Below are 142,572 nucleotides of genomic sequence, written 5' to 3' on the forward strand. Positions count from 1 at the left end.
CTGTCTTCATTGTTACAGTCTGCATTGTTGGAAGTGTTTGATTTCTCAGCCTGATGGTTTGATGGACAGAATCCATTTTGTGGTGTCGTTTCCCCCTGCACCTGCATGCAGAGAGCCTGGATGCCGCCTTGGGTTCAGTGTAGAGGTACCTGCTCCCCAAAGGCAGCCTGTGTTCCTGTCCAGATTCTTGTGTGGAACTGGCCTTTATTAGTTTCCAGGCTAACGGTTTTAAATAGTGCTCAGGCTCAGAAATGCCTTTCAGTCAAATAGGTATGTTCAGCCAAGGGAAGCAGATTTTTTAAGGGCAGAAGGGTCTTTATGCACAGAGGACCTAACTCCTAATGTTTCAGCATGCCTGACTTTCTCCTTGAGACCCCTTGCGCATAAAAGCATCATACACCATATGTACATCCAGTGCCTGGCCAGGCTGTAATGGATACTGCTCCTTTAAATAGGTTTGTTGGCTTTTTTCTTGCTCTGTTGGGCACCACAACACTGAAGTCATCTTGAGAATATTGCTTTAAACCTCTTCTAAAAATGAGAGTTAGGAGCCCAAGCCATTACTTAGTCATTTCTACACTTCATCTCATAAGCTTCATGCAACAGTAAAATGTACTTGGTCACAGTTATGCTGAAGACACTGCAAATTCTCTCTTCCATGGAAGTGATCAGAATCATGTCCTCTGGCCACCTGCATTTTCTCAGCATGAAACAGATATGTTTAGGGCATGGCATCAGTTACTGAACTGCAGTGGAAGGGTAAGATAGATTTTTTTTTTACTGTACTTGAAGTGAGGAAGGAGTTAATCATTGCAAAATACGTGGTCATTTCCTGAGCCCTGTGGTTGGATGAGTACAAACTTTCAACTCTTTCTAATTCTTCTCTGTCATTTAGAGGCTTTCAAGGTGCATTGTACATCCCAGACCAGGTAAGGAGCACAGCTTTTCACTTCTTGATTGTTTATTCAAAATTGTTTTTCGGTGGAGTCAGACTCAGCCAAGACTGATTTGTTCTCCTTCCTATTACTTACATCTTAAGGGAGAACAAAGTTCATTGCAATCCAAGAAGTACATGTGTGTCTTTGTGCCAGATGACTGTAAGCTGTAGAAATAAAGAACTGTATGGGTTAATAATTGAGCAATAATAATGAAGAAGTATGTTACACAATTAGAATTATTACAGCAAATACTGCCATAAAAGAGAAAGAAAACTCTTACTGCCACATCTAAGGAGTTTACTCTGCACAAACCACTATCAAAACAAGGGGTTCTCAGATGTACAGTTTGCTTTAGTAAGGATAGTAGTAAAAATCATAGTGTGTCTTCAATGCTATTCGCAATACTGAAATCATATTTTGAAACACTATAAAAATAGTATTCTTAAAAGGAGGAAGAATGAGCTTCTATATATTTGGGGAGTGGAAAAAAAAAAAAGAAAAAAAACCCCATCTGATAATTTTGGACCAGTTTTGTTTGTAAATCTGAACCTGATATCTATCTTCAGCTATTGCAGAGTCACGTATTGTAGTCATCCTGAGACTGTTCCTGAGGTTTGCAGCAACCAAACATACACTCAGAAGTGACTGTGGAACCATATCATAGAACGATATAATTTCATTGGGGTCTTTCAGTGCATAAAAACTGAACTCAGACAGACAGGCACCAGAAGGAAGTCTCATAACACAGTGCACTCTTACATACTGCATTTTTTGTCTCAATAGACAGGGAGAGAGATTATTTATGTGAAGGTTTCTTTAATAGTTCTGAAACAAGCATAAAATAGCCATCTGTAGGGCAGCTACTGTAATAATGTGCAGTCATCAGGTTGCCCTACAGAAAGTGAATTGTACATGCTGTGAGGATCCCTGTGTGAAGTCATATATTGGAGATTCAGGGTTTTGGCATTTGCTTTTTTTTAAGTCTTTGCTTGTAATCAGTTTTGATGTTTGGACATTGGCTCCTTGACTGTGCTCACTGGTATAAACACTCTCTGGATTTTATACATAGTGGTCGGAAGAATCTAGCTAAGGTTTTCAAAAGCATTTATTTGATTTAGACACGTCAGTCTTATCAACATTTGGACTTCATTCCTAAGTCATCTCCACCTTACCTGTGAGATTGCTACTACAGTAGCACTTGAACCTCTGTAATGAATTTGACCCTTAAAAGACTCTATGAACCACAGAAGTTTTGTCATTGTCATCTACAGATGAGAGACTGGGATGAATCCCAGTTGACACGAGACTTGTGCTCTGGTTTTTGCAGCTCCTGAGGGCAGGCAATCTGATCAAGAGTCCCAGGTCTTCCGTTCCAAAGAGCTGTACCTCAGTTTAGACACAGCCAGAGAGCCCGTCATCATCCTCCTAGGGAAGAAGCTATGGCATGGGTAGAAGCATTTGCATCAGCCTTAGTCTTCTCAGTTTGAGCATCAGTACTGAACAATCTGCTGTTCCTTACAGCTCTGTATGGCCATAGCTGCTAAATACTTGTAGCCTATGCCCACAGCTCGCTGAATAAAAGTTGGCTGAGGTGTGTCTACCCATCCTGCAGCTACATTTCCCAATTACTGCATAGGCACAACCCAAGGAAAAGTACTCAATAGCTTTGTGTGGGTAGAGCAAACTGAACCCAGGCCTCCCCTGTCACCAACTAGCAGCTTACCCACTGCTTCTGTATCTCTTGAGGTGCATTTATTGAAACTGTGTTTTCACCTTCTGACTTTCAGGGTGGGTTTGGGTTCAACTTTTTGGCTCAACTCTGCCTCTACAGACAATTTTGCTTTCTCTGACAACTGTAAGTGCAGAAAGGGCCAACTCAGGTGATTTCAAATGTTTGCTCACAGTGCTCTCTTTCAGCATGAGTATCGTTGTCTGGTGTGGGAATAGGATGTACTCCTCAGCTCTCCATTGGAGGGAGGCATACGCTATATGTAGCGGTATAACAAGGTAGAAAAGAAACAAACCCTAGAAAAGCCAGTCCTTGTTCAGTAAATGTGGTCTCTCCTAGCAACTGCTGTGTTCTGGTCAAGTGGCTAGAGAGGAGAATCTCAGCAGCCTGCAACCCAGCCTCAAGAAGCTATTGGACTGAGTTTGACTCCCTCTGTCCTGCTCAAAAGTGGAGAGGCACCAAGATTGTTTCTCAGTGTCTTTAAAAGATGTGGTGGTGCTTTGCTCACATATTGCCACCTAACTATTTGCATACTTTCCAGATAAAAAGTTGTTTTGAAGCAGGAGTCCAAGGGGGTTCACTTCTGACAACGAATGTTTGCAAAGCCTCCAAATGGACAGAAGGATGTTTTTAATATCAGGCATACTTACTGACAGTGTTCTCACGTTTTTTACAGTGTGCAGAAGGAGCTTGAAAATGGAGCTCTCCTCTGAAAAATGACTATAGAAATGGGAGTGTTTGGCCCTTGACTACTGTCTTAAAAGTTCCTGGATGAAATTCACTCATTTTATAAGTAAATGTCTTTGGAACTGTTGTTTGGGATTGTTTACTCTTACTGCCAGCTCTAGAATGGGAAGGTCAAGTTGGTGTTCCTCCTGGGCTTACTATTTATATGCGGGAAACCTGAGAGGGACTCTTAGCCTGAGAATTAGTCTTGTTATTTTAAAATAGGTTTAAAATGGATAATATAATCCAATTTTTGTCTAAATTCACATCCTAATCAATGAGAAATATCCCACATGATTCATTTTCTACATCCTTGAATCTGGTAATGTCAGTTTGATCTGGTCTCTTTTCATACATTTTTAATTGGAAGCCTTCTGTCGTTACTGAAATTTTCTATTGGTAGTCTTATATTTCAGTGTTGTTGAGTATTTAAATAAAGCTAAATACTCAGGCAGAGGAAGAGAGAAAGAGATCTGTATGTGCTTCTTGCAACAGCTCAGGTTTTTAAATGCTGTATTTTAGCTCTCATTGATATCATAACAGGGAGAGTCTGCCTGTTTGCGCACAGACTGATGAGGGCCCAAGAGTCATTCAAGCTGGGGCAAGGCATCTATAAGCTTGTCCATCAAGAGCTGCACATTTTTGTCACATTTTCACGCTACTGCATGAAGAATTCAGGTTCAGCAGCTGGTGAATTGAAAATAATTTTGCCCTCACATTCTCGTTCTCTCAACTGCTCAGTAAGTCTTGAAATAACAACAGAAATTACACACCAGTATGGTCATGATGAAGCAGCTAGGGCTACTTACTATCAGATACACTGCACCTGATTCAGATCTGCTAAAGTAAGAAGGGAAAATATCAAGTCACCAAAAAGTATGCACCCTTTTCCATTCTCTTCATCTTCAGATGTGGATATCATGCATTTTTAGTGATGCTGCACAGATATATTTTACAGCTGGTGAACTGTGTTTTAAAGCCATGAAAGGCAGTGTTATCAGTTGTTGTCACTGTTCAGCATTATCTTTAGATATGCTCCTTTTATTTTGGTAACAACTGACTCTTAGAAGGTTTTTTCTTTGGTCCTATCTGCAGCTCTACTCATAGAGGAAATCTGATCTGCTGCAGCACGGAAACATCAGCGGTGACCACATCGAGACAAATTCCTTAGGGAGCTGCCTGTAAGTCTGATCAACATTTAAGATGAAAAGTTTTGCATTTTCTTTGGCAGGATGTTACACGCAGAGTTTAGCTGTGTGAGGGAATTGCTGAGGCAAAAAGGGAATATTCAGGAACACAAGCCTCTGCTTTGAGTAGGTGAGTAAGCACACAGAAAGGAATAATCTTGTAAAGATTTTTCCTTTCTCCCCCTCCCCCTCAACTTCTCAAAAATATGATCAATCTTTGAGACTCTCTAAATCATGCTCAATTGAAATCCTGTTCTCTCAGGACCCTGGGTACACTGAGTAGACCCCACTTATCTGCTACAATGGCTCAGCAGGCTGGGAGAATAAGCCTTCATTACTTTTGTTACTTCCTCTTGTGACAGTTGAGCAGTGCAGGGATCAAAGGGAAATCCTCCTGGAACGCAGGGGCATGGTGAGAAGTAGGATAGGAAATTGTGGATAAGCAGGAACAGAAATGGTGAGGGAAAGAAAAAAAAAGAGAGAAGAGGAAAACTGGTAGTATGAAACTGATGTAGACAAGGACTGAGAGCAGTGTCAGAACAGTGGTTAGCAGGAGAAAGGCAGACTTTGGTTTTTACATGCTACAGATGATGTAAGTGGGTTTGTAGAGGACAGCAAGGCATGATCCTTTTTGCTTTTTTCCTCAAATACTCTTGTGAAAAACCTGAAATACCAGGTCTCTGTAACCTAAGCATAAATCAAGTCAAAGTAGGTTTGTCTGCACCCTCTAGTGGTCTAGACAGAAAATACGGTCTTGTCCAACAGTAATTTTGCACTACATTCTTTTCCTGAGACCAGTCATACTTTGGTTTTTAGCTTATTTGACACAACTGTAATAACAGTTCTCAGCCTCTTAAACTGATGGCTACATCCAAGCTCCTTTTTGGGACTGGTCTTTGGCCTATGATAACTCTTAAACTACACAAGATGGTTGTGTGGGGCCCAGAGTTGTTTGAGGGAGCATTAGTTGGTGTAAAACAAAACTGTGCCAGAAATGTAACAGCCCGAGGAATTGAATTTCATTCCCTGAGCCCGGCTTCTGACAGCGTTTAATTTACTAATATTGGCATACTCTTCATGTAGTAACATCTCCCCTGTGCATGTGGTATAGTCTTCAGTCTCCTAAGCGTAAATAGTACAGAAGAATACTTCAGCACAAAAAAATCACTCAACAGCCCATTCAGAGGGAGGCTGTTTCCTGTCTCCTTGATCAGCTCTCATTTACTTGCTGCTGGAGGACACATGGTGACTGAGAGGTAGAACTACAGGAAAAGGCAAAGTAGCCTTGTTACCTTAGTGACTGAGTGATGTCGTGGGAAATGAGATTCTGCCACTGATTCTGCCTGGAAGTCTTGTGTGATGCTGAGAAAAGGGCACCTCCATAAGAAAAGGATGCATGAGAAATGCCTGAAATGGAGCTGGCGTGGAACTTCAGAGTTTCAGCTTCAAATGGGGACAATTCTCATGCAGCCTCTGACTACTGGGGAATTATGCTTAATTGCTTGTCATAACATAAGATAGCAGTACTTAAGATAGCAGTACTTAAGATACTTAAGGACAAGTATAAGCAGATATCCATTGCAATTATAGAGCAATTGGATTTTGTCACTTGAGACTGAGAGCTGTCCTAGTGCCAGTAAGGAGCATGCTTAAAGCACATCAGTAAGACTATGTTTCTTCTTTAGAAATACAAGTACTTTCTTCCCAAACATAGTCAAGGAGCAGGAAATAGTGTAACTCCTCTAGAGTACTCTGCTGGGAGGAAGAGCATGTACATTCAACACTCTTTTTGGAAAGAATTTAAAGCTTTATCCACCTCCTTCCTTGCTAGCCAGATAGTATGCTAGTTACCACAATCTGGGCTGATTTGCACCTGGCCAGTTGAAGGGCAAGCAATGGTCATTGGACAGAAGGGAAGCAGATGCCTGAAATACTGTTCAGCTAGAAGGCAAAAGACCTCATCTTTAGTCTTGTCTTCAAGGACACTATTTCACATTAAGTGGTCACTGGATAACCCCAAAGTCCAATCTAAAGAGTAGATACCAAGGCCATGTCCACTACCTTACAGCTGATGACTGCCCTGTCATGAGGCTGGAGATTGTCTTGCCCTCCTGCATGGTGTTTTCATCTTTCCCCAAGTTGTCCTATCAACAAAATTTTATCGTGAATCTTTGATGTGAAATATGGGCAGTACCCAGCACTTTTGTGGTTAAAACAATCTCCTGCTCAGATAATAAGTTCCATGGTCAGACTAGGGAGGCAACTTGAGGCATCTATTTCCTGACCTTAACCGCTAGTCTATCATTTGGATAGGGAAGGGAAATGTTTATCTTCCATCAACCATCTTAAAAGATTGTAGCAAATTATATTCAGTCCCCAGAAAGAAAAGGCAACAGGGAATTTTCATAAAAAAAAACCTTCAACAAGAAGAGGCTCCAGGCTCAGGCCTCTCAGTAGTTTTCCTGCAAGAAAGAGGATGTTCTGTGAGACTCACTAAGATTTTTTTTCCCCAAGTCTTCATGTTTCCAAGGCTCATCCATAGTCTCCTCCAGATGACCTATGGAGGTGGCATGTGAAGAGTGCTGGCTGCACACCGTTCCTCATCATTGACTATTTCAGATCCCATTATGAGTCACCTAAGTCTTCATTGGTGCCTTAATCCTTCCACCCATGTGACGCTCATTTTACAAAGCCTGAAATCCTGTTTCAGATCTGGCTTCAAGGGGTTAAGCTTTCAGAAACAGGCAACAACTCTGAGTTCCTCATTTTCAAATGCTTATTAAAAGACACCTGGGTATGACTTGCAGAAGTATTGACTACTTCTAGTATTGACTACTTCTAGTATTGACTACAGATCCAGATATAGTCAATAGAAATGTGGCTTTGAAACAGTAACATTTTATGTAATGCCAAATGCTGTTAGAAATCAGGTCCTAGGCAACTCACGATCTCCATTCCTCACTTTCCTGTTTGTAATATGGAGTTAAATAATCTTCATATTAGAGGAAGACTGCAAAGAAGAAATTTGTGGGTCTTTTTGAAGCACTTTGATGCCACAACACTGGATGCCACAAAAATGCCTACAAATAAATTATTTATTTGGTATTGAGGACAAGAGTTCGAACAGTGCGCTGTACATAGGGCATAGTGCACTTCAGTCATTGAACAATGAACAGAAAAAGGTCTAGATATTTCTGATGGGGTATTTTGCCTTTGGAAAATTGCTCTGAGGATATTGGTTCCAACATAGACCAAATGGAAATGGGCAGGCTTAAACTTGTTGATTTTCCAGCTAGCTGACTTGTAAGCTTCTTGGCAGTTTGTTGACATTCAGCTTTTCACTAGTAGGATCATTAAACTGCAAAGCAACCAGGGGAACCTGCTGATGAAATTCTGGTTCACAGGCTCTTCTGCTGTTCATCTCTCCACGCTGCTAGAGCAGTAACCTTCCTGAGGTGTATGAGCATTGTATTTTGACAAGGAGGGAAAAGAGAAGACATTTTCATAAGGGACACCTTCCCCTCCCCTAAATCCCAGGGCTCTGCAAAGCTGATGATCTGTTACACGGTGCTTAAGTAACAATCAAACTAATCAGAGCTGTTGTGGTCATTAGAAGTACATAGTCAAAAAGTTTGCAGCTTATCCATGACTGCAGATAACAGAAGCTGGCTGCTAGTACAAGAATATGAGGTCGAGTTAAGCAGAAGCAAGATCAAGCGCTGAAGTTCAACTAAACTGCCTTGTACATTGCATTCATCTCTTTATCAGCCCAATTAATGACCTAAATCTGTACATGCTTGTCAAAGAAAATATCTGGAACCCACTCTTTCACTCGAAGATGTGCCTTCTAAGTCACACATTTCTCCCATGGGGCATAAAAATGTCATTACACCTCTAAGAGGATGAAAAATGAGGTTTCCTGTTAGGTGTCTGGCTTTCACGATCTCAGCAGTTCTCTGCTGTGCAGTTATGTAAATCTGGTCTTGGTGGATAAAATAGTCTCACAAAATCATTGCTGAGATGTTTCATGTTCAGTGTATGTTAAAAGTTTGAGATTTAAAATAATATATACTTGTGAAAGCTTTTCTTCAGTTTTTTAAATAACGAGTTTTCCATGAACAACACTTCTCAGAGAAACTGACAGGACAAGGCGCAGTTTTACATGTTACAGTAGTCCGATAATTTTGCTTGACTCACATGTCTATTCTTGCTCATGTTTGTGGTCTGTCTTACATGAGTACATGATTAACCCCACATGAGAGAGGCAGAGATCATAACTGATCTGGATATCAATAACAGAGATGGTTGGTCTATCCTTGACTTGAAAATGTTTACACTGAGTGGGGTGGATTCTCAGCACCTCCCAGTTTTTGCTGCTGCAGTACTGCAAAAACTAACTTTGAAGTTTCTCACAGTAGTGCCTGGGGATCACATTTTATACGGGGAACACCAGCATGTGGAAAGGTTATTCCTATGCCAGTCAGCAGGAGGAGAGCAGAGAGAGACGAATTGTACTGCAGGAATATTGGCTCCTTTGGTTGTGCCTACTCTTCTGGCTGCTCTGACTTGTTTCTGGGACTAGTGTAGTCATGAGTGTAGAAGGAAAAATAGGTGATCAGAAGCATCTTTGCCTACTTCTAAAGAGCATGAGGGCACCTGGGATTTGACTTCCTCATGTTTGAAATAAAAAAACATAGTGTTGCAGCTTGCCATTACCAACAATTTGATGATTTCGACCAACATGCTATAGCTGTAAATGCTCCTCTACCCCCCCTTGCTTCAGCAAAGAAAAAAGTTCTCACCTTCCATATATCATCAGCTTAAACTTTTCTAGTAAATCTGAAAAAAAGAAATGAATAAGTAGGGGGTTGTTCACAAAGGACTGACTAAAACATTCACTAGAAATAAAGTCATGCTTCTGTATCAAAGATATTTTTGTGTCCAGCTGTGGTCCAAGAGAGACAAATGCTAAATGTTCTCTCTTCCTGATGCCTTCAAGGGAAATGCATTCACTGGGTCTTGGCCTATTCATAAATTGGGTCTGTCATGTGTTGAGTCAACCAGGATTTGGTGTAGGATTTGCAGACCCGTTTTTATAATCACATGAAATATTCTGCCATTTATTCTGAGCTACAATGTTATTGCTTTGATCTCAGGCTGAAAAAGGGACGTGTGAGAGGCATTTTGAGCAGTTAGCATGAGACTCAAGGTGACACTCTCCCAAAAGGGGAGATAACAGCAACAACCTCTCTGTGGGCAGTAGAAAACACTAGCTTATTTTCTTCTTCTAGGAAGAAAATGTGACTTACGATGGATTACTATATAGTGAAGATTGTCATTATTGTCATTGCACGTCTACAACCTTCTCTTGAGTTATAATGGCCATGGCACACAGAAAACTATGTGCAGTTGCAGAAATCAGGGAAAATGGTGAAAAAACATTAGGTGGAATTTTAAATGTCTGAATCCCAAGCCTTCATCCAATTGGCAAAATATTTTGATGCAATGCACAGAAACTTAGTTAATCTTGTGACTTAACACCTTTTATCAAATTTGGCTAGAATTAACCAAAATATCCACCTTTGTTTAGGGAAAGAGGGCAAATAGAGAAATATAGACCAAAGATGCTTTTCAAACAAAGCTAAACAGCAGCTGGGCTCAGTAGCTGTTTGGGTTTTGTTTATATTCTTGCTTCTAAATTAACGATAAAGTGAGCAAGTGAAAGTGTTTGATGCCTGCTCTGGCTGACAATCACCCAGGACTCCCACATCCCTTTCTGGATTCTCCCATATCACATTCTTTCCCTGCAGATGAGGCCGCATGCCCACCCACAAACTTCATTTGTCAGGTAAGAAGGTGTACTGAAAACCCAGAGTCTTTCACTTTTAAGCCCAGGCAGCCTATCCTGTTTCTGTGAATGGTATTTATTGACTGGTTCATAGAAAGCATTGCCTGGTCCGGCCTCTCAGTGCGCGTTACCCCACAGTGGTCCACAGAGTCCTGGCCCTCACCTTCCATTTCTGCAGCCCAGTGCCATTGTGCCTTTTTACGTTCTTCTGGGAAGAAGACAAACATCCAAACCTCCCCTGAAATAGATTCAGTCTGCACTTTCTGTGTCAATATTAATGCCTCAATGCTCTTCTCTGGAGGAGGAGACATGCTGTAGAAACTATCTTGTGGGTGCTTATTTCCTTTTTTGAGATCTGAGCTGAAGCTCAATTCTCTTGATGTGTAGCCATCAAAGGCAGTGAAGATGATAGATAACTCGCAGTGATGCTGGTAAATAAAAATCTTATAGACCGTTAGGTGCTGTTTTATTGCTTCATATACAAGTGTTAAATGGATTATATAGGAGCAGAAAATAAAGCTTGCAGCAATTAAACTACTAAATAACACTGAAGATCAAGATGAAATATTTTCAATTTTAACTCTTTTATATTAATTTTATTCATATTTATTTCACTTATGAAATAAATTAATCCTAAATCATCCCTAATCTAAATCCTTTTCCACAACCACTCACACTGGTGAAACATGGTGCCATAGATTTTGGCAATCTATGCACAGACAGTTGCATTTTGCCTTATGTACAGGCAGTTGCAAATGACAGCACTTTTTTGAACACCTGCAAGACATCTGCAAGACACAGTTACTTTAGTGTTAGAACTTTTTTTGCTGTGTTAGAGCTACAAGGGTTGTACTGCTGCTGAATCACTACTGCCAATGACGACAATGACAAGAGTACTTCCCCAGTGAAGAGATAGCCAAATACAGTATAATTTCTAAAAAGCCAGCATAGCATTCTTAGATCAGAATTACAGATCATGTAAATGGTCTTTGCAAATCAGATTTCATTTGTCTTTTTGACACTGACAGTCCAGCTGTCATTAGTAGCAAGCCCCAAGGTAAAATACTGCTCTTGCTCTGTTTTGTATACTTTTGATCCAATATATCTCAGATTAAATAACTGGGCAGAAAAAAATGGTGCTACCCTAGACTGGAAGGGTTTGGAAACCAACCTCTCTACTCATTATTAGAAATAGTACCTTCACTTCATGTTTCAGCCAGGGCGGGTGAGAAACCTGTGCTTGTTCTTTGGCTAAAAGTGTGCAGAGTTTCCATTTCTGAAGTTGCCATTATGGTTTCCACCGATTCTGAACACCCCCACAAAGAAAAAAAAAGAAAAAAAGAAAAAAAAAGAAAAAAAAGAAAAAGTAAAATAAACAACCCACCTAGTTTGGGGCTTTTCTTTGTTGTTTCTACACTCTTTTTAAAATGTTATCAAGTCTCTTTTAACTTTGCATGCTTAAAAGCAGATTGTTTCAACCACTACTTCCTTATTTCTCCTCCCTTCCTCTTAACTCTTTAATATACAAGCTCTTAGATACTCATGTCTTTCTTGTTCGTTTACAGTCTGTGAATAAGTTGATCTATGCATCTTCCCAGCCAACTGGGAGTATGAAAGCCAAACAAATTTTCAGATAGCTTCTCATGAGGAAGGCAAGATAAGGTTGAAGAGGTGACAACAGTTTGGAAGGATTAGGGGTTTGTCAGGCTTTTACCACCAAGAATCTTGTAATCTTCTCATTCATCTTTCTAACACTGTTTTATTTTGACAAGCCAACATCACACATTGTATCAGAAGTGTCAGGATTGCTTGCTATCTGCCACCACACAACACTAAAAACGACCTGTTCAACTACTACTTTTCCCAAACCCTGTCCTTCACAGTGATGCATCCACATACCCACTGATATGAGTTAGTTATACCAGCAGTGACAGGATGTCTCAAGAGACAGCTGATGTCTTGTGCTGGGGCAAGGAGACGTTTGTAAACTACTCCATGTATGTCCCATAAGCATTAGTCTCCACTCTGAGGCCAACCTGCCCCATGTTTTAACTCCATGAGCCCAGCTTTCATTTTTACTGAATCCTTTTCTCTGGCCATAAAGTGGGGAAAACAGCTTCCTAGGTATCGCCCTGTGTAGTTGCCCCTCTTAGCAGGTAAATGTAGTCAGTGTAAGGATAGGATATCTGTTCTCAAGGAGTTTGTCAGTCATTTGAGAACCAGAAAATCCTATTTTACCTTGCAGTTTGTGGAGATATTTTTACTTTAGGATATTATTTCATTATTATAGTTTGGACAGAAAAAGCCACTACCTGTAAAGAAAGAATTTTCTATTTTGATAATTGATTTGGGAAGTTTTATTATTTGGGTATCATAATTTAAGGTACAAGGTAGTGCTCAATTTAAAAACAAAAATATCTGAACACAGTTTTGACAAATATAGTCCCTTGAATATAGCTTTGTTAGCTGAGAGAAGAACACATAACCACTCTAAGGAGGTTATATGTGGTGCTTTATTTCGAGGCCCCGGGAACCAGGGGTACGCACCCAAATCTGGTTCCAAAGACCGTCACAACGCGCCCACAATTTATCCTACTGAGATTTCACAATCTAATGTATATTCAACAGGTTACATCCTCCTCTCATACATATGTGTTTATAAATTGCATCATCTCCTGATTACATCATCAGTTGTTTCTGCGCTTGCGCAGCCCCCTTCTGGTGGTCGTCAGGATGAAGTAAGTAGTCTTCCTCAGATGAAGTAAGACGTCTTCCTTGCTATGTCCTTTTTACCTTTTAGAGTCCTGGATAAATCCTAACGATTGTGCTTGCGCCAGTATTCTTCTCTCTCTCCTTGACTGGTTCTTAGTATACAACTCTGTTTCTTATCATAATTAAAAGTTCTACTTGGATAATCTTTAGAGTACTGTTTCTACCAACCCATCACCTTATAAGGATATCATTTGAATAGTCTCATACATCTATGTCCACATCCTAGTTACCAGACTTCTCTGACTTAGTAACAAACTTAACAAAACACAAATCAACCAAAACAATAAGTCTAAATACTCTATATACATATTGATTGAAACCTGATTAAACTTCTGTTAATCAAACGTTATGATTTCTAACAGCTTCAACTGAATACTCAAAAAGATAGCACAAAACCTCACTCATTCAAGAGCTTTCTGTCAACTTTTGAATGATTTCATCAAGCTTACTGCATTGTTTTAAGAAGTCATTGAAAGGTTTGCAGAGATTATAGCGTAAGGGATCTTGATGCCTTGTCTGGGTAAAACGTAGTTATAAACCATGAGAACAAGTCCACTGATACCAAGAAATTAATGTTAATTAATTGGACGAATACTTTCTATAAAACTGGATACAGAACATATCTAACTTCTTCAGGCATTCTAGAAAAGAATGCAAAATCTAAGTGGGTAGTGTATTACAGCAAGTTTTCATCTTGGAGTAAGCATGCAAGTATGGTTTTTCAGACGGCTTTGTCAGTTAAATAAAATGCCTACAATTTCAAAAGCTGCTTGTTGTCCTTGTAACAGTTGGAGCATTTACAAAGTGAGATGCTATTATTTCTTAAACCAGCAGCAGCAGGTGACTGAGCAGTGCAAATATATTGGTACTGTAAAAAAAAAGAAAATTAAATCAGGGTAGGAAAGTAACTTTTTAAAAGGCATTGAGCAAGAGAAAGAGAGACCACTGGAATTGAAGATGATCTGATCATCATCCTCAAGGATACACCTACAGTCTTGTCAACTCTTAGAAGAATCCTGCTTCTTAATCATCTACCTCTTGTTATTGCAAGGAGGCTCTTTCACAAAAAAGATACAGAGAAGTTGATAACATTTTAATCTCCTTATTGTCATGGCTTTGTGCAGGAATGATAATGAGGAAGCTTGTCGTGGGTGTTGTCCTCAGCCCAATTCATCCCAGCACTTTGGAAATGCTCTTGGAGTGCCAGAGCCATCCTTTTACACAGGCGTGTTCAATAAGGTGGATCCTTACTCTAATCTAGGAAGTTACAGTGTTTTGGTTACCGTGCCATTGCAGAGAGGTCACTGACATACTGATTTTCTGGTCAAAAGTATTGTTGCTACCTTTTCATTGGCAGTTTAGGCAGCAGAAGACAAGCTTGCTTTTGCTTTTGCAGAAAGGTGCCTGGAAACCAGTCAGGAATGCTACTGCTAAGGACTGATTCCTCAAAAATATCTGGATGCCTAATTACTTTTTAGGACTTAGGCCAAAATGAGCATCTTTACTAAATATTGTTTTGCTGTAGGTGGTTAAAGAAAGAAAACAAAACAAAACAAGGCAGCAGCTACAAGGCAAACAAAGGCCAGACATTTAATAAAATGCAAATTAGGTAGTTCACTCTTTGCTTTGGTCAGATTGTGAATTTGAGCAGAGCGAGTAAGAATAAAGCAAGAATGAAGTATGATCCTATTATTCCTGAAGACTCCAAAAGTTAGTATTTCATCTATAATTAAAAAACAAATGGCAGTGGCAAGGAGTTGTCATGTGATGTGACCTAAAAATAGGAGACCAGTATAAACACATGTTCAGCCCAAACAGTAGTCTTGTGATTACCGTGACCATTTCAAAATATTTCCTGTTGTCATTTTATAACCTTTAAAAAGAAAGGATAGGTTTTAGGTGATGAATTGCTAGGTGCTTTCTATTTCTACTAGTCTTGGTAAATAAAGGATAGTTTTCTTTTACATTAAAGAAACAGGTAAACGGAATTAAGTAATGAGCCTCATTTTTTTGTGTAGGGTAGTTTATAACATGATGGAACAGAATGCTCAGTCTATGCAGTGCAAACACAAGTGGCTTTTATGTGTAGTTTATGGTACGTCTTAGAGGTAACATCTATAGAGATGGTGTGGGAGGTCTGAACTGAGGAAACAGCTTTTGAAATTTGTTTTTGTGTGTGTGTATAATGTTTTTTAAAGAGTTTCAGAGAATTGAAAGAGGAACCTGCACTGAGCAGCTAGTCCTAACTTGTGCAAAACTTTCCCTATATCATGTGATAAAATGTCTTTTATCTCTGCACCCTTATCTTTGGCATCTGAGATGTTAGAGCACTATGGCTTTGCTCATGTGCATGGCTGGCTGGCTGGTGCTAGAAGGGGGTGTGAGAATTTATTTTGCCTTTTCAGGCTGTTTTATGATAAGGTAATACACAATCCCTACTAAACGTCAATCCTGAAGAAAATCTCTTTATTTTAAAGCTTAAAGCTCTGCTTTCCTTTTCTTCTTCTCTGTACCTCTGTACGACAATGCGGCACAGCAAGAGACAGAGAAACACACACAGAAAAAGAAAGGACACTAACTGTGCTCTCCTGGAATTTGCATTGCCTTTATGTTTTTATAAAATACTTGCTGAGATGTTAAAACAAAAAGGACTTGGGCCTGTTTCCATCAGTTCCCTGAGTGAGTTTCAAAACACTGACTTTTTCCATCATTTGCTTTCCAAACCGCACTAACCTCCCATGGTCTGTAATGCCATGTGACTATCAGAGGCATCGGTGACTCCTCCTTACACACCTTGATGGGCCTCTCCACTGCCACCCTGATGCCACACAGGGAGGCAGGCTGGCCACGACATGTACCTGCAGAAACCATGCCCCAGCCCCAGCTGATTTGAGCAGGGCTGGGGAGACCATAGGCTTGGCAGGTCTGTGGGAAAACCCTCAGACGGCCCTGAGCCCCTGAACTTCCCATGAGCTAGCACAAACCATGGGTGCCGAAATAGAGCTGGGAACTAAGTAGCAGCAAAGATTAAATGACCTCTTCTATTCTCAGAAGGAGAAGCAAGAAAGTAGTTGGTGCTAATCCTCCTCCAAAGTGGGGAAAGGGTGTGACTGTGTTTTCAAAAGCACCGTCCCATCTCTACTCCCTGGAAGCTGAGGGATCCTTGGGGTTTCACAAGAGAAGGTGGCTTCTGTGGGGGTTGTGATCATGTTTCAGCCACTGCCAAAGCATCAGATGCCTGCCAGTGAAGGAGCTCCCAGCAGCAATTCTCCTTCAAGATCTATGGCACTACAAGAGAGTGAAAAAGGGAACCAAAGCCTTTCGATAAGGAAGGCCTCACGAGAGCCCAGGTTTCAAGCTTGCTGTTTTCTATCAAGTCTCATTTCTCATCAGCTATTTCCATGTATTATGCATTTCTTTGGGGCCAGCAAATTGTATTTTTACATTAATATGATGCTAATAGATTAATCAGCTCCAGGGGAGATTTTTGGTCACTGGAAAATGCTTTTCTGTACCATTAGCTCACATGAATGCTCCCTGGTGCAGATTTGATTTGTGCTAGCTGACTTCTCCCCACCAGTTCCCAAGTATGGTTCAACGGCTAGGACCATTGCAAGAAGGTAGGCTGCATGCCATCGCCCTGCTGAAGAAGTCAGATAGCATGAGCAGAGGCTGTCTTTGGCCAGCCAACCTCCACAGCAGAGAACTGCCCCAAGTGCATGTGGTTTATTAGTACCAAGCAACACTAGGAGTACCAAAGGTGTTCTCTACCTTCACTCAGAGCAGCAGCTCTTCTGGAGACAGGAAAAGGTGTTTTTAAGAAGAAGAGGGATTCTTCAGTGACAATAGAATTTCCTGTGGTATTTCTCCAAGACCTAATTCTGTACTTGTGTAGCAAAGGGCCAGAGTAGGCTACTCTCTCTGCTGGGCTTTGCCAGGATCCAGCCAGCTTGTGTCAATGGCCAAAGCAATGGCTGTGACAACCTGGTAGGTATCTTCCAGCTTTAAGGATCCAGAAAAAAAAGCAAAGAAGTGTTGTCTCCTTAGACATATCCACCAAATTCAGGTAGAGTCAAACCTCACACACAGACATACAATATTATTTTTTTAATTAAACAGCTGAAGTTGTAGAAATTTATCTGTGATAGGCTACAGGCCAAAGCTCTTGGGTGTCCTGATGGGGGAACAGGACACCCAAGGTTAGTGTTCCTGCTACTGGGGAGGTTCAGGATGAGGGAGGTCTGAGTCAAAAGCTGCTCCTCTTCAATTTGTGAGGGGCTCCCCTCTGGATCTTGAGTGAGTGGTTTCCACAAGGAGTCACACTTGTGGTGCCTGAACACACACATCACACCTTGGCACATTTGCCCAGCTTGTTTAGGGGTACTTGAAGGGTTTTGTCACTTCTGTATTGTCTGCTCTCACAGCTGTTTTTCTATTCCAAGCACACTACTGCCACATTTACCCTTCTCATTATGTGATTGATGATACAGTCCTGCACTTACAGCCTTCAGCCCATGGAAAGTCTGTCTCATTTGTTGATGTAGCTGAATTGTTTACTGCATGTGACACAAAGCTTCCTGTAATGCAACAATACTGATCCTTCAGTGACATGGCCTATTTCAGCAGGGCCATGTCAGCATATGGTATGCCCATGCCATTTCTTACAGAAATTTTTACTTTATTTCATGAGACTTCTCAGATGCCTAAATTAGGTTAGATTCCCAGTGAAAACCAAGGCAATCTGCCTTAGCATTTTTACACCTTTTACGTATCTGTAGAGATGCAAATGTTCGGGGTTTTTTTCTGGATATTTTATGTGATCTGCTTCATACACTTCACACGTAGAAACTGTTTGTCCAGTTCCTTCCTGGACCTTATTAATACCTTTTCCTGTTCTTTTTTCCTAAGAATACAGAGGATTTAATAACATTCCCACCCTACGTATGTGTCATCCTGAACTATATGCTTTTCTGTGCCAGTTGGCTTTCTCTAGTCTTTAGTTTAAAAACTATAACTTTAACTTTTAGTAACAGAAGCCTTGACCTGTTTTGGTTTAAGTAAAACCATATTTTCCTGAATAGGTGCCATCTGCAAGAAACATTTCCTTTATTCTTAGTACACTTACATCATTTTCCTATGCAACGATTTTCAAGTTACACACTGAAGCAGCAGGAATGCAGTAATATTTCAGAGGACATCATTTAGAGGTCTCTACAGCTCCTAACAACACAAATTTTGCATCCAAAGAACTGTCTCCTACTGCTCTATTGTTATTAGTATCTTATCAGAGCATGATTGTACCAGTCTTTAAAACTACCTTAGAGTTCATCTATGTATTCCATGAGTTTCACAGCCTTCACCTCCAACAGGCAGCTTTCACACAAACTGAAATACCTACAAAGCCCATAATCAGCTCCCCAGCCAAGGGCTAGAATTTCTCTGTTTTTTATCAGGTGATATTTTAATCTGTGCCACTGAAAGACCACCTGTGGGAGCTTTTTCCTCAGCTTGCTGTTCCTTTGTGAGTAAATGAGTAAATGTCCATCCTCCTCAGAAAGGCAGGGACTGTTCATCCATGGTGGGACTCCTCCTTCATGGTGTGCTTGCAAGTTTATTCAGTGTATTTCTTTTCTGCCAGATTACTTCATTTGTTTTGTTGTGTTAGTAGGTTTTAGTGGATTAGGTCAAATACATAGAGTGGCTGATGAGATACCTTTGCTTACACAGCAAGAATGTGTTTGCTTGCCTATGTGCTGGAAAACAGCAGGCCACAGATATATGTAGTAGAAGAAATTGTGACATACTGATTTTTTACAAATGGAAAGCCCAGAATTGGCTATAAGTCAGAGATAAATGCCAAGGTCATAAAAAGAATAGTTAAGACACAAATTTTTAGTGCGCAGGTCAATAAATAACACCCTTCAAAGCACAGCATCTTCACTTTCATTATTTTTTCTCAAGATGTCAAGATACTAGTAATGATTTTCAGAGCACCAATGATCTAGGTATCTCAGGGTATTTTGCTAGCAATAGAGAGGAACTCAAGTAAAGCCAATAACAAGCTGTTGTAATATATTCTCTGTTGGTAAGAGCATAGGGTGGCTCCCACAACAAAATCAGCTATAGAACACGTTTGACTTCTGCCTGTGATTATTTCATAGGCAACATTCATATAATAATGTATCAGTATATATCTTGACTATAATTTGGGCAGTTATATACTTCTCAATGCAGAAAGAGTATGTTAGACAAGGATAGAATCCAATTTTTGTCTTATTTATGGATTTAAGTTACCTAAGTGCAGTGAGGACTTGGGAGGAAGACCAAAGCCCGAATATGAGGGCACCTGCAGCTTGGTTCAGCTGAAGAGCTGAACTTGGCCCTGCTGTCTCATCTGCACTCAAGTACTTTCAGAAGAACGAAACAATAGCAGATGTGGTTTCAGGATGCTATTTCTTTGTATTAGTGTGATAGCTCAAGTTGTCAGAAGGAAACTGAACAAGAGGTAAAGCTTTTGTTAGAAATCTTTTTCTTTTTTTCCCATTTTATAATCTCCACTTCTGTCTGTTACAGTCATACCTCTAATTAGTATCAAACTGCCAGACTGAGGAGAAGTCAGGAAAACGTGTTAAGTGGTAAGTCAGGGAAAAAGTAATAATTATGGTGTCTTTTTCTTTTTTCTTTATGTGCATATATAACATTGCTTTTAAAACTAGGTCAAACAGTATATATGCTCCTGTAGTTAGCTGTTTCTGAGGTTCCTGCTACCTATGCACTATGCCTTTGTGTACATCTGCTCGGCACTGTTCAGGCACATGTGAATCTATACTATGCCTGTGCCAGACACAAGCAGTGCAGATGCAGTTATTGATGCTCAACATAATCGATGTCAACATGAATGTCATGTGGGACAGTGTAAAATATTTTGCACAAGTCCAGATAGTTGACATCAGTTGCTCTTCCTTTATCGACCAACACTGTGGTCCCACCATAGAAGGCCACCAAATTTGTCAGGCATGATTTGCCCTTAGTGAAGCCATGCTTGCTGTCAATCAATCACCCCCTTATTTTTCATATGCTTTAGCTTAGTTTCCATGATCCTGACAGGCACAGAGGGGAGACTGACCTGTAGTTCCCCAGGTCTTCCTTTTTTACCTTTTCAAATGCATGGACACTGTATCAGTTCCAGCCATACAAAAGAGCTTCCAGTAGCCCATTTTTTGTATCAAAGCCTTCCAGTAAGAGGCACAGTTGACAGGAAGCAAGGCTCATTCTTTCTGCATATCTATCTCTTCTTTCCCTTTCAGGAACAGAGAATCAGATATGCAAGAAAGCTGCCAAGTGCATATCGCATGTCAATTTAGCAGACTCCCTGGTCTCATGTATTTTTCAGCCAAGACTGTTTTCTCTAGTGCTGATGTGAGAATCACTTCTAACTGATGTGTGAGCCAGGAGAACACCCAGTCTGCCAGGAGTTCACTGCCAATACATTTCATGAGACATACGGAGAGAGCAGAGCAGTTGGTCCTGTAGCTGGGCTTTCAATAAAGGCTAAATAGTATGTGCATCCTAACTGTGGCATCTTTTCTACACAAAGAATTTTATAATCATGGAAAAATTATTGTAGGTTTTGACACACAGGTGGAAGAAGATGAGTGCAGGTAAAATCATGCATTTGGTCCTATTATGTGCCAATTCATTTTCGCTTGGAAGCTGGCCTGGTTGTTTTAAAGTGGCAGCTGAGTGGTCCAAGTGTGAAAGGGGCCAATTATGTTTTAATGGACTAGTTTAGATTTTGACAGAATCCAGGCAATTACAGGCCTCCAGGAAAACAGGATCTGAATCAACAGGATGTTTAAAATGGGATGGACTCAGCTTCAAACACCTGCATTTACAATAGAAGTGACTACATATGAGCCTGTTACAGTCACTGGAAATCTGCCCAGTTCAGTCAGTGGCATCCACACTTTCCAACTCACCCTAAAATAAACACTTAGATTTCTACAGATGCTAAATACATACCTGTAGCAAAGACCAGGCAAGAAAGGCGCTAACCGTATCCAAATCCTGCTACCTAATGCTGCTGCTCTGGAAAAAATAGTTGCATATTCGTATAGATCTTACTTAACAAAACAAATAATAATTCAGCCTGTATTTAGAAGTCAGCAATTGTTACATATCCAACATGGGCTTTTTGGGACAGGTCTACTTATCTAGGAGGTAGTAAAGAGATTTTGTACATACTGAGACCAACCAGTGGAAGTAGTGGAAGAAGATCTATCTGAAAATGGCCTACATGCTCAGCCAAGTTCTTTGTTTCACCTCTAACAATATGGTTTACGATTTCTGGCCCCTGTACATTACATGAATGTTAGAATTACCCTACATTTTTTTCTCAAACATTTCCTAAATACCGCGCCAAATTATCCCTTTAGCTACACTTGCAAAACTTGTTTGACTGTCCTGTTTATGGACTCCATCACATGTTAAATCAATCAACAGCTACAGACCATCATATCCTTTTTTATTTTTTATCTCTAAAGGCAATCTTCAAAAATAGGTATGCAGCTCTAGCTCAATTCTTTTGTGCCTTTGTGGACTGAACAGGAGAGGAAACATTCAAAAAAGGCTTTCACAGAAAAGAGAGATGAAAAGATAGAAAGTACAGATTTTAAATAGAATATATATAGATATATGTTTGCTGTAAAATGCCAGTCAGACCATACAGATTCAATACAAGACCATCAAGTTTTCTGAAGACTGAGGGGATTCTCTGTTGGGAATCTGTCCTATTGTCTGCCACAAACACCTTGTGCCAGCATTTGAGGACAGAAGGGAAATGACTGACTACACTCTTTCCTCTTAATTTCACAACAGTTATGTGAGACAATTACTTGTAGTAGGAAGTAGATGCAGACCAGAAGCCATTGTCTGTCAATCCTGGATGTAGACAATATTTGAAAGATTTAGAATTATAAAAGAAATCAGTTCATGTGTTATTTAAATTTAGACTTGATCGGGCACTTTTTGCAGTCAAAGTTCTATAAAAACATAAATCTTCACCATTTTCCCATAGCTCAAGGGCAAGCTACCTGCAGGAGAGCCCCTCTGGCACAGGATAACTCCACAGTACCAGGATGTCTTCCAGAGTGGTTAAAAGGAGCTTTGCAAGAGCTGGTTCTCCATGGCCATGCACCATCTGACAAAAACTGTAGTCCAATAAAGTCAAGGTTCCCTGCCAGGCATCAGCAATATTTCAGTAACTGCTTGCATGCATGATACATGCAAGATGCAAGTCCACCAAGACGCAAGTTACCTTGTGATGTTGGGAAATAAGAACATGCACATGGGCAATAACTGCAAAGTATAAGTCCTGTAGAATGAATTCCTGAACTGTTCTGTTGAATTTTTAAAAGGTGTGCCTTAGCTTTGCTAATCCTCTTAAAAATATCAGGTTTAAAAAAAATAAGCTTACTAGGAAAGACCAACATATATATAATATTCTAGCTATTACCCCATCAACTGGAACCTCTTTAAATCCGGTTGAGGATGCTTACTCTGCCTGAAATTTAAACCAGCCTAGACAACCTATCAGTGGAGCTACACAAGTTGTGTTTCAATTGACCTAAGGTTTTGCTCACAGAATGCTGACTATCCTGCGCACCAATAAAGAAAATTGCAAACTGCTTCATTTTGTACTGTAACTAGCACAGAATCACTCTTCAGATGCTGAGAGCTTTTTGTCAATACTAGCCCACAGCTTTACTATTTCCATAAACCTGACTGCTGCAGAAATGAGATTTTTAAAGACCACAGTGACTAGTTTCAGTCTGAACTGGGTTATTACACAGATGATAGTGGCTGGTTTTATTCAAACCTTATCTAAATTAGGGTGAATGTTGCTAACACCAGCACAGAATCCTGACTTAGCTAATTTACAGGTAGAAAAAGTGAAGTTTCAAGTGAACTAAAATTCAACTATCAGCAAAACTCCATAGTCCAGGACAGACACAAGAAATGTGGAGGAAGTAATGTACAGTTATTTTTACTACTTAGCTACTTCTGAAGAATGACTACAGTATTTCCTTGTGATGTTTCTTTGCCTCTCGCCTGTACATTTAGATTTCACACTCAATAAGTCTTCCTTGTTGAATCTTGGAAACTGCTCACTTGCAGTCTCAGGCTGGAGAAGAGAAGCACTCTCTAATAGGCAGAAACGGTAGGATTATTTTTCTTCTCTTTTGAATAAAGTTGCTTTTGCCTAGATTGATATAGCTAACAAACTCAACAGGAATGTACTCCTCCATTACACTAAAGCTGGTAATGCTTCTACATTTTTCTTACTGAAAAAATAGAGTTTTTTTACCTCTCAATATGAAATCCTTGTGGAGAGAATACACTCTTGTTTTACCTTGCCCTAACTATTTGAAGTCAGAGCTATAACCACCATAGGGTTTACTTTGACTAGGTGTACTAAGATAAAGACTGAAGTTTGTCTCCGTAAGGGTTTTTGATTAATACAGTGATTATAATGTAACTCTCTCATGTAAAAAATGTGCCATATTTTGCAGTGAAGGCATACATATTGTTTTCTATGCTCTTTATCTGAATAATATTTGGTGAAAAATAAGAAATAAAGAACAGTTTTATTTTTCTAAAGCGAAATGCCACAGAAGGTCAAGAATACTGCAGCTAGTAAGATGTTTTCAGATTTGGTTTGTTTGCTCAAAGTACTTGTACACATTAGTGCACAGAGGGTAAAAGTCTCATTTCCCAGATGTATTTATTCTTAAAAGAAGCTAAGCTAAAGCCTAGCATGAAATAATGCCGTTGCGATAACATAAGTACAGGCTCAGCAACAGTTTCTGATCTTTGCAATAATGATACTCAGAACAAAACAGCAGAAAACAGGAAAAAAAATTGGCAGAAAGAATATGGAAGGCCAAATACAGAGAAGTTTCTTAGAAGACTTGGATTCAGATCTTGACTGAGGGAACCAAACCCTTGGCTTTTAGAGATGTAACCCCACAAGCTAAAATTTGCATGAAAGTTTATTGCAAGGGTGAGAAAGAGCCATCCAGACAAAACTTGCAGCCTCTTTCGGTAAAGCCCATGTTCAGTTTAAGGAACATGCAGTCAGAAATGCACTCATTTACATTCCTCAGTTTGGTGAACAAGCATCTGCAGAAGTGTTTCTCTGAATCGCATCAATGAAGCTTTAAGAACAATAACAGAGATTGTTCTCAGATTGTTTTGTGTTACGAAAGAGCACCTTTTTTTCTTGTTCCTGATATTAAAACCCCCTACTCTATCTAAATATCAAAGTGTTTGTCACTTTTCCTACAACTCAGGATGTCTGGCTCCTGGGCCCTTGCCTTCCAGGCTTCTTCTCCCCATACTCAGTATACAATAGAAATTAAGTGTCTGTTTTCTGTCCTTGTCTAATATTCTTTCATCTCACTAGCAATTCAGACAGTCCTGGATGGGCGTTGAATCCCCAGCAGGAACACTGGGGATTCCTAAGCTTTCAAAAGTGTTAGCTACATTAAGGTAGACATAAACTACCCTCACACTTTAGCTTTTGTTACTGCTTTGTAATAGTATTAAACTGAGCAAGTAGAAAAATTATTAAAAAATAAAAATAAAAAAATGCAGTCTTTTGAGAAACAAAATATATTCTTCAGCCACATTTGCACTGATTAAAAACTGTTAATATTATTTCTCTAAGTGCTTACAATAAAATCTGTGCTTTCATTTTGCTTCATTCTGAATGTTTGCAATTCAGTTGAAACTGCATTTCAGTTTGCAGTTTGTTTTTCCTTTAATCTGAAACATGCCATCCTACATTCTGCAGCTGGAAGGGTGATTTTCCAGAAGTGTAACTATATCAAAGAATTTATGAATTTATTTTTTTTTTTATTTACACAATAGTGCTTTGATAAGTAGTGAACCAAAAACTATGAAGCAGAATAGGTTTTGGATGGCTTTCTGCTGCGTGATAAGTTCTGAGGTTTACTTTTCCATCTCAAATCAGAAAACAAATTATAAAAATTTTTATAAAATGGTAATTCTGGTTTTCATTTGGCTCACAGGCTTTTCAGTCTTTCTCACAGGTGCACTTGGCCGACAACAGGAAGAGAATAGATGTAAGAGAGGAAACACAACAGTTTTATTTAGTAGTCCCCTAAAAAGAAAGTAAAGTAGACACATCTTTATTGCTACTGTTCCATGGCAAAGAAATAATGCAGTCTTCTTCTGATTTTTTACTGCTTGATTTTCAGTATATCCTTTAATGTTTTATTTGTCATCTTTCATCAACTGAAGAGAAACGAATCACTATTCCTGTCAAAAAGGCACCAAGCAGCTGTCACCTTTGCTTATGGTTACAGCTTGGATGAAAACCTGGCGTTACTGAATTTCTAAGTGAGCTTTCTGTGCAGAGTGCCATGAGCCGGAAAGAAGACAAGCAAAAAAATCCTACCTGGATTTAGCAAGGGATACTCCAGAGGATGTAGGTGCTTTTAGTACCTAATATAAAACACATCCATCCACTGAACGTTTCAGAAATGAGGCCAGCAGAAAAGCTTAACATTTCTCTTTGTATCTCAGAAGCTTGAGGACTGATGTAAATGGCAATAAGACAGGATCTTCCCACTTGAAGAATCCTCATTGAGTTTTTGTTTCAGTCTACCTGTATGTCCATTTGTTGTAGTTTAAATATAGCTTTCCCCAACATAAAAGCAAAAGCATATCTTTCTAACAGGGATATTTATGTAATAAAACTATATTTTTACAGATTATGGATATGAAACCTTAGCTGAGGGTTGAATTTTACAATCCATGATTTTTTAGAAGCCATGCAAGCTCCACTGATTTGAATTGAAAACCTGAAATTGAAAGGAAGCAACTCATAAAATGTAAGGAGAATCTAAAACTCATAAAGATTAATTTCTCATTTGATTTTTGACATTTTCAAGTTACACCACAAGACACAGACAGAGACTGTGGTTGCAGTGGTGGAAGAACATACAATTACCCTAAACAACATGAAAATATAAATACAGTATTACCTAAACCCAAATAAATGCAAAAATGGGAGAGGTAAAGTACATTGAAATGCTACATTGTGGTTCCAGCAACTTAACCTGGGCATTTAAAAAGCAAAGTATCACAAGTAAGGGTGATTCAGAGCAGGGATTTTGCTAGCCCAGGCTTTCCTGAACAAGGAATTCAGGATTAGAGCCCCAGAAGGATTTGGCAAAAGGAAAGACAAAGTTGGAACTAGGATTTTCTGTACTACACATTTCCCCAAAAGGCTCTTTGCCCTCAAGCATGACTTGCAGCAACAATCTTGTGCACTGTGCATGCCCTATCCTCCCTTGCAGAAGACACTAGGGAACCATTGCATTATTCTTATTTTGCTCCTTGTGATGGACATCTTTCTTACTGGAAACCATACCAAGGGGACCTACCCTTTTTGGAGAGCACTTGTAGGCACTTAACCACAAAGTCTGGTTCCTTTCAACCTCTGTTCAAGAGGTGCCTAAATTTGAGAGGCACTTATGTTTTACTGATGTAGTGTTCCTCAAAGACATAAAAAGGCCTTCAGCCAGGCCACAATGCTGTTTTCTGTATTGCAGCATCTATGCATGCATTATTTTACTTTCTTCTTATCAGGATATGCTCTCAGAAAAAGCAAGTTTAGAATAAAATACATTTGTGATCAGCCCTAATGCAAAACTCAACATAAGAGGTATTCAATAGCTTTATGACCAGTGTGACAGATTTAATGGAAATTTTCACCTATACTCCTACCTCCCAAGTATCAGAGAATCATAGAATCATAGAATAGTTAGGATTGGAAAGGACCTTAAGATCATCTAATTCCAACCCCCTGCCATGGGCAGGGGCACCTTGCACTAAACCATGTCGTCCAAGGCTCTGTCCAACCTGGCCTTGAACACTGCCAGGGATGGAGCATTCACAACTTCCTTGGGCAACCTGTTGCAGTGCCTCACCACCCTCACAGTAAAGAACTTCTTCCTTATATCTGATTTAAACTTCCCCTGTTTAAGTTTGAAGCCGTTACCCCTTGTCCTACCACTACAGTCCCTAAGGTAGAGTCCCTCCCCAGCATCCTTATAGGCCCCCTTCAGATAGAACATACCTTGTCTATTGGAATAGTATCTAGGAGTGAGATCCCTTATCCTGTCAGAGAAAATATCTTTCACTTACAAAGGCTTATTAATAGAGCTCTGTAGGTACTTTCATATATGTAAAAAAATTCTGTTTGTTTTGAGAAATTTTAGGGTTGTTAGCCACGAAGGGATGCCACTTGAGAAGGACTTTTGAGGAAACAGAATTCATGAATAGGTATTTACTATGGCAAGCCAGAGATCAAAGAGTTGAAATAAATAGCATTAAGGTTTTTTTCCAAGAGCTTTGTGTCAGTGAGCGATTTTTCAAGTTCCCTTGAAAACTGAAGAGTTAGTTTCATTCTTGATATAGCTCCGCTGACAAGAACAGGATTTCATCTGCAATGGATTTGGCTCAAAGGGCTTTTTGCAGTTGTGATCATGTGATGTGCTTATTACTTGGAACGTTTGCTTTGTGTCCTATGCATGATATATATTTCGAACACATCTCTGACTGCTTTGCAATTCCTATTTTCTTGTGGCTTTTCCTGGGCTTCCAACAGCTCACCTGAAAGCTCCGGAAGACTGGCAACATTAGTTAACATCACTTGTTCGATACTGACTCTCACTCCTTTTGAATATTTTTAGCTGACATTTGAAGCACTATGTCAGATTGATCAGATCAAGAAACAACAGAAATAAGCTCCCACTGAGCTTCTTGCTGCTGTAGCTATACTTTTTCTGGGTCTGCACTCCTTTTATTTTTAGAGTTGAGTATCTCTTTACTGCACAACAGCCTTCAATAGAGACTTCATCTTCACCAGGTATCAGGAATCACTAACAGCTATTTTGTGAAAGGTCTAGTAAGTTACTCAATAAAAGCCTCTGTCAGAAATCACAGGTTTTGTCAGAAATCACAATTTTTGTCAGAATAGTTACTTTCAGCTAGAGTCAGCCAGCACCAAGAGAAGAACAACTTAATGAAAGTTAGCACTCATGCATATAGCACATTGAGGCATGAGTTCTTGTTTGCAGCTGCTATGCTGCTATGCTTTATGAAGTAAATGAGCTAAACCATAAGCTATTGTATCTGCCAAGAAAGATCTATATAGGCCAGCCAGTGAAAGCACGGTTTTACTTTGCAGACTGCAAAACTGAATCTAATTTTGCAGAATTACAGGTGGTGCCAAAAAGACAGCTGCAAACAGAACATGTTTTAGCAACTCAAATCTTGCAGAAATTGAAACTCAATAGCTGTTCTTTTTGTTAGAAGAGGGTTTGTTACTTCTGTAGGCCTGGTCCCTTCAACCTGTAAACAAATGCAATGTGCCCCTCGTTCTCAATTATACTTGATGTTTTTTATATATTCTGTTTATATCATGAATATACCATGACTAATTGATTGCATGTTCTCCTTTCCCCATTGGAAAATAAATAAATAAAATAAATAAATAAATATAACTAACTATCTAAATAAATAAATCCCAGCACTTACTTGGAATGGGTCACTTTAGGGGAAAAGAAAAGTCAGAAAATATTGTATATTACAAGAAGCAAGGTCATGGCATCTGGAGTAGATAGGACGGATTTAGCTCATGGAGATCCTACGGCCTACTGTTCTCATGCAGACATCAATTTAATTTCAATTTGTGATATGTGCTTTTCTTTATGTTACAATAACGTAAGAGGTGTGATAACATATTGATAACATATAGACTGCAAACAGTATCCAAAGCCAGGGATACTGGCAGGGATATTCGGCAGGGAAAAAGTAGCTGTTCAAAGCTAGGAAGAAGTGAGACTGGCAAAATGCTAATATGGAGGGAAGAGAGAGATTTCAGAAGATAATTTCAATGGATTTCATTCATCTAGAGATAATCTGTCAAATTACATAGGGCTTTTTTTTTTAGTTCGATTAAGAGAAGTGCATTCTATTTCTGTTAATTTCTGTTTTGACATTTCTTTTCTCTCTTGACATTTGTCTTCTAGGTTTTTAAGCCGAGTGTTCATGATATGATCCATCTGGATTACAGGGATCAACAACCCTCTTGTGAATAATGGTTAAAAACGGATCCCACCTGGACAGTGAAACACTGGCAATGCTCCAGAATAAAGCTATCTCCATCACTCTCCCAGTTGTGTATACACTGGTGGCTTTGATCAGTATCCCTGGCAACTTGTTCTCCCTTTGGGTGCTCTGCTGGCGCATCAAACCCAAAACACCTTCTGTTATCTTCATGATCAACCTAAGCATCACGGATCTCATGCTTGCCAGCTGCTTTCCCTTCCAGATTTCTTATCACATCCAAAGCAATCACTGGAGCTTTGGCAAGACTCTTTGCAGCCTAGTGACCGTGATGTTCTACTCCAACATGTATTCTTCCATACTGACCATGACCTGCATCAGCATCGAGCGGTACATGGGTGTGGTATATCCCATGAAGTTGATCAAATGGAGAAGAAAAAGATATGCCCTGGCTGCCTGCCTAGGTATGTGGATGTTCTTGCTACTAGCCTTCTACCCACTAGAAAGCACAGATCTGACCTATGAAGTGAAAGAATTGGGGATTATAACCTGTTTTGACGTCCTCAAGTGGGATATGCTGCCCAACTTTGCAGCCTGGGTAGCCTTTCTCCTCACACTATTCGTTGTGCTCTTCCTGATCCCTTTTGTTGTAACAGTTGGATGCTATATTGGCATAATTCGGAAGCTTATTCAGACATCGAACAGATATGGTAACAGGCAGAAGACTAGATCCATATACCTGGCGATAATAGTCCTTCTGGTATTCGTTACCTGCTTTGCCCCCAATAACTTTATCCTACTTGTGCATATGATCATCCGCCTGTTTTATGGCAGGAGTTTGTACCCTGCCTACAAGCTCACATTATGCTTCAGTTGCCTCAACAACTGCATAGATCCCTTCATTTATTACTTTGCATGCAAAGAATTTTACCAGAAATTCATGGAAGTGTTTCGCCCTAAGGTTCTGCTCAGCGACAGTTTGGAAACCAGAAGGGAAAGCTTGTTCTCTGGCAGGACCATGTCAGCCAGGTCGATGTCAAGCGGACCTATGGATGGACTAGAGGGAGTAAAGGTCTATTTGCAAAGGCGGGAGAGTGTTTTTTAGGCTTAGATATCCCAAGAAGAAAGGCATGAGATCCATGAGTAGACACAGAAAACATTTCTTTTTGAATAGCTGCCCTCAAAATACCTTGCTTCAGTGGCAGACCTCAATCCATACTTGTATTATGCATCCTACTTCAGTATTTTCTGGTAAGAAATGGAAGCCTTAAAGGAACTGAGTTTATTCCAGAAGGCACTGAAGCAAATCCAGTATTGATTAATAGGTGTTGGCCTGGAATTAGTCCTACTGCATGAAAGCAAGGGATAAGTTTAGAACAAAAATTACTTCCAGGTTGTATGACCTCAGTGTTTAACCAAAGGCTTGTGATTCTTGGTGAATGTGAAATATTACTGTATACGAATTAGAGCATACACTGACGTTGAACTTCGGGTGAGTTATTTTTATAAGCAATGTGCTGGGTTTTTTGTTTGTGGGTTTGGTTTTTTGGTGGGTTTTTTGGTTTGGTTTTTTTTTTTAATGTACTGCTTACTCTCTTGTATTTCTATAAAAGAATAAGTAAAAATAGCTTGTCATTCTACCATTAATGCATAATGCATAGCCACTGTGAATTTACCACAACACTCACCCAACTGTTTATCAGAACCAAACCACCCTAACCTTTGAAAAGGTTACGTTGACCTATTTATTTCAATTTTAAATAGAAAACTATCTCATACAATGAAACAAAAGCTAGAGCTAGTAGTTTGAGACTACTTCAGCTGCTGAGTGGATACTTTCATTTCTTGAAGCTATTAATTTTTCAGGACATTGGGGAGCAGTTGATTTAAGAAAACAGATTTTTTCACATTGACCTACTACAGTAACAATGCTTCTGCTCTTATGTGATTGGTATCAACAAGTCGTTTTCACTAATTCCCTATAGGCTACACACAGAAGCACCATTCGCTCAGCAAAGAACTTAGCCTTATATAGTGCACAGGCAGTGAGTTTACCTTCCTTATGGTGATAGTGTTGATTATTAACCAGATTTTCAGCTGGATATATGAGAATTCAACCACAGACTGGAGTGATTCTGTGCCAGCAGAAACTAGCTAAAAACCTGTCCCTATGGCCAGATGCCAGAAATGTACTTCTTTCAAGTAGGCAAACAGAAAGAAAAAGAAAAAAATGAAAGCAAGGCTTGAGAATGGGAGATGTACCAATTACTCCAGAAACAGGTTATGGCAGGTTGATGTGCAGTCCTATGTTTGGGACTCCACTCTGAAATATCCTTCTCCAGCTTGTTTGCATATACTATGTCATGTTCTAATTATTCTCACATCTCAACAACTGCCTGTGTGCTTGGGAAGAGAACTGCTACAGAATATGTACTGGGGACAGAAAAAGGTAAAGTTTTTTGTGTAGTATTTACAGCTTTTTACCTGCCTCTGGGCCTCACTGACAGAGAAGAGTCAACAAACATCTGACAGCGCCAGACGAGCTTCCCCTCACAAGCAAGACAAAGCTATATGGTATCCTTTTCCTGCACTGTGACTCCGTCCAGTGCTGAGTACGAGGCTGTCTTCGACATCGTGCATAGTTGGTTCAGACACCACATACTAGGTCTGCCTTGAGCAGACCTGTACCGATTTCTGAGTTCCTGTGCCTAAGTAAAAGACAACACCCAAGGCCCTTAAAATCCGCCTTTTTTCTTTGTGTACGGCATGATTAAGGCACAATTTTCCACCACTAATCACCAAGAGTTTCTTCACAATAGAGCCTGGATAACCACAAAATCAGCTGTGAAATGTTTGTATGTATGTCCTATATTCTGCTAAAGTGTGGTCAGTTATTGGAGCAGGATAAATGCAAGTGGACCTAGGACTAACTTTTAAAGGCCATCTGAAGTGTTTTGTGGCATTTCACAGTGTTAGTTTTAATCAATCTGCGCTTCTACCTACAGGGCCAACCCTAGTGATATATAACCTGTCCAGACCTTCCCATCAATTTGCCTGGAAGCTACCCTGCACTACCACCCTCTGTGCTGGGTGCATATGTGCAGTGAAATGAGGTTGCTACTTTAAATCACCTCGCATGTGCTAGAAGAGGAGTCCACTGAATATGTTCTTGTGTGAGTCCAGGGCCCTGAGCTCCTGTGTCAGCTCTAGCACATGCTCCAAAATGCCTGCTTGCACCAGAACCTCCAAAGAAAGAACAATGGCTCTTCCTAAGCTGTCCCACATTGGTCAGGCAGAAATTCAGTTAGTTTACTTATGTTTTCCAAACCTGCCTATTAGTTCAGCAGTGCATGGTTTCACCTTGCTGTTCAAGCCCCTTCACCATCTGCTTTCACAGAATTTCAGCTTTCTCATTACCAAAACTCTTTTCAGCATTTTGCTGTGGCAGAAACTGTTTTGGAGGTTTTACTGAAATCTCTCTCCTTTTAAATTTTTTTTTTTTTAGCATACGAGTACTTTTACAATGAAAACCATTACTTCTCCTAGCTCTAATACAGATTTTCACCCTGTTTTATCTTGAACCTGATCTTCAAGCACCTAGTGCCTCCTAAAACGTTCTGTAATGTGCCTGAACTGCAACTGATGCCAAACAGAGCCAAAAGGGCAGAAACTGCACTTTGGACATCATCTGCTATGTTTTGAAAAATACTGAATTGCTCCTTTTGCAAGAGAGAAAAGATGCTCACAACTGACTGAAAATGTTCTCTCCAGCCTCATGCAGCTTTTCATAGCCCTTCATCCCTCTTCTGACATTGTCTAAAAAGGAACAGGAAGGATGGCTCATACAGGTATCTTTTTCTGCCGTTTTACCAACTACCCTTTAGTCAACTCAGATTAGGCAAAATTCCCATTTGGGTCAGTGGGATTATTCCTCGAGAAAGGAATATATAAATGAACCCAGCAACAGCAATCTTTTGAGTCCGATGGTGTACACTGTGAAGTTTTAACCTGTTTTTTTAAAGATGAGGAGCAGAAATTGTTTTTAAAAGTGTTTTTTGACACTGCAAATGTGTCCTACTGCAGCATCATAAGGTAGCAAGACTTCTACCCTCCTTGGTCAGTGGGTATGAGTTGACATACATGTATATACATACAAATATATACACATAAATCTAGACTGCCATTTGAGAGGTTATTGAGAAGTTCATGACTATATCGCCTTTGGTTTGGGGAATATGGGTCCTGAGCAACATGCTTACTTCATTGCCTCTGTGGTTAATGTAATTTTACTGAAGACATGAATGTATAGGCTTCTGTTTGAGTTTTAGGGGGGTTTTTTGTGTTTGGTAGGGTTGTTCTTTTTTTTTAATTATTGTTTAGAAATATAATCTATGAATGTGCTTGGACATTTTTGTATATATAATAATAATAAAAACCCCAAACCAAACAAACATAAAAAGGTCGTGATTTAAGATTCTTTCGTTTGTTTGCACATGCAATGTGAGAAACTTCCAAGCTTAGCAGAGGGCAGGGAAACCAAGTTATGGAATAAAATTAATTTATTTCCCATTGCTATTGTGCTTTTTTTCAGACTTCTGTGTGGTTTTAAGTCTCTTATTTTCTTTTTTCTTTGCATACCTTTTATTTTTTTTCTGTGTATGTATATATCTTAGAAGTTAGCATTGGCATATCCCCTTCACACAAATTTTAAAAGCAGCAATACTTGGATGAGATGTTGGCTAACTCGGAATCCTTCTCCTTGCCCAGTAGGTGCACCAAATACATATGTTTTTAAATTTCAGTGCGTTTCTGAAGGGGGCTGTCAGCCAGGGCCTGCCACACATCCAGCCAGGATCAGGGCAGACAGCAGCACTGGGGCAGCCCCAGCACTGGGCACCTCCCTGGGGACAGGGATGCACCAAGGACAGGCTGGGATATGGGCCTGGCTCAGCAGGACCCATGGCTGAGTAGGGCTGTGGGGAGCTGGAGACCAGCCCTGCTGTGGTGTTGCTGGGGCAGGGGCTGACACCCCTGACACGGGGTTCTGGGCCCTGGGCAGGGTAGGGGGAGCCCTTGGGGAACTGGACAGGGACAGTCAGAGTTGGTAGTGCCTTAATAAATGTTCCCTAGACCAACTATGCTCTGTTTTGGGTTAAGTGTCTGTTTAGCTACATCTATGCTGATACATGAGAGGGACAGAGATCATCCTAACGTCACTCAATCTGTTTTTGCCACTTTTTCCATTTCAAAGTGTTTAAAATAACATGATGTCTACATTGATACCCACTAGAGTAGTGTTTCTCTAAGGAGATGCTTAGGGTGTATGCTACATACCCGAAGGTGTGCATGATAGCAGGAATGTTTGAAGGTGAATTTCAGTGTCAGTAAGTGTGAAATAATGCACATGGGGAAATCCAGTAATAGTTTTGTACACAAAATGATTCTTCTTAGCAGTGGCCACTATGAATCATAAAACATAACTCCCTGCATCAGCTCAGCATTGTGGAAATCCATGGTTCACCCACACCTTGCTTACTTCATGCGCTTCTGGTCTCTTCATCACAGATAGGATCTACAAGAACTGGAAAAGGTCAAGAGATAGGCACGTGGGATAATCTCAGGTATGAATTTAAAATGTATGAGTTAAATAGTTTAGGGCTTTTCAGCTCAGAAAAGAGACAATATAAGGCAGGTTAGAAAGAAGTCTACAAAACCCTCAGTGGAGTGAAGAAGTTCATCAGGACAAGTTTCACTGCTTTTGCCTAAGCAAGAATTGGGGAATATTAAGCTAATGAGAACCAAGAAACCAGGAAAAGTTAGTATTTCTTCTCACAACACATAGTATCATTGGGGAACATCTTGACAAGAATGTTGTGTATGCACCTAGAACATGGTTCCACAGAGAGACTGGAAAAGTGCCTGAAAAAGAAATCCATTAGACATTACTAACAGGCAAACCACAGTAGACTCAGGAAGATCCATAAGGTTAAAATCGTCAGAGGATGGAGGAGTATTAAGGGGAAGTGACACTATGTGATTGCCCTGTAATTAAATCCATTCTGAAATAAAGAGGAACTCGTTATTGGAATAAATCTTGTACTGTCTTTCCGCATTTATGTGGCAGTTCATAGTCGTACAAGGAGTTATTGAGAGCAAAATTTCAATCATTCTGTTCATCTTGATATATTTGGATTACTTTCATTCTGGATTAAATTTTTGTAAGTAAATGTTCTCTTGTCAAACCTATAAAGTGTACTTATGGACAGCATAATAGAGTATAATGCTTAGCTGAAATATCTTTTTTAAAGCTTGTTTTTTTTGACAAAAAAAACCCTGTCTGTCTGAAGTCTGAGCTCCTATTGAGCTCCTGGTCTTTCATGACTTGGTTGCAAGTCTTATGGTTTCTAGTATTTTTCCATCAAGTCTAAACAGTTGAAATATGTTATCATATGAGAAGACTCTCAGGCCTCTTTAATTATAAAACAAGAAGTTCAGAGCTGCCAGACAGAATAACTTTCTAGCTTTTAGCATAAATAAAAACCTCAACCCCCTGCTTGACTGTCTTGGCTCATGATGATGTCCTGCAGTCAGTCTTTTTCTTTTCCTTCTGCAGAAATTTTCAGCACTAGGACACTGATGGTTCTCTTTCCCCAGTTTCTGCACCACTGCCCACATGACCTGGCTCTGGCAATGCCACAATTACTCAGATGCAGAAAGCAAAGTTCACATGCTGTCCTGCTAGGAGCTACAAAGGCTAATTGTCATTTGGAGCTTCTCCCACTATGTTCCACACCCTTAAATGCTGTTGTTGGATATGGTGAAGTACCAGGAAAATGGCGTTTTGTTGAGTGCCTTAAATTTGAGGAAACATAAAGGTTTGGCTCCTCTGCTGTATACCTGAGCAGCCTTATCAAAGGAGAAAGGACAACAGACTTAAGGGAGGTATAAAGAGCTTCAACCTAGAGATGGGAGAGGGGTTGAGGAAGTAACCTTTGTGGCAGCTGTGGGGAGAAATACAGTAAATGAGAATTTGGAAAAGGATCCAGAAAGTTAGTCTCTGCAAGAAGCCATCTGCAGTTAGAGAATGTCTGTAAATAGTTTTCTTCATAAACAGCCAGTTTCGTTTTAGAAATGTGGAGCCCTTTCAGTGCGAAAGCTGGAAGCAGCAGCATATCTCCAGATCTCTGCTGCAAGGAAAGGAATGTGATTAACAGACAAATAAACCACTACCTAGATACAGAGCAAACATCTTACAGAGGGACTCATATCTCTAGAAATGTGGGCTTGCCAGGCCCAAAAGGTGCAACTTATCTGATCAAAAGTAGATAGATAGTAAGTACTGCTCTAATTGTCTTATTGCTTGGCAGCATTCACATTGATTGCCTTCTCTGTTTCCAAAACCTACATGGTAGCTGCTTTGGCTACTGGTTGCATTCAGACATCCAAATGTTCGTATACTCCTATGTTAACATGGACCCACAGCACAAAAGCAGTGTTGGTATCCCAGGACTGTAACCACTTTCTTCTTGATAGCTGTTTGTATCTTGCCATCTTCATGCTTGTAACAACAGTTTGTTCATTTGATGTAGGCTCATGGCCAGGGAAATAATATTCCTGGGGACCTGATCAAACCTGATCAAAACTTACATGGGCTGTAGGTCTTTCTCACCTCCCCAGGCTCACATGGCTTCAGAAAATAAAGGAAAATGTAGATGTTAAGTGACTGGAAGCCTCTTCACATCATCTACTTCTACAAAGAGTCTGTTCACCTTCTCAATTAGAAACCGTATGGAGGTACAATGACTTTTTCTCCTTCAAAAGGTTTCAGCATTGTAACACTGATGGTTCAGTTTACCCTGTTCCTTGTTACTGTCAACAGGCTTGCTGGCATTCTTCCTTTCCCTATATCACCTTGCATTCCATAGTATATGTAGAATGCATCTTTATCTTACCCTATTCTGATGAATAATGCAAACTACTCTGTACACTTTCACCTAAAATGTCCATATATTTGAGCTTTTTTTACCAAGACAGGTGTTCCCACATATTGCTGCTAAAACTAAATCTTTAAAGGATACAAAAATGAGATAAAAATACAGCAGATAACTTTTCTTAAATTGATAAATCTGCTCAGATTGAGAAGATAGAAGACAAAAAAAGCCTTTAATCTGACAGTAATTTTTATTTTCATATTCAATACAAATATTTGGGTCACAGGGTGGAAATATTCCTGTTCTTACAATCATGCCAGTTTGCTGGAGGGGCCTTAAGCTCTGTTACAAACATATCTTAGCACCTATTACTGTGTTTATGATGTCTCTTTATAGCTCCAATCTCAATGTATCTCCCTCAAGACACTGTTAGACCTACAGACATTAGCATTAGCTCTGACTGCCCCTGTATGTACACACATGCATGCATACCCCGTTGTACCGAGTAATCCTTTAGTCCTTAGAATTTACAGCTCGCTACAGCTACCTGAAAATTAGAGAGCAAACTCGTAGAAAAATTATGGGATGCACTGCCCTCTCGTGGAGATTTAGATAATGAACATACGAGCTCCACAAACGTTCTTGACCTCAGAGCATCGGAAGTCATTCTCTGGAAGAGCTTGGGCTCCAGCTGAGCCAATAAACCCCCTCTTCTCTGCATCTTATCTTCATTTTCCCTAACTTTATACACTTGTCTTTGCAGGAATCATTATACTGTACAAGTAAAAGGAAGACTTGTTTTTCATACTTAGGCAAATACATATTTGTATTTTACATCATATATGTGTATATGTGTTTTATATATATACACACATATATACTGTGCAAGTTGTGTACATAATATGTGTATTATGTACACACACGCATTTTCTGAAAATATTTATGAACTTGTTTGTGTGTTTTTCAAATACAAACAATTCAGAAACAGTGGTCTTCTTTATAGGCTTCTCCACCTTGCAATACTTTCTCTGTAGCAGAGGCCAAAAGCAGTTACCCTGAATCCCTGACACCCCTTCTTTAATCATTCTTGGAAGGAAACTCTTTATACCACTTAAATATGTTGGCCAAAGATGCTTCACTGGGCCTTGGATAATGATCTCTGTTTTGCTAAAAGATGCTTTGTCAATGGCCACAGTCTCCTCCTGGGCATTGCTACACACATTTGATGTAGCTGCTTCTTCTCGTCCCATGAGATGGGCATGGGGCTACCTGACAGATAGGCTGGCATTCCTCCTGTTGTGATGTTTCTGTCAACAGGCTGACATTCCCTCAGCAGTTGTGAAGTTTCCTCACAGGCAAGGTATAATGTTATTTGCTAGCTACGTGTGGGATAAACATCTTCAAACTAAATATATGTAAAAACATTTACAGGAACATTACATACTATACAGCCCAAAATCTTATTTAATCTGACTTCCTGTGGTTTCCTCAAAATAATTCCATGTGCTGGTAACACCACTCTACTTCAAATAGAAAGGAAATTCTGGGAAGTGATCACGCAGACACACTGAGCTATTGCAAGCCTTCCAAGTTGGATAGAAGAGAGGGAAAGAGCATTTAGACCTGAGCTGAAAGAAACTGAATGATAAGAGTTCTTAAAAGTGGACTACGGGAACATAGGCATATACAATAAGACTGGGGAAAGAATTCTGGGGTACCCGCTCTGGAAACACTCCTTGAGTCTGGAAAAATGGCTCTTGAAAATCTTACGATTTTCCATTAAAACTTCAGCAGCACTCTGCAAGAGTGCTTGAGACACTATGTCTCAAGCTTGAGACACTATACTTGAGACACTATGAGACACAATAAAATAGCTTGAGAGCTAACACGTACTTCTGTTTTATACACCTTGAAAGGATCTGAACTTATTAAAAAAATCTAGAACACCTCTTCATAACCCGCAAATTTAGTTAAACATATAAAGCAGTATGAAAAGGACATAGAGTGTTACATGAAGCAGGTAACTCTTTGCTCAGAAGACTGCTAGCTAAGTATCAGTTGTACATAAAATGATAAAAATAGAACATAGCACGGGTGATGTTAAATGATACAATGATGTTATTTAATCAATCAGAGGAGAATTCCTGATGATTAGGTGCTGAAATAGAACCCATCTGTACACCACTAATCTTCTTTTCCCTGTAGTAATAGAAACAAGAGATATTAATTACTTCATGAATTAATGAGGTTATCTTAGAAAAACCAAGCTGCCTTGTAAAAGATGAAATGTTCATTTCCTTCATAGCAACGTCCCCAGGATTCACTAACTTCTTCACTATGGAAATGCATTATTCCCCAAACAAGTTGATCTTGTGGTTGCATAGGTGACTCCGCCAAATAATACCTCCCCATTGAAATACATACACTCATTTGGGGTATACATAAAAGTAGGCACAAGATTTTGATTACCACAGTATTCTTTACATGCTTGAAAGTACTACTGTGATGGCCGCAGTGTAAACGCATAGGCAGAAAAGCAGAGAGGTCAGAACAAAAACATTGAGGAAAGGTCTCTACAGTTCAGAGCCCTCTCTGCTGTTTTGCTTTTGCTCAAAATACCCCAGATACTTGAAAAAGACAGCAGTTTCATAACCAACCTTGGACAAGCTAATCTTTGACTAGTGCAGTCAGCCAAGACAGAAACCTTTCTGATAACTGCTGTGCCATTGATCGTCACCTCGGTCAGCTCACTGCAGCCTCACACTTGTTCAACCTGATGCTTGCAAGGCTGCTATGGAGCAGTTAATGATGATTACTCGTCAAATCTCCCCCAGCTGTGGTAGTTTATGTGATGTAGTTTGGCTTTTCTCATATGGTTCTTTGGACTGATGTTTAGACCAGCATAACTAAGATAAAGGTAAATGAAAACATGTATTTCCACAGCTTCATGGTTTTGTCATTTAAAAAAACTAAATTACTCTTTGGCATAGAAGTTTACCAGAATAACAACTTTAGTAATTAACACTCCTTGAAAATTACAATAAAAAAGTCACATCTCATTTTCTTCACATAAAAAAATCATCCAGTGATCTTCCTTTTTGGACATTGCCTGAACTTTCATGGAAAAGAATCTATAGAAGTTCCACGTATTTTATTTATTTATTTATTTAACCTTCAAAAAGTCTGTTGTGCAAATCAGAGGAGCAGAATTCAGCCAAGGGAGACAAGTCATGCATGTCTTACTCTTTTAATGCATCACCACATGTAGGAAAGATGAGTTATGTTGCAGGCATCTCTACAGGTCTACAAGTGACTAAAGACAGATCCTTGTTCCGTTATTGTCTATCAAAACAAGCTGGCAGGAACAGGTGGTGTTCTTTCTGGTCAAGTCTAGGTTTTATACACATGTATGTGTTCGGTTGGACTCACAACTTCATTGCTTTGTTTCTATGCCAGTGAAACTATACTGGAAGAGTAAAAAAAATGAGAGAAGAAAATCAGGCCTGTTGGTTTGAGATGGAAAACTTTGCATTACCATCTTACTCCTGTGGAGTGTCTGAATTTAGTTTATCAAGCTCACTTATTTACCACACAAAGCAAGGCATCATATAGAAAGACGACTCTGTGTCCCAAATTCTAGGAGCATCCATACAATTGCAATTTCCTTTTCTTTGGTTAGTCTTGCAGTCACACTGAAGAGGTACACAGATTAGGATTTATGATTATGTTAAACCTGCAGGCATTAGGGGTAGGGATGTAATATTTTTACAAGTCGAATAACTCCACATCTTTATGCTATGGGTGCCAGGAAACAGGCTTCTGTTGCTTGATGAGATCCTTGTCCTTTTATTCAGTCAAAAATTATAGTAGTATCACATAAAGGGTACTCTGGTTTCCACTTTAGTAGTATCTTTCAAACCTCCTTTTTTGAGAGGAGCACTGTCACAGTTCACAGCCCTGAAGAAGAGCAGTGAATTCATTCTGATAGGTTCTCATGAGTTTCCCACACAACATCCTTGCCTCTAAAGTGGAGAGACATAAATTTGATGGATGAACCACCCGGTGGGTAAAGAATTGGCTGGATGGCTGCATGCAAAGTGTTGTGGTCAACGGCTCAGTATCCAACTGGAGCCCAGTAACAAATAGTGTCCCTCAGGGGTCTGCGTTGGGACCAATCCTGTTCAACATCTTTGTTGGCAACATGGACAGTGGGATTGAGCGCACCCTCAGCAAGTTTGCCAATGACACCAAGCTGTGTGGTTCAGTTGATAACGCTGGAGGGAAAGGATACCATCCAGAGGGACCTTGACAAGCTTGAGAAGTGGGCTGATGCCAACCTTATGAAGTTCAACAAAGCAAAGTGCAAGGTCCTACACCTGGGTCGGGGCAATCCCAGGCATTGCTACAGGTTGGGCAGAGAAGAGATTCAGAACAGCCCTGAAGAGAAGGACTTGGGGGTGTTGGTTGATGAGAAACTGAACATGAGCCGGCTTCAGTGTGTGCTTGCAGCCCAGAAAGCCAACCGTATCCTGGGCTGCATCAAAAGAAACGTGACCAGCAGGTTGAAGGAGGTGATCCTGCCCCTCTACTCTGCTCTCGTGAGACCTCACTTGGAGTATTGCGTACAGTTCTGGTGTCATCAACATAAGAAGGACATGGAGCTGTCGGAGGAAGTCCAGAGGAGGCCCACGAGGATGATAAGAGGGCTGGAGCACCTCCTCTATGGAGACAGGCTGAGAAAGTTGGGGCTGTTCATCCTGGAGAAGAGAAGGCTATGTGGAGACCTCATAGCAGCCTTCCAGTATCTGAAGGGGGCCTATAAGGATGCTGGAGAGGGACTCTTCCCTAGGGACTGTAGTGGTAGGACAATGGTTCAAACTTAAACAGGGGAAGTTCAGGTTAGATATAAGGAAGAAGTTCTTTACTGTGAGGGTGGTGAGGCACTGGAACAGGCTGCCCGCAGAAGTGGTAAATGCTCCATCCCTGGCAGTGCTCAAGGCCAGGTTAGACAGAGTCTTGGGTGACATGGCCTAGGGTGAGGTGTCCCTACCCATGGCAGGGGGGTTGGAACTAGATGATCTTAAGGTCTTTTCCAACCCAAACCATTCTATGATTCTACGATTCTATGACAAGCACAGACTATTCCTCCCTCTGATTCACACAAGCGCTTTTTTCCTAGTTGGCTCTCCAGCTATCCCAGAACTATTTTCAGTATTACAGATTTGCAGAGGACAGTTGTCTTCATCCACAGTTGTATTTAATCTAAGCATTTTATGTCCATTTTCAATTCAGTATAATTTCCCTAGGTTCACACTATTTTTTAAAATGTCTTTAAAGATAAATTTTCAATTCTGCTCTCAAGTCACTGCCACCCATTAAAAAAAAAAAAAAAATCTAATTTAAAAATTTAAATTCTGTTACTTAGCATGATATACATCCTGTGAGGTAATGGTGAGTAAAGGTTGATCCCCATGCACCATGACAGGAGCAGGATGCCCAAGGGTGGGAATACCCCAGCAGCCCCACAGGGGCAAAAAAGTCCCCTGTCCTATCCCCTCCAGCTACCACAGGAGCCGTGTCTGAGCTCTGCTACTGGAGGGGTCCATACTGCATATGGGTAGGTAGTTAGGTACCTATGTGTGCCTGTGTGCATATATTTTTCCACTAACAGACCTTCATCGTCACCAGCCGGTGAGGGGAACAGGAAACCTTTGATGCTGTTTATGTCTGTGTGAGCGTGCTCTGTGTGGCTAGCCATGCACATGCATATACACGTGGCTCAGTGTGAGCACATGTGCTGGCTGGCACTACTCAGCCTCACTGCTGAGTATATATTTATTTTATTGGGAATAAATCTGACTTTTTATATTGGGCTTTTTATATTGAACTTTATCTACTCGCTTACAAGGCCAAATAGAGGATATCTGAAGATTTGCCTCAAATCAGATGATGATCATAGCTCCTTCTGCCCAAAAAAATGAACGGTATTGCCTCTTTGCCAATACTAACAATCACATAATCACAGAATGGTTAGGGTTGAAGAGACTTTAAAGATCATCTGGTTTCAACCCCCTGCCATGGTCAGGGACACCTTCCACTAGACCAGGTTGCTCAAAGCCTCGTCCAACCTGGCCTTGAACACTGCCAGGAATGGGGCAGCCACAGCTTCTCTGGGCACCCCGTGTCAGCGCCTCAGCATCCTCATAGTGTAGAGCTTCTCCCTTATTTATCCAATCTAAATCTATCCTCTTTCAGTTCATTCAAGAATTATTGGAGCGGGGATGTGTGGCGCTAAACGTGGCTCCTACGACACGAAATCTGCCTGATGTCTGGTTCTCTTCGTTTCAGCCTGCCGCTGGCGCTGTACAGCTGATCTGCGCCTCCCCACGCAGTCACCGCACCACTGCCGGCGGGGCCCGCCCCTCCGAGGCCGCCAGGGCCCGGAGACAGAACCGTGCGCTCCAGCCCGCGCCCGCGCCCGCGCCCGCGCCCGCGCCCGCGCCCGCGCCCGCGCCCGCGCCCGCGCCCGCGCCCGCGCCCGCGCCCGCGCCCGCGCCGTGCGACGATACTTCCTTCCCTCCCCGCTCTGTTCCCGCGGGCCGCCCCGCCTTCGCCCCGCGGGATCTCCGCGGCTCGCTGGGATGGTCCCAGCCCGGCTCCGCCCCGCGGCCCTGGCGTCGTAGAAGACCGCTGCTGCCACCGCGGCCTGTCCTCGACTTGCGCGGAGCGGCGAGCTGGGCTGCGGCGGCCGGCGCCATGGTGTTGCACCCGGTGCTGGGGAAGCTGGTCAGCAAGAGGGTGGTGCTGGCCAGCGCCTCGCCGCGCCGGCAGGAGATCCTCACCAACGTGGTGAGTGCCCGCCTCGCCTCGCCCCGCCTGGGCCGGGGGGGGAAGGCCGGTGGTGCTGCACCTCAGCCCCGGCACCCGGCGCTGGGGGTGGGCAGGCGCCCAGCGGCGGGCTGGACCTGCGGGGTCCGCCGCCTCTCGGGCCGCCGGTCCACCGGCGCAGGGCCGGCACAAGCCCGAGCCGTGCCTCCTGCGGCAGCCGCGTGTGCCGTGCCTGGGGACGATGGCGGCGGCGCTTCCCCAGCCCGTCCCGCCTGCCGGCCTGGGCAGAGGCGGGCAGGCCCGGCGGTTGGGCTTCGGATGGCGGGTGCTGTCCCTGTATGCACGTTGGCTTACATAGAAATGTTACTGGTTTTTCAATACCAATATTTCTTGGTCATGTTTCCTCTGTAAGCAAGTACGTGTGCGTCAGTTTCACGTATCATCGAGTTAATGAGAATGGATTAAAGTATCCTGACAGGGAGGTGATGTGATCAGACAAATGGAAGACTCGCTCAGACTGGGAAATACCAGCATAATTATCTCTGGCATATAATAGAAAAATCTGGAAGATCTTACAGTGGACTAAATTAATTAAAAATGTGCTTCCATTGCCCGCCCTTTAGCTACTTAATACCAAAACCTATGGAAATTTGACTTTGGCTTTTGAAATGTATGACATCTTCATGGGATTAGTATTATGAGGGGTAGAGAGGGGAGAATAGGTAGCTGTCCCTTATTCATTCTGCAGAATGGAGCACGAAGGAGGCTGTAATCCATCCTTCAGACCATTCAGGCTCCATGGAGGAACATGCTGACCTCATTGGGCAGGCTGCAGGGAGCTTTTGAATGGCAGTTGGGTATTATAATACATCAGATTTAGATTGCTTAATGTTGTTATTCTTAATGGGAGAAGTTGAATTTAAATCAGAAAAGGTGTATTGTTTTCAAAATAGAGACATGGGGAAGCACCAAGGTTCAAGCATGCACAAAATTAATAGAAGCACAATGTGCCTGCTGCATGTAGTAAATTTACAGGTGTAACCTGGAGGCAAGAAGTAGGAAGAATGGGGGTGTGTGTGTTTGACAAAACCATATGGAAACTGTGTAATATTTTCTGTTTATCACATGTGTAATGACACATAAAGTGTGGGTGGCAAATCTCCTGTAGGAGTGTGTACTACTGATATGCATAAGAGTGTGTACTACTGATATGCAGGTAAAGTGCAATAGATGGATTCAGTAAAAAATACCCTATAGCAGAATAGTCTGTTTGTGAAATGTATAAGTTTTATACTGTTAGATTTTTATAGGAGAAGAATAGTGAAATTACTGATGTGATTAAGTTCTAATAAATAATAAGGGTGAAATCAAGTAAGCACACCAGTTTAAAAGTTCTCTCTGATGGGGTTTTATGTTCTGGGCTGCTTGTAAATGATATGTATACACCAAAAACTATAATAGAAGCACTGTTTTTTTTCCCCCCTGTGTGTTGGGGGCGAGAGGGGTGTTAAAGTGGAAAGAGCAAAGATCAGATTTGTCACTTGCTTAATATGTCTTGGGAGCAACCTTTAATAACAAGATCAGATTGACTGTATTGCTTTTGTTTGTTACAGGGCCTGCGATTTGAGGTGGTTCCATCCTGGTTTAAGGAGACACTCGAAAAGTCATATTTTGCAGCCCCTTATGAATATGCTGTGGAAACAGCAAAACAGAAAGCTCTTGAAGTAGCAAACAGAATGCACGTAGTAAGTTACCAGCTATTTCAGCAATGAGATTTTTGTCTTTGTAAGTGGTGTGTGTTACTGTGACAGTTTGCATGTACTTCTTAGGTGGTCTCTGAGTGCATTTTCCCCACTGAAGGCAAATGCATGTTGTTCTGCCATTTGTGAAAGATGGCTTCCTGAAATCAGCTCACCAAATCAAAAGAAGGACTTGTGCCTGCAGTTCAGGCTTGCCACAAACAGAAGTGGCCTATATCTTTTGTCAGCAGCACACCTATGCTTGCTTGGGATATATATATACTCTGTAGTTCCTTCCAACAGTCAGGTGTGTGGCTGGACAGTTGTGCGCTCCAGGTATTTGTTGTTTGTGGAGGCAGACTCTGTGGAAAAACACACTGATGTGAATCCAGGGCTTTACCGTAGCTTTCATCAAACAGTCGTTAAATTTGGACAGTTGTGACAGGAGTATAACTCTCTCCTAGTTTCAGCTGGGATAGAGTTAATTTTCTTCCTAGTAACTGTTGCAGTGCTGTGTTTTTGACTTTAGTCTGAGAACAATGCTGATAACACACTGATGTTTTAGTTGTTGCTGAGTAATGCTTACCTGTATCAAAGACTTTTCACTCTCTCGTGCTCTGCCAGTGAGGGACACGGAAAGCCAGGAGGAAGCAGAGTCAGAACACCTGACCCAAACTGGCCAAAGGGGTATTCCATACCACAGCACATCGTGCCCAGTATATAAAGTGGGGGGAGTTTCCCAGAGGGCCCAGATCGCTGCTCACGTTGGGCTGGGTATTGGTTGGTGGGTGGTGAGCAATTGTATCGTGCATCACTTGTGTTTATTGGTTTTTTTTCCTTTCCCCTTTTAGTTTTATATTCTCTCCCCTTGTTATTTCCTTTATCAGTAGTAGTAGTAGTATATTGTACTCTAGTTATTAAACTGTTCTTATCTCAGCCTTCAGGTTTTACATTCCTTTGATTCTCCTCCCCATCCTTCAGGGGGAAAGGAGGGAGGGGTGAGTGTGTGGCTTGCGTGGTACTGAGTTACCAGCTGGGTTTAAACCACAACAAGCTCAGAATTTGTGAGTATAGAGGTGCTGGGGGAAAGCAGAAAAAGACGAATTCAGTGTTAATGCATTCCGGGCAAAGAAACAGACAATTTCCTTTTAAGAAAGGAGAAGCTGACATCATTTCAGGTTCTGTAGTCAATGCATCCATTTTGTATCCTAAATATTGTCAAAACCAGTGATACAACTTATACTATCAGTGGCATATTTGACTTCTGCCCTTGGCTGTGATCACTGTGTTTGAGTACATAAGGTTGTTCCCTATGAGAACCTATTTCAAAGTGTAGCTGATTAAGATCCCACAAAATGTAGCATAATTTCTTAATAATACAGCTCTGGAAGAGAGGAGTATGTTTGTTTGAACCTATACTGATGTCACAAAAGGAATTTTGAACACTTTAAACTAACAATGCTGCCAGAAGTCACCTCTTCAAAACAAATATTGCATGATGTCCAATGTAAATCGTTATCCAGGTTTCTGTCAACTTCTTTTCAGAGAATGGTATAACATTAGGAGAGTGGATTTTAAACCCAGCCTCGCTAACTGACTTATATTGGCCTTTCATTGCAAAACACTATGCTGTGATAATGCTAGTTCACTGGGTTTCAAAATGGAAATTTTTTTAATGGTGCCTGGAATTAGTTCTATTTAAAGCACATCAACAGCCTTTCTTTAGAAAAATCACCTCCCTACAAACTTTTTTTAATATAATTATCACAGTTACAGACAAGTTTCCTGTTTTGCTGTGTTAAATAACCATGTACCTCATAACATGCAAGTCAATCAAATCTCAGTTATGACGACAGTCAGTTTTTAAGTTTATACTCCTACCTCTCAATTCCCCAAAATGGAGTGTATGTGTTCCCTTTTTTAGCAAAACTCGTCTTGGAAGAACAATCCTAGAGGGATGTATTCCCTGGCTTCCGTACACTTGGCACTTTCTTTAAGGGAATTCTGTCCGCCACCTTGAAAACCAGATTGACTTTTGTGAATGCAGTTCTTTCTTGGATGCATTTGTTCATCAGTAATATATTTAGGTAAAATCATGACCTAGGAATAGTCTGCTCATGCCTCCTGTTTTCCTCACTTTTATGGTCATATGAATTATTACTATTTTGTAAACACTACAAAAGGATTGTCTTGTTCTCAGGCCAGTGTAGAGTCCTACCTGTAAACCAGCAAACTTTGTTTTCTTACCTTAAGTTTTAAAAAGTTTTGTTCTTTCTTCCTCTTTTGAGAAATACTTTCTTTTTTTTATGCCTTTGCAGAAACACTTGAGAACACCTGATATTGTCATCGGAGCAGACACTATTGTGGTAAGAAGTCTTCTGTGGTTTAGCATTGTTTTAATTTATGACAAATGTAGAAAGTACTTGTATCTTTAGGTTTAAATTTTGAAAGCTGTCTTCACTGAGAACGTATACCTGCAATGTGATTTATCTCTTGGGTTTTGTGGGTGTGGGTTTTAGGGTATTTTTTCGCGACAAGGCAGGTTTTGGTATCTTAAATGCTAGAAGCCTTGCCGCCATTTTTGCCGAGACGTTAACATTACATTAAGTATTGCCTTGGATCGTCTAGTATGTAAGGGAAATTCTGTTCTCAGGCAGCTGTTGACTGTCTAGAAGTCCAGATCATGTGAACTGTTCGATGTTGTGCCTTGTAGTGGGCATCACTTTATACCTGTCATCCCCACAGGGACAGCGAAAGGTTAAGGACAGGAGAGGTTGAATTACCCTTTTGTTTGAGAGCTGCAGCCACTGGAGGGTAGAGTGTCACACTGATTATGGGCTTGGTAATAAATCATCTGTTCTGACAAAATACCTGTGCTTCTTCCTCTACTCAGTGACTCATGTTTGAAGCCCTGGCTGAAATCATGGTTCAAACATAATTTCTGACCTCAGTTTCTGAAAAGTAAGAAAAAGCCTCACACTTTCTCTCTCTGTTTTAGTCTGTGGATGAGCAAATCCTGGAGAAACCAGTTGATAAGCAAGACGCATATAGGATGCTCTCAAGGTCTGTAGTTTTAAGTAAGATTCCAAATGTGTACGTTAAGCTGTTTTAAAAGGAGCTGTACAGATTCATTAATGTATATGAAGAACTCTATGGATACACTTTTTCCAATGACTTCTAAATAGTGTAAGCCAGTTCTGCTGCTGAAAAAGTTAGACTTGCTTCTGTGTTAGCCACAGCTGCTTGCTCTTGCCTGTTCACTTTAGGAAGCTGATCAGGGGCATAATGAATCATTTTGTTTTCACTTGGATTAGTTTTCAGAGTCATTTACTCACAAGACTGTACATATGCTTCAGCTGATACAGGGTGGGGAGAGATGTAGAGAAATTATGATGGGAAAGAGGACAGAACCATCATAGAAGTGCATTCAGGCTTGACATTTCACAGAAGAATATTGCATGTACAAGAAAGTACATGGTGATATATGTTTGTGGACAATTGCTTTAAATTCTGTAGTTTTACTGTTTTCCATGGTGACTTTTGAGGCTTCTGCTTTTTTCCTAAAGGATACTTTTTTGTAGAAGCTTAATGTTATCTTCTTGTACCTGTGGTTTTTCGGTTGTGGAGTTTTTGTTTTGTTTTGGTTTGGTTTTTTTTCCAATTATGACAGGCTGAATTTTTTTATCCTTTGTGGCATGTTACTAATTTAAAAGTAGTAGTCTTCAAAGAAAAAAAAAAGAGCAGCCTATGATATTAGTGTGGCAGGAGATTCCTCACACCTGCTTTCGCTTGAAATCATGCCAAGTTCAGGTAGGGTGGGTTTTTTTATGTATATATAGAGCTTAGTCTGCTTCTAGCACATGCAGATGTTTTGGGTTTGGGGTTTTTTGGTTTTGGCTGGTTGGTTGGTTGATATTTGTTTTATTTATTTTTTTGGGGGGGGGTTTTGCCTAAGTTCAGTGGGTCAGTTGGATATGAAATACACTTAAAATTTAGGGTTTTATAACTCCTCTTAATTTTGTTCTCTATGAAAAGAGTAAAGTGCAGACAAGATACATACTTGCATATATCCAAGGTGTCAGATGAAAATTCTCACTCACTGTTTCATCTTACAATTAATTAGGTAGAATCCTGGGGGGAACAGTAAGAGTGCAAGATGCTTCTGATCAGATCAGGTAGACTGGCAATCTTTAGGAGACTATTCCTTAATTACGCTCTTCAAAGATTCAAATTCTTATGCTGTTTATTACACTTCCATTGCTTACACATTAGATTAAAAACTTGAAGCCCTCAAAAGGAATCGGCCGCAGTGTGGCGCTCTGGGTCCACTACCAAAGAGCCCATGGTTCTGGGGTAGGAGGGAGCATAGGCTGTCTTCCTCTGCACTCTGCATCTGTTCCTCTGTCTTGCCATTGGGATCCCTGGGGCCAGTCTCGATGAAATCAGTACATAAGCTCTAGTTGCCTATCACTTTTTTAGTCTAAGTTGCATCACCTAGGTATTTATTGCCAACTTTCAGTGAAGATGCCCGTAAGAGTAGTGTTTATGCTGATTGGCTTTTTCTTATGCATTTGAAATAATCACTTCTCCCTGTTTACAATAAATAAGCTGATATGGACTGCTGTGGGCATTAGTACAAGTGAGATTTTGGAGACTTGAAATGTCTGACTCTATGGTATTTTTTTGTTTTGTCAATGTCTTTTCACCTATATTGGAATAAAAAAAAATTATTTGTTTTGGATAATACATCAAGTGATATATTAATATAATGGTCTGTCTCAGCCTGTAGTAGCATAATCATATAGAACATTTTTGCACATGGCAGATTTCATAAAACTGTTGCTTAAACCATGGTTTTTTTCCCCCCTCACAGGTTGAATGGGAAAGAGCACAGTGTTTTCACAGGAGTGGCTATTGTACATTGCAGCAGTAAAGGTATATGTGTCATTTTATTAAAACTCAGTGTTTGCATTAAAAATTATAAGGATTTGTACAAGTGAAGAAACAGGATGGAAATGTTTCATGTACAGTCTGAACTGGCTTTCTACTGCAGATGAGAATTACCTTACCAATATGTAAATTAAAACCTCACTACAAAAGCCAGTTTTTTCACTATATTCAGTTTTCACACAGGAAGGAGGATGACAAAATACAATAGACTTCATAAATGCTGTCTCTGAAAGCTATAGGACTAATTAAAAGACTAGTGTAAACTGTGGGAATATTCTAAATGGAGTTCAAGTAAGGCACTACAAAATGTGGGCCTGGGCAGATTCAGAACCATTTTAACTGTTCCTGTGTTCTGTTTACACTAGCTGATGAATAAAAGCAGTTGCGTGTTTTTTTTCTTTTCAGTAAATAAGGGAAGTTTTAGGGGATGAGTGAAATAATGGCTTAATGCCTCAGACTGTTAATGAATTGTAGGGAGCAATAAATTAGTGTTCTTTATCAGATAATTTATATAGCAAGCAAGTGTGGGGTTTAAGAGAGCTCTACCATTAATATAACTTAAGGAGTGTTTGGTTTGAGGGACTTCCTCTGATAATTACGCCAACATTCTTTTAGTGCAACTTTTGCATGGACCATTTTTCTGAAATTTTACTGGACATAGTCATAGACAAATTATTTACAGCTTTAATCTTTACTGAAATGATTGCTCCTAACTCTTATAACAGAAATAGTCAGTTATCCAGTACTCTTACTAATATGCTAGTACAGTAGAAAGAGAGCTGCTGCAAAATAAATAAAACATGTTATCAAAGGGGTTCCTATGAGCGATCCAGCAAGAATAATAATTGTTTAGGAAGAAAGTAAAAGTGCACACAACTGTACTACTAATGCTATGACAGCACATCTCATTTGAAGTTTACAGATTTAACCCACATCATAGTCAAATGAATGAAATTACCATAAGTCTGCATATTTCCCAAGGGATTCAATCAATTGAGTTTTCTAGAATACGTTTTTAGTTTTAGGTTATAATTAAAATGCTGTTGTTAAGCACCACATACATGTTACACATGGAATTTTCATCTTGTGCTGATTTTTTTTCTTTTTTTTAGCGACAGGGTCCACACCCAGGTGTGCAGTTCTTTATTGCACCTCTGGCCTTCTCTCAATCACTTCTAGATACAGAAATAATCGTGTTATTTCTTGAGAGATGATACAAAAATTACACTGACGTTTACTGATGGGACTGCTGGATGCCTGAGTCTGCAGTGCAGATGTACATCCATATTCAAGCATTTATAACAGCTATATGTTTAACTGTGAAGGGTTGTTAAGAGTTCTTTGACAACAGTCATAAAGTTAGAAGGGTGTTTGTAGCCTTCTTTGTACTCAGTGCTGGATGTGTACGCTAGCAGTCCATAAATAGTTCTGCATAAGCATTGTTAATTGAAGAGCACATCCCACATAGGAAGAGTCCCAAGACAGGACTGTGGAGGTTGAAAATGCAAGCTTTCACTTTCTGGGAAAAGTTGAGTCCGTTGTCCCTAAAGAGCACTATTGGTCATTTCATGCATCTGTGAAATACCTTTTTTTTTCCCCAAGCAAAAATGTCAACTGAATACAAAATAAAAATGAGCTGTTGCACTCTTTAAACTACAGTTTCTGGTTTTAATGATACCTTTTCTCTTCTGTAGATAATCAGCTAGAGATGGAAGTCACTGATTTCTATGAAGAGACTAAAGTAAAATTTTCTGACCTGTCTGAAGATCTTCTGTGGGAGTACATTCATAGCGGGGAGCCAATGTAAGTAAGACCCAGAAACTATCACACAGTATTTAAGAATAGGCCTTAGGGTGTGTTATTGGCTATGAACATAAAACGATTTTGTCCCATGTTCTGCGAAGTTTTGCTGTGTGTATTTGATAAATGATAGCATGGGTGATGCAAGGTAGGTGTTCTGTTCTTCTTATTTAGAGCTATGATTCCTCCAGGGAAAGTGAACTAGCTTTTTAGTACCCTAACAAATTTGGAAAGTGAAGGCTGTTGAAATATTCTGGATTAGAGCAATCACTCATGCAATATACAATTACCTCCCTGTTAACAGAGGCATTCAGGGAGCTTGGGTACCTGAGACAATGGATAGTTCTCATTATAAAAGAGGTGAATAGAGTAAGTATTGGAGAACTTTATTGAAAGAAACTAGAACTTGGTTTAGTTTATTAAAATAGCACTGCTTTGTTGCAAGGAATTCCTACTAAATTTTCGCTTATTCTTGTGGCCATCTTATACGTGTTCCTATGCGATAAATATCTCTTCTGTGTTTCCTCTACCTTTGTATATACTAATTACTTACAGACAACATTGATTTCCCAGAATAAATAGGATGAGAACAGAATGCCTAACTACTCCTAAGATGAAATTGACTAGATTGTTGTGTTTATTTTGCCTTTTTTTTTTTTTTTTAATAAGTACTTATTTGAAGACAGAATTTTCCTTCCCCTCGTATTAGCTGAAGCTTAGTGAAGGCAAATCAGGCCATAGTTAGCACTATGGATGGCATATCTGGTGATCTGAGGTGAACTTCTGGCTCTGTAACTTAAATTCTGACTGTGTAAGAATATCAGTCATAATATAAACTCATTTGTGCTATAAAACAATACAGTCACATTTTACTGGGGAAAGAGAACCAGTGTAGATTTAGGATTTATGTAAGTGCTTATCTGTAAATGAGGCATATTTTCTGAACATGTAAGGTTCCCAGCTTATTACAGAGACTGAAGCTAAATCGGATTATGCAGAGAAGAATGTTTTGGCAAGAATGCAGTTTGTAACAGAAATTCCTAGCAGAGTTTTGGAAGGTGATCTTTAGCAGCTGATCAAACTGCAGTTTTATGAAGGAGAAATGACCATGGATTTTTAGGAAGAATGTCATGTTGAAAAATGTTTTGTAATATTCTGATTATTTCCTCTGGAAGAAAATAAGCTTTAGCAGTTCTGTGCTGAAGCAAAATGGCTCATGAGCATCACGGGGTGATTCTGTTCATTCTGCTAAACAGGGTGTGTGACAGCAAGGGCTTCTCAAGGACCAGAGTTTCAGAGAATGTATTTCTTTACTCTCTGAAGCAGAAGCCAATCAATCTTCAAGAGAATAGGAAGAGTTTGCTTTGGCCTTGTAAAAGAACTACTAAATAGTAGTAGTAGTGTCCTTATAAATTTTGCAAAACAGTCAGGTGAAGTCTCTTATGGGATTTTTTAATTCGTTTGGGGTTTTTGGTTCCCCTCCTCTGTGGCCACCCACTGCTTACACATTTATGTGCAGATAGATTTTTCTAAACACTATTGCAGTTCAAATGACCATTTGTTTATTTTTTTTTAATGGCTTCTTAAGTTTCTGAAAACATAAAACTCAACGATCACATGAAAAACTAAAAGAAGATTGCCTCTTTTGTGCTATTTGGATTGGACAGAGTTCTTTTTATAGCAAGGACAAAATTGGCATTTAGTATTTCTAAAGTCTGTCACTGGTGACTCGGGGACTAATTGTAAAAGTATATAGCTGACTTAAGGTATGAATAAGGGAGGAGGGAAAAGCACTGTCTCAAGGTAGTCTGTGATGAGGCTATAAAACCCCTCAAATTTTGGCTGCAGAAAGATAGCCTTTCCCTTCTTATTTTATTCCTGTTTCTCTTTCCAACCAAGGATTTTCTGCTGGCTGGCAGATCTTTTCTTGCTCTGTAAAAAGAAGGGTGGACTGTAGTAATCTTAACCATTTTGGACTTGTGTAATGAGTAGACTTAGTTTCTGTGCACCTCTTTGATCCAGCTTCTTATTTTGTAATCTTTCGCTTGTGAACAACTTCCTCTATCTCTGCTAACAACTTCCAGTCTGAAGATTCTGTGTGGTTTTTGGTAACTCTGCTCTGAATGGTGACAATGAAATCAAAGGACCCTACTCACTCTGGGGAAAAAGGAGGCTGGAGCTGTATGGTTTTAGACTTAACTATGAAGTAATAAAATGTAGAATGTAAATGTCTTTCTTCCTTTGTATGATTTCTCTTAAGAGTTATTTCCTTCAAAGCTATAGCAAATATATCATTTAGATATTGCAAATAGTTAGTCTCACAGCATAACTAAGCTCATGGATAGCTTGAGGTTATCAGCTCTGAGAGCATAAGAGCAAAAATCTTCCAGGTGCAGGATTACAGAAGTAGAGAGAGCTGTGCTGTTCTTATACTGCAACTGACTTTGAACCTTATTTTTTTACCTGTCATGTTGCTACAGTTGACTCATCTGTATGAAATAGTTGTTCTACATTCATGGCTATATGGGCCAAGACACATGTATTGTCAGACATGTGTTCTTGCCTTTGGAAATCCACCTAAAACCCAACCAAGCATCTCCCTTTATCTGTAGGAGCCGGAGTGCTTGTTAGTGCAAAAGTGTTTTATTTGATCATTTTTCTCAGTTGGACAATACAAATATTGTATACATGGATATACTATTTTGTGGCATGTTCAAATTCTACACCTAAAAAAGGAAATGTGCTTTAATGTTGCCTTTTCAAGAGTTACCTCCATTTTATGTCTATTTTCCCCCCATTGTATATTGTGGGTTGGTTTGTTTGGGGGTCTGTTGGGTTTTGGGGGTTGTTTGGGTTTTTTAGGAAAAAACAGTGGGTGTTGCACACATTCCTCCTGAAATCATGTATCTTTACAACAGTTGGTCAACTGAAAAATGTTTCAGTTGCAGCAGTGATCTTGCAGTTTGTCAGAAGGTCTTTAAAGTGAGTTGTATTTTCATTGTAATATAAATTAACTGATGCTGTGCATACTGTTGCCAATGAAGCCTTGAAGTTAGTGCTATGCTGATAAAAGTATCCAGTTGCAAAACCCAGTCAGATTAGCCAGAGCTAGTTGAGAGCTGTGTAAATACTGATAGACTCTGGGTTTTAGCATGGAAGATGCTTATTGAAAAATCAGTGGAACTTTTACTAATTACATAGCCTCATGCATTTGGACTAGAGCTGTACTTGTAGTAGAGAATCCTTCTCAGGATCCAATGCCAGGATATAAAGTTCTATATAAAAATAAACAAGATGTGGGCAATTGTGTTAATACTCCTTGCTGGGAGTATGATATCACTGCTTTTGATGGTTACAATGTTTTTTGCCTCCGCGTCAGCATATGCCAGAATGACTTCATCCTACTGGACTGCTACTTCATTTAAAAAATGAAATGACTATTTAGTCATTAGAATATTTTTAATTTAGATGTTATAAGTCTTAAGTATGTTATAAAAGAAGGAATAATTTAAACAATGATGAAGCTAGATATTGGTGCTTTATGCAAGATTAAGAGAAAAGCCCTGTTCCCCAGTTCATAGCAATTCAGAAATCTTATTTGCTGGGATACTGATCCTCTGTTTCTTTTAGGAGACTATCAAAAAGAGAATCCAGAAATAAGTTCTAAAAATACTAAGAGCTGGTTCTGATCAAATCTAAGATGAAAAATCAATAATCTTCTTTGTGTAGTAACCTTCTTTCACAAGTACTTTGTGTAATTCCATACTATTTTAAGTTAATAGGTCTGGGACTGACTGACCTTTGGTTTCAAAGCTTGCTGACTTAGGCTTCCAGATTCTGGTGTTATCTTGTAGTAAACACACTCCTAACTGCCTCGTTCCTTAAATGTGGACAATAAAAACTATTGAGACTATTGCAGCTTATGTGCCTGTATGCATTTCCATTCCACATAGTGCAATTTGCATAATTACACCTAAGGACAAATCAGATTTCCAAAACATATTTCTGTGGAAATACGTTTGTGTGCCAAATTACTAGTATTAAGATGGCGTCTAAGAGCACAGTGTTAAGAACTACAACTCTGCTTATATCTCAGAGGTTTATACAAGAACTAGATGGGGCTGAATGGGAGAGTAGTGGGTTTTGTATTTGGATAGGTTGCTCCTCCCCAGGAAAGTCCTATCTTCCTGATCCTCATTTTAGATATTCCTGTGACTAAGATCCACTAGATGTATACTACAGTCATTTGAGTACTAAGATGTCTTCTTCAGTGTGAGCTCCTTTTGGAGCTAACATATTCCTAAAGGCTCTTCAGCCTCTTGTGGAATAGAGTGAAGGTCAGTATGCAGCCAGGTGACCCAATAGTAATGTTGGTTTGTTACCTTTTTGGTAGTCAGGAGTTGGAGAATGCAGTCTAACTGCAGCCAGCTGATGTAACCTCCTGCTTAGGTTACTATGGTACTTGGACTGTCCAAAGCATAAACACCTTAGGCTGCTCACCCCTAGTAGAAATACTGATCCTTGTATTTGTCTTGTGATTTATAAATTGAAGCATTGAGTCTAACTAGTAGATTTAATCTGCCTTTAACTTGAGTACACTTGTCTGTCTTTCAGACTCTGCGCTATTTCTGGAGTATTTGTGATCTGTGCTACCTTCACTCTTAACTGTAATTATATATATGTCATTTTTGCTTTCTCCTCCCCCAGGGACAAGGCTGGTGGATATGGAATCCAGGCCCTCGGTGGAATGTTAGTTGAGTATGTCCACGGAGACTTCTTGAATGTGATGGGATTTCCTCTGAATCACTTCTGCAAAAAGCTAGCGGAATTGTACTATCCGCCTTCTAAACATAATGTACAACATAAAAAGTATGACTCTATCCCTTCTGTGGACACTTTTGAGAACCTAAGTGATGGAGAAAGTGAATCTGCAAATTTTACAGAGCACAAAGATGCTAGTAAATTGGACAGCAGCAGGATGTGTTCATCAGGAGCTATTTATAATTCTGAAAACAGTTCTAGTGTCAGAACTGGGTTTATGGTGTCTCTGGAAAATCAGAATGGCATGCCAGAAAGTGCAACAAAACTTCCATCTAAAATTCTAGAGCTGATGGATGGATTTAGAGCCTCAAAGGTAAGGAAAAAAAGAAACCCAAAACCCTGCTTACTACATTGCTGGCTGATACAGTTGTTTCATTAGACTTCAGTATATAACAGGTAATGTGAAATACTTGAGCTGGTGTAAGAATGTAGTAATAATTAGTAAAAGATAACCGGTAAAGTACTAGAGAATCCCAAGATAGCTGAAACTTCTGGTGCAATACAAATGTTGGAGTTGTTTTTTTTTTGGTGTTTGCTTTTATCTCTTCTATGGAATTTTAATTACCCATTTGATAAAAAAATTATGTCTTTTGAGAGGAAAAAATTGGGTTAGGTTTTTTTGTGTTTTTGGTTTGGTGGTTTGCGTTTCTTCTTACTGATCACAAGAGCACAATCAGGCAGGAAGTTACCTGTTGTATACTCTGCAAAGACAGCATTTAATATAGTTAACTTATCTGAGTTAAAACTGTGACAATAATTGTATATATTATATTTGCTTTCTAACTTCTAATGCTTAGCATTAGAATTCTGTGGAGGATCTTAGGGGGTTTTTTATTCCATGTTAAAGAGATTTTTATATAACCTGTTTCATGTTCATGTTTAGCTGATAATATCCATGCAGTATCTGAAGGAGACATACAAGTAACAGTTTACCAACAGAAGATCACATGCTCTGTGTATCAGCCAAGTGTGATGAGAAATGAGTACCTAGACATTTTAAATACTACCAGTTTTTCTACTCAGTTCCAGCGTGGTGAAGCCAATAGTGAAGAATGCAAAGGAGAAATAAACACCAATCATTCTAATAGATCACTGATATCCATCAGCCATCGTCGTGTTTTAGGAAGAGGTGAAAAAAAAGGCTAAAGTGGCAGTGAAATGACAAACCTGGAACTAAAGATTTAACACATTTGAGGGGGATGGAGGGAAACACGCCAGACAGTGAACAATGGTTTTGCTGAAACAACAGAAAGTTGTACTCAGATCTGAAGGAAAACCATAGTGTGGTCACCGTAGGTCTGTGGGCGTGCTGCTTGCAGGCATGCAAAGCAGTACTGAGAGACTTGGAATAAAGCAGCCTTGAGATTGCTGCATTTGAGCTTCTGTATCTATAGAGAATGGGTTTTGATGTATTTGAATGGGTGAGATGATGTTTAGCATTTCTTCAATTTCAGTAAAATACGGAGACATCAAATTATGTACACTCTTTACACTTCTGTGATGTAGAATTCGGTTTTGTGCAGTAAATAGAGGGTAGAGGCTGGAAATAGAAGCAGAAGCTTTCCTTTCCCACTAATCCAGTGTAAAGTCATAGTATGAAGTGCTGAGTTGAACTAGTGGGAAATTTTTTTTCCTGACGGCTTGAATCTTTGTAAAATTAATTACCAGTTGCAATGAATGCTTCCTGTGATCTGACAAAACACAGCATCTCTCCGCTTGTAGAATAGGGATAAGAGCACAAAAGCATTTAGTTTCACAAAAGCTCTCAAGTTCTGTTTCGTTTTGGTCCTTCAGTGTTGTTTCAAGGACTTCATAAAGCAGAATGAAGCCTCCTCCTGCTGAAGATGTTGCCACCTGTTTTACTTTGAACAGCTGCTGTTGCAGAACAGGAGGGGATCAGAGTTAAATCCTACTTTCTCAAGATTAGTATGTTCTGAATTTGCATAATCTGATCCATACTCAGACCTTTGGGGTTTTTCCTTTGATTTCCCCCTACCTCCTTGAACTGAGAATTATAGAATGGTAGAAAGAGTGATTTGGATCAGCCAAGTTTTTGACCTCGCTTCTTACTTTCTCTTTCCTGTTCTTACAGTTTTCGGGTGGTATCAGTCCAAAGATTGGACAGGTCTTGGAAGCCAAATGATTGTAGGTTAGATGCAGTTGGCTCGGTATTGTGAAAGCCTGGATTATAATAAATCTCAGCTATATGTTCTCATTAGAATAACAGAGGAAACTGTAAAAAGAGGATGAAGATGATATGATATATATACACACACAGTAGCAGACCTTCCCCAAAGTTAATCTCTTTTTCTCCATTTGATTTTTATCAAACAGAATGTCAATCTTTTTTTTCCTTGACTGCCTTGATTAAGTGCATTATAGTTGCCTTCAGTTGCAAAGAAATGGATTCTGTGATTGCTGTGTGTGCTTCCGCTCCTGTGCTCTATAAGGTGTGCATGTAGGACAGTTGTGCTCTGAAGTTTTATTCTTTTTTTTTTTCCCCCTTAATTTTTATTAACCAGACAAGTATTACAGCAGCTGAAACTGTTACACTGCCTTAGTGGAGCTTTCCATTCCTTATGTTTTGGGTAAATCAAATTTAATTTGATCTTTTGGCATTGGTTCAGATGCTTAAGAATGTTTGACCTTATGGAACAGTCTTACAGATTAGGATATGGTAAATACCAGAATAAAGAGGTTGTCTTCATACGAAATCTGTAGGCTGCACTGCAGAATATTTTGAGTTCCCTTCTCTCCCAAACACCTCTGGAAAAATTCTGTTACTTGGCTAAGATAATGAAACCCTCTGAGACAGAAGGAAACCCTCAGATGATATAATTATCATAGCAATTTTTAGGAGTTTTGTTAAACTATGTTGCACTTAAAGAGTAGTTCTGCAGAGTAATTATAGGCAAAAGGTTCATTGATTGCAGTCTTTTAAACACAGTATGCTAACAGGCTTTTTTCCCTACATTTAGGCTCTGTTTGTAGCCTCTAAGCTGAAGATGTTTGATCACTTGAAAAATAAAGGTCCACTGAAAGCTGTGGATATTGCAAATGAGGTTGGAACCTCTGTGTGTGGAACAGAAAGACTCCTTGATGCATGTGCTGCTCTTGGATTACTGGAGAAAACACCACAAGGTGACTAATTCCTTCTCTCTGCAACTGCATATAGTACTGAAAGACATGCAGGACTGGAAGAGCTGCTTTGAAGGTCACAGGGTTTAACTTGATATTGTGGGTAATTTGGAATTTGGGGAAAGGGGAATGGATTGTTGCTTGTTTGCTTGCATTATTAGTAGCTGGAATTGTTTCATCTAGGGGCAGGCTTTATGTAATGAACACATTCAAGTCTTTGAGGAAACCTTAGATTGCTTTTGCTCGCTGAATATAGCACTGACCAGATTTCTAAGAAAAAGTTGACAGTTGTGTGGGCAGTCTCAGGGAGCAGTGTAATAGCTCAGACATATCATCTGCATTTGGGTCACAACAACCCCATGTGATGCTACAGGCTTGGGGAAGAGTGGCTGGAAAGCTGCCGGGTGGAAAAGGACCTGCAGGTGCTGACTGACAGCCACTGAACTTGACCCAGCTTGTGCCCAGGCAGCTAAGAAGGGCAACAGCATCCTGGCTTGTATCAGCAATGGTGTGGCCAACAGGAGTAGGGAGATGATCATCCCCTGTACTCGGCACTGGTGAGGCTGCACCTCAAATACTGTGTTCAGTTCTGGGCCCCGCACTACGAAATATTGAAGTGCTGGAGTGAGAGAAGGGCCATGGAGCTGGTGAAGAGCCTGGAGCACAAGTCTTATGAGGATTGGTTGAAAGAACTGGTTGTTTAGCTGGAGAAAAGGAGGCTCAGGGGGGACCTTATCGCTCTCTACAACTACCTGAAAGGAAGTTGTAACAAGGTCAGTATCGGTCTCTTCTCACAAGTGATAGGGCAAGAGGAAATGGCCTCCAGTTGCACCAGGGGAGGTTTAGATTGGGTATTAGCAAAAATTTCTTCACTGGAAGGATTGTCAAGCATTGGAACAGGCTGCCCAGGGAAGTGCTGGAGTCACCATCCCTAGAAGTATTTAAAAACTGTGTAGATGAGGCCCACAGTGATTTAGTGATTAGCGATTTATGATTTAGTGGTGGTCTTGGCAGCCCTGGGGTGACGGTTGGACTTGATGATCTTAGGGGTCTTTCCAGCCTAAATGATCCTATCATTCTGTCTAAAATAAGGACCAAATTCCATTCCCTGATGCAGCAATGCAGAATCACAGTCCTCAGCAGTGAATCAGGGTTTTAACCAGGAGTGCTCTGGAATGTGTTCCTCTTTGTGGACAACTTAAATTTTAGTGCCCCTAACCAGAACAGTGCTTGAAGGTGTATATAGGCGAGGGAGTCAGGATTAACTCTTTCAGTCCACTCTATGTAGTTACAAGTTTCCAATATGCATCATTTACATTGTAAGACTTGAAATGGTCAAGTGTCAAGAAAAGGAAATAAAGCAGGTTTTCAACTCTGTTAGAGGACAAGACCAAGGAGAAAGCCCTGAAGGCAAAACATTTTGGAGAAAGCTTGAACTTAAGGGGAGGAGAAGCCGTAATCTAAAGCAAAATGCAGCCAAGAATGAGGAACTTCTAGTACTCTCCATTAAATATTAGGTGTCTAGCTGAGCTACTCTGGTTTAAAAAATAAAAAAATCAATGCTTATCTGTATCATCCAGTATCTAAATTCTTTTTTTGTAAACAAAATACTTGCTCCTTTAAGAACAAGAAGACTTTTAGAATTATTTCATATAAATATTTGCACAGAAAAGATAACATCAGGATTTGCTAGCTATTTAACAGCTATGCAGGAAGACATGCCTTCAGGTTTAAAGCAACAGTTATACTGAAACAAAGCCTGGTTACAGTTGTTTTCTTCCCATAAGGTTACAGTAATACAGATTCAACAAATACGTATCTGACTTCAGATGGTGAATACTCACTTCATGGCTACATTATCCACTCTAATGACCACCTTTGGCCTCTCTTCACATTCCTGGAGTCTGCTGTCAAAGAAGGGAGCAGGCAGAACCATCGAGCCTTTGGAAAGAAAGCAGAGGATTTATTTAAGGTAATATAAACTCTCATTAGTATCAAAACTAGCTGTGAGGAGCCCAGAACTGATCTAGGGGCAAACAGAGAAGAAAGTTGGTCAGTCTCAGAAATGGTAGAAGCACAATGCAACTAGACCTAGACTTCTGTTCCTTTCAACTTTAGACTCTAAAGTGCTGGAGCAATCACAGAATATACTAGGAAATTCAAGGGCTGACAAAAATTCTCTGGCTAAAGTGTTGCCCATCCAGCTAACATACTCTCAGAACAACCTCTGGGCCTGTTTACATTTGTGTCCTTTTTTAACACCAGATAGTAGTGTCATATCATATAATCACCTCTTCCACGCTGGATGCCAGTCACTTGATGCTGATGTGCATTCAGTTCAGTCTGTGCCGACTGCATAATCAGAGCTGTTTTCAAAGTCATTCTGTGTTGATGCAGACTTGTCAATTATCCTCCTGGTGAAGCAGGTGGAGGGGCATAAATATTTCTGCCTGTGTAAGGAAAGGGCTAGTAGAGTGAGCAGAACATGTCAGGACTTTACCTCTGACAGCAGAGCTGGCTAAAAAGTGTGCTTCAGACTAAATCCTGAGGTTCTTAATTTGTACTTACCTTCTAGATGCTGATGAAGCCAGTCCCCTAAAGGAGATGTCTACATCCCTCATACACAGCTGATAAACAGAAATAAGAGCTTTTGGAAACTTAAGGTCCTGTTAGCCTAGTTTTGGTATCGCTGTAGTGAAACAGCAAAGGATTTGGATGAGCAATTAGTCAATGGCACTTTCAACTGATCTTTTAATTTTAGAGTTCTAATGTTAATGATGTGCACCTACTGCTGTGGTTGTACGTAGTTTTAATTAAGTCACGAAACTAAACTTCAATTACTGTGCTTTTTTTCTCTTTTTAGGACTATTATCACAGCCAGGAAGTGAAGCAACGTTTTATGGCTGCCATGCACAGCATTGCCCACCTGACAGCAAGAGGCGTGGCTACAGCATTTGATCTTTCACGGTTTAAATCTGCTTGTGATTTAGGAGGTATTGCTTGGAATTGAACTTGTATACAAATTTAAGAGAAAAGCTTGATTTCAATTCCATATTTTATTACTTAAAATGTATTTTTTTACTAAGATTGCATTATTATCTACTATTATTTTTCTGGTATGGTAATGTCAGAATAAAAGGGTTAAGTGCAGTTGACTGAAAGCAGAGTTACTTAAATGGTGTTTGAGTAGACTGAAGTAAGTAAATGTTTGTCCAATCAGTTACCTACTGACACAGCTCAACACAGAAAACAAGATGATTTGTGGCCCATGAGATAGAATATTGGGCTGGGAGCTCCATTTTCAACTGTGCTGTTGCTGTCCATTGGCATGTCCAAGATTTTCAAAAGTAATGAAGGATTGATTTCTGAATCCTTCTGTATTGGGGTGTCAAACTTGAAACACTACACTGCTAGAACAAAAAGTTTTGATTCTTTTGGAATTGGTTTGTTTTGTGTGTAGTTTTAATTCTGATTTGATGTCTCTATTTTAGTGTTGTATACAGCCTTGTCTTTAAAAATGTCTGCAAATGCTGGGAGAAAAGACTTGATTTGACTTTTTTAAACTTTCAACAGGTTGCACTGGAGCTCTGGCTCATGAATTAGTGAAAATATACCCAAATCTCAGTGTCACAGTATTTGACCTTCCAGAAGTCATTGCAAACACCTCTTACTTTCAGCCTTCAGCAGAACACACAGCTCCAGTAACATTTGTATCAGGTAAATGTAACACATGATCTTTTTGTCTTATTTCTGTCACCCTGGAGCACAGTGCAGGCTCTTTTGCTGCAGAAGATGGTCTGCTACCCTGCTCCAACCCCTTAGTGCAAGGCAATGCACGCACACCCATGCTAAATGGGGACATTGTATTTCCAGGCCTGTGGGGATAAAAAAACCTGGCTATAGTTGGAAAACGTGGATAAATAAGGAAGTATGAATTAGTAATGTTTTTAGTACCACTGGGAGCAGAGGCTGCATGTCTTTATCTCAGGCTTTTATTTTCTAGGCAAGATCAACATGGTGGCTACAAAACATTTCAATGTCTCCTTCCTTGCTTTAGGCTTTCTCCTCATTTTTTATATGTTATGGAATTCTTACCTGTGTTCTGCTCTTCTCTTTAACTATGCTTTCCTTATCTGCAAATCAGTGCATACCTATACCTGTTCATTCTTGTTTCTTTCTTTACCTCTGCTGAAGCTCCTCATTTCTCTGCAATATTTTCATTTCATTTTGTAGGAATGTCCTCTGTGATTTCCGCAGGAATGTACTAACTCTGCTTTCCAACAGGTGACTTCTTCAAGGATAATCTTCCAGAAGCAGATCTTTATATCCTTTCACGTGTTCTTCATGACTGGCCTGATGAAAAAATACACGTGCTTTTAAGCAAGATATCGGCTGTTTGCAAACCAGGTAAGTTTTTTTCATCTTGTGGGCTTAAAAGTATATGTTAATGCATAAACATAATGAGTTAGAAGTTCATATTAAAAAGGTGTATTTTTTCTGTCCAATAATAGTAGCCTTTGCTTGAACATCTATGCTTGCGTTATATTAATACCTACTAAGAAAAAATGAAATAAAGCTGAACACAGCTTTATTCCATTCCTTGTGTTGTATCGCTGGCCACCAGAGAGAGGTGATCAGTACCATCCCCTCTGCTCCTTCCCTTGAGGAAACTGTAGGCTGTGATGAGGTTTCCCCTCGGCCTTATCTTCTCTAAGCTGAACAAGTCAAGTGACCTCAGCCACTCCTCATAAGTCTTGCCCTCGAGGCCTTTCACCATTTTGGTCACCCTCCTCTGGACACCCTCTAGTAGTTTGATGTCCTTTCTATATTGAGGTGCCCACAGCTGCACACAGTACTTGAGGTGGGGCTACACCAGTGCATTGTACGGTGGAACAATCACCTCCCTTGACAGTTAGCAATGCTGTGCTTGATGCACCCCAGGATACGGTTGGCCCTTTTGGCTGCCATGGCACAATGACTCATGTTTGAACAGTACTAAAGATCAAAGAAGAAGACAAAAAGCAGAAAAGCCTACACTGCTAAGATTAACTGCTTCTTTAATCCAACAGGATTAACTAGCTATAAGGTTTGTTTCGTAAGAGAGCATTCTAAATTAGATCTAGGCCATAAAGCATAATCTCATTTATGGGGGGGAATAAAAAAAAATAATTGTGGGTGACTGTCTTAATCTTCTTATGCAGAGATGGGGTATGACAGGTGCTAACAGGAGCTGCTTGCTTCAAATGGAAACAAGACTTAGTCTAAGAGCATAGTCTAAAAGTGATCTGAACTTCATTGAAGTGGAGACAGTGCTCTAAACTCCCTCTTCCTTTTAACAATTAAATGGTTGCTTCCAGGAAGAGATTACTGAAAGTAAAGTTCTGCCACTGACAGCCACTGAATACCATTAATACATTAGTGTGAGGGTTCTCTGAAACTGCCTCTCAACAAAACACTGGAAACTTGAAGCTAGAAGAACTTTACTGAGCCACTTTTGGTTGTTTTGGAAATGCAGGAAGTGCCTTGCTTGTGGCAGAAAGTGTGCTTGATGAACAGAAGACGTGCCCTCCTACAGCTGTACTACAGTCCCTCAGTATGACTGAAGGCAAGCAGAGAAGTGGTTCAGAATATAAACAGCTGCTGGAGAAGTACGGATTCACAAATGTACAAATTAAAATCACAGAAAATTTACTGGATGTTGTTTTGTGTTTCAAGGCCCTGTCACCATAGCATGCCCAGAAGCAGACTGGGATGCTGAGTTTTTACAACACTTGTGCAATGTACCCTTCATCAGCCATCACATACTGTCAGTTTAGGATTGTTTTGACTCTTTATCTAAGGAATAGTTGTTACAGGCCTTGAATAAAAGTTGGACTGCAGCTTCTGCAGGAGTGAGTTCTATGCATTTAAGAAATGTCTGGCCAAACCTCCTATGTATTAAATACGTTCATGTCAGTTATGTTGGCTAGTTTGCAGGCTGTATTAAGCTCAGACTTGCTGTCTAGATGTATAGCATGACAAGTTAAAACTAAAAGCTTTCATGAGCCACATTTAATACCTTCATCTTCCTGGACCTTAAAATTAAAGAGCATTCTTCCTCTGCAGTGTATTCAGTGGTTACTGCTCATTTTTGTTAGAAATTAAAAAAAACCCAAACCTGTCCCATCTATCTGAATTCAGGGATGCCCATACTCTTTTTCACTTTTCTGTGGGGCCTCCCTCAAAAACATCTCAAGGATACTCTCTCTTTTTTTTTTTTTTTTTTAAGCACTTTACCGCAAGAACAAGTGAAAATAGGACAAAGCTCAAACATATTCCTACAGCACTTATAATGTCATAGAGAAACTTCAGCCACAGTATGCACCCATGCAGGCTGTAGTAAAACCTGTTCCTATCAGTTTGGGGGTTTTCTTAAGATGCTTAAATGGCCATATATGTTTTCTGTCACATTACTTGAGCTTTAGGGTTTATGTATAAATTCTCTTATGAAAATTAAAAACAGAAGTTTCTTCATGTTCTTCTAGTCTTTAGTTGGAGAAGTATGTACTGTATCCCATCTCTTCAAGTAATTTGTCACTAATGTCACCTTTCCTAATGTTTTTTTAGTTGCTTTTTTCTCCCGGTAGTTCATTAATATTTATTTTTTCTATTTAAAGTGTAATTTGTAGTGGAAGCCTTCCTGGAGATTAAAGTTGCACTTTCATACTACCTTTCTTCTCTATCAGTTGTGAGTTTCTTGCCTGTCACACTTCTACAGCAATAATCCCAGTAAGCCAGTGTGAGAGTGGCCATGCCTATGCTGAATTATGAACCTCAGCCAATTAAAGAGAGTTGATGAGCAAGGTCAAGCATCTGTCTGGCAGACTCTTGTCTTACGTTACTTAATCAGAAGTTACTTTGCACTTTGAGCACTGAGCAAAGTGAAAGTGCCACAGTGATTCAATTCATCATGAGAAATACGCTTACTGCAGAACATTTCAGCTGCGCAAAATCAGGGAAATGCCAGACTTTTACATCACTGGGGTTTTAATTCTTGGCAGGAGGCTTTTATGAATGGAAATTTGACTGATCGCATCTATACAGGCACTTAAAGAGATAAGGCAAAATATTCAACTGAATGAATTTTAAGTGTGTCTTTTCCATATTGACATGGAGTTTGCTGTTATGCTTAACAGGTTTGTATTTTGAGAGAGACTCATTCCAGCAATCACATGTTTCTCATCTCATAATTATTCATTTAGTTCATAATGCTATTCTTTAAGCTGCTATAAACTGTTTGAGTCAGAAAATTTCAATCCTAAAGTTGGCACACCTGTAGCTGTGCCTCTAAGTACTATATATCCGACTGTAAAATTTGAATCGAATGTGCCTGGCTACCACACAACCTCAACGTACTCTGTGATTAAAGCACAACAGTAATACACGTTAAGCATTAGTCCTTTGGGCATGGTGGCTGTGGTAATGTACCACAGCTTTGCACTCTCAGGATAATGAAGCATTGGAGCATGTTGACCAGAGAAGTTGTGGAATTTCTGTCCTTGAGACATGGGGGTTAACGGAATGATAGATGAGTAATGGAAACAAGAACTTCAGGACTCGTTCACTGAATGCTGAGGTAAGAATCCTTGAGGAAGAGAGAGAAGTTTGTAAGAAAGAAGAGACACAACTTGGTTGGCTGTCCCAGCTCAATCATTTTCATATCAGTTTTTGACCTTGTTACAGCTATTAACAGTACTTCTGCCTGGAAAAGTAATGGAACAGAAGCAAAGGGTAGTATATCATCGGAGTTACCCAGCACAAAAGCTTGGGAAGAGCTATTTAATGGCTAAGCCCCTTCGTGTGGGCTGTGAGTTCATTTTTGGATGTGTTAGCTGACTGCTGGATAGTGGAAGTATTTAATGTGGGGTTTGGTTTTGTTCTTAAAAAACAGTTTTTGGAGGGTTGACACTCTCCTCACACTCCCTCATCTTTTGGCTGGATATTACGTCCTTGCTAAACAATGATAATCTGGATTAAATTACTTTCTAATTTAGAAGAGACTGTTATGACTATTAATTTTTATCTCCTATAAAACTATGGCCAAAATTTCTTCATCAAAGTATGCTCCTGAAAGGGTTGAAAATTAGCTCTGTTTCAGTCCTTTTCAGGAAGAGGGACTGGAGAGAGAATTTTTTGTTCTTTTTACGGGTACTAACTTTATTTACTGTGTCTAATTTCTGAAGGTTGTGCTTTCTGGGTATATTTTTCCAGATTGCCCTTATGTTATCTGTCCCAAATTACTTTTTGTGGCAAATTGGAATGACCCATCTATCTGTATCCTCCTTTCAGAGTGTGCAGAATTTATACCGACTTCCAAAGCTGTATTGTGATGGTGACTTAGAAATGATAGCCATGTATTACTCTACCTAGCAACATTTGCTGTATAACCAGGAACATTGATTCCCAGGTGTCTCTGTTGAAGGCAAAGGAGGATCAGATGGGAAAGGGGACAGGGAATAGAAACCACTGAATCGTAACAAATGGGCTACATCACTCTGTCTTGAGACACCTAAATATTAGGCATTCAAATCATCTACTCACATTGAATCTCCAATCGGTAAAAAACTGGCATTTTCAGAGGGTGATTCATCTCACCTGTCTGTAAAAGAAAATTTGTTAATAAGCTATCAGAAGGACTTTTGTGACTCCTGATAGTTAACACCAAGGTCTCAGCCAGCAACTTTATCTCCAGATCTTGGTCTGTTCTCTAAGAAGCTGCAGTGTTATGTTCAATTTACTGTTTATCGTTAAATGTCTGAGGTTTACGTGTACGGATGGCTTTGAGGAGATTGTCTTAAGGGCCAGAAAGATATAAATGTTATGCAGCACTAAGCAGCATTTTACAGCTATTTTAGTACTATTTTGATCTGAATTGGTGGCCTCCTGTACATGCACTGTGCCAAAAGAAACCACCACATAAGATGCAAGGCCAAAACACAGTGTTTTGTCAGTAGCCCTCTCTTGTATTCCCTTTCTGCTTATGGGTCTGAAGATGGAGGAGGAGGCTATGTGAAATCACTTAAGGATCTGCTTGCATCCCTATGTTAGTCACACCACAAAGGCCTCAATTCCTACAGAAATAATGCACAATAACACTGACTTTTTCTCTGCTTCTGTAATGCTTGCCATCCACTCTTTTGTCTGCTTGTCACCACTTCAATATGAATGGGGAGCAGTAATATATCCGAAAGAGATGTAGCTACTATTCCTGTCTTACTGTTTTCCATAACCATCATGCCAAGTCTACAAGAAGTCATCCCCTCTTCCCCTGAAAACAAAGAGGTGACTTGACTTGTGTTTCATCCCTCCATAGTGTGGAAGGGAATTTCCTGGGGTTTGTGAGAGGAGTGGATTATACATTTAATGGTGGATTAGTTATACCAGAGCAAATCCATAGAAATTATAAATGAAATCACCTGCATCTGGTAGTTTGCATCCTATATATGATAGCAGAAATTCTCTTGCCTGATAGTGGATTAGTACTGTTGCATGCCTTTGTTTTTAAATCAGGCTGTGAGATTTTGCTGGCTGAAATGGTACTGGATGATGAGAAGAAGAAGAGGCGTACAGCTCTGCTGCAGTCTTTGAACATGCTTGTGCAGACAGAGGGAAAGGAGAGAAGTGGCTCTGAATATCGAACCTTACTGGAACAACATGGATTCACAAATGTCAAAATCAGAGTGACAGGAAATTTGTTAGATGTCATTCTCTGCATTAAGACCTAGAAAAAAATGGATTTAGTAGTAAAATCTGGATGTCTCTAGTCATGTTTCATGTTTTGTAATTATGCAAATACGTTCTTAGTTTCCCATCCATATTGTAAACAAGAAATGTTATGTCAGCTTTCTGAAGTTACTTTTAAAAAGGAGAGGGATCGATTGCATTTATTTTGAACTCTAGTATAATGAAGCCAGAAGGTTCTACCCTCAGAAACAAGTCTCCAGCCACAAATGGTGTCAGCAGCCCTACAGCAGTATTCACATGGCTGAGAAATCAGAGCTTCTTCATACTTGGTCCAATTAGAATAGTCCTGGGCTCAGACCAGCTTTGCCCATTTCAGGGGGTCAGTGCAGGTATCACTTCAATGCTCCATCACCATCCATTTTAATATAATTTTATGTTACGCACTCTATTGTAAATAAAGAAACATTCTCTAACAAAGTCTGGAGACTGCTACTGCAGTGGCATGGGCAAGATTGGAAGCAGAAGAACTAGAGTGGTAGCTGCTCGAGAGAGTCAAGGTGGACTCAGCCTTCTGTGAAGTTTCTGGAAAAAGGCAGTTGTATAAAAGCGCAAGTTTCGTCTGTGATTATAATCAGAGATGAAAGTGGGAGCACCACATTTAGTTCAAGGACATCCTCCTCCTCCTTTTTAGCCCTACTTAATTCGTGAGCACTTACAAAAGTGGAGAGCAGAATATGATAGATAAAGAAAACAAAAGGATTTAAAAAAGAAAAAAAAAAGTGCAGAAACAGAAAAGAATTTCCCCCAGTCAGATTCATTTGAGCTCCAAAGGTGAATGGGACAGGACAGCTATTGGCTGTACAGTTTCCTATCAGAAAAGTTATGTGCATTTACCTTCATTTTTCAAATCGATAGCACTTCAGGGTCCCAGAACATGAAGTTCTTTTTTAATCAGTAGAAAGTTTCATGGCAGTAAAAAATCCCAGCTTTGCAGGCATTGTGTTGTGCTATGAAAGTATTAACATTTAGTTATGAGCTTTCTTAAAAGAAAAACACACTAAGGTGTGTCTGCCTGTCTGAGAACATGCACCACAGCCTTCTACTAACCACATCCAAAACATGGGCCTGTAACACTGTATGTGCCTAACCGTGTGCCGGCACAGTAATCACCTTGCTACATCTGTATTATGTTTCAGAGTATAAAATAGGACACAATTTACTTTGTTTCTGTGGATGTGCAACACCCCTCCCCCCCCATATATTGTGACATACAATCCACGGTATATTGCACTACAGCAGAGGCAAAAGCTGTGCCTGGCACATCCTGTTCTCACAACATGTCCTCTCAGAGAGATGCTCTCATTTTGAAAGCCTGCAAAGTACACCCGTGAGTAATGGGTGGTTTCAGACATCTCAGCTACTGCACCTTTGTGGTTCAACAGTCATCTAGTAAAAAAAAAATAAATAAATTGGCTTTATTTACTTTTGTAGGAAACATCCATTAAAAGTGAAAGCAGGAACAAAAGGTGTGCATTAACTACTGCCCTCCAGCTAGAACAATTTCAAGACCTACTTTCTGAAAGAATACATATGATTTCAGACAGAAGTTGGGCCATTAGGTGTAAAATTTCGCTTTAGGCATACAATAAAATTAGCAGTAATTGGCAGAAATTACTGATGGAGACTAGGCCTGCTTCAGTAGGGACAGAGGCCCTGCTGTGTGTGCCCGCTTGGACAGCCTGCAGAAGAGCTTTTGACAGCATCTGATGTTGAGTGATGATATAAGAAGACAGAACAAGGAGCACCTCTCTGAAGAAGCTGAGATGCTGGAGTTGTTCAGCTTGGAGAAGAGAAGGCTCCAGGGAGACCTTAGAGGAGCTTCTAGTACCTAAAGGAGGCCTAAAAGAAATCTGGAGAGGGACTTTTTACAAGGGCATGTAAGGACAGGACAAGGAGGAATGACTTCAAACTGAAAGAGGGTAGATTTAAATATTAGGAAGAAGTTCTTTCCCTGTGAGGGTGGTGAGACACTGGCAAAGGGTGCCCAGAGAAGCTGTGGCTGCCCCATCCCTGGCAGTGTCCAAGGCCAGGTTGGACAAGGCTTGGAGCAACCTGGTCTAGTGGAAGGTGTCCCTGCCTGTGGCAGAGGAGTTGGAACTGGATGATCTTTAGCCCTTCTGTCATTCTGTGACCACACTTCCCCATCATCCCTCCTGGGAACTGGGGTTAAGTTCTTTGGCATTTCATTGTCTCAGATCAGTCCAGTGATGTACAGAAAAGCTCATCGATGTGACTCTTGGCACCGCCATGCTGAGGAAGAACAGGTGGGAGCAGAAACTGGAAACAAGAAGATGCCTTCGAGCATTACTGAGGGTGATGAGCATGGAGCAAAACCTGCTGGCACCCAGACAGACAATGCCCCAAATCCGCTCTCCTCCACCTAACAGCTGGGGCTGCCACACAGGGCCCCAGGTAGAAAGCAGGGCCTCCATCCTACACTGGCTTCCAGAGTCGCCACTGAACAGGCCTCACAGTTGTCCTGGCCGTCCCGTTCACTGCCTGCCTGCCCAGGCCCACCGACCATACCCCAAAGCCGGTGCTCCACCGGCTCGCCCTCTGCCCGTGCGGGACACACCGTTCCTGCGAGACACGACCTGTCGAATCGCACTCTGCCAAGCAGAGCACAAAGCGGTCACAGAAAACGCTTCAGAGAGCCACCGTTGTGGGAAAAGACGGTGTGAGCAGCCGCGGTCTTGCCCGTGTGCTGCGGGGCCGTGCCGTGGCGGAGGAGAGGCCTCTCGCCCTTCAGAGGCGGCGCCCGAGGACGGAGGGCTCGCCGGGCCCATTCCGACGCGGCGCTGCGCCACTGGCGCCGCAGAGGCGGGGGCCGCCCAGCAGCGAGCCGGCCCCACCCGCCCCAGCGCCGAGTCCCCGCCCCCGGAGCGGTGCGGCCAATGGGGGGCCGCGGGGCGGGGCCGACGGGACCCGGCATTTAGCCCATGCGCGGCGACGGTCCCGCCCTTTCGGCTTGAGCGGCAGCGGCGTCTCATCCCCGGCGGCTCCGGCGCGGCGCGAACATGGCGGACCAGGCCATCTCCTTCCTCAAGGACTTTCTGGCAGGCGGCGTCGCCGCCGCCATCAGCAAGACCGCGGTGGCGCCCATCGAGCGGGTCAAGCTCTTGCTCCAGGTCAGCGGCGCGGCCGACACCGGCGGGAGCGGGGAGCCGCGGGCAGCCCTTCACCCTTCCCCGCAGCTCCCCGCCAGGGCCCGGCCGGGCCGGGCCGGGGCAGAGGGAACGGCGTAAGGCGGGAAAGGCCGACCACGCGGAACAAAGGGCTGGCGCGGGGCCGGGGCCCGGCGGCGGGGGGTCACGTGTGCGGCGGGCGCCCGCGGCGGCGGGGAAGCCGGTTCCGCTATGCGGGGCGCGGCGTTGCGGCGGGGCGGGGCGGCGCGGCGTGAGGGGGCGGCTCCCGGTGTCACTTCCTGCCGTGCCGCGCCTGGCGCCAAGGGCGGCAGCGCGGCGCCATCTTGGTGACCTTCACGTGACGGCGCGGCCGGGCAGCGCATTGGCCCGGTGGCGGGGAGGGGCCTCGGGTGACCCCAGCGCGCGGGGCGCGGCCTAGTGTCCCAAGGTGACTCCCGCGACCTTCGCCGCGGTCGCCGGCGGGAGCGGCCCCGGGGGGGCACACCGGGCACGGGCACACGGCACAGCCGCCGGCGCTGTCGGTCCCCTTCCCATGCCGGCGGGAAGTCATCTCGGCGCAATGCGGGTCGCTGAGGCGCCCCCCGGCCCCGCCCCGTCAGTGAGGGTTGCCGGCTCTAGGTAGCGCCGACCTTCAGCCGCCTACCCTGTGCTTGCTTTTGCTCCTCACGGTCTGGTTTTGGCAAGTCCTGAGCTCTGAAGAAGCTGGGAAGCAATTTTAAGGCTCTTTCTGTTTCTTAGGGTGTTGGGTCTCCTGTACCCATGGTTCTGTCTTCACATGCGTTTTCTGTGTCACATTCTTTTGTGTGCGTGTAAACCTAGGCTTTTAATTCGTGAGAATTAAGCTAATTCTGAGTTCTTTGCTCTTCGCCAAAATATGAATAAATGGCAGTTCGTCTTAGCCTTAAGGTTCGGACTGACCCATGGGCTTTTGCTTGGAAGTTTGCCGTCACAGCTGGTTTACCGTGGCTAACAGGCTTAATCTGTGCACAACTGCTGCCAGGCATTCAAGCTTAACGTCAATTCATTTATAGTAGAAGCAGACTTACGCGTAGCTGTAGTGCACGCCTGTCAAGGCATACAGTCAAAATACCTATTTTTATTTGCAGGTACAACATGCAAGTAAACAAATTGCTGCTGACAAGCAGTACAAGGGTATCATCGATTGTGTAGTGCGTATTCCAAAGGAGCAAGGAGTGCTGTCTTTCTGGCGGGGAAACCTGGCCAATGTCATCAGATACTTCCCAACTCAAGCTCTCAACTTTGCCTTCAAGGATAAGTATAAGCAGGTGTTCTTGGGAGGTGTAGACAAGCACACTCAATTCTGGAGGTATTTTGCTGGTAACCTGGCTTCTGGTGGTGCAGCTGGAGCCACTTCCCTCTGCTTTGTCTACCCCTTGGATTTTGCAAGAACCCGTTTGGCTGCTGATGTCGGAAAAGCTGGCGCAGACAGAGAATTCTCTGGTCTAGGGGACTGTCTAGTCAAAATTACCAAGTCTGATGGTCTGCGTGGCTTGTACCAAGGGTTTAATGTCTCTGTCCAAGGCATCATCATCTATAGAGCTGCCTACTTTGGGATCTATGATACAGCAAAAGGTAACATTTCAGAGGGAATCAGATAAACCTGTTTTCAGAATTATATTGTTTGTTTGTGTCTGTTGCTGGATGTTACCCTATGTCTGTACTAGCTATGTGGAGGTGGAGAGGAGATATCGGTGCCAGCTGCAGTGACACTGCAGTGTTGAAGGCAAAACTTGGGCATGTGTCGATGGCAGCAGGCTACTTTTCAAGTACTCCTGGTTTTGCACTTAAGTAATTGCAAAGCATGTTGGTTATCATACCAGTTATATTAAGTTATTTTTTTGTTCATTATTGTGCTCGTGTTGGACTAATTCATATGTGTTTAGCTGAGTGGGTTTGAGAGGTGCTTTTACAAAGCACTCGTTTGTTAAGCTTTGACATTTGGGCATAAAGGTCATTGATACTGGCTTATAGTGACTTAGTGGCATTTCTTTCTACAAAGAGTAGGGAATAGTTAATTACTTCTCATGTCAGTTTGAAAATAATCCTGATGCTTAATTGTTACCTATTGATTACTGAGAAGAAAATCCGCAGAATTTCCTTAAATGTGTTTTATATTGCTTCAGCGTGTATAAAGTTTAGCAAGTGTCTTGTAATGTCAAAGTATGGCTTTACAATTTTCATAACAGTTTGTGTAGTAAAGTAGCTGTCATGCAGTGAGGGAACTGGAGGAGGATGTACAAGATAAAAAGCTAATTCCTTGGTTTTTATTGCAGGCATGCTCCCAGATCCCAGAAATACGCATATTGTTATCAGTTGGATGATTGCCCAGACGGTGACTGCTGTGGCTGGTGTGGTCTCCTATCCTTTCGATACAGTGCGGCGTAGGATGATGATGCAGTCAGGGCGCAAAGGAGGTAGGCTGTTAATTTATGCAGTTCCTCAAGCAGCATTGACAAGATGAAGTTCTTTTTTCCTAATAGCCATCCCTCAGCATTACAGTTCCTTGTTCCATAAATCTGATTTAAGCTACATTACATTTAAATGATCTGAGGAAATGCAGTAGGGCTCAACTTGCGGCGTTTGTCAGGAATTAGGCTGAGGACTTCTCATTATAGAAGATGAAATGGGCAAATGCTTGCGATGACAGATTAAATTAAGGCAGTTAGGGCATAGTATAATTGCTGAAAAGAAGGCTTAGAGTTTTTATTTTGTGACTTAGCTTTTAATAACTAGGCAAGCAGATAGGAAGCTTTTCTATTGCCTGAACTGAGTATTGTGTTACAGTCTTAAAACGTGCTTTGTGACAATTGCAAAGCTGCAAGAGAAGTGAAGCAGGCCAGTTGTTAAAAACACATTAGGTACAATTATAGGAGTTAAAAATGACTCTGCTCTTTTTCTACAGCTGATATCATGTACTCTGGAACAATTGACTGCTGGAGGAAGATTGCGAGGGATGAGGGAGGAAAGGCGTTCTTCAAGGGTGCATGGTCCAATGTTCTCAGAGGCATGGGGGGTGCTTTTGTGCTTGTGCTGTATGATGAATTCAAGAAAGTCATTTAAACAGCCTAACTAGAATTGGAAATCAAGTTGAGCAGATCATGTAGAATAACTACCATTATGGACCATTGACCTTCAAGAAATTCCTGTGAGTCTTATTTATCGGAGCCAGATTATATTTGTAGATGGGGCTAGAAACTGACATAGAGGACTGATCCATTTCTTGGTAACATGCATGAAGACACTGAATCTGTCAATTCAGTGTGGTGATCTTTGGTTTTTTTCAGCAATGAGTGGCATTGGTTCTGGGTCCAATTTAGGCAGAAGAAATTGTTTGCCTGTGGACCAGTCCGCAGTTTCAAGTCCCATCTTCTAGGACCATAAAATTGTATTTGAAAGTTCTTGCTAACAAATCATGTTCTTTTCCACTTGTACTGAAGCACTATGTACCATTTTGCACAGCTGAACATCTAGCAATTTTGTTCTTAAATTGGGGCATTTTGCTGTAAAACAATAAACATACTTACTCTGTCTGTGTTGAAATTATTACATAAAAGCTTTGGGAAAGCCTCTTTTCTTTGAAAACTTGTTTCAGATAATGGTTCCTCTGACACACTTACACTGCACTCTGTAACAGAATATTTAAAAAAAATAATTGAATGTGAGAACTTTGGGGGAGGGAAAGCATGGGTTATACTAGTAGAAACCAATCCCATTCTTTGTGCCTGATAGTGTATGATGGGCTGCTGCAAGTGGCTTTTTGCATGATTCTTAAAAAATTTATTTGCAGCTCTTATGATTTAAAATGGGGTTTCCATTGTAGTGCTGGGAGAACCCAAAGTCTCAACGACAGTCAACAATTAGTACTCTTGCCCTTGGTAAAACAGCTTAAACTGAAACTTTTTTTCTTTTTTTTTTTTTTTTAATCAATATAGAAAGCAACGTGCTATTCATGCAAAAACCCAGGAACCTAGTAAATGCCTTCCACTCCTGAGTAACCTGTGTATTGTATTGTTGCTGCTATTTGGAGATGCTGATTGTGCCATTCAGGATACTGTTTGGCCTGATCTGTAGCAGTGGTCAGTACCTCTCTGGAAGGTGAATTTTATCTGAAATGAGGCTCATTCCAAGAGGTGATGGGGTGTATGCAGGGGAATATGTTTGCTTCTGTGTAACTGTAATAATAGATCAAGGTAGGTCAGCCTTCAATACTGATTGGTATCTAACTCTGGAGATTGTCAGAAGACCAAAATTGGACTGATTTATTATCAATACTGCTATTTGAGATAATGTAATACCTATGTGCCGTTCTTCATATGTATATAATCTCTCTTTTGTATTTCGTAATCTGCAGATATGTGGTAGGGGGACGAGTAAAGGAAAACAAGGTGTTAATCTTCCAATCAGGTTTTTAAGAACTCCTTATATCTTAAGAAAAACTGTGTTACTGTATGAGTCATTGAAGGCTGACTGAGCTGTCTTGAGTTCTCTGTGTGCCTTCCGAGGTTGCTATTCAAGATGAAGTATTTAAATTAACTACCTGGCTTTGCCTGATTATTACCTTCCTCACAAACATAATTTACCTTTCTCCTTTCGCTGTTTTGCAAGCACTGCTTTAACATCTGTGAGTGTAAGTACATTACACAGCTACTTTGTGCACAGGCTAATAGCAAACCTTATGTACCTACTGCAAGTGGGGTTTATCCTGTTTGGTAATGGTAGCTCCCTTTTGGTGTGGGCGGGTCACTTGATGTTGACCTTGCCAATCAACTTGCTGATTCAGTTGTAATTCTATTGATTTTTGGGGCAAGGGAAGAGTTTTTGTAGCTAAATACATTGCTTAGGTTTATTTTCTGTATCAGTGGCTTGAAAGGTGGAGATAATGACAGGATGCATCACACATCCTCACTACAAGCATGTGGTGGCCCAAGTTTTGTGAGGGAGAACCAAACCTGACAATTACTTGAGCAGCCTCTGAAAAGGGGAGGACATTTTTCACCCCACTTCCTCCTTCCCTTCCAGAACTAGTTTTTAACCAGAAGAAACAGGAAAACAAAACAATGCAAGTGGAGATGTTTTGGTTTTAGTTTGGGGTTTTTTTTTGGTTTTGGTTTTTTTTTTTTTTTTTTAAGCAGAACTGCAATTTACCTATGCTGTGTGTTCAGCATGTAGTACTTGGTGTTCCTTTTTTTTTTTCTTGGGGAGGGGGGTATATGGCTTGCATTAGTCATGCAGCAGCAATTTTCAACGTGTGATTATGCAGCGTGGGAACATGAGGCAAACAATAAATGAGACTTCTAAAAAAAAAAAAAGTGTTTGTTTTCTGCCTTATTGAAACACTGAAATGTATTTATTTTGAATGGTATCTTTAACAGGAAACTATCTAGAAGAAAATAGTGGCTTCTAAAGCCTCTTTTTTGTTTTAAGGTATAGGAAATGGGGCTTGCACCCTTTGAAAGGAATAAAATGCACTGGTGTGAGAAAATCTCTATATTTAAAATAGTTATTAAAACATTACAGATTTTATTCCAGTTCTCAACTGTTACACTGGATTTTTTTTTGAGGACTTACATACTGGAGTTGAGTCCATATTAATGTTGCAAAGGAAATACTGAGCACATGAAATGGCTGACTGGCAGCCCAGTATAAATAGTTACTTTTGACAAGTGTAATTTTAATTCCCATTTTTGTTTTGCATAAAACTAATTGAATGCTGTCTAACACTTTGATGTTGCTGGTTGGAAGGTTGAAGGACAACTTGAAACACATTTTGAATAGTTAAGTTTCTGAAAATACTCTGGGTAAGTAAAAATTACAAGCTGGTAAAATTAGTTATGTGGCATTCCTAAGCAGTCAGTTCTATCATCTTGTAGGAAATTGTTCTGTTCAGAGGAAAGAAGTATGGCAGTGAAGGCAGAAATAACAAGTTTTTTCTGTGTTGTGGGAGAGAGGCCTTGTCTCGTGTGGTGAGGACAATCTTGGCTAGGTTAAAGCAAGTATTCACAGTAGGTGTTAGCAGAAAAGCTGCCAGGCATTGTATTTTTGACGAGTGAAATGATTTTTATTTATGATCTCCATTTTTTACTCTGCTCCATTTTAGGTGGATTTCCATGGGACAGGTGATCATATTCATTTTTTAGTCTGGTTTGAAGTATTCCTTTTTGTCAGGAGCATCCATGATTTTCTTTCATGTTGGGGAATCCAGCTGGGGAAACCAGGTGTGTTCTTTTTTGAAAGTTAGGTCATCTCTTCAACCACAGTTACTTCCTCGATACAACATTTTTTTGGTAAATTTACATATTCTGTCTAAAAAGGAAGAAAATTCTGTAACATGAGTAAGCGACAGAGTCACTTGACAATTGGAGAATGCTTCTAAATGTTAGGTAACACCAGTACCAAAGGCATTTCATCTTGCTGTTTTAACACATCAGAAATGCTTGCAAGGCAGGAGAAAACAGGTTTAAGGACAGGCCAAGAGAGCTGGCCTTGTTCAGCCTGGAGAAGGCTCAGGGGAGACCTTATAGCAGCCTTCCAGTACCTAAAGGGGGCTCACAAAGCTGCAGAGGGACTTCTTATAAGGACATATAGTGACAGGACAAAGGGCTTTAAGCTGAAAGAGGGTAGATTTAGATTAGACATTAGGAAGAAGTTCTTCTGTGTGAGGGTGGTGAGACACTGGAACAGGTTGCCCAGAGAAGCTATGTCTGGCCCATCTCTGGCAGTGTTCAAGGCCAGGCTGGATGGGGCTTTGAGCAACCTGGTCAAGCGGAAGGTGTCCCTGCCCATGGCAGGGGGGTTGGAACTAGATGATCTTATGGTCCTTTCCAACCCAAACCATTCTGTGATTAAGTTTTGTTTGATGTTTAACATGTATGATCAGTACTAGCTATATAAGTCAGTGGAAGGAAGAAGAATAAAAGTTGATTTAAATGGTGGACAGCCTTAACTGGGACAATAGAAAAACTGTAAGTATTGGCTGGGTTTTCTATACGTAGACACTAACTAGACTTGTAGAAAAAATAATTTGGTTGCTATCATATGGTTTTATGTTGGTTAACCTGGAATTCTAAGAGCAGAAGTTTCTGGGCAAGGTCATAGTACTGATACAGTGCTTGGGGCTTAAAATACTGATGGGAGATATTTACAAATTGAATAAGTAGGAGGGATAGTACTGGTGGTGGAGGAGCAAGCTCGGTATCATATTGAGGGTATGTTACAGAACATCAAACCAGGATGTCTTGGTGGGGAATTTTGCCTAGGAAATCTGTGGGATTGGTAAGCACTGCAGGGGTTTGCGGTCAGGGTTTTTTGTCCTACTCTGCCATTCTTTGAGAAAAGAAATGCACGTGCACACAGAGTGTGTATTGCAAGTTCTTGGAATGCGTTTAATTCCAGAAAACAGGGAAAAGTAAGTATTGAAATATAGTTCTGAGTGAGGGTGAGGAAGCAAGCAATCTGAAGAGGCTGCAATTTTTGAAGGGCTGCTTGCTACTTTACTAGCTATTATCACTTATTTATATGATGGACTGTGGACTGCTGCTGCTCTGTAGCCTTAGCTCTGGCAGCTTGGTATGACCTGAGATATCAAGTATTTATGACTTAAGGTGTATGAGAAAACTCATCCAAGTTGCATCACTACCTGCCTTCTATTAAAGCCAAAGATGGTAGGACTAAGCAAATGGATTAGGACAATGCGCTAGTATATAGGTACCAAAACTAGAGTGTTTTAGTAGCAAATCTTTGAGGATTCTTTGTAAAGGATTGAAGGAAAATTTGTGTCACTTTTGAAAGCCTCATTAAAAAGGGTTGTTTTGCCCACTGAAATGCAATAAACAACCAGCCTGATTTATTGACCTAAAGTACATCTTTGCTTTAGCCAGCTGATACAAAGCATTTCCTCCCTGTGCAAACACTATACAAACTATTGTTCAAATGGATAAATTGGAAGAGAAGCATTAATGGTTTGAAGCTTGGTTGTCATGATGTGAAGGAAGACTGCAGGAGTTAGTTGCTGTTGGCACTATGCAAGTGTGTAAGATGCTGTAAACAGGAAAGGAATAAGGACAAGAAGCAATGGATTTTAAGTGCAGTAAAATAGGGCATTAAAAAAGTTTTTAAAAGTAAAGATAATTAAACATTAGAATAGACTGCATAGGGATGTTACAGAATATCGGTAAGACACAATTTCCATGAAACATCAAAACTGTCATAGCCAATCGTCTGCTGAAGCAAAGAGGAAGGCTAGTTAAGCTGTTGAGATTTTACAGCCGTGTTGATTTTCATGATTCAGTGCCACAGGTTTTTTACATGGGCGTAGGTCAGACTTATAAAATACATGTTGACATTGCATTGTGATAATTGATATTTGAAAATGCTTCCTCATTTAGGTTATTTTCAGAGTATGAATAGCAACCTAGCAAAACTGCTACACACAGAAATTGCTGGTCTCAGTGTAAGTGACAACTCTGGTCTTAAAACATGGCTACGAATATATACAGCACTGGCATAGAGCATTTCTAGTTCCAAACCGGCATACTTCATATGAGAGCAAATTGGTTTTTAATGTTCTAAATTTAACATTCATCTTTCTACGCCAGTTCTTCTAGTCTTTGGCCTGTTGTGATTTATAGTTAACAACTTTGCATTGAAAAGAAATCATACCTGGATATCTTCATCAGTTGATGCATTAAATTTGTCTCTTGGTTGTGGTATGGAAGAAAATATGCTCTTGAAATTGCAATACCTTTTTGGGTAGAAAATGAGATTGTGAAGAAATTAAAAATACTGGTAATATAACTTATGCAAACATTTTGTGTTGTACCTCAAGGACATTTTTTACTTTCAAGATTGAACAGTTTTTGCTCTACAAATCACCAAGTAAAATATTTTGAGTGTAGACTGGAGGGTAACTATTATTATAGTTGTCACTTGGGTAACTAAAATCTATGTTGTGGCGAGAGTCACAGTAGATACTATTAAACAATGACTTTGAATAAATCACATGGCATAACTTTCTTCCACCACTAAGTGTGAAGTTTTATCATAATAACAACACATTCATTTGTCCTGATTCCCCCTTGTCTGGTACTCTATGAAGCCAATGGCTTCCAAGTGATGTGGATGTTAATGCATAGAAGTAGGAACAGAGACATTTTAGCATGATCTGGTGGAATCGATCACTTACTTTAGCATCATTTCCCCCTTTTTTACTTGTGAATTTGTATGCCAAAGTGCCATTCACAACAATACAGGTAGTAATACTTCATGACATGCTAATCAGATTATTTAAATTTATAGGTAGGAAGGGAGGAGGTAGAAGGAATGTGGTTTATATATATAAGAACATATATATAGAAGCAATACTATATCAGTAGTAAATCACTAAGGTTGATTTACCTTTTGAAAAGACAATATGGGAGCAGTGTCACTGAGATTGTTCCAAGTGCTATCAGAAATAAAATCACAAAAGGAAAGTAATCTTTCCCTTGACCTGAAACGCCCAAGACAGAGAAATATCTTAGTATACCTTTGTCATTGTCAGTAATAAATAAAAATTTCACCTATTTTTTTTTAATAATCTGAAGGATTGCAACTTGACTTGATGCACTTGATGCATTTTAAACCATTTCAAATATTTAAAATGTAGAGAATTAAGGGGAAAAAAAACAACAGAAAAGAAGAAACAGTCACAGAATGAATTACAGAACAAAAGTGGTGTAGAAGGACTGTTGAGGAAAGGGTGAAAAGGAAGATGCGGTAGAAAGGGGATGATATTCATGATAAAAACAGAACTGAAAGACAGCCTTAGCCCTTTGGACCAAAGACAAGACTGGGTCTGTCTCAGCCTGTTCCTGTAGCCCTGGCATCTTGAGTAACTGCTGCCTTTGCAATCATAGCTAATCAAAGGCTGCTATCAGCCTCCCTTGCCATTGTAATGGAGCTTCTCCTCCACATTAATAATTTCCACCCAGTTTCTTCCATGTGATCGGGTAAGAATTAAGATTTTATTCGTATTTTGAAGTGGGAGAAAAGGAGGCGAACATGGTAATACCGAAAAAAAAGAAATAAAATAATACTTCAGTCTTACCAAACTCAAGGGGTTCACTCCATTCCCCCCAGTTTGAGCTTACAAGACAATTTTTTCCACGTGCTCTGATTCTCAGAATGTACTTTTTTTCCTCATTGTAATTTTGGAATTCATATCTGTTGTTCCTTACCTAAAATCAAAACAATCAGACTGTGCATTTCACCCCATAAACAAATATTTATAACGTCGGAGTTTAAATTCCTGATGCGGTTTTATAAAAAACTAATTTGTATGACTGTACGTACGTACTAGTTAAATGTTCTTCTCCCCAAATGTAAAACTGTGATAAATTAGTTCACCTGCCACCGAATCTTTCTGTTTCTTTGAAGTTTAAAGTTGGGTTTTGAAGTTTATTGGGTCTTTATTTTATTATGCTTTAAGGACACTTATTTCCCCTATTCTTTTTTATGTATCCTAAAAATCCCATAACAGAAAGTTGAAACTGAAGTACCCTGTAAATTCACCTTGCAGCCTTTACAGGGATTAATCACGCAAATGTTCCCCGGATGGTGTCTGTCTTTGCTAAGCAGACTTAATGTTTTTGAGACAATCCACTAATAGATATGTATCATCTGGCCTCATGATACTTTCTACAAGGTATGGAATCTGCCAAGCTTAAGATGCTTCCAGGACTGAGAGGACCACTCATTTTTTGGGGAAGACTCCGAATATCTCGGCATTCCCTCTGTCTAGCTGTTTGGAACTACAGTGGTATTTTTTCACCAACAGGCACAAGAAGGAGAATGTTTGCAATTTCTGTTAAGCAAATGTCACATCTGTCATAAGCAAAAGCTATTTGTGAGATAAAAGTATAAAATTTTGTGAAATGCATTGAAAAATCTGCTTCGTGTAAGCTACCCAATCCAAAAGGGATGTATTAAGTTTACACATGAAGATACCACAGGAACATATTTTCCTGAATTCTCATTGCTATATTGATATAAAAATTATAGTTCTAGAAGTAAGTATATTTTATATAATGGTATTTAAATGCTTAAGTGGGCAGAAGCACGAATTTGTATAGGACAAGAATACTTACTCTTACAGGAGGATCCTTTTTCTCTTCTTTGGGTTCATCCTGCAAACCAAAGACAAACCTTCATTTTTATTATTTTCTTTTGTTCTCATTTTCTTGGTTATAAAGATCACAAATAATTTTAAACTGGAAAAAAGTAATTGGATATTCTGCTCCAGTAATGTTCTAGAATATAGTACTTTATTACAGAGTTTTGGCTTCCTCCATTTCATTTTAGAATAGGAAGGAAACATGAATTATTTATGTTGATAGAGGCTTTATGCCCATGTGATGGGCTCATGGGCATATTAACACTGTGCATTCTCACCCAGCAGAAGTATATCCATTTTACACAAGCTATCAAATCATCCTCCAAATGCTGCAGATCTGGAAGCTATGATTTCACAATAGTTTGGTAACATGGGGAAGAAAATTGATGTGAACAATAAATTCACCCTCCTTCCATTCAAAGTCTCTGTTAGACATCTGAGTGATCCGTACTCAGGGGCTTTCCCCAAAGTACTGTGAAAAGCATCTTAAACATCCCATAGAATCAAAATTCAATTAACAAGAAGCAAATATTAACCTGGATCAAAGAACCTGAATATTTTGAAAATAAAAGAAAGGATAGGTTCAAAAAAGAGTGAGCAAAACAGACAACAGCTTTTCTGCTTTGTACCTCTGATTGATTAGTTTGAAATAAGGTCATGAGTGCTGGGATGTGAGACCAGCAGAGCTGGAGCAGGAGGACACAGCTTATGAGAAAGAAGTTAATAAATAAACAGAAGTTTACATATTATAGCTATGCATGCATGTAGGTATGACCACAAATACAAACCAATAAATTGTTTTTACCTTATTTTGTATGCTAATTTCATACTGAAAACACTTTATGTTTTCCACATGACTTGTAAGGGGTGCTTGCCATGTAATTATGCAACCTGCTGAATCTCTAGTACAATTGACAGTGACATTTAATGGAGGAGTGAGTATTTCTGGAAAGAAATTAAATTATTAATGTAGACATAGTCAGTAATCAGCTACAACTTACACATTCATAGCAAAATACATCTGAAGTTGAGGCAACTGATGTACAACTCTGTGCTACTGATGCTAACAAATGTTATCTGGTAAATGGGAGTAAAATACAGTAGCAAAACTTGGGAATAAAATACAGTAGCAAAACTTCAGCTGTTGGACATCTGAAGTAACTGAAGTTTATGTAAAAAAAGCATGAAGGATTTTGTGTAATTGAGTAGTATAATCAGCAGAGTGCCATTTTCTTCTGCATTTAAATTTCACATTAACAATGCAAGTCTTCAAGAGAAAAAAGAAGTTTTTGTGTGTGAGGTATTATTCATGTAGAAGACCAAGTCAGCTGAGTTTGAGTACCTACAATACTGTTGACTAGGTAAGATCTCATCACTGTTGCCCGTGATATCTGCTATCTGCAAAACACCATGGAGCAGGTCTGCTTGTCTGAATAGCTCTGGGCTTTACAGCCTGCATCAGCTGCAGACAGGAGTCAGTTTTGTGCTGTGCATACAGCACAAATGACATCCAGGAGGACCCTGGTCTCTCACAGGTCCTGGGCCACATTTGCAAGCCTTGTGGATGCTTCAAGTGTTTGAGGATGTCTCAAATGACACTAAAGGCATCTTTTTAGGCAACTGAATCCTGTCCCAGATTTCCATTACAGCTTAACCACCTATCTATCTCACATATAGGTACCCACATATTAAACTAATGCAGAATTAATTTGCAAGTTAATCCCTCCCTCTGGTTTTAGGACACATAGCTCTTGTGGCTTTCAGAGACACATGGAATTAAGGGGCGGAAAAATGAGGCCATCGGAAGGGTGGCCTTGAAAGTCTAACCATTGCATTTCGTCACTTGGATTCCATGGAAATGTTCACACCACTTGAGCAGTTATTTCAGGCTGCTTCTGCCTTCTGCTTGTTTGGGAATATTTGGAACTATATTCTGTCAGCTATCAAGATGAAGTCTGTCCTGCAGTGCAGGATCCTACAATGACTACAGACTTTGGTTTATTCTTTTCTCTTCAGAGAAAATTTCCCCATTTCCTCATTTTATAAAACAGTAATAAAATAAAACCATTCACTTACCAATTTTATACAGTTCAATGTACTCATCATAGAACTGGATCAGAGAGTCTTTGCTAGAACCATTCACCAAGAAGTAAGCTTTTTCAGTCTCTATCCTCACATTTTGGAATCTACATCCCATATTTCTGCCATTTTCATCCTTAATGTAAAGCTCACATTCCATCGCATCTTCATATCTGTATACAGCAAGGTATTTTAGAAAACCATGGGCAATGTGATGTGTTGAATGAGAGTTCAGACTTCCCTAGGCTCAAGCAGACCTACTTACATGGAGTTCTGCCAATAGAGAAAATACTGGGTATCTCCTGGTGCATCCTTGCCTGCCTGCCAAGTGCAGTTCATGAGGGAAATGTTATAGATCACACAGGAGAAGTTTTCAATGGCTGATCCGTTCATGCCTGCAAACAAAGGAGTATCTGTGGTGAGGAAGAATCATGTGACTGCTCCAAGCTTGCTGAGGTAGTTGTAGGAAGCCTCTTTTCTATTCACAAAAACATTGCCATAAAGCTGTGAACCAGAATTTGTTCATCCTACATGAAACAAATTAAGGAATGAAGAGTTTCAGTGTTTCTTTTACCCCCAGAACATTGGAAGCAGGCAAATCCTTTCCCAAAGTCTAGCATATTATCTCAAGGAATATGTCTGCATATGCTGGAGTATGAGCCGTTCATGTTCACTGCTGTGACAGAGAAGCTTGCCTCATTGTTTAGAGGAGGTGCTTGGGTTAGGCATGACAACTGAGAGAAAGCTGGACTCTTACCCTATTTTGACCGATTCTGAACCCTGAAACCTGTGAGTGAGTAGAGCATTCACACGGGTAAAGGAAGGCACATTGCCTTTTAACACCATCCTTGGTGCTACAAAAAGAGGTCTTTGTCTTTTTGCAGTTAATGCCCAGGAATCCACTCGTGAAGTGTTTATGCGCAGCATTTAAAAAGCTGAGACTTTCAAAGTAACATTGGGCTTTTTCCTGCCCTCTGATCAAATAGCCGCCTAGCTAGATCTTTCTATCCTGATGTAGGTGATAGTGACTTGATCTTTCCCTTTTCTGTAGCACCTTGAAGAGCGTTTCTTTGGAAGCTGAGCCTCTTTCTTTCTCCTCCTTCAACCAATTTTCTGCTTCTTTCTGCATCCCTTCCTAACATCGGTGAAAGGGTGGAGGCTTCCTCTGCTTCTGCCTCCAGCCCCCTCCAGCGTCCAGTATTGAAGGCACCCTTGTGGAAGCGGAGGCAAATCTGCGGACCCTGCGTGCTTGGAGGCTAGGGCCAGCTGGGGAGCAACAGCAAAAGCAAGAGTGCTTAAGAAGCAGTGTGTCTCGGCTTGTATTTTGAGGGTCACTCTGAGAGCTTTTCCTCTGTCAAGTCCCCAGGAAGAGATGAGTAGGAAATACTTTCCTGCTCAGATATGAGCAAGATGCTAATCTCATCACCTCTGCCAAGTCTTGAATCCCACAGTGACACACAGCAGCAGGAGCGCTGGTGACTGGGCAATTTTAATGGAGAACTCTGGGTGGAGAAGGAACGAGAAAACGGGCTGTAAAATCTTCATGTTTGAAATCATGAGCCTAGGATCTAATTAAACCCCACTTTGATTAGCTCCCACATGGGGCAGGCTCGGAATACCTTTATAAACAGTTGCCTCAGCTCAATGGATGCACAGCAGCTGAAGGAACCTGCACGCATGCGTTGTGTGTGTATGTGTATGTGTATGCATGTGCACATCAGGGCCAGATTAGGAGATCGCTACATTCAGTTTGCCCCTAGCTGCTTGTCACAGGCATTTCTTTACCTCTCCTCCAACATTTTATGGGTTACACTGTTCTCCAGACTGTGCTTTGAGCTAGCTTTGTGGTCTGGCTCCTGACAAACTCACCAACAGCCCAGCAGAAAAGCATTTAATGAAGAAAGGAGCACAAACGTCTTAATTTGTAGCAGCCAGAACAGCTATTTGAATCCACCCTTAAACCACTGTAATTTAGTGGTATTTTTGAGCCCTAGTATGAAAGAAAATAATGCAATTATGGAAACATTTGTGGTAGTGCATCTCTTGTAGAATTTTGGAAACATTCATAACAGAGCAAGTAGTTTTAGCAGATCTGCAAAAGATCATTTTTAGTAGAAAACAAAGCAGTCACCTACTGTGTAAGGAATTGTTTTCTTTAAAAGGTTGCAAATGGAGAAAGCCTTACCCAGACCATAAACATTACCTCCAGGGATAAAGGTGCAGGTTTTTGAGATGTTTGTGTTTGGCACTTCAATAGTAAGGAATACCCCTTTGTGCAGAGGCAGGTATAGTTCCACTGGAAACCTGCATAGTGGACTATCCACCTGAAAAATGACATATTGATGTTTTATTTCTCTGTTTTTCCTCTGCTGGTGTTAGATGATGCTTGCTCTGGAAGTGCAGAAACTCAGTTTGTAGGGCTAAAATTTCACGTGTATAGGTGTGTGGTTTAGTCTCAAGAGCTAACTCTCTACCACTTGAAGATGATATATAATAGTGCTGAGTGATCAAAAGCACAACTACAAAAAAAACTTTGCAGCTCAGGACTTGGGTGCTACACTAATGTGCAACTCTTAGAGAAGCCTAAGAGTACCCCAATAGCATAACAGAAGGTGGTTGGTAAATAGGGGAACCACAATGGAACTTAATCAAAGGATTAAGCAAAATAGAAGTCCTTGTCTAACCTCTCCAGGGCCAGAAAGGTGTCTATGGCATTACACTTATAATCTTTAATAAAGTTGTAGTGTGGTTTTGTTATAGGTATTTCTATCTAAGGCATCTGCTTTGCTATGCTAAATAAGCCATCTCTATCTCTCTTTCTGTAAAGCTTCCTACTTTTCTCTTTGGATGATGTGGGCTTACAGCATAACCAGAGCTACAGTCATGATCCAATTTACCGGGAAACATGTGAAGAACTGGAAATAATGAAAACCCATGGCAGTGTTTGGGAAACTAATTTTTTATTTGAAGGGTCTGTCTCAATTCTCTTGGAGTATCTCTTAGTCTTACAGCCCCTTTTTTCAGCAGCGACATCCCTAATCATAATGCAATATAGGTACAGTTCAGGCTATTGCTTCCTTTCTACTTTGGTGGCAGAACTTCAGTTCTGTCACCTTCATGCGCAGGATGTCCTCCTGCAGCAAATGCACCCTGGCATTGATGAAGCTTTCCACAGCCCCTGACAGATCAAGCTGTGGACTGCAACCAATCACTGATCAGATTTTACCTGCAACTGATTCATTTTTCCAAAGTAAATAGATAAAAGGTAAAGAAAAAAGTGCAATTATTTATCTCAACGAATAGCAAGTTTACCTCTGTCTGTGTACTTTCCATGTCTCTGTCCATGATGGTACATTTGTACTTAGAGAAATTTTTACTGCTCTCCCAGGTCAGTTCCATTTTTCTCCAATTCATTTTCACATTTGTAATAGGTGATTCTTGTGCCTCTGCTGAAAGTGTTACAGAATAAGTTCAGTAAGGATAGGATGCCATTTTTGTTGAATGCAGAGTATAGTATCTGTCAGGCTTAAGATGGCAATTGCCAGATTAATTGCAAATATCTCTGATAAATGAAGAATTAAACCCCGTTTCTCAGATTACATCTGCGAAAACATACTTACACTCTATATACTGGATGTCAGCATGCAAGGGATAAAATAGCATCATACACCACCACATCATGCAAATGAGTCCAAGAGTATCAAACATATTTTCCTCTCTGGAAAGAGACAATGAATCCTTCAGGAAAAACAGGGGAAAAAAAAGGAAAAATAGAACAACAAACAACAAACAAACAAACAAAACCAAACAAAGAAAACCCTAAAAAACCAAACCAAACCAATATAAAGCAAAAAAACCCCAAAACAAAAAATAAAACCGAAAAATTATGCCAAAGTGTACTTTGGCTTCTGCAAAGATTTTTTTTTTTTTTTAATGGGAAAGTCAAGCAGAGGGTGCCTCAGAATGTCTGTCAGGCACCTCTTCTTTGAACGAACTGAATAGGCTCACTATTATCTATTACAACACAACAGCTTGAGATAGAAACCACAGGCTCTCATTATGATACATACACTCACTGTATTTGATGCAGTGACCATGATTTAGGATTACAGTTTTCCCACATATATATCCTAACCATACCATCAGAAAGGCAGGTTTTCATGCTTTCTGACCCTGAGAACATCATTGCAGATTTTCCTAGTCAGTGCTCCAGTTTCTGCTGCAAAGTGACCATTTAGACTGGCTTTCAACCATTTGTTGAAGGCACCTTTTGTGAAGTGGGTGGTTCAGCTTTTGGTTGTATCAGGGTGTGGATGACTACTTTGTCAGTGCTCCATTAAAGCCAGTATCACCACCAGGCATGTTCAGAGCCTGTACCTGCTCCTGCCAACATCTGTGTGTGTGGAGTGCATGGAAAACATCTGTGAGTTCTGAACTGTCTAAGCAAAGCAGGAAGAGAAAGGTCTCAATCTTTGCCAGGTTCAGGCAGGAATTAAATGCTGACCTGCTTAGCATTTTTGACTATGGCAAATCTACAGTTTTGATTCAAAGTCTTTTGAGGCTGATTTCAAGATTTCATGTAGTTACACCTTACTAACTCTTAAAATAATGTTTACAACAATGCCCTGAATCACTTTTTTTTTTTTTCTTTTTTCCTGGAGACAAAGATCAAAGCTGATTATAGGCATACTGTTGATTTTGTATATGTTATTATTAATTTCAGTGTTATTTTCTGTCACCTTTTCTTCTTTTCTGACCTCAGATCAGCTAAGAACAGCTTTCCATTCAGAAAAGTACCTTAGAAGCTAGAATTTTTGTCAGCCTTTCCAAAGGCCATTTGGCATTTTAGCACTGGATAATCCTGGATTCAGCTGCTTTTCCATATTCTTGAATATCCCAAATAGCTGCATTTATCATAATGAAGGAATTTTTCATTTTTATATGTCATCACCCACTTTTCACCTCTTTTCATGGAAAACTGAATATATTTAAGAATGCCAATTGTTAGGTGTAGTTTACTGTATCCCACTATTAAATAAGGAACTTTTTTCCACACTTTCTCTGTTATTATTGGTTTTGGGTCCAGAAATTTTTTAATATTACAGTGGACATTATTAAACTTGTTTAATGATGTATCCAGGTTCGGATACATCAACTGCGGAGGGAGCATCTTCATGGCTTTGAAATTTTGAGGAAAACCTCTCACCCTCCTCATTCCCATGGACCACTTCATGGAGACAGTCCCTCTAGCCCTGGTCAGCAGGAAAGTGAGCCTCAGGTGCATGCCACATGTCACTTTCTGGTTCTTCCTGTGTGCGCTGGGGGAGGACATGAGGAAGTGGGACGTCGAGCCCACTTTTAAACCAGAAGCTAGTGTATGCGAACCGAAGCAGAAGGCAGGTGGCAAGAAGGGATCCCCAAAGAAGCCCCACAACAGCTTAGTTGCTGTTGAGATGGAAGAAGGCAATCAGTGATCCCTCTGATGCAGAAGGACTGAAATCACCCTGATTCCGATGAAGGGACTTCTGGTCTGGCACTGCGAGGGTCAGACAGTGAATACTCTAACCAGGAATAGAGGGTCTCTGCCTTTGACCAGGAAGAGGAAAGGGGTGGCTGGGTTTACTGGGCCGTGTGTGTTTGAAGGCCTGGTATATCAGACCACAGAAGTAGAGGCTTCGGTAGAAACTGGAGCACAGTGTATCCTTGCTCCATTGCTTGCCTATTCTTCTATATTAATTTTCGTGGTCATTTCAGAGTGTTAATTTCAGACTGACTCCACTTACGGTAAAAGAAAAAACCCAGCCAGACCTTCCAAGCAAGTTGGAGTCTTGAATATTTGTAGGAGGTACCTCACATTTCATGGAAATTAGCTTGATGAGACCTGTCTGTCATGGTCTTCAGGAATCAAACCAAGACAGGACACCATACTGGGATTGCAGCATACACAGACTCTTCACTGTCACCTGATACTTATCTGCTTATCTCTTGCAGCATCTATCACCATGCTACAGTAAGGATGTGGCCACAGCTGCTGGAAAGTGATACAGGAGAATCTTAAGTGCAAAGAGTATGGAGGGCTGGTCATGAAATGCTATGTGAGATACTGGTCTCATTATTTCCACTTTCTCATGCTCTCAGTGATCTCCCCGGTAATGCAGATATGAACCTCAAGACTTGTTGTCCTAGTCTGCCCCTTTTCATATAAGCATATTTTTTGCCATTTTGTACCATCTATTAGTTACTCTAAACCTTCTCTCCTTCCTTTCCTCATCCCACATTCCTTCTCAGGCATTTGTTTTCCTATTCTCTGGCAACTGCCCACCTTCCCTTTATAGCCTTTGCTTCATTCTTGTCATCTTCCTCATGACTCCTCTGCTTTCAAAATCTCCCTCATGCTTCCTACACATGACAGCAGCCCCGTAGTGTAAGCACTCTCCGCACTTTCTCATGGAAATGCTTGTTTGGAGCGCCGAGGAAGGAGTCATCTGCCTGCTTAGAGGAATACTTGCTGGCACCATTGTCTCCAGGCTCTGGACATGTCATTGAGCTTGCAGTGGGAATAGCAAGGCCTGTAAGTGTTCACTTTCCTCATAAGAAATGACCATTTCCTTTGACCACAGCACTAGGGTGGTTTGCTTCCCACAGGATTTGTGTTTCACAGTTGACTTTCAAAGTAAATTACACAAGACAGGATCAGTGTTGGGTTGTGCCTATGTTCTCTCCATCGCTCCAGCTGAATAGCCAGATCCCCTGGCTTTTCTCTGGCCTGCAGGCAGAATAAAAGATATAGGAGCTGTGGTGAGCCCTAAGCTGTTTACCTGAGTGATCCATACCTTCTGACCAGTGGCCAAGCAAATGGCTCCAGTACCACATCTGTAGAAGCTTTTCTGTCTCCACCCTCTCCTAGACTGGTCTTTCACAGACAGATGTGGTATAAATCCCTCTGCTCTGAACAGACCTCAGTATTGAACGTTTCAGAAAGAACACACGTCTAACTGGTTGGGAGTGTTGTTTAGAGGATCGGACCAGAAGAAACATACATATTCTTGTGTTAGTGGTATATTTCCTCATATTTCGTTTATATAGGAAGTAATATAGAATTTATTAGGATGAAAACCCCTGCCCTTAACTCTGCTTGTTTCTACTTTGCTGCTTTCCTTTTTTTCCCCTGGCCAGCCTCACAAGTGCCTTGACCTCACAGCATATGTCTACCCTGCTACACTGGGGAGGGCCCCAGAGGGGGCTGCAGCACCTGGTTTGCACACTCCTCGATTCTTAAGTCACTCTCTAGTTCTCTCCAAGGCAGGTTTGCTATAAACCTGATCTATCCACCTAAGTTGTGTGAATGTAAACCAGCCAGTGATACCAGGCCTTGGAGCTTTCTCTTATTTAGAGGTATGTGCATGTGCATAGACTGTATGTTTAATTTTTTCACTAGCAAGATCCTACCAAGGAAAACATTTCTAAACTTATTATCTAATGTTATTAGAGGTATGATGTGTCCTACTTGGCAGCAGTGATCATATCCCTCATAAACTGGATGATAGCAAACATAAGTCTGTCACTGAAATCCGGGAAATAAACTTTCTAACCAGAATGACAGGTTAGCAGGGTGATATTACTTTATTATTGTACTGGGTGCATGGGGGATTGCTCTGCCTAACATGCACACTGAGAAGAGACAGTTTACAGCTTATATATCTTCATTATATACATATTCATTAGAATTCCGTGAAATGCCCACCCAATTTTCATTACTCATTCATATGGCAATTTGAGTAGATAACGCTGTGGCACAGGCACTGTAAATTTTGAGGATCGGTCTCTGGGGGTCGTGGTGGTCATTTGGGGAGAAATACCCTTATTCATTTTAGCCTTTTATGGAAATCTGTTAGAGACATTGGAATGTGTTTAGTCTTTCCAATTAACTACATGTTCTTGTTTTGTCTAATTTACGACCCTGAGAGACTCCTTGAGTTGTTTTCTTTCGCAGCCATTTACCTATTTCTCAGGCTTTGCCAACAGGAGGAAGGCCTATGTTGGTTTGAGAGAAGACATCTGGATCTCTTGTTGAATGCCTTCCTTATCTCTATAGCCTCTATACACAGTAAAATTCTAGTTTAAGAATCCTTGCAGCCCTAAGTCTCTGTATTTAGTGAAATACTTATTTAATTTGGTGTCAAGTCCATTTGGTCTTTTGTAGCAAGACAAGGTCAAAGTTAGTTTGCTCTAGAATGATCTCTGTACCAATGTGTCAGAAGAAAAATACGGTCACATTTAAAAGCTGTGGTACATCTATAGTAGTTTTTATAGAAAACGTCCATTAAATAATGACTTACGCACTTTCAATTCTTAGTTTGTACATTCTGTTGTCTTCACTTTTAGGAAGACTCCACTGTGAGTGGAGTTTGCTACCACAAAATGTCACCTGAGACCAAGGTTCTTCAGTTCTAATTCCCAGCTTTGCCAGTGACTATTTTCTTGAAAGGCTCTGGGAAAGTTACTCCTGCCCCTGGTGCACTTCTAGAAATGAAAAATTGAATTTTACTTGTAGGGTAATATGAGGATAAACTGATGCTTATACATTGGAGAGTATCAAACACTTGCTAACTGTACCAGGAAGCATAGAAATAGGAATAAAAACCTGAAAATGCATATCAGGTAATGAAATATTACTTGCAAATTGCTGGCTAAGTAAAACTTTCCCAGAACTGGTTCAGTCTTTAGATCAGTATTTTGATTATTGTACATGATACAGAACTGGGAGAAGTGGTTGATATACCACTGTTCCATTTCAAAGGGACCTGGACAGGCTGCAGAAACGGGCTGACAATAATCTGAAATTCAGCAAGGGAAATGCTGAGTCCTGCACCTGGGGAAGAACTACCCTGATACCAGCACAGGCTGAGGACAACCTGCTGGAAAGCAGCTTGGCAGAGACAGCCCTGGGAGTCCTCAAGCTGACCATGAGCCACCAATGTGCCCTGGAAGAAAAGAAAGCCAAGGGCATCCTGGGCTGCATTAGGCTGAGTGTTGCCAGCAGGTCAAGGGAGGTGATCCTAGACTGCTGGGTCCAGTTCTGGGATTCCCAGTACAAGAAAGATACAGAGCTACTGGAGAGAGCCTAGTGAAGATCCACAAAGATTATTAAGGGATCTGACATGAGAAGAGTCTGAGAAAGCTGAGACTGTGCAGCCCGGAGAGATGAAGGCTCAGGGACATCTTATTCATGTGTATAAATACCTAACTGGGGGGAGTAAGGAAGATGGAGCCAGACTCTGTTCAATGGTGCCCAGTGACCAGATAAGAAGCAATAGGTGAAAACTGAAATAATGCAAATTCAATGTAAACACAAGAAAACACTTTCTACTGTGAGGGCAGCCAACCACTGCATCAGGTTTTTCAAGGGGGTTGTAGAGCCTTCTGCATTAGAGATACTGACTAGACAAAGCCCTGAGAAACCTACAGTAGCTGACCCTGCACTGAGCAAGATGTGGAACAGGACAATGCACAGAAGCGCCTTCCAGCCTCAACCATCCCAAGATTCTGTGATTTACTTTTTTCAAGAAATGGAAATCCACATTAGTTAGATTAACTTATAGAAAGGGTACAGAGAATAGCATTTCTTTCACTTATTACAAAATAAATGTCAGATAATAAATGTCAAATAACACAACAGACATCAGAGACATTTCATAGTCTTCCCTGAATGTTGCAGAAATCTTTAGAAATTTTATATATACATAGATTTACAGTTTTAATCAAATAGGCTAAAATATCACCAAAATTTTGCCTAGGCTTTCTTAAGCAGGAAGCTAATCCTTATTTTGTACATGTGCTAGCATAACTGTGCCTAACTTAATCCTTGGCAAACATTTGTATTCTGCCCAAAATCTTCTGTGGCACAAGAAAATCAATAAAGAACATAGAGAGACATACCTCCTCTTATAAAACCTCTCCTCCTGTATCTTGTTTGATTTGGGATCACAGAGGCAAGGACGCTTGAACTTGTAGTTGTGGTCATGCAGGCGTCAGTAAGTATTTTGCTCTGCCGGTTAACGTTTTTTGCTGCATGCCAGTATTAAACAACAAATGCTGCAAGTCAGAAAGTGACTCAGTTTATCATTTCCCTTACTGCTTTTGAACTTCCTTACATTTCCTAATTTGCAGATGTTAGCGATTTCACGGGAACTGATCACGCAACTATCCCTTCCTGTTATGTTGGATGAACTGAGCACTAATAGTCACAATATGCAAACCCATTATACAAAAATACATAAATACTCTGTAGTCATAGTTCATGAATATGGTCATAGAAACATCTCTCCTAAAAATAAACACATTTTCATAAATAATGAGTTCTGGAAATAACAGCAGTGTTGTGTGACTAGGCCATGTTCAAAGTGCTTACAACATGGCCATTTATTTCTGTCAGGACCTGACTGCCTGTACACATTGATTATGACTGCTGCACCAGTCCAGAAGGTTCTTCTTTGAGAAAGATCAATCCTTGGCATGTATTTGCAAACAGCCAAGAAAATTATGTCTTGCATATTTATGGGCAAAGAAATGGCAAGGAAAGTATCAGATCCAAATTTCTGAACTTTCTCACTCTCTGGTGGTTATGGGTTGATTTTGCTTGGTTTATTTAGGCTACAATATTGTGGTTTAGGTGCGAAAGTGTCCGTATATTCAAATTAAAAGAAAATATCCAAAGCATTTATTGAATTTGGTAATGCCAAGTTTGCAAAAGACTTTGTAGTCGTATAAATAGAGAGTGTAAGCCACAATGTTTGCTTTAACTTCCAGCAGCTTTAGATGTGGCTCTGTGTTGTGCTGAGTGTTACCCACTTCCCATATTGTTTCACATGATATCTGGCATGCAGATATGTAATCTTCATGTAATAGGTTCTCTTTATTTCTTGCTGTTCTTGAACATGTGTAGCAAGAGTGATTTTAATTGCTGCCTATATTCCACTCCCAACACAGGCACAATAGCAGTAAGGTGAAGAATTCCCCAGGCGTCTTAGGAGTGAGGCAGGATCCTTACTAGTTAGTCTGTTAGAGAAAGAACTGTTCTTAACCCTGCTTTCTTTGAAGCAAAATTGTTTGTTGGGGTTTTTTGTTTGGGTTTTTTTTTTTGTTTGGTGTTTTTTGGTTTGATTTGGTTTGGGTTTTTTTTGTTTGTTTTGTTTTTGCTATCGTATGCGCTCGGATCCGCCAATAGCAAATTACTTCACAGACATTTCAAATTTTAGATGTCATTGCTTTTCAGTTCACATTGCTCAAGGTCTTGCCCACCTTTACCCAGCGGATCCCACCAGCCACCTCAGTGACCATGACCACCTTGTGTAATTTTTCTATAGAACCATTCTCCTGTGTCACACTAATTTGTGTTGCAGAATGTGTGATTACAAACACCACAAAGTGTGTGTCAGTATGCCTGATTAATTCTGGTAAAGAGATTTGTGTCCTGTTGTGATGACATGTTTGGCCAGGCTCTGAGTAATCTGAAGGTGGTTTTATAGTGTCATCTGACCAGTACCTTCAGGCTGCCCAAACAGCAGCGGAATTAGTTTTAACTGACCCTTTTTAAACTCTAGTCTGGACTAATTCATCAGGGCTCTGTGTGCACCAGCTGGCACAGCCACTCTTACCCCTCTTCTTGGCATCTGGCTGCCTGTGAGCCTGCACTGGGTGGTGTGGATGGGCCCTGGTTGGGGAGGGCACAGCCCTGCTGCCCCCATGGACAATCCCAGGACTGTGACTCTACTGGGGACCAGCTTCCTTCAAGACATAGGAAATCTTTTGAGTTCCCCTTCAGCAGGCCCTCCTGAGATGACAGGGAATGGTCACAGAATCATAGAATCATAGAATCATAGAACAGTTAGGGTTGGAAACGTCCTTAAAATCGTCTAGTTCCAACCCCCCTGCCATGGGCAGGGACACCACACACTAAACCATGTCACTCAAGACTCCATCCAACCTGGCCTTGAACACTGCCAGGGATGGAGCATTCACAGCTTCAACAGTCATCTCAATAGCTTGTGAACTGCCACAGTCTACAGCCTAGTGTTTCTGATAGGCCAGCAGTGATTTTGGTTTTATTTAATATGTTGTTCTGTGGTTTATTCTAGTTCAGTATTGGAAATGTCAGCAGCTGAGACTCCCCCTAGAGTAGTCAGGGGTGGGCGGAGAGTCTCCGGTTCCTCCAAGAAAGCCCCTTCCAGCACCAGAGCTTTTGGTCCAAGCGTGGAGTGGGCTACTGGGATCTCTTGCAGCTGGTGTTACACACTGTTGATGTAGATGTTGCTAGCCAATTCATCAATAATTTGTCGGTTTAGCATTCGTGGCATTAGGAGGAGGTCTGAGAAAAACACCAGGCTAACAAAAGCTTCAGAAATGTTACCAACCAAGAAAGCAGTAGATGGAACAATTTTGTCATATCCTTCAAGAAGTTGTCAAATGTTGTATGACGCTGTTTCATAACAGACTAAGAAGCGCTGCTGTTATGCAGAGAGTTCTGGGAAATGCACAGCACTATTTTTCAAAACACTGTTTTTGAAAAAGCTATTTTACAATAATGATATGTTTTTACCTTTTCTTCTTCTACACAATGTAAATTCAAGTGAGCATTGGATGATTTCAAGGTTCCTTTTGGACTATTCCTTCAGCCTGTCTGGGTCCCTCTGGATGGGAGTCCTTGTCTTGAGCAAATCAGCTGGTCACCCCTATTTGGTGTCTTCTGCAAACATGGTGACAATGCACTCCATCACCTCTTACTGGTCATTGACAAAGATGTAAAACTGGATAGGTTCCAGAATAGACCCCTTTGGTACCCCACTTTTCACAGGCATTTACTCTTGGTAAAATCATACTGATTGTTCCCAATGACCTTCTTCTCCTTAATGTGCCCGGAAATGTGCTCCAAGAGGATTCGCACCATGAGTTTTCCAGGTTGATAGGCCTATGACTTCTCTGGGTTGAACTTTAGGCCTTTTTTTAAACATGGGTGTAACACCTTTCCTCAACAAGTTGGAAGCATGTTAACCCTTTCCAGGATAAAACAGGAAGCAGTTTGTTTAGCTTCTATTTAACAAGACCATAATGCCAGCTTCTCAGTATCTTGATATTTTCGTTGTTATACTTTCCTATTCTCTTCCTGACAGAGAGCCACTGAATGGTTCACAGCTCATGGCTAGGTTTTGGTGGATTAAACCCAAACTATGCTTCACTGATAATTTTGCCCAAGGGGAACAATATTGTGAAAGGTTGTATAAACTAGTGTAGTCTAATACAACCCAATCACTCTTTCAGCAGGTGATTGTGAGCATTTCAACTCTGGCCACTGCTGCATGCTGAGAGAATTAGAAAGATGGTTTACACGTGTGTACAGCATGAACTCAGCCTCATTAAGAAATTGACCTTGTTTGATTTGCTGTGAAAAGCTTCCCAGGTGATTCTTTGACCAAAAGGCAATCATTAACTTTGTCTGCTAAGGCAGTAGCAATATACCAATAGCTGTTTGCATCCAGCTACTGTAGAAAATAGTGTGGGCTATGTCCTTGGGCTGCTCTGGTAACCGGAAGACTCTCAGCACTGGAACGTGTCCAGGAACAACTGTTCCCAGCATTGGTTTGGCCAGGATTTGCAAGCAATGTCCTGAACAACTCCTGGACATAGTCCAGAAGTTAGCTCAGGTCAGGGCTAATTTCTAAAGGCAGTTTACATGTGTCCACCTTATTTAAGGGTTTAATAAAATGTATCTGGGCTCTTACATGGCAATTGGCCTCAATGCAAGAAAGTAGTCTTGGGAGTATTTAGTCTAATAATCGAATGTCTAGTATCATTATAAAATTGGCCTAATAATCAAATAGCTATGTTCAAATGTCTAGTATAGAAATCTCAGCCTTTGAGTCTCAGAGAGAAAAGTCATTTTACAGCAAAGCCTGATGTGTCAGTGATTCCTCACACAATTATGAAAAACATCGTGAGACCTCCAAAATCTGAATCTCAAAGACCAAAAGAAACAGCAAGATATATGAGTTGTCAAAATAAATGGGGCTACTCAGAAGATAAAGTTCCTTTTCTTGTGAATGAAAGTGCTCAAAGGCTAATTCTGTTAAGAGGAGAAACTGCTGAGCATTTTCTCTTTGAGTATTAAGACCACCTTAGAAGTCAAGGTGAGCTTCCAGCATTGTATCCTCAGGTAGAAACAAGTAGATGGTTCACTAACCAGCCATCCAAACTGGGGAATCAGGTGACAAGGCTTTTCTGGTATAACACCAGATCAAGGCTGAGCCTTGCATGGAATTAGACTTTCAACCGAAGATGGAAGCTTTGTCCGTGCCCTGATATTACCTGTTCAAAGTCCAACTTTTTTGCTGGAATATGCTTCTTTCCCAAAGGAAGGAACCCAGAAATGAAATTATACCAGTAAAATAGAGTTTGTTGCTGTGCTCCTGATCTCTATGAATTGTATCAAGAGATGCCCCAGGAGGTGAGAGTATTTGCCTCTATATATCTTCTATGCTGCCCTCACGGTCTCAACTGACTACTTAGCTCTTACAAAGGCTTATGTTGAAGAAGATGCTTCTGAGTCAAGTGCAAGAGGGATGTTTTATTCAATAGCTCTCTAGGCAACTACCAGTACATAGTAAGACTTCAGTTCTCCCAGTTGCTTTAAGTGTACAAATAGATACCATTGTTTCATGACAGGGATTTAGAAAGAGTAAACAGCTTTGACAAGAACCATTTAGAGAAATATTTAAAGAAATATTTAGGTTGGAATGTACCTTTGAATATCATCGAGTCCAATCTCCCATTTAAAGCAGAGTCAACTTCAGTGTCAGACCCAGATGCTTGTCCAGTTGTGTTTTGAATATATCCAAGGGTGGAGCCTCCCCGGACACCCATTAGAGACCATCCAATCACTTTCCCCTGTAAATCATTCTTTTTCCTCATATTAAATTGGACTTTCTCTTGCTGCAACTTGTGACTGTTCCTTCTCCTTCTCACACTGTGCAACTCCCAGACAAGTCTATGCCATCTTCTCTACACCCAGTGGAAGACAGCAGTAGATCCCCTTAGATTCTGTTCTCCAGGCTGAAAAATTCCAGTTCCTTAAGATCCTCATAATCATCTTGGTGTCCTGCCGCTGAGCTTTCCCAGCACCATTGATGTCTTGCTTGTACTAGGAGGCTGAAATCCGGACATGGAACTGCACATGCAGACTCATGAGTGCTGACTAGAGGGAATAATCCTTGACTGCTGTGTCTACTCCTCCCAGTATGTGGATAGTTTTCATTACTGTAAGGAAGCATTTTTGATTTGTGTTCAGTTGGTTGCCCACCAGGACCTCAGAGCCTTTTCCGCAGACCTGTCAGTCAGCCATTCTCTAGGACACATGCAGTTGTTTTTTTTTTCTGGGCATTTGGCTTTGTGTTTGCTTCAGGAGGTTCCTATCAACCCATTTCTTCAGCCTGTCAAAACCCTTTGAATAGCAGGCCTGCTCTCCACTATATCAGTTGGTGCCCTCAGTTTGCTTTCATCCACATTCTTGCCAAGGCTGCATTTCATTCCACTGTCCAAATAGCTGTTAGTACTAAAAACTACAAGTCTCAACATTGATCCTTGAGAAGCATTGCTCATGACCAGTCATTGCATTCAACAACAGCCTGAGCTATTTTCCCAAGACTTTGTCCTAACCTTGTGGCTCTGAAAACTTACTGTTCAGGTCAGTAGTAAAGCCCTCTATTTGAACAAAAAAACATAGAGGTTGAGTCATGGACTCACTATTTTACAACACTAAATTAAAGCAGTAAAAAGGCAAGTGAGCAGTAAGAGCTGGGTACTTACAGAAGTAAATTCTGAGCTGATGTCAAGTAAATGGTGGCTGATCTCTTAAGTTGTAACACATGTAAGTTCTAGGATTAGTTAGGTTTTTAGACATACTCCTGTACTTTGAGATTCCTGCTGATTAGAGGACACCATTTTATGTCAGCCTGTTTTCTTTCCCATTCTCAAGTTTCTAGTAGCCCATGAGTACTTTAAGAGACATGGGAAAATCTCAAGTATGAAAGGCCCATTCTTGACAGTAGAACAATGGCATTCAGGCACCAGGAATTTTATAAAAATTTTTTATTCATCTCGATAAATTCATTCTTATTCATTTTAATATGAACCAAACCCATTATTTTCCCTTAAACAAATTAGAATGTAACTAAAACTTCTTGACTGAAATATTTCAATCATATTCACAAAAAGGACAAGTCACCCAAACAGTCAAAGTTAGCCAAAATTAAAAGCAAATACAATGGCATTTAAAAAAATTACATGTGAAGTATCATTCTTTTTTGGCTGCACTACTGTTTTTGCCAAGAAAAAGAAGAAACTGAAGAAAGCCTGTATATTATTCCAGACTTTCCACAGGAGTATACAGTTGCCTGAGCTAAGAAATACACTTTTAAATTCCTTCAGGTTTTTTTTTTTTTTGGTTATTTCAGTATTTCAGCAACTAATGTTATCTCTTCCTTATCAGATGTTATTGACGGAATTTTGCTCTCCATCAGCTGAAATGAAAATAAGAACTTTCATTAATTTTATGTATAAGGTGTCTTGGTTTCAGTTGGGATAGAGCTGCTCGTCAACATGCTGGTCAAATGCCATGTGTGACCATCACAGACTGTCCTGTTACCTTACAAAATCCTATTTTGAACTGTTTTCTGTGTCACCTTGCTTTCTATCCTGTGTGTGTAACTTCAAACAACAAACTTCATTGAAACTGGGGCTGGTGGGTGGGTAGGAGAGACCTGCAGCTGCAGAGACCAAAGGTGAGAGCTGGTGATCTGGTAGGGGGCACCGAGGATCCAGACACGGAGATCACATGTGAAGAACTTGAAAATTTGTGGTTGTTGTACCTGAAGAGAGTGAGGAAGTATGCACTTCTCTCTGGCAAACTTCAGCTCTGCTCAGCTGGAGAGGAGCAGGAAGACCAGGATGTCTGTCACTCTGTTTATGTGACTGCTGTTGGTGTTGACATGTTGCTGGTAAAGGCTCCTGTGCTGGTCTTTGTGGCTGTGTGCATTAGTGTCCTCTACGTGTGTGTCATTGTATATGTGTGTCTCATGTCGGGAAAACACATAGCCCTTGCTGCTGCCTGGACCTACCAGTGGGAGCATCAGCCCCAGCACGTATGAGACTGGAATAGGAAAAACCTTCTGGTTCTGTAAGAGCTTTGCATTTGACTTGTCTTAACAGTTTTGCCTTCTGATTTTCTCTTGTAATTCCTCAAAATATGGCAAAGGAAGAGTTATTCTCTGTATTAAGTTCCTCATAATTTTAAAAATACCTGGAGTAGAGTCTTGTATGTGTTTTACACATTTAATATAAAATAGAAAGAAAACATACCTCTGTATTTGTATCAGGCAGTCCACAAAATGCATTTTTTGGCTCTGGGACTTGTGGAAATGCTGCTTTCCAACGGCCAGTCCTGGATATCAAAAGGGATGGAATAGAAAATTAAAAGAAATTAACGGTCGTGTCAAAAGCATGGCACCCTTCAACCAGCTCATATCTTCCCTTCCAGCACAGAAGAGAAATAAAAAACCCCATGTTATCTTGGCACAGAATGAACGCATATCAGGAAAACACTAATAATTTGGATAGTAATAGTTTCTTGTTTGGTTAAAGATTCACTATAGTTATTTTCTTCTTTGAAAGGAAAATGAATTTGTCCTGCTGTTTAAGTCACTATAACCAGTGAAAGTGGGTGTAAAAATTTTCACAAGTTGGAAGAACAGTATTTTCTCTGAATTACTGTGTATTTCTAGACAAAGTGCATGATGCAGCAGAATATTCATTTTCTTGCTGTTCCACTTGGTCTATTTCAAGAAGCAAGCGACTTAGCTTACGAGCTTTCAGATACATTCAGTTTACTAGGACAATGCTAGTGAATGCTGCAAAATTTTTACTGGTAACCAAACATATAATTGCATACAATTGGTCTCCTTGCCATGTTGATAGAAGAGGTCAAGGGAGAACTTGTGTGGATCAGCCATGGAGGGACTTTGGGCATCACTGTTGTCATACTTGCCTCAGAATCACTCATTTGAATTGATTTCTAGTACAGTGTGAGTGAAAAAGTTTTATTGATAGTACAGAGACACCTCTACCTTATTTGTTTAAGAATTGCAGATGTTTCACACACCTACACAAAATAAATGCATGAATTGTTTACCTTTTGCAGAATAAAATTGTGACAATTGCCACTAAGAATGTCCCAACTGCTACCACAAGTAAGATCCATACTGAAGAAGAAATAATTTCTTCATTTCCTGAAAGACAAATGTTATAAAGTATTATCATTGATAAGGAAGAATAGATGCATAGCTGTGTCAAACATCTACTCTGTTGACTGATTGGTAAATGTTGATATAAAGATCAGTTCTTTAATTTACTTTAACTCTTTGCAACAACGTCTGCCGGGAGGGATTAGCATTGAGCCTTTTTGTCTATTCCATGCAATAATCAGGTCTGGGCAGCAGCGAGCAGCTGTGTGGTACTTAGTTGCTTAGTGGTACTTAAACCACGATAGCATTTCAGCTGCAAATGTGTAACTTTTTATATTTATTTCCAACATTAGAGTGTTAAGAGATATATTAAGTCTCTTCTTCCTTTTCTCTGTAGTGTGGACTGAAACAAAATGTTTGCCAATCCTTTGTACATCTGTGTGTTTGTAGGTGCACATCAGTGTGTAAGGTAGACAAGACATCACTGGGGGAAGAGTAGCCCAAGGCATGGATTTCTTCTTACCAAACTCTACAGGTGCACTCCACTCCCCCCAGGCTGGACTCACAAAGCAGACACTGCCAGCTGCCCTCATTTTCAAGAGACACTTCTTTCTTGTGTTGTATCTTTGAAATGTGTGATTATATCCCCCTTCCTAAAAACAAAGCAAAGCTGAGTGTTTTTTCTTTGTTGCATGTCTAGATGTTGATACTATGCAAGTGCCATTTACCAGTGAAACATTCGGGAGGCTATGAAGGCATTGCTTTGTAAAGTAGACTGCTGCTCCAGGGCAAAAAAATACACATATTAATGTTTATTATGTACGTAATATGTACATATCTGTGTATCTTAAAAATAACCTGTCACTCAGTAAACTTTTTAACTTTAGAAGGTTTTTGTCTTTTACACTATATCCTGTAATTCCTAATGATATGTATGACGTACTGGTAATTTCCCTCAGTACATTGACAGAGGCAGAATAATATCTTGAACTGTCTAATTTCAACACTGCCAGAATTGAGGAGGTAGAATTGAGGAATAAACTGCCTGTGTACACCTCACCTTCCTCAGTCTTTGCATTATGACTTTTCAGGAAGAGCATAACTTTCCAGCCAAACCTGTAAAATAAGTACAGGAACTTATTTTAAAGTTCTTGCAATACTTGGTGTTATTAGAATTTACTGAAAAATGCTTGCTCTTGAAGACTTTCAGGCTAGAGGTGGGATGTGCAAAGTGCACTGATTGGAAGGAGGTGAAGCACACCTGGAGGGTAGCCTCCATCCCAAAGGACTTTTGTGGTCTTTGTTTTTCATAAACAAAATTAAACACCTAGGAGGTGTTTTCACTGTGTGTCTTTTCTCTGCTGTCACCAATGTGTAACTTCAAATTCTGTTCCAAATATTTGAGGGGGAGTGTGGACAATATCATGTGAAATGGAAGGTTTTTCAGAGTAATTACAGAATAGTAATAAAGTTCTGCCCTTGAGTATATAATGAATGGCATATATCATGATGATTTACAGTTTGACACATTCATGAAATCTATAAATAAAGATCCCATAAAACACAGGACATTGAACACGCTGATTTAAAGGCATTTGAGTGATATTTGTTTTTCACACCATGAAATTAACATGTATTGCAGATTAATAGAACAAGCAAACTTACTTGTATGGAAGTATAGATGGTTTTTTCCTCAGGACTAGCCTGTAAATTGAGAAAAAAAGATTAGTTTTGTGTATAGATAATAAGTCATCTTTATCTACTGTCCCCTTTTTCTACATTACTCTTTCTTGTCTACTTGACAGGTTGTTCATAAGAACTAGTAATTTATCTAACATTTATTATCTAATATATAATTTGTCTACAATTCCAAGTTTATATTGTAACTAATTTTTCTGTGAAAAAATATTTGTTTTCTTGACTACCAGAGTTCAGAAATAAATTTTATTTCAGATTGGTGAGTAAACTGAAACACAAGCAAACCAGACCTGAATGAAAACTATAACTTTGTTCTTAAAGAGAAAAAGGTAGAAATCTGTGAAACAAACTTTTTAGTTTATGTCTAATATTTATATTTATAATAAACGTCATTATATTTAGTTGTAAATGCTATGTAAAATTGTTTTCCTTCAGGTGAAAATACTCAGGACTGACATGGATTCAGGGATATTTTAGGCTGCCCTCCAATTATGTTTTTGATAGAATAAAATTCACTCATCCCTTTTGAATAGCCATAATGACTACTATGAAATGTAGTGACTACACAGAACTAAAAACTGTAGACTATATCATCACATTAGTCTACTAGAGCTACATATTTTATTTAATATTTTGCACTTTGTACTACTCCATTTTAAACCAAAATGAAATTAATCCAAACTCTTTTATCAAATAATTGCATGGGTGCTCATGTGGCACCTGAACGTGAACTTGCAAGGCATGCTGCTGTACAGGACAGCTCCTAGAATCTGTAAAAAAGCTAGCTTAAGCACAGGGATTGATCTAAGAGAAAGTGCAACATTACGGTCTCCCTTTTCTTGTGTTTATAATAAAATAATCTATGAGAAATGAAAAGAGATCATGGAAGACTTGAGAAGTGCAGTTCCAGAAGGACAGCTGTTCCTTTGCGAATTTTGGAAGAGGTGTAGTAAAGGGTACTGCATTTTAGAAAACGAAGGAGAAAATACATATGATAGATGAATGAGACTCCTTCCTGCAGGGGGTGGTGGCACCAACCTCCTGATCTGATGAAGGTCTGTTGCTTGCTGGGGCCAGGTTCCAGGATACTGCAGAAGGACTTCCAGACTTGTCTGGCCATTGGACTATTACCCCTTCCTGCTTTTCTCTGTGGGCATCAGTGATGTGGCCAGGGGTAACCACTGGAGGGGATGATGAAGGGCAGGAAGCCCAGATGGTGTTTCCTCAGTCCTTCCCAGGAGAGGAAAAGGCTTGAGCAGAATTGCAATCATGCAGCAGGTCAACACCTGTCTGAGTGGCTGGTGTCACAGGGAGGGCTTTGGCTTCTGCAACCTTGGGACCCTTTTTGAGAAACAGGGGCTGCTCAGCCGGTATGGGATGCATCCCACCAACAGGGTTGTGAATGTCCTTGCAAACAGCCTTGCTAACCTGATTCTTGTGCTTCATGTAAAGGAGTTCCTTGAATATGTAGGGTTCTGTCTTGGGACAAATGATGAACCAGGAAGAGAGCTTGTGACTAGGTGTCAAAGGACGTACAAGCACAGGTGACAGTGCATTAAGTATTTGTTTCAGATCTCCCAAACAAGAAAAAGAAGCAGATGAGACCCTCTTCAGGCAGCTTGAGAAAGTCTTCAAGCCAGTCTTTCCCCGTAATCAAAGGAAACTGCCCTGGCCTCGAGGGCAAAGTTAGTGGTTGATTTACAGGGACAACCTCTCCAGAGCACAAAAGCAGTCCATTCCAGTGCGCAGAAAATGGAGCAAGTGTGCCAGGTGAGCATGGCAGGGCATGAAGCCTGAGTCTGAGCTCAGAGACAGAAAGGAAGTATGCAGAAGGTAGAAAAAAGAATTTGAGAGGAATGAAAAGACATCATTTGCACATGCAGGAATGGATTTGGGTAAACCAAAGCTCATCTGGAGTTGAGACTAGTTGAGGGAGGTGAACACGATAAAGGTTTTTATGAATGCACTGGCAATGTAAGGGATGTTGAGGAGAATACAGCTCACTGAGTTGGGGGAACCTAGTGACAAGGGATATGAGGAAGACTGAGGTATTTGATGCTTTTTTAGTTCCATTTTCACTGGAAAGGTTAACCTTCAGGTGTCCCAGATATCCTGATCTATAAAGCCTTAAGTTAAAACATTGCTGAAGAAGAAAGCAAGAGTCGCAGCAAATTCAGTTTATCAGTGTCAGACATGAAAAATGTGATTGAATTTCTGTTACTCATGGTGTTATGTATATTGCTATGAAATAGCAAGCGCGGTCCAGACTAAGATGTTCCAAATCGCAGAAATCTAGGGAATGCCTTCACTCAGCCACTACGTGGCCAAACCTGGTTGTACTCCAGGCAGGTTTTCCTTTGTAGTCACCGTCTGCCACCCTGTGGTCATTTGCCGCAATTCTGCCATAGTTACGGTAGTTTAGGTTTACTCCTGTTGCAGCGCAACACAGCAATCTTACTCCTTCCCTACCTCTGTGAAAAGACTTGAAAAGCCAAGGTCTGAAATTGACTTTCAGTAGCTTAAATCGCTCCCTCAGTAACCTGTGTTTATTCATACTACCTTTCTGCTTTCTCTCACGTTTATTTTCCTTTTAATTAACATTATACAGCTTCAACTTTTGGACCAATGGGTGTGTTGCCTGCATATGCTATGTGGATAAGCTATTTACGTTTCATACATAGAAAAATTTCGTTCACCTCCATCAACTCTTATTTGTTAAGTGGATACACATTCGTCTATTCAGTAATTACTGCCCAGCTCTACCTTTTCACAGAGATACATTCACGACTGGAAGGACTCCAAGACAGCTCCAACAGGTCTTGGTGAAATAAATATATTTTCTGAGTTTTGAAACTGCCAAAGCTGTGATATGTTCAAGTCTTGATTAACCATGTTTCTCTTCTTAGTCCCACACAGTCACCCAGTGTATCTCCAGCAATATCTCACTCAGGGGAATAAGGATAAAAAAAGGGGGTGGTATAGCATAAAAAGGTGCCTGAAAGGCACAACATCAAAGGAATATGATGCTACATATCAGGGAGGCTACACTGCACAAGAGAGACTGATTTTCTTTTCACCCATGTGCATTGGTAAATGTATGTATCAATGTTAAATGTAGGTGAAGAAATTCCTCTTACCTTATACTTTATGTCGATTTCATATTTAAAACACTTGTCTTTGTTAGAATGACTTATTTGAGGTCGTTGCCACTGAATTATGCAATTGTTTTTAATTTCATCACAGTTGACAGTGATATTTGCTGGAGGCATGAGCTTTTCTGAAATTATATAACCAGGAATTCAAATAATAAAAATCGCCTGTTCTCCTTTTGCTTTGATAAAAGAGAGTGCAATTGCAAGTAACACCTCCATGAAGATACTGACTTGTATCCATTTTTCTTAGGAAATCTCTTAGATATAACTGAAAGACCATAGTTCTTTAAATCCTGTCCCCAGGATCAGTAAAAATGGGGACTAAGCCAGGGAACATGACTCAGGAGCATACAAAGATATAAGCCCCCTCCATTTACTTTTCTAGATGAATAGAGTCCTGCCTTCTTTTTAAAAGGGTGGGTTTTACTGCAGAACAACAAGCTGATGCTATCCCTAATGTAAGAAATTCAAAGGTAATTTCTCTCTTCAAGCCTACACACATGATGCTTCCATGACATGGAGGTGTTGCTTGCTTGGTGTTTTGAACTATGCAGTTTATTTCCCACTTCAAAAAAATTAGCCATACAAATTTAAGAAAGACATTTTGGTTTGAAGAACCTAGCCACTTTCTCCATGTAATCTCCCGTAATTTCACAGATGTGAGAGTTTTTTGAGACAATACCAAAAACAACAGGACTTTGCCAGAAAGGATTTGCCACAGTAAAAATAATTGCACAGGATGCTTCCAAGCAGAGCACCACATGTGAAAGAGCATATGAAAACCTGGGATATTTTGTACACATATTATTTTTTTTAATCAAGTATATGGTGGTGGTGTATGCCATCCCCACTGGCAATGAGAAGCAGAAATCAGTGCTCAGATAAACTTCTCCTGACAAGTCTGCACTGTTGAAAGGTCTTTGGCCACCGTTGAAAGTAGAGCAGGGAAAGTACAATCTCTTAAGTCCTGTGGACTTGCTAAAACTAAAACCAATAAGCGTTGATTGCTACAGAATCTGAGGCAGGCTGCACCTGTACAGCTTTCTTGCTTAATTTTCCTCATTGCTATTTTGCTTGGGGAATAGATTTTCTTGAAGAGGCCACAATCTCTCACTTTCAGCTCTAGGTGAGACAGGGTACTTGGTTTCTTCTCAGGGAAAAATGTTCTACCACCCTCATGCAATAGTAAAAATAAAGCAGAAAGTGTTTACTTACCAATTTTGTACAGTTGAATGTATGCATCATAAAACTGGATTAGGGAGTCTTTTCTAGAACCATTCACCAAGAAGTAAGCTTTTTCAGTCTCTATCCTCACATTTTGGAATCTACATCCCATATTTCTGCCATTTTCATCCTTAATGTAAAGCTCACATTCCATTGCATCTTCATATCTGTATACAGCAAGGTATTTTAGAAAACCATGGGCAATGTGATGTGTTGAATGAGAGTTCAGACTTCCCTAGGCTCAAGCAGACCTACTTACATGGAGTTCTGCCAATAGAGAAAATACTGGGTATCTCCTGGTGCATCCTTGCCTGCCTGCCAAGTGCAGTTCATGAGGGAAATGTTATAGATCACACAGGAGAAGTTTTCAATGGCTGATCCGTTCATGCCTGCAAACAAAGGAGTATCTGTGGTGAGGAAAAATCATGTGACTGCTCCAAGCTGAAGGATCTTGGCACACCTGTAGCTCCAGCTGGTTATTGCTAGGGTCAGGAATGACTTGCTTCATTTTAGGTAGTAACATAGGAAGGTATTTGCACTAACAGATTCAGTGAAGAATTTGTCATGGATAAAGTCTCCATGGATATAAATATAGTTGCATCTGATAAAATAAGTCTCAGGGAAGCCAACACTACTCTAGCACATGCTGATACCTAAAGTGGCTACCCCTGTGCTTTGAATTGTTCCTATTCAAAAGGAGACACTGGTGCCACAATGCCACAAAGTGAATCATTTGTCTGTCATCCTTCAGAACCCTGCCACAGCATTTCTAATTTTCTTCAGCCCCCTTTCAAATGAGTGAAGAGCATGAGGAGCTTTCCTGTGGACTCCAGAGAAGGCAGAGCTGTAGAGTTTTTCAAGACTTAAGGTAGGTGTAGATGCAAACTTGTGAGGTGTTTGTGCTCTGTAGCAATACCTTCTTCCACCTGGCATTAACGTGAGAAATTTTCTTTTGGTCACAAACAATTTACTCCTTAACCCCACCCCCAAGAAAACCCAATAATAAGGAGACTAAACATAGCTTTTAAAAGGAAGGATGATTTATCTATCCTTTTATAAGGAATCAGCCAATACTTTGAGCTTGATGAAGCAGGAAGTAGTGCCATTTTGTATATGCCAACTCCATGTTGCTTAAATGAGCAGATCTTCTACCTCATTCTCTTAACAGTCACATATATATTACCCCTCTCATACAAAGAGGAGTAAACTTTCTCAGACATTTCATTATTTGGAATAGGACACTGCAAACTGCTGGGCACTACACCATGACAAAATTCAAGGTGTGACAGATTTTTCAGTGAAGAATTTCAAAGCTACAGGAGCTAACATGTTTCACTTGGATTTTTAATAACATTTTAAAGACATTAAATGCAGTCAATAAAATATTAGCACAACGAATTAAAAGAGAATTGGCAATTGAAAAGGTGGCAACAGAAGACTGAAAAATTGTTGAGCTAGTTGTAGGAAACAGTATTTTTTTCTGAGAAACATTGTCATGTTGCTTTACACAGTAGTGTAGCGTGAAGCACCCCTTTTCTATTCATGCAAAATAGACTGTCAAAATCAATACCTTCCTTTTACAGTTCCTGTTCCTGAAACAACTTTATTTTGGAGATTACCTACCCAATCAGATTCACAGTACTGGCCAAATGGATGGAGACAGCTTTGAGCTGTAGAGGAAATATAGCTAAGGCCAGAGTAACACATGTACAGGGAAAAGAATAATCCCATGAGGAAAACTTCATGACTTGCTTTGAAGTGTCTGTGCAGCTTGTAGAGGCTGGTGAATTTGCTTAACAAACACAGTAGTTGCAAAACAGGAAATGCTTGGTTTGCTGTCTTCTCTGCATAAGCACTGAAAACAGACTAAATCAGAATCAGAAGCTGCCTTTTTATAAGGTCATGGCACTTCTCAAGTAATCCATTTACACAACATCCGAGTTCTAGATCTCCTGTCTGCTGTTAAAAGTTTGTATCTGAATTTGAGCTGAATTTGGCAAAGAATGTGAAAATTAATAATAAAGGATTCTGCAGGTATGTTGGTCAAAAAAGAAAGATTAAAGGAAGTGTGCCATCCCTGATAAATAAAACAGGAGAACTAATGACAACTTACATGGAGAAGGCTGTGGAACTCAACAAATTTGTGCATCAGTGTTCACTGGAAATCACTCTTCCCACACATCTCAAGTCCCTGAACATCACTCAAGGCAGGGACTGGGGAAATGAAGTCCCTTCCATCGTAAAAGAGGATCAGGTTTAAAACCACCTGAAGAACTTGAGTATACATAAATCCCTGGAACCCAATGACATGCATTCTAGGGCCCTGAGGAATTGCCTGATGTTGCCAGTCTATGCTCTATCATATTTAAAAAATCATGACAGTCAGCCAAAGTACTGGTGACTGGATAAAAGAGAATATTGCACCTGTTTCAAGAGGTCATAAGGAGGATCATGGGAGCTACTAACCAGCAAGTCTCACCTCCATGCTTGATAAAGTCATACAACAGATCCTCCTAGAAGTTATGTTGGAGCATATAGAAGATAAGGAGGTGATTAGAGATAATCAGCATGGTGTCACCATTATAGTCTTGGTAAAATCTCCTGCAGTCACTGAACATCAGTCCTCAGTGAAATTCATACTGCTCATCCAACTCAGTTCCACTTTCCACAGATTCAGCATCAAATTTCTAATAGATGAGTCTGGCATCTCTGCTGCAAGTATCACATAGAAGGACCAGTAACATGCAGATTGCCAGATTTTTGGGTGTAGAGATTACTACCTACCACATGCAAGACAGAAGGCAATTTAAGCACAACTACCCATAATAAGAAGCACATTACACTCCCCCTCAGAGGATTGACCCATGAAGGTGTTCTACTCACAGTCTGTGCAGTGCCAGCCAACACACAACTGGATGATCAGCAACATCCACTGTGTCATGAAGATGAGTGCAAAAGGAGCAACCATATCTTCCTCCTTGGAGACAGAAAACAGTGAAACTTGCTGAAGGTGAAAATGTCAACGTGAATCACGTTTCTCTAAATTTGCATAGTCTGACCGGCTTGTATGCCTGCTTCTGCACTGCCTGACCATCTCTCAGTTCTGGTGGGAGGAAAGATTCGACAGACTTCTGAAACAGTCAGAGAAATGTTCAAAGAAACAGCAACAAAGTTAAAGAAGTTGTCCTTTTCTGCAACAAAACATTTTGTGTGGTGATTTATAAAGTTGGTGATCTGGGGAGCACTGCATAAATGTTGCATACATACATTTGGTGACTGCTGTCACCAAAGGTCTAAAGGTTAAGGTCTTAAGGTATTAAGGTCTAAAGATTATTTATCTATTTGCCATATACAAAGGTTAGGATGAATAGACATCAAACAGATGGGTAAAGAGCTGCAAACAGAAAATATCAAAATGGATCACAGCAACATCAATCAGTTCAAGTTACCCAATGGTGAATATGGTAACTTTGGTGAAAGTTCATGTACTTTCAAGGATGTTTTTGAATATATGCATAAAAGTGGATCTAGGAGAGGTATCTAATTGCTACAAATTTGGTAGCAATCCCAGTAAGAAAATCAAAATCGTGGCTAAGACATTTCTTAGCAGGCAGTACTTTATTTGCAAAAAAACGTTCATTCAACTTAGCTCCATGTATTCCTCTGACAGCTTTTTAGATTTTGCCTGGGGCATCACCCCTCCAGCCCTGGGCTTGTTAGAGTCTCATTGAATACCTCAGCAAACAAAATAGTTGGAAAGATGAAGATAGACCTACCTTCTATTTCAAAACATCTTTATCTTGTTAATCTTTCTATCACAGTCTTCCGGCTCAGAGAAGATAAAAAGACTGGTATTTTAAATGGTTGTATGGCTATAAATAGGGGTGTCTCCCTTGCTGCTTGTGTTTTGGGGAACTGTCGCACCGTCGGAAGTGTTGCAAGATATGACACTGGTCACTTCCCTCTTGATTCTTACCAAATTCCTGTAATTACACAATTCGTTATTTCATACAACATAAATGAGCAATTAGCTGGTTAAATCTTCCTTTGTTTTACAGAACCCACTGGTGCTTGAGAATCCAGTGAGTGCAAAGAAATCTTCTCTTTTACAGGTATTTCTCTCTAGCTCTAAATAATACTGAGTAATACGAAGCATCTCTCAGTACAAACCATCTCTGGGGCCTGGGAACAGTGGGGGTTCCCCATGGTGGTTGAGAGCAGGGCCTGGTAGCCAGCGTCTGTCCTATCTCCTCAGCCAGGATCAGGCCCCGGGAAATGCCACAGAGAATCAAATGGGGTTCTGGAAAACAAAGGAGACGGAGTTTCCGTGCATCTGTCTTTTTCTCTCCTTTCTCTCAGCCTCTCACCACCCTCGGTCTCCATCCTCCAATAGGTCAGTTCCCAGAGCGTCAAGCAGTCTCCCACCTACTCCATCCATGACACATCCAAACAAGGAGCTCTGCTCATTAACACTGAAGGAGCAGAGAGGGGAGGGAGTTGAGAAGAGCCATGCAGACGCAGAGATTTTGCTGGGAAGAAGGAAGGCTAGGAACAATCACACTGAAGTTGTATTTACTGATCCTGCACCACTTTAGGAATGGGTTTTAAGGGCAGCTGTTTCTGTGAGGGAGCTGTAAATCCATGCTTCTATGGAGATTTCTTGGCAGAAGCAGTTGGCCCACAAGGCTGTGCCTACTGATGACTATGGCTGGATTGCTTGGCAGTGTCTGTATCCTGGGCACCCTTTCATCACACCATTTAGCACTGATGCAGTGGGACCTTGCCTGCCCTGGGCAACTGTATGTTTTTTCTGTGCCAAAATCTGGTCCTGGGAAGGGCTATCAACTTCCAGCCTATGAGTCTTCTGAATTACGCATCTTGCAATGGGTGAACAGGGACAAGCACTTCTGCCTAGTGCTGGGTTCTCTTTCTCCAGTTGATACCTCAACTGTGTGGCTACTTGTGCACCCAAGGCGAAGACCCATGCTCCCACTCTGAAGATCTCCTGAGCCTGTAGAGCAGGCAGCAGAGGAGCAGTGTGCTTTCTGGTGCTCTCTCAGATTATGCACCTTAGTAACACAATGAGGAAATCTGGGTTTTGTGGTTTTAGGGTTTGGGTACTTTTTGTTTTTAAACTGAAATATACTGCAACAGAACAATCCAAAGAGCCCACAAAGACAGTGGTGTTACTGTAGGCAAGGGAACTGTCCTACACAGGGGACTTCTTTGCTGAGGCTTTCAAAAAATGGAAACAAATTATAAAAAAATAAAAAATCCCCAAGCAAAGCTAGTGTTGTTGATGGTGCTACCAAAGTCTGTTACCATCCTTTCCTGTTGAGTGTTATATTGGGTCTTTGCCCAGGGATGGGAAAGGGATGCCTTAATCCCACTCCTACTCCCAGGAGGTGATTGGCGACAGCCATTATGGCTTCACTAAGAGCAAATCATGACTGACAAATTTGCTGGCCTGCCATGACAGGGTTACGGCACTAATGGATAATGGAAGAGCAATTGATGTCATCTACCTGGAGTTGTGCAAGACATTTGACACTGTTCCACATGGCATCCATGTCTCTAAACTGGAGAGACATGGATTTGATGAATGGACCACTTGGTGGTTAAGGAATTATCTGGATATTCCCACTCAAAATGTGGTCAGCAGCCTCGATGTCCAAATGGAGACCAGTGATGCGTGGCATTCCTCAGAGATTAGTACTGGGACTGGTGCTGTTCAGCAACTTTGTCAGTGACATGGATGGTGAGATTGAGTGTGCCCTCAGCAAGTTTGCCAATGACACTAAGTTATGTAATTCAGTTGACACACTGGAGGGAAGGGATGCCACCCAGAGGGCCTTGACATGCTTGAGGGGTGGGCCAATGCCAACCTCATGAAGTTCAACAAGGCCAAGTGCAAGGTCCTGCATGTGGGTCAGGCTAAGCCCAAGCAAAAATAGAGGCTGGGGGGAGACCAGATTGAGAGCAGCCCTGAGGAGAAGGACTTGGGGCTGTTGATTGATGAGAATTTCAACATGACCCAGCAATTGCAGCCCAGAAAGCCAACCGTATGCCGGGCTGCACCAGAAAAAACATGACCAGCTGGTTAAGGGAGGTGATTCTCCCCCTCTAGTTTACTCTTGTGAGACCCCACGTGGAGTACTGTGTTCAGCTCTGGGGTCCTCAGCACAAGAAATACAGGGATCTGTTGGAATGAGTCCAGAGGAGGCCATGAAGATGATCCGAGGGCCGGAGCACCTCTTCTATGAAGGCAAGCTGAGAAAGTTGGGCTTGTTCAGCTTGGAGAAGTTTCAGGGGAGACCTTATAACAGTCTTCCAATACAGGAAATCTGGAGAGGGACTTTTTACAAGGGCATGTAGTGGTAGGATAAGGGGGATTGCTTTAAACTGAGAGAAAGGAAAATTAGATTTGATATTAGGAAGAAATTTTTTACTGAGGGTGGTGAGACACTGGAACATGTTGGCCAAAGAAGTTGTGGATGTCCCATCCCCGGCAGTGTTCAAGGCCAGGCTGGATGGGGCTTTGAGCAACCTGATCTAGCGGAAGGTGTCCCTGTCCATGAGAGGGGGTTGGAACTAGATGATCTTTAAGGTTCCTTCCAACCCAAACCATTCTGTGATTCTATGATCATTTTCTCATATTAGTATTGCTAAAATGTTCAGGACACAATTTGCTCATAAGTCTATTTGTTGCTTTCAAACTATGTTGCTACATCCTTCAGCACAGCATGCTCTAAATGTTGCTTACAGCCATTTACAAAACCAAAAATTTCCTCCCACTTTTCATCACTTTGTATCTGTGGTAGACCAAAAAAATAGCTTAAAATATGGTTGCTAACAGGTATCAGATGACTGAAAGAATTATCAGATAACTAATAATAATAATAATGATAAGGGAAATAACAGGGGAAGAGAATATGAAACTAAGAGGGGGAAGGAAAAAAGCCCAATAAACACAAGTGATGCACAATACAATTGCTCACCACCTGCTGACTGATACTCAGCGCAACCTGAGCAGTGATCTGCCCTTCCGGGTGACTCCTCCCAGTTTATATACTGGGCATGAGGTGCTGTGGTATGGAATACCCCTTTGGCTAGTTTGGGTCAGGTGTCCTGTCTCTGCTCACTCCTGGCTTCTCGTGCCCCTCCTCACTGGCAGAGCCTGAGAGACTGAAAAGTCCTTCTTCAGGGTAAGTGCTACTGAGCAACAACTAAAACATCGAAGTGTTATCAGCATTGTTCTCAGACTAAAGCTGAAACACAGCACTGCAGCAGCTACTAGGGAGAAAATTAACTCTATTCCAGTGAAATCTGGACAGTATCCATACCTTATTCCATACCACTCATGTCATGCCATGTGTCACACTTCCCGCCATCACTTTTCATGTCTTTTGATAGATATAAATATATATATATACATACAGATATAATTTCCCTGCTCTATGGACCATCCCTACAAAAGTTCATTGAACTCGTTCAGTCCATGACTTGGAGTTCCATCTGTCATAACAGTCTCTCTGGGCAGAAAAGATGGATGGTGTGGGGTGTTGGATTGTTGCATGCTTAAGCTCATTCTTGTTCCATCACCGCTGCATTTGTCCAGTTTTGTCAAACTTCAGTCTTCGTTAATGTGGTGATCAAAAAGGAATCAGGTTCAGGTCCTCAAATCTAGAGCGATGGAGATGGTGCCACGTGGTGCCCAGCACAGTGATGGCTGTATAGCTCCCATGGAAATGATAATATCCAATGTTATACATCATCATACAGTTCAATTCATTGGTTATTTTCACCCAAAATCAAATCTCCTTGAGGTACACACCTCATCCAAGGACTTCACCATCCTCCCACATTACCCACCAGGTGCACCCAGGTCCCTGAGCAAAAGCAATCCCACAAGTGATTTTGGCTTTGCGGAAGCAGGAATGGCTCAGACTGTTTTCCCCAGCAGATTCTTTACATGCACTGCAGGAGCTTTATCCCCCTCTACAATATGTTAAAGTTTTGATTGGGCTGGGCCAGCCCTGTTGGCAGATCCCCTAGTGTTGATCAACCAGGTGGCTTTTGCTAAATGTGTATCCCAGTGTTGGAAAGTCCCACCACCCATTGCTCTCAGTGTAGTTTTTAACAGCCCATTGTACCGTTCGATTTTCCCGGAGGCTGGTGCATGGTAGGAGATGTGATATACCCACTCAATGCCATGCTCTTTGGCCCAAGTGTCTAGAAGGTTGTTCTGGAAATGAGTCCCATTGTCTGACTCAGTTTTTTCTGGGGTGCTGTGTCCCCACAAGACTTGTTTCTCGAGGCCCAGAATAGTATTCTGGGCAGTGGTGTGGGGCACAGTGGATGTTTCCAGCCATCCAATGGTTGCTTCCAATATGGTAAGTACATGGCTCTTGCCTTGGTGGGTCAGTGGGACTGTGATATAGTCAATCTGCCAGGCCTCCCCGTACTTGTATTTCAGCCATCATCCTCCATACCAGAGAGGCCTTAACCATTTGGCTTGCTTAATTGCAGCACGTTTCACATTTGTGAATAAGCTGGGCAATAGTGTCCACTGTTTAGTCCACCCCTTGATCACGAGCCCATCTATATATTGCATCTCTGCCTTGATGGCCTGAGGTGTCATGGGCCCACTGGGCTAAAAATAATTCACCCTTATGTTGCCAACCTAAGTGCATCTGAACCACTTCAATTTTAGCAGCTTTATCCACCTGTTGATTGTTCTGATGTTCCTCAGTGGCCTGACTTTTGGGTACATGAGCATCTACATGGTATTTCAATGGTATTCAAAGGATATAAAAAATCTTTAAAGTTCTCAAATGCTACTGAAAATAGCCTGGTGGAGAAGGAGAAGATGTGGGAGGATGTCTCCTCCACAGGTTGGGCCTCTGAGGAGAAAAGGCAAAAAGTATAATTATTAATAATTCCCCTTAGATGGCTCCCAAAATATAGAGGTGTTGGGAATGCTGAGTACACATACCAGATTAGTTTCACAACCAGCAGTTCTATCACATCACAAGCCATTACTATAAAGTATGTCAAAGCGAGAGCCTTAGTCCCGGTCCCATGGGTGATACATATCACTGCAGGGAATGCATACTGCGAGTAAGGTATTAGATAATGCAACTCTGAGACCAAGCTTGACTAACCCTGGGAGCGAGTAAAGCAACATTGTGACCCGTGACTATTAAATCATTACAATGAATGTTTATAATGAATTTGTTTTGACACACCCTGGTCAGATCTGTTTTTATCTCAACCCTTCCAGCTCCATGTTGGGTGCCAAAAAGGACTATCATGGTTTAAACACAGTTGGTAACTAAATACCACGCAGCTGCTTGCTCATACCTCCTCCCACCTTCCCCCGCTCTAAAGGAGAATTGAAATAATGTAAACCCTATGGGTTGAGATAAGAACAGTTTAATATCTAAAGTACAATATACAATATACAATATTGTACTTTAGATATTAAACTGTTCTTATCTCAACCCATAGGGTTTACATTATTTCAAGGGATGATAAGGGAATGATAAGGGAAATAACAAGGGGAGAGAATATAAAAGTAATAGGGGAAATAATAACACACAAAAAAAAAATAACCCACAAGTGATGCATAATACAATTGCTCACCACTCTGCCAACCAATACCCAGCCTGACCTGAGCAGGGATCAGTCCCTTTAGTAACTCCCCCCAGTTTATACACTGGGCATGAGGTGCTGTGGTATGGAATACCCCTTTGGCTAGTTTGGGTCAGGTGTCCTGTCTCTGCTTCCTCCTGGCTTCTTGTGCCCCTCCTCACTGGCAGAGCTTGAGAGACCGAGAAGTCCTTAATCAGGGTAAGCATTACTTAGCAACAACTAAAAACGTTCATGTGTTATCAGCATTGTTGTAAGACTAAAGCCAAAACCACAGCACTGCACCAGCTACTATGGAGAAAATTAACTCTACCCTATCAGAAACCAGGGCATAAGGAAAAACCCAAAAATAGTCCAAACAACCAAAATTATTTATGGAAAATTCAATCAAATACAAAGAGGCATTTAAAGATAGGCTTTTGGGGAATTGCCTCTACAGGCAACATTATTCTCTCTGCTTGCAAGAGGGAAAGAATATGTAAAACCTGTAAATTGCTGCTTTCCTGGTTGCAGCTGGGATAATTTTCTTCAAGTAGGTAGTGCAGTGTTGTGTTTTGGCAACAAGATATACATGTTTGAAAAAAATTCAAGTTGCTCATTTCTCTTGCATGCCATTATGTCACTTCAATAATTGTTATTATTTCTTCAGTTTCATGCATTATTGATTGATTCGTATATTCTGTCTATTAAAAGAAGAATAAAAGATTTCATTAGTGCTTCGTGCATGAGATTAGCCATGAGCTTATAATTTATAAATTTCCTGTCATTTAGGGAGTTGTAATTTGTTATATAGAAGCTATAATGGGACTCTGTCAATGGGAGGATTGAAGTAGACATGTCTAGTTCTTCCTTCCAAGACGAGCTCCCCAGAATGGAACAAAAGACTTTTTAACTCAAAAGCCAGAAAACTCATATTTTTAAACATGGAAATGTTAACATGATGAAGGAACAGAAAATAAAAAGATGCATATAGGCTCACCAGTGACCCAGTGTGTCCTTGCAGATACATTTTTGCTTCCAGACCTGGCTGTAGCCAACCAAAAGACTTTGCATATTGCAAATTGCATGAAACTTTGAAACATGCTTTCTAGATGGGCAGTTCCATATCTAGATGGGTGGTTCCTGCTATGTCTGTCAGTTGCTTCTTACTAGTGTCTCCATCTCTTTGCATAAGCTAGAACCTCTCAGCTCTCTGCTATACTTTATTGCTTACCATACCCTAAAAACCTTTCCTCCTTCAGCATCATTGCCAAGTACCAACATGGGTCTCAATATCTGCTACAGCACAACTATTTTTGTCCAGCAGTAGATTTCTTTGTCCCTTCTCTCCTCACAGCTGGCCAACAGTCTGTATTATTAATGTGCTGAGAGGCTTATGCTCAGCACTATTCTAGTGATAGCATATAGCTTATAGGGAGAGCAGGGTGAAACTGCGTAATTTCTCCAATGCTCCAGGTAGATGAATGACCACAGTTTCAGGATGGTAAAGGAAGAACAGGAGAATAATTTAATATTGACCTGCTCTTTCAATACACAAGAACAAGAAAATTTATCCTTACTTCTGTGCATCTTTCTGGCACATAGGTCACACCTTTGAGACTGCAGTGGATCCTTAATTACAACAAATTTCAGGAAAATTGAAAGAAAACATACCTGGAAATCCATTGGAGAGTGCTCATGGAACGGGTTTCTTGGCTGTGGTATTGTAGCAGATGCTTTTTTCAAATAAGTTCTTCTACAGTGACAAAAAGGGTTGGTAAAGAAAAAACTTAGTGTGCAAACGTATGAAAACATATTGTATAATAATGCTGCAAGGAATAATATTTTATTCCTTAAGGACAAAAGTAGTGAAGAGTAACTAAAAATTGCATAGGCTGAATATAATGGAGTAATTTCATTGTTCAGAATTTGAATTATAATAATTTATTTTATGACTTATTAGAGAATCATAGGAAACTGCTTTTTTAAGTATCTGAATGTGGAATATTCTCAAAACAAGAAAAAACATTTCAGGGTTTGACGACAGAAAAGCAGCAATGATATAAGGCCTTGTCCCAGTATCGGAAAGCGTTGTGTTATACTGATCAAGTGGATAAGAAGGCTAGGGAATCAGAAATATAGAACCAACTTCAGGGTCAAGATTCCTGCTATAGTTCAGTGTTGATTTTCCCCCTCCCTCCTCTCATTTAGACAGAAGCCAGAAAATTTCTTTTGGGGAAAGAGGTGTTATTTCAGCTATGGAATAAAAACTTTGGACAAGAAATAAGGCTTACACTGTGCAGAGAAAAAGTACAAGGCCTGCTGCCAGCACTGATATCAGAAATAACATATATGATGAAGTAGATTTAAGTCGGCTTGTTCCTGAAAGACAAGAAGTCATCAAAGTGTTCATTGGTATCAGAGAACAGGAATGATTGCACATCTATGTGCAATTTGCTTTCCATTATAGCGTCAAGCACCAGTATGAAGTCACTTCTTCTTTAGCTTAGCACCTCATTTCCCCATAACATGTGAAGAAATAGGGTGGCTGACAGTATGTGGGCTGTCTGTGGTCATTTGAGATGTTACCAAGCATTTTATGAGGAACTGAGGCCTAGTGAGCACTTCAAAATCCAAAGTGGCAGAGTGTAACAGGGGAAAACAGAAGTTTATAAAGCCATAAGTAAAAATGGTGGAAAGAAAAGAGCAGACAACAGACCTCAAAAAGCTCTGCTTCAATCACTATCTCCTTGCAAGAAGCACCCACACCAGAATGCTTGGAGAACTCACTCATATTGAGATAGGCAAATTCTTCGCTTCTTTTCATTGTAGTATATTAGTGTGCAAATATCAATGTGTTTTCATCTCTAAGTATGAAGTGATAAATGAGACAGACAAGTAATAACTGAGGGAAAACTAGGTCAGGGTAGTGATTTTCATTCTTACCAAACTCTACAGGTGTACTCCACTCTCCCCAGTTGGTGCTCACTAAACAACCATTGTCAGTTGCTCTGATCTTGACGCTGTACCTTTTTTCTGTGCTGAAGCTCCCAAATATGTAGGAGTTTCCTGTGATGCTGCTTTCCTAAATGCAAAACAACTAGACTGAGAACTTTTTATTCACTAAATGTACAGATGTTACAAATACGTCAGGTTCATCCAAGGGTGCAAAAAGTTGTTACAAAGGAAAATTTTACTTACACCCTGTGAACAGACTAGAGTGAAATAACAAATAATAAAAAAAAAAAAACCAAACAACCAAAACCCCAACCCACAGTAAATTAGCTTCTTTCCTCCTAATTCCTTTTGTTTGAACATTTTTGTTGTTGGTGAGATGCAGATGAAATTTGCAGTATGCTTCCCTGGCTCTTAAGCCTTTGCTAAACAAATGGGATCTGGGGAAAAAAAACCCAAAACAATAGTTTATTTTCAGTCTGTAATGGATTTATTTTACTATAAGGTAGTTCTCTAAAGATCTGGCATTCCCTTACTGTGGATGTTTTGAAAACTGAAATAGAGTTTAACAGCCAGATTATTAAAAAGTAAAAATTGTTACGTATGTTGAAATCCTTCTCAGAAGAATATTGACCCTTCTCAAAAACTTGATTATATATTTTTTGTCTTTTTTCTTTACACTGGCTTAATCTTTCAGGTGGCATTTTCTTGCCTCCTCCATCTCAACCCCTTCCAAATACTATTAATAAAGAAAAAAATTCTCCACATTTTGTGTGTCTGAGTGTAATGTGGAATTACGGACCACATTTCTGCATATATATAATTAGGTAGGAATTACAAAACATTGTAAAATGGAAGATTTTGTGACTTGCATAGAAGTAACAGGAAGTTCCACATGTGCAGGTGTTTTTCGTACCGTGCTTTAGAAAAAACATTTTAAAACTTTGAGTTTAGGTAACTTGTCAAAAAACAGCATACAAAGTACACTGAAACTGGTAGTGAGAAACCAAAACAATTTGGTTGGAGAATGCTCTGATATAGGTAAAATTTCAACCCAGCATCAGCAATAGATTTATACCGTAATAAAAACTTACTGTTTTAGATGTGTTTCTGATGTTTTTCTCAGGATCAGCCTAGCAAAAAGAGAAAAATTAATTTATTTTTGACCAGCTGTACAGTGAATTGAAAGTATTGCCTTAATTTCCTGCCCCTATCTGTGAGAGGCAGCAGTCCTCAGCTCATGTGCAAGAGGGGCACTACACATCAAAAAGGAGAGATTAGTCAAGTAAGGAAAGAGAACTGGGTATTGGTTGTACGGTAGCATGTGTGGAAATAAATACGTACAAAATGCTATTAAGAATCATTATTATTTTTACCTTGTTTTCTATGACAATTTCATATTTGAAACAAGCACGTCTTTTCACATGACTTGTGCAAGGTGGTTGCCACCGAATTTCACAACCATGAGAAGCTTCTGTACAGTTCACAGTGACATTTAATGGAGGGGTGAGTTTTTCTGCAGTAATGTAATCAGAAATACTAATGATTAATAATCAGCTTTCTTCACTCTGCTTTTTAAAAATATAGGTAGATGTTCAAGCAACTGGTTTAAAAAGTTTTAATGCAGCTTTACCAGAATTTTTATATTCACCCCATATTCTGAAGCAGCACTCCCTGATTTAACACTCTAGATGAGGAACCTGGAGTATCAGCAGCAACATTAGGTAAAATTAAAAAATACAAGCAATTGTTTAGATTTTATTGAATTCAACATATAATCTGTGCAGGGTGTTTTTATAGACTATGTTCATATTAAGCAGAAGTATTTTTTTTTTATTATTATTAGCAACATTCTTCCATTTAAAAAACAAAAGCTTTTGCTCACAATGTTAAGGTAATTGGTTATTTTGTATTACATGGATGAACAGAAATACGAGATTTAGATAGTCCTGCTCAGTCATCCTTAGCTAGTTATTCTGCAAAATGACACCTTTCTGTCAGAAAATAAATATTTGACTGAAATGTTCACAATTCATGGACTTATGATTTCAGATTGTCTCTACATTCATTTATTTTTGTTCATTCTTACACTTTAGACTTTTCAGCTATCAAGGCTGGAGAAAAGAAAAAAAACCTGACCCATGTTCTGAAAAGCAGTGTTTAAAAAATGTATGCTTTTTTTTCCAGGATGAATTCTTCATTCTCTTAGCATAAAACTGGAAATAAAATAATAAAATTAAAAAGTCCTTACCGATTTTGTACAGAATAATCATCTTCGTATATGACCCAATGTTTTGTCCATTTCTAGAACCATTTACCAGGAAATAAGCTCTCTTATTTTCTATTGTCACATTTTGGAATCTACATCCTGTGTGCCTTCCATAATTATCTTTGAGGTAATTCTGGCATCCTGTGAAGTCTTCTTTCCTTTACATGACATATTGCACCAGTTAAATATTGATACTGTCACAGGTCAGGCAGAAACCAAAATTCCCTAGATTCAAGCAGACCTACTTACTTTGAGGTCTTCCAGTACAGAAAATATTGGGTATCTCCGGAAGCATTCCTGCCCACATGCCAAGTGCAATTCATGAAGGAAACATTAAAAATGACACAGACAAAATTTTCAATTGCTGTCCCATTCATGCCTGCAAACACAGTAAAGATATCCTATGTTCACTCTGCAGAAAGACTGTATAACTGCCCAAATCATGCAGATATCTGCAAGCTCATTTAGTAGTTTTTAGCTACCTGATTAGTAAATCCAACTGCATATTGTCTGGGTCTTGCAGTTATGTGCTTACTTTAAGATAGCAGTGATTTTATTTGTGTTGAACCATGAGGATTATCTACTGTTGTTAGACATGCTAAAGATATGACTACGATTTAATCAACTCTAATCAACTCAGGCACAGTGATGTAGTGAAAGCTAATAACAAAGTCCCTGTTGTGTCCTTTGTTTAGATCCCCTGTTTATCTAAGATCCAGTCTACAGTGGAATACAAATTCTATGACCATGTTCTCTCTCCTGTGCTTGTCTTAAGTGCTCTGCCCCTTGGTTGACTTATAAAGGACTAAGGATTTAAAATAAGTTGTCCACCACTTTCTTTTGTGTAACAGCTGGGTGATTACTGAGACCTGACCTAATACGATGCGTAGGTTGGCCACAAATAGAGCTGGATGAATTAAACCCCATCCCTCAGAACACCTTGGTGGAAGTGTTCACTTCACACTTGTCACACTGGAAGCCAGCAGGTGCTAGGGGAAATGTTGTCAGGGACAGGACTTTGTAAAGGAGTCCCAAGAGTAGCAACCATTTGATTCTCACGCCTTTGGAAATAAAAAAGAATTATTTGAGAGACAACAAAGTTGTCTGAGTACTCCTGGATTTCTGGAAAACTTCCTCTCTTTCAAGAGGAAGATCGAAACTGTTTCACGAGCTTGGTTCAGAAGCATTTCTTTAAACAGCAGTATTGGCCTAAGCATCGCATGTCCTTCCCCATCCTCCACAGCTCTTTCCTGATCCTGCCACCCTTGGCTGTGGTAGTGCCATTCACGGTGGGGCCTTGAAGTGAGTAGTTCTGAAGTGATCATCACTAAAACTAATAATGCTCCTCCCATCCCAGCAGTGTCGGTTTCTTCTTGTTTGTTGTGAGTTTTTTTTCATGTGGCTTAGCAACAGTGGAACAAGCTCACCTGAGATGACAGTGTTGGTTAGCAACAAAGACCCAGAGGAGAGCTGTCTAAGCTATTTCTGCTGCTGCAAGAAATGTTGACCTCTATTTAGTCACTAGAGGCATCTAAGCTCTCAGCATAGAGTTGCTTACACCCAATTTATGTGTAAGTTCATATACATATAACAAACCACTCCTGATATTATAGTACTGTACTGACATGATGAAGAACTTTACTCAGTTCTCTGGTCTGCCACAGATTCACTTTATGACCGGGGGTCAATCAACTCTGTAGACTTCACTTCCTCATTTACAAAATAAATAAAGACATTTCTTTCCCATTAAGAAAGTGTGAGGTAAATGCAGCAGTCTGAAGTATGATCACAGGTGCTGTACAAGGGGTGGGTTTTTTAAAGCTTTTGGCAATGCTGCAAATCAAAACAAAAAAGTGTTATTAATTATTCAAATTAAGTGTTATTATTATTCAAATTAAACCACAACCTGTTTCATGTGTGGCCCAACAAGCAGTTGAATTGGTTGGTGGCAAAGTAAATAAGGTGAAAGGAATTCCTAAAGCGTCATTATAGTCAAGGAAAATGCAAATGAAACCACATCCTTGGCCTCTTCAGTGATGGCTTGAGATTTTATATCACAGAAAAGCACATAGAAATATACTCAGATTTCTTTAATTAACCTAAGTTCTGCAGTCAGAACATTACTCTTCCAGCAAAACAGCATGATCAGCTGCACAGTATCACATTCCTACTAACATCAAGCACATGCTGGGAAGATCACTCAGATACTTGTGAATCACTCTATTCCCTTTACCGACAGGACTTTTTCCCAGGTTATGAGGGGGTTTATTTTTCATTTTTTCTTTATTCACCTTTCTGTGGATATGCCGAAGAAAATCTAGCAGAGTAGACAAGTGTGACTACCCTTAGTCATACTTGTTACAGTTTGGCTTTTATTTTATGCAACACCTGGAATGGAGCTAAGTCTTCATGAGACATTTCTCCCATGCTTTCAATGAGACACTGACATTTTTCTGTTTCCAGTTTATACTTGAGGACTAGCTAAATTGTTCTAGTGGCTTCTTGCTTAACCACTCCTCTTTTAATAACCCCATATTTGTCACTTTATCATTATTTCCTTAAAAAAGAAGTAGGGCCATACCCTCATGATCCTTTTCTGTGAGCAGTGATGCAAACAGTTTAGTTTCTCTGTAGTGTACTCTTCTTCCTGAACTGTCTCTTATATTGTTTGATAATGATAATAAAATGCATAATGCAAGTATTTCAGTATCCTCACAAGCATCCTTTGTCTCATACATTCTCATACATGAAAAACTTATTTTCCCATATTTTGGTAGCTTTAGCTATATCTGAATCTATCTTAACATTCTTTATATTTTTTCATGAAAGAGGTAAGTCACTTAACAGAGTGAGAGAGATGTGATGATTGTGATTGCACCCAACTACATAAAAACCCACTGTTTTAAACACACACAGTGCCTTCTTTCATTTAGTTAGTTACTTTTTTGAGTCAGCTTAGATTGCCCCTCTTTTGGGCATATGTTGGAAACTGTGTAGGAGCAGTAGCTTCAGAAAAACACCAGAGAAAAGAAAATTTGCCCCTGTGATCTTTTGTGGTAATAAAGATTATTAACCAGGAAGGACAGGATCTCACCTCTGGGCCTTGAACACAAAATAATTTTTACTTTTATTCAGTACTTCTTGAATAGAAAATGCACAAACCGCTCTTGACCCTTCAGCCCAATGGGTAATTTGTAAATGATTAGATAATTTGTAAATAATTAGATAATTTGTAAAGGATTAGATATTACAAATTAGATAATTAGTAAAGGATTTCTAATTATCCTTTACAAATTAGATAATTTGTAAAGGATTGTAACTAACATATTTGCTATTAGAAATTAATAAAAGCTGATTTTGAAAATGCTGTCAATTGTGGGATGGCATTTGTCTCACCTAAGTTTACCCAAGTGCTGTGTAGATATGCCAACAGGGCATTCCATGCTTCCTTAAGAGTGCCTGGAAAGATACAGCTATTTAGGCCACAGTTTATTCAGCCTAGCCTAGAAGAAGATGAATGAAGGCTTCACTATGTTTATTTCTTGCCAGTCACTGAACAGATAGGCAAGGGTGACCAGCCCAGAGGGATCCCTCTTGGACTAAGCTATCTACAGTGGTCAGGCGAATCCAAAAGGATTCATTCCTTTCTCCTCTTACATCATCTGGAATCCACAGGTAAGTACTAAGCAGAAATGCTGCCACTGATATTTTCTCTCCGAAAATTGCAAATTTATTTTTGAAAATGCTTTTTAGTCCTCTTTCTTAGAACTGTGACAGTATCGTGTGCTTCTCTTTAGGAAAACAGTTGCAGTAGAAGAACAGTACTGTTTTCCCCACAGATTGTCCAAATTTCCTTTCACATCTCAAACAATTCCTGTGCAGATTACTGATTGAAATCTTAAGGAAACTTTAAGTATTTCTGTGTAGAGTTGCTTTCTTTCTGCATTGTAGTTTATAAACTTAAAATTAACTTCTGCTAGACTCTGTGCAACAGCACAGGCCACTCAGTTACCTCTTAAAGAATTCTGAACCCTGACACATGTCTACAGGAGATGGTCGTGTTAAGAGTTTGGAAATATCAGCAAGGTCGAAATCCTACTGCAGTGGCTATTCTCATCCAGGTTGATTAGAGAGTTCATTAGGTGAGAATAAAAACTGTCCAATAACCTGCTGATTATAAGTAGCGTATAACCATGTAGCTTATTATGTCTCAGTACTGCTATGATTTTTATAATCAATGAAAAGGAAGGTATGTAATTGAAAAAACCTAAACCTTACACATTGTTATTATATAATGATTTTTTGCTATGGGAAATGTCTGTGTTGGGTATACTACTTAACACTAGACCTCTAAGGTTTATTTCCCAGCTTTGACTCTGAAACACTTTGAAAGTTATTTTTGTAAGGGGGAATGTGTGCAATGGAATTACTGCTTACATGTTGGATGTGCTTACATTCCTGCAGCATTTTCAGAGAACTGTGCATATGCGAAATCTTCTACTTCAGTATTAAAATTGTGATAAGAGAAAGACACCGACATACTTCCATTCTACTGGTGTCTAAATGCAGTACATAGAAGATTCACTCTGCGTAGTGATTTTGCTTTATGGATGTGGAAAGCTAAAATCTGAACATTTCCGGTTCGATTGAGTTTTCAAGAGAAAGTGGCATAGGCACCCTTCAATGCTGTAATGCAGGTCTTAACAAGCAAAACACTGCTATATGGATGAGGCCAGTAATACTGGAAACTTTTAATTTTAGAATATTTTTATATAATTATTTTCAGACCATAGGAAAAACACACCATCGAAATACTGGCTAAGACATTCATCAGCCAAAACTTGCATTTGCAGGTAAAGTCTATCTACCCCTCACATTTATTTTACAGCTTTAAAACTAACACAAATAACAAAACGCAGTGTTTCTTTGTCTAGCTTCTTTGAAGTAAAATAAAACAAACAAACAAACAAACAAACAAACAAAAATTAAAAAGAAATAACCCCAGACCCCAAGCAAAACCCAGAAAAGAAAATAGAAAAGAAAACCAGACAAAGACAAAAGCAAACCTACCTTCTCCTTGAAAACCCGTTTCCCTGTGGCTGTTACAGTAATGGCGCACAAAACGGACGGAAGCTGTGAATGTGGTTTGGGAGTGTATTTTTGTGTGCTTTGGCAATGTGATTTCATTCAGTTCTTCTGAACTGCTCATGTAACAGGGTATAAAAACCCGCCTACCTCTTCCTCATTTTCCTTACCCTGTACTTCTGCAATGTAACAGGGAAAAGTGTGGTAACAGCCATTGTTTTTCACCATGGAGACAAATAGGTGAGAATAGAAGGACACCCTCATTATCACTTCATTCACGTATTTTGCACTAATTTCTGTCACATATTTTTCATATAGGAGTGTGTACTAGGCAGAACCTCAAATGAAGGTGAATATATGTATCTACCTTCCAGTTCAGGTATAGATCAGGTATCATCATTTCAAGCCATGACACTGTTCTCTGCTTACTGCTTGGGGTCACAGCCTCACACAGGAAAATAGGCCTAGTGCTCTGGAATTCTTAACAGCTGTTCCTAGCTTTGCACTAGCCAGCCTCATTTCCTGTAGATGGGTAACAAACCAACACCACCAGCCTTCACAACTTTTTCACTTGACATGTGTAATCATTTTTCTGGGCTGAGTGAATTCAATGCACAGACCAGGACAAGTTCCTACGCATGCGCAAATGCCCTGAGTGTACCAAATCAACACTATGCCACTTGTCTGTGCTGGTGCCCTGGTCCTAGGTAAGTTGCAATGCCTCTTGCCCTCTGGCTGCAGAGTCTGAATGTCCACTTTCCAACTGCATTGAACAATGTGAGCACACACAGAGTGTGGTGCTAATACAGTCAGTTGTGAACTGCCCAGTCACAGACACCCACAACTGCCCTTGTTAGCAGGCTCTGAAATGAGTAAGCCCAAGGCTTTTTTGCCATTTTGACTGCTCTTGGCACTGAAGAGCGTGCCTGTGTCCTGAAAGGTGTTTGTCTAGCAAAGCAACTCTCTGTGAACTGAGAAACATAGCACCTGCTTTTTCATGTACTCCATAGCACAGTCTGATTACAGAACCCTCTGTTTTTCTCACCTTTCAATAATTTGAACAGGAAAATTAAATTATTAGACAACAGCATTTAAACATGATTGATTACTTATAATGTTCACTGAGTATACTAGTTTCACTATACATATCTGTTATGTCTCACTGAAAGAGGAGTGTTAAATCTGATCAAATCTGTCCTGCTTTTGTCTGTTTGTATCTTGTACAGCTTAATTCCCATCAGCCTTTGTTCTTGTTGCTCTTCTGGGCAAAGGAGGAATCGGGGAGGTCGGTGTGCGTGTCTTGAGATGTTTCCTCTTCTTCAGGTCTCAATTCCTCAATTTTATTTGTAGGGTAGACAACAGGACACTAGCATGTTCCCTGCTAAGAAACTTAATTTCAGGACCCACAGAAGTAAGGCCTTTTGTTCTCTTTCTCACTTTCTGTTGTAGACATGTCTATAAAATTGGAGTGAATTAAGTTTTTGGGACAGATTTGTATCAGCGATCTTGAAACCTCATTTTCTATAAGGTATGTACAACCTGCCCAACTAGATGACAATAATACTGTGTAAATTCAAAGATAAACAACTGATTCTTATAAGCATCTGTAAGTTGCACAGAATGAAACAGGTCTTCTGAGGAAAGGGTGTAAGTATGCAATCACACTGATGTCAAAGCTTTTCAATATGGCAGGAAATAGTAGTTGTTGTGTAGTGGACACAGTCTATAACCTTGCTACTATTATATTCTAGTTTAATAAATGAAAATTTCTCAGAACATTTAACACTGTTAGACAGATGAATTGTCCAGGAAAACAACTGTAATAGTTCAGTGATTTCTTGTATTTTTGGGTTATGATGTTCTTTAGTCCATTGGCAGGATTGCTGGTTTCCAAAGTGACAGTTAATTCTACACCTTGTCCTTGAGCCTGTTAAGGGCAAATTGCCTAGGAAAAAAAGGGGAAGTTAGAGAAATTGAAAGATTTAGAAAAGGCAGAGCAGAAAAGAGTTTGAATCCCATCAGCGGTACATACGAACTCCTAGACGATCAAACACTTGATATACACTCTGTACATGCCAACAAGGAGATAAAATATGGGACCTGATCTAGAACCATAGGTATCACTAGGTAATTTATCATTATATCAACACACGAGCTTTCAGGTTAAGCCACTCATTAAAACAGCCAAGTGGGACCATGCAGTATAAAATTAGGGATGTTTTCTTTGTCAGCAATGACAGAAGAAGAACTCGTCCTTCTATTTGATTCAGACCATATTATTTAATTTAGCTCCAAGATGTGGTACCTGGTGAACTTGCCCTGGAAGGGGCTGCCTGGGGCAGTTGTGGAGTCTCCCTCTCTGGAGACATTCAAAACCTGCCTGGATATGTTCCTGTATAACCTGCTCTAGGTGGCCCTGCCATGGCAAGGTGATTGGACCAGATGATCTCCAGAGATCATCAATGCTAACGATTCTGTGATTCTGTGAAGTTGTACTCACTACATCTTCCTTGAAACAGTATATGAATTGTTTGCAACTAAAACCCCAAAATCGTGACCTAACCTTAGGAAACAAGTGAAATTGCCAAAATAGAAAGAAAAGGTCGTTCCTGATGAGAGTTCTGGGTAAGGTACAAACTGGCACATCTTTCAGACCAACTGTCAGGTCTTATGAAAACAAGATTTTCAGCTCGCTTCCTCTTTCACCGTTCTATAATGTACAGAAAGATAACCATCAAGTTGTGAAGTTTGCCTTTATATTACTACATTCAGGTAGAACAAAAGCTAATTGATGACCTTATGACTAGTGTGAATTCTCCATTTGGCCTCCAAGGAAATCTTATTACTTATGACATCTTGACTAGAGAAAAGTCGGTCAATCCAACTCTGCCTCTTTAGCACTTCTGGCAAGATGCCAAGTTGGCATCAGATGAGCTGTAACACTTTGTAAGACAAGTGCTCTCATGACAATCCAGCATGCACGTTACGCATGCTCTGCTTACTGATGAGATAAAGAAAAAAACCAAGCATCAAGTGGTAGTCTACTGATGCAAGGCAGAGCACCAATTTTATTACCTTTCTCTTTTGTATCAGCATTTCTACATCCTAAGTGTGTGTGTGGGAAGGACATGCTTTGGCGAGTAAGTACCTGGAATAGCTTCCCTGAAAACCTCTGCAATGGTCCACAGAATAATGGTCTTTCTCAGTAGATGTAGCTACTACAGGTATGTTGCATGTTACTAGTGTTTCTCCCCCAAGCTGAGGAATGGCATAAGATAAACTCACCTGTGATTTTCACCTTGAGCTCAGCATGCGGAATTGGTTGTGCCTGTCTGTCAGCGACCGTCTGTGAATGCTGGCCTATTTGCTTATTTCAGGGAAGAACTAGTTTTCAAGCTCTATTTAGGCTCACAATTCATTTCTAAATGAAATGCTGGAAATGTCTCCTTGGAAAGCTCCCAAGGAGAGAAAACATTTTAAAATGTACTCATCCACCACCCATTGTTTGTAAGCTGCCCTGGCTGGTGTACTTTCCCTGCAATAACGAGTGGCAAAAAGGTCAAAGTTCACTGTAAAGCTCCACTTTAAAAGGACAGGTTGGTTGGCAAAACAGATCAAAAGGTTTAGATAGGTGGATGATGTTTATGCTCTTATCATGATCAACAGCAGATGAAGTAATGCAGTATGAGTGAGGGCAGTCAGCAGTTTCTTCTAAGTTAAGAGGTATTGCATTTTCTTTATTCCATTCCTTCTAAAAAGAACCAGTTTGCATAAAAGACTCTGCAAAGAACTTTTAATTAGAGGCTTGTGGGAACAGATGCAAGAAGATATGCAGAATTCCTGTGAAAAAGTAGCAATGGAAAAAAATCAAAACCAAAAGAAAACAAATGCTCCACTTCACTTTCAAAAGCGTGAAGAATCAATCAGCAAACTGATTTCTGTGAGACTTAAAGTGAATCCCCCCAAAGATAACTTCAAGTGTGCGTTTGTCTTCCAGTGAAAGGTTACCCCTGAAAAACAATGCAATATTGATAGTGATGAAGTTGATATTAGGAGGATTTTATGGTTTAGTTTTTGTTTTTCCTTCAGTGACATCTTCATGTTAGAACGGAAGGTGATTGCATAAAAAATTTCACAGGATAAACATACCAAGAAAAGTTAGTGTTGTAACTTCAAATAGATATCAAGAGATTCTCTTTGAACCTCATAGAATGAAACTGCTGAGAAAGCCAAGGCATGTCACTAAGAAGATGTAGAATTCACTTAGTCTTTCAAAGTTGATGCTGCTTCTTGCTGAATTCCCTTCAGCAAGAAAAACACCTTCATGGAGAAAATGAGGGCTGAAGTACACACATTCCAGAGCATATGGAGCAATACTGGCACTAATCTGAGAAAAGCTATGTTGTATGTTTATTTATAGTTCTTAAAAGAACACTTGCATCAAGCATGCCCATAAACAGCAGGTAAGTAGGAGAAATCCACGATTACACCAAAAGTTTATTTCGACAAATTGCATTATGGCAATATCTGGGAGGTTGAGAGACCTTGTGGTTTACTAACCAATGCATTGTCGTGGTTTAAGCCCGGCCAGTAACTCAGAACCACGCAGCCTCTCGCTCGCTCTCCCCACTTCTTCCTCCCCCCTCTCCTGGAGGGATGGGGAGGAGAATCGGAAGAATGTAACTCCCACGGGTTGAGATAAGAACAGTCCAGTAACTAAGGTATAATACAAAACCACTAATGCTGCCACCAATAACAATAATGATAAGGGAAATAACAAGGGGAGAGGATACAATTGCTCACCACCCGCCGATCGATACCCAGCCCAACCCAAGCAGCGATCTGGGCCTTCCGGGTAACTCCCCCCCGGTTTAAATACTGGGTATGATGTGCCATGGTATGGAATACCCCTTTGGCCAGTTTGGGTCAGGTGTCCTGTCTCTGCTTCCTCCCGGCTTCCCCTCCTCCCTGGCAAAGCATGAGACTGAGAAAGTCCTTGGTCAGAGCAAACATTATTTAGCAACAACTAAAACCATCAGTGTTATCAGCATTGTTCCCAGGCTGAAAGTTAAAAACACAGCACTGCACCAGCTACTAAGAAGGAGAAAAATGACTGCTATAGCTGAACCCAGGACATGCATTTATCCAGTACAGTTATTTTCTTAAAACAGGAAATGGGAGAGAAGAAAAACTTAGTTGTGCTGATTGCAGCTCTGTAGAGGAATTGAAAAGTCCTACTAGAGGATAAAGATAGTGCTGAGACGTCTGTGTCTACTTAACTTCTGTAATTCTTGAAACTGGGCTCTGCAGATTCTCAGAACAGAATTATTCTTGGAACCCTGAGTTCAGCACTGGAGAAGCTGGGTCATGATGTAACTGTTATAATGAATTGGGATACAGGAAGCTGCGTTGGTATAAAAGCCTTAATTTATTGTCAAGTGAATTTCCTTTATTATGAAATGGATTGAAAAATTTAAAGCCTTCAATATTTATACACAGTAAACAATAAATATGCTATCAATTTCAGTATAGGCAATCTAACTAACTATATGGAATGTATGAATGAATGAAAATTCACAAAATGGCCAAGCTCACCTCTGCAGAGAATTTGAGGTACTACATATGCATCCCTGTCTTGTCAATCAGAGCCTCAAAATCAGTGTTTGACCTAGACATGGATGTTTTTACCAAACCATTCAATTTGATGGTGGAGTTCACCTTAGCTGCTGTGTAGTCTGAAGGATGATTTGATGCATGACCAAACTATGCTTCAAATCTGACAAGCAGAGTTTATACCCCTCCAAGAAACAGGGCTAAGAATACGTCGACTAAATTTGTTTCAGATCTGCAGATATCACCAGGTCTCCTCAAACTACAGTCTGTTGGTTTGGTCCAAACCCCTCCTTTTCCCTTATTTGTGACATACAGTAAAAACTACTTGTTTTTCTAATGAAAACACTATGAGATTGTAGCAAGGAGATCTGTTTAAACCTTTTACTCCTTCTGTCTTGCACTTTAGAAGGAAAGGGGAAATTGCAGTCAACTGCAGCTGATGATAGGCTGACCTCACATGGTAAGGAAAGTGTAAACAGAAGTTTGCTAAGTGTCAATTTGTTTGTAACAATGCAGAGCTCCAGACACACAACATATGTCAGTATAGGGCTATCCAGTAGGTACTCTAGATAGTCCTATCATGGGTATTACAGTACTTGGAAGCTGAAATACAACTCAGCTCCTCACACTGTCGCGGTGACTAGTCCCTATGTTTTCAGTTTACAAGAAGAAGTATTTTTTCACTCTATTTGCTTTACTTTTGTCATTTAGCTTGCTTGTCTCTGATCCTAGGCTACCATCATGTGGCCAGTATGAGAATCTTCTCAGGTAACAGAAACAAAGACTGATTACTCAGCCTGGAAACCAGCAAGGTACTGCCTGCATACAAGATGAAGGCAATGTGTAGCCCTCAGAGGGCTTAAATTTGCTTCTTGATTGCAGTCAGTCATCCCTCACATAGACACTCTGCCCTTTGGTTTATGTCTGTTTTGTTCTGCTTTAATTCTTCCCCACCCATACACTGACAAAACAGTCAGAAAGAAAAGGTGCAAATTTTTTTTGTAAGTAGCAGCACTGGCCCATTCCATGCATTAAACTCTAAGATACAGGTTAATATATGCTGGGCATTTCTACTGACACATTCTAAACTTACAGTTTTAAATCATCCTGATGTAAATCTTTTGATATAGTCCCCCATGACATTCTTGCCTCTAGAATGCGGAGCTATCAGTTTGAGACATGGACTGTTAGATGGCTATGGGATTGGCTGGATGGGTGTACCCAAACACAGTAGTCAATGCCTCAATGTCCTAGTGGAAACCAGTAATGAGTGGTGTCTTTGAAGGGTCTGTACTGGGACCAGTATTGTTTAACATCTTCATCAATGGCATAGATAGTGGGATTGAGTGTGCACTCAGCAAGTTGTTGGATGACAGCAAGCTGAGTGATGCAGTTGATTGGCTAGAGAAAAGGGATGCCATCCAGAGCTCGACAGGCTTGAGGAGCTGGCCCTTGCAAACCTCTTGAAGCTCGACAAGGTCAAGTGCAGGGTCCTGCATCTGGGTTGGGGTAGTCCCAAGTATAAATACAGGCTGGGAGAAGAAGGGATTGAGAGCAGCCCTGCAGCGAAGGACTTGAGGATATTGGTGGACATGACTCAGCAGTGTGCACTTGCAGCCCAGAAAGCCAACCGTATCTTGGGATGCATCAAAAGGAGCATGTTCTTCACTGAAAAGACATTTCTTCATTTCAGAATTCCTCTGCCTTTTAAGCTGCAATGACAATCATCTGGTTGTTACCAAAAAGATGATATTCATCAGTCTGAAATTGTGGCTATACAGCCATTGCATAAATACTTTCATTTCTTTCCCATGCACTCACTATTATACTCTGACTCACAGAGAACTGTGCTCAGGTTCTTCAGTCTTTTCCAGTCTAGGCTATGTATTGTGTAAGAAAATAATAAGGAAGTAAATAAAAGATGTTCTTCCTCTGTATTTCTGCATTTCTTAGTAACTGTGGGCTTATCACATTCTAATCTTTACTTTCTAGTAAAGTTTTGCATTAAGGCGATTTTCTTCTAAGAAGTACCTCATTCATGAGGTTTTGTTCAAGCTTGAGAGATATTCTATCTGAGCTAGTTCAGCTGTGTTCTACTGTTGATTCACTGGAGCTGGTTGGAATAGTACACAGGACAGCCCCTGGTATCCTTTCACAGAGGCCACCCCTGCAGTCCTGGCAACACCTATCACCACATCTGGCCACCTACACCTAACTTATGTTAAAATAAGTTTTTAGCGCTTTGCTTTCTCTTCCTATAATAAACAGAATAGTGAATTTAAACTGAGCTAGAGCTCAACAGCACTTTTTCTGAGACATCACCCGTATACAGACATTTGCACCATCAAAATAGTTAGAGGTCAGAGTGTGCAGGGACATTTCTTGCTCCTTTACTGAAATACTATGCTGGTCAGAAATAATGACCCAGTCAAGACAGGTCACTAGCAATTTTAGGAGAAGATGAACTATTGAATAGTCTTCATGCAATGTACCTAAAAGAGGCTTTGGTTTAAGTATAAGGCTATTATCCCAAATCTGAGATCCTAGTAGATATCTACAGGTCAGTTGTTACTAGAAAAGTAGTTCCAGACCCGCAGTGTAGGATTCATCCCTAATGTTAACCGTGTAAAAATCATATCCAAGTCTGATCCAGAGTCTCAGCCAAGAGGCCAACACTGAATCATCCAGGGGATAATTCATTTGCTCAGCCTTATGGGATGGATTAAACCTGTAATAGGCACCTAAATCATGACAAGTTCACTAATCCTTATTCTTTTTGAGCAGAACTCAAGGTTGCAAGCCCAATCTTAAGGATCTTTGACAGATACCTAAGTAATGACAGCTGAATCTTATCCTCCTGATGTAGAGAGAGATTTTTGCACAGTGCCACAAATGGCTCCTCTGCTAATACCTGTACTGGTAGTTTCAGTGGTGAGGTTACCTACTACAAACTAGCCAGCTCTAAAATGTTTGCACAGTGTTTACTCTATCTTCCTCTTATGTTTTTCCAGCTATTGGAACACTTACAGTGATTCTTCAGAAATAGCCTTTGTTAAACTGAGGAACTCCTTAAAAGGAAGAAAAACATTTAGGCACATATACTTGTCAGAAAAAATGAAATGAAAGTGGCTAAATTAATATAGCTCGGCCTAACGCGGGGTGCAGAGTGATGAGAAGCCTGACTCAGCCAGGCACCCTTTGAATCCTCTTGCGTCAAGAGAACTGGTACTCCTTGCGTGATCAAATGCAATACTAAGGGTTGGAAAAGGAAGTAGCAGCAAGGACTGATCAGAGATCTGACTAATTTACTAGTTAGCTGATCTGGTTGCATATGGGGAGGTGAGTAAGCTGATCTGTGGGAAAAGGGCAAGCAACATTGGACTGAGTGCAGGAGAGGATTTGGAAATGTTAGGCAAGCTACAACTTTAAGACATCATCTCAGAATGAGAAGCATATCTCACTGGGCCTCTCCAACACATTAGATGGGGAATTAAGTAAACTTCACAGTTGGAAACAGCACTGCAGAGGGCTGTATCCTCTCATCCTCATCAGAAAAGTGCATGTCCTTCTTGTGGGACTGAAGGAGTGAATCATGGAGGAACCACAACATCTGTGAACCTCTGTCAAAGGTAGGTCCTAACAGCATTCCTTTTTTAAAGTTCAGGCAAGGTTAATTCACTTCTCTCACATTCTTCCCAGAGGCAGAAAACCTCGCCTTCCTCTTCTGTCGAGGAAGTCAGAGCTGTACTACAGCAGCCCCGCTCCGACTGACAGATTTTAACTCAGCTTCTCCTCCACATCCACAAGTTTGTAGCTGATCAATTATATATAGAGAGTATTCTCTTGTCAATGCTTGAATATCTGATCAGGAATATTAGCATAAATTAGCAATCAGATGCCAATATATATGCTCTTAAGTGTTAGAAATTTTCTCTGTTTTAAGCTATATTTCATGAGTTCCATTGAAAGAAGGCTCATAATTATAAAATATAGTTTATATTTTATAATACAGCAGGGTCTTGTCCTAGAAATATTAATGATGCATATCTATCGTTTTCAAGCTAAAAGATAGGTCATTTGTTCAAGCCTTATTCTTTTAGGCTGCTTGCCATAACAATTATGGTGATTCATCACTGATCTGACCTTCACCCCAGAGGGAATTTGTGTGCATAATGAGATATCAGCTACTGATCAGTGTTCTGAATCTTTCTATGTAGTTCACAAAATTTGAAATGGAAATGTCAGAATAGTAACAATTCTTAGGTATTTCAGCTATTTCTGGTGTAATTTGGAAAACTTGTACAATGTTTCCATGCCTCAGTTCCTCACCCAGAAAAGATTAGGGATCTGTTCTTTCCCAACTTTCCCTCCCCTTTCTCTCCCTCATTAAAAGTAGCGCATATCCTAAGGTAGGTGTTAAATGGGTCTCATTTAGTCTAATATATTTGTAATCACAATGTTATCAGTACTACCATTATAATTCAAACTTTCCACTGATTCCTCATGATTAGCTGAGAACAAGCATGCTTACAGAGTATTGCACTCCTTTATAGGGCTCATTCCCACCCCTGATGTAAAGTCGGCATATACTACAGTGTACCCCAAACCTGCACACTGCTCTCTTAAATATCTGCATGTAGGAATTGACTGTAATTTATATTAACATTTACAGATGTATTAAAACAGAGAAACTAGAATGAAGGCATTGTATCTGAAATTTACTTTCAGCATCGACAGATGGCTGTTTGTTGTAGCTGATAATTTTTGGAAAACAAAGAGACATCTTCTCCAAGAAATTACATTCTTTGGTAAGCCTTGTATTGATACATATACACATGCATCTACCTAGTTTGAAAAGTGTTACAAAAGTAATCTAGAACAAAAGAAACATTACATTTTGAGACTTCAGATGCAGAGTAGAAGGCCACATGGACAATTGCGATCACTATTATGTGAAACAGAAACATGAAATCAACTTCAAAACAGGACTAAGAAACCCAAATGACAGTAATTTAGTCACTGCAAGAGAAAACTGCGATGTCAAAATTCCCTTCTGTTAAGCAGCACGTATCATTTTCAGGACATTACCTTACTGATATCCTTCAAGCCTGCCTCACTACCCCTTTGCAGTGAAAGATTTTCATTTTCACATCAGTGCAAAGCAAAAGATGAGATTTTCTGTAAACAGAGGTGGAGCAAAAGAGCACCCCAAATATCCCCAGCATGTGATTACAAACATGAGTTATGCTAACACAACAAACTAGACTTCAAGGGAATGAGAGAAGGGAAAAACCATGTCCTTTAGTCACATACATGGGACTTCACTGGAAATAGCTCAACACAGGGTTCAGATGACTACAAAAGAAAGGGCTGCTACGTACTAAGTATTGCTTAGGGTGCTGGTTTTGTGGATTGTTAGCAGTAATTTCTTTTTGCAAGCAGCTAAATCCTGGGTGAAGTACTGCACAATGCTTTGGCTTTATGGATAATTTTAATTATATGACATGCAATTTTGATCAGCCCAAATCCATATGTGGTTCCAATGCAGCACTTTGATGAACCAGAATGATTGTTCAGTTCAAGATTCTACTAAGGATGGAAAGGAGTGTTGAATTCCTCCCATTCTTGCATTTCTGAATAAAGCAACAATGTGTGGAAAAAAAAAAAGTGTAAAAAGAAAAAAACAAAACCAAAACACCCCAAACAACCAAACAAGCCGTCAAAATCCCCTTCCTGAGGTGTAATTTTCTTCCTTCTTTAATTATTTTAGATTATAAGAAAATCCAGAAAACATACCCCCAGATAATCAATGTCTTTTCTCTGAAGTCAACAATGATAGTATGTTATTGGTGTAAGAAAATGGGAAGAAACATGATACAATGACTAATCTGCTACCATCAATTCAATGTA

The 142,572-nt window shown here is 40.3% G+C and overlaps 6 protein-coding genes and 1 long non-coding RNA gene across 13 annotated transcripts; 3 read left to right on the plus strand and 4 right to left on the minus strand.

Moving 5' to 3' along the window:
* Positions 1–870: 870 nt before the first annotated feature.
* On the plus strand, positions 871–33,048 carry P2RY8 (P2Y receptor family member 8). 2 transcript variants are annotated; one of them, XM_030477288.1, is made up of 3 exons: positions 871–929; positions 4,489–4,574; positions 29,325–33,048. In XM_030477288.1, the coding sequence occupies exon 3, from the start codon at positions 29,393–29,395 to the stop codon at positions 30,464–30,466; it is 1,074 nt and encodes a 357-aa protein (XP_030333148.1). In that variant the 5' UTR covers positions 871–929; positions 4,489–4,574; positions 29,325–29,392; the 3' UTR covers positions 30,467–33,048. The 2 variants fall into 2 exon arrangements, with proteins under 2 accessions (XP_030333148.1, XP_030333149.1); XM_030477289.1 differs by lacking the exon at positions 871–929 and adding an exon at positions 2,508–2,684.
* A 10,687-nt stretch (positions 33,049–43,735) lies between these two features.
* Positions 43,736–70,764, plus strand: ASMTL (acetylserotonin O-methyltransferase like). 2 transcript variants are annotated; one of them, XM_030477290.2, is made up of 13 exons: positions 43,736–44,141; positions 45,734–45,865; positions 48,178–48,225; positions 48,858–48,922; positions 50,733–50,794; positions 52,504–52,612; positions 57,317–57,743; positions 60,409–60,571; positions 62,356–62,540; positions 63,432–63,561; positions 64,142–64,285; positions 64,853–64,975; positions 66,084–67,276. In XM_030477290.2, the coding sequence occupies exons 1-13, from the start codon at positions 44,049–44,051 to the stop codon at positions 66,296–66,298; spliced, it is 1,896 nt and encodes a 631-aa protein (XP_030333150.1). In that variant the 5' UTR covers positions 43,736–44,048; the 3' UTR covers positions 66,299–67,276. The 2 variants fall into 2 exon arrangements, with proteins under 2 accessions (XP_030333150.1, XP_030333151.1); XM_030477291.1 differs by lacking the exon at positions 66,084–67,276 and adding an exon at positions 70,118–70,764 and having other exon boundaries at positions 43,839–44,141.
* On the minus strand, positions 46,142–64,946 carry LOC115604310. Its single transcript, XR_003990222.1, has 3 exons — positions 64,752–64,946; positions 62,413–62,509; positions 46,142–46,221 (listed from the first exon to the last, which is right to left on the minus strand). It is a non-coding gene; the product is annotated as an uncharacterized LOC115604310 (long non-coding RNA).
* A 2,529-nt stretch (positions 70,765–73,293) lies between the features above and the next one.
* Positions 73,294–78,051, plus strand: SLC25A6 (solute carrier family 25 member 6). Its single transcript, XM_030477299.1, has 4 exons — positions 73,294–73,479; positions 74,604–75,090; positions 75,792–75,932; positions 76,421–78,051. Exons 1-4 carry the CDS (start codon positions 73,369–73,371, stop codon positions 76,576–76,578), a joined length of 897 nt encoding a protein of 298 aa, XP_030333159.1. The 5' UTR covers positions 73,294–73,368; the 3' UTR covers positions 76,579–78,051.
* On the minus strand, positions 76,793–96,772 carry LOC115604305 (granulocyte-macrophage colony-stimulating factor receptor subunit alpha-like). 4 transcript variants are annotated; one of them, XM_030477294.2, is made up of 13 exons: positions 96,686–96,771; positions 95,090–95,269; positions 90,367–90,464; positions 90,059–90,195; positions 88,950–89,070; positions 87,012–87,141; positions 86,744–86,919; positions 85,473–85,612; positions 84,642–84,680; positions 83,603–83,732; positions 82,912–83,005; positions 82,177–82,258; positions 79,555–79,821 (listed from the first exon to the last, which is right to left on the minus strand). In XM_030477294.2, exons 3-13 carry the CDS (start codon positions 90,452–90,454, stop codon positions 79,753–79,755), a joined length of 1,206 nt encoding a protein of 401 aa, XP_030333154.1. In that variant the 5' UTR covers positions 90,455–90,464; positions 95,090–95,269; positions 96,686–96,771; the 3' UTR covers positions 79,555–79,752. The 4 variants fall into 4 exon arrangements, with proteins under 4 accessions (XP_030333152.1, XP_030333154.1, XP_030333153.1 ...); XM_030477292.1 differs by lacking the exon at positions 95,090–95,269 and having other exon boundaries at positions 76,793–79,821; positions 90,367–93,512; positions 96,686–96,737; XM_030477293.2 differs by lacking the exon at positions 95,090–95,269 and having other exon boundaries at positions 90,367–90,484; positions 96,686–96,772.
* Positions 96,773–101,346: 4,574 nt separating this feature from the next.
* LOC115604308 (granulocyte-macrophage colony-stimulating factor receptor subunit alpha-like) lies at positions 101,347–116,321 on the minus strand. The gene is made up of 11 exons (XM_030477298.1): positions 115,281–116,321; positions 114,887–115,093; positions 113,994–114,087; positions 111,370–111,499; positions 111,102–111,277; positions 109,872–110,011; positions 106,702–106,740; positions 105,560–105,689; positions 104,985–105,081; positions 104,156–104,237; positions 101,347–103,317 (listed from the first exon to the last, which is right to left on the minus strand). The coding sequence occupies exons 3-11, from the start codon at positions 114,076–114,078 to the stop codon at positions 103,243–103,245; spliced, it is 954 nt and encodes a 317-aa protein (XP_030333158.1). The 5' UTR covers positions 114,079–114,087; positions 114,887–115,093; positions 115,281–116,321; the 3' UTR covers positions 101,347–103,242.
* Positions 116,322–120,867: 4,546 nt separating this feature from the next.
* Positions 120,868–131,538, minus strand: LOC115604307 (granulocyte-macrophage colony-stimulating factor receptor subunit alpha-like). 2 transcript variants are annotated; one of them, XM_030477296.1, is made up of 10 exons: positions 131,035–131,538; positions 129,361–129,423; positions 126,214–126,343; positions 125,947–126,122; positions 125,072–125,211; positions 124,790–124,828; positions 123,687–123,825; positions 123,035–123,122; positions 122,415–122,496; positions 120,868–121,444 (listed from the first exon to the last, which is right to left on the minus strand). In XM_030477296.1, the coding sequence occupies exons 1-10, from the start codon at positions 131,171–131,173 to the stop codon at positions 121,376–121,378; spliced, it is 1,065 nt and encodes a 354-aa protein (XP_030333156.1). In that variant the 5' UTR covers positions 131,174–131,538; the 3' UTR covers positions 120,868–121,375. The 2 variants fall into 2 exon arrangements, with proteins under 2 accessions (XP_030333156.1, XP_030333157.1); XM_030477297.1 differs by lacking the exon at positions 129,361–129,423.
* Positions 131,539–142,572: the final 11,034 nt, after the last annotated feature.

Source organism: Strigops habroptila, chromosome 2, assembly GCF_004027225.2.
Source record: "Strigops habroptila isolate Jane chromosome 2, bStrHab1.2.pri, whole genome shotgun sequence".
Taxonomy (NCBI): Eukaryota; Metazoa; Chordata; class Aves; order Psittaciformes; family Psittacidae; genus Strigops; species Strigops habroptila.

Bases quoted from the DNA above. Each gene is read 5' to 3' on its own strand.
- LOC115604307 (XM_030477296.1), bottom strand. From the start codon at position 131,173: ATGAGCAGTTCAGAAGAACTGAATGAAATCACATTGCCAAAGCACACA. The intron at 129,424-131,034 runs GTAGGTTTGCTT...GTATCTTTCCAG, and splicing joins AACGGGTTTTCAAGGAGAAG to GCACTCTTAAGGAAGCATGG. The intron at 126,123-126,213 runs GTAAGTAGGTCT...TGTCATGTAAAG, and splicing joins CTGTACTGGAAGACCTCAAA to GAAAGAAGACTTCACAGGAT.
- SLC25A6 (XM_030477299.1), top strand. From the start codon at position 73,369: ATGGCGGACCAGGCCATCTCCTTCCTCAAGGACTTTCTGGCAGGCGGC. The intron at 73,480-74,603 runs GTCAGCGGCGCG...TTTTATTTGCAG, and splicing joins GGGTCAAGCTCTTGCTCCAG to GTACAACATGCAAGTAAACA. The intron at 75,933-76,420 runs GTAGGCTGTTAA...CTTTTTCTACAG, and splicing joins GCAGTCAGGGCGCAAAGGAG to CTGATATCATGTACTCTGGA.
- LOC115604305 (XM_030477292.1), bottom strand. From the start codon at position 90,454: ATGTTTGATACTCTTGGACTCATTTGCATGATGTGGTGGTGTATGATG. The intron at 82,259-82,911 runs GTAAATCAACCT...CTACCCAAAAAG, and splicing joins CCATATTGTCTTTTCAAAAG to GTATTGCAATTTCAAGAGCA. The intron at 79,822-82,176 runs GTATGATTTCTT...CTTCCTTTTTAG, and splicing joins CAACTGATGAAGATATCCAG to ACAGAATATGTAAATTTACC.
- P2RY8 (XM_030477288.1), top strand. From the start codon at position 29,393: ATGGTTAAAAACGGATCCCACCTGGACAGTGAAACACTGGCAATGCTC.
- LOC115604308 (XM_030477298.1), bottom strand. From the start codon at position 114,078: ATGGTTGCTCCTTTTGCACTCATCTTCATGACACAGTGGATGTTGCTG. The intron at 105,690-106,701 runs GTAAGTTTGCTT...CTTTGTTTTTAG, and splicing joins CCATCTATACTTCCATACAA to GAAGGGGGATATAATCACAC. The intron at 104,238-104,984 runs GTAAACAATTCA...TTTGATATCCAG, and splicing joins ACAATTTTATTCTGCAAAAG to GACTGGCCGTTGGAAAGCAG.
- ASMTL (XM_030477290.2), top strand. From the start codon at position 44,049: ATGGTGTTGCACCCGGTGCTGGGGAAGCTGGTCAGCAAGAGGGTGGTG. The intron at 48,923-50,732 runs GTCTGTAGTTTT...CCCCCCTCACAG, and splicing joins GCATATAGGATGCTCTCAAG to GTTGAATGGGAAAGAGCACA. The intron at 64,286-64,852 runs GTAAATGTAACA...GCTTTCCAACAG, and splicing joins TCCAGTAACATTTGTATCAG to GTGACTTCTTCAAGGATAAT.